This window comes from Geotrypetes seraphini, chromosome 2, assembly GCF_902459505.1.
Source record: "Geotrypetes seraphini chromosome 2, aGeoSer1.1, whole genome shotgun sequence".
Lineage (NCBI taxonomy): Eukaryota > Metazoa > Chordata > Amphibia > Gymnophiona > Dermophiidae > Geotrypetes > Geotrypetes seraphini.
In genome coordinates this window covers 216,343,033-216,487,211 of record NC_047085.1, presented here as the reverse complement: position 1 = coordinate 216,487,211, position 144,179 = coordinate 216,343,033, and positions in this window count along the sequence as shown.

Here is a 144,179-nt window from a genome sequence, read left to right as displayed (position 1 = left end):
TATTTTAACTGAACTCAGCCTTGCCATTCACAAAAATAGAAAAGTTCCCATTTCAAGCTGTCTCATGTACACTTTTCAAATCTAACATATTGTAATCACAAAACAGAAAATAAAATTATTTTTTCTACCTTTTGTTCTCTGGTCAATATTCAAATCTTGTTGGTCCCAGGCTCTTGTTGTCTTGCTTGCCAGGGTCTCCTTTCTCCGTGCTAACCATCCGTCTGCCATCTCTGTCCTCCCCTCTGTTTCCCTTCCCTCTCCCGGAGATCTGGCATCTTTCCTTTTTTTTGTCTCCATCCACAGATTCACCTTTTCTCAACTCCCCACCACCCCAGGATCCACCATCTCTCACTTTCTGTTTCCAACTATCCTCCTATCCAGTATCTCTATCCCCCCTCCACACCATCCCCTGTTTCCAAGTTCTCTCCCTTTCTGTTCCTTCCCTCCCTAAATCCCATTATGCACCATCTCTCTCCCACTCCTCTGTTTTTAGACCCATTATTTCTAACCCCCAAAGTCTGGCATATGCACGTATCTTTGAACCCCCTTCCCTCTCTCCCTCTGTGTACTTTTACACCAGGACCCCCCTCCCCTGAAGGTATGTCCCCCCTCCGAAGGGCTACACCCCACCCCCTGAATGCCTGAATCCCCCGAAGGACTTTACTTCCCACCCGAAGGCCTATACCCCACCCCTGAAGGCCTACATCCACCCCGAATGCCTGTACCCCCCTGAAGGCCTGCACCCCCCCTGAAGGATTGTACCCCCCACCCGAAGGTCTGTCCCCCCTGAAGGCCTGCACCCACCCCGAATGCCTGCACCCACCCCAAAGGCCTACACCCCCCCCGAAGGCCTGCACCCCCCTGAAGGCCTGCACCCCCCAGAAGGTCTGTACCTCCTGAGGGCCTGCACCCCCCTGAAGGCCTGCACCCCCCCTGAAAGCCTACACCCCCCAAAGGTCTTTACCTCCCACCCAAAGGTATGTCCCCCCCTAAAGGCCTACACCCCCCCAAAGGCCTGCACCCCCCCGAAGGCCTACTCCCCCTTAAGGCCTACACCTCCCTCTTAAGGCTTACACCCCACCCCTTAAGGCCTACAATACACCCCCCCATCTAGTACTGTCTAATGCAATTAGGTACGGGTCAGGAGGCCAGAGGGGAAGCAGGACATTGCAGCAATTCCCAACTGACCCTCCCCCCTCGCCCTCTAAAGCAGGAGCCGGCTAGCAAGAGGAAATTGCCGATCCTGCTTTAGGGGGGGGAGGGTCAGTTGATGATTCGGGAGGCCGATTTTGGGCTTTTTAAAAAATTGATTCGGGCAGAAATAAAATAACAATAAAACCACCGCCAAGCAGCCCAGCGATACTCACCCTCAGTTCCTGCCTTAATTGCAGTGTCCCACGCGGCTCGGGCTCCCTTTCTTGCTTCCACCCAGCCGGAAACCGGAAGTTGCTGACCAAGCTCCGACGGCGACGGGGTGTGTGGCCGTGGGTGAATGGAATTTGAGAGAGGGCTCAGGCAGGATCACTTCGGGGACTCGCGGAAGCCTTGGAGTCGGGCCATAGCAGGGAAGTTCCCGGGCCATGACTCCAAGACTCGAGCACCCCTAACGAGCTGGCACCCGGGGCGGCCCGCCCCCCCCCTGCCCCCCTCCTAGGTACGCCACTGCTTAACAAAAAAAACTAGACAAAAAATGAAATTGCCACAGAAAACTAGCTGGAAAGCAATGACCACAAACATTTGTAGTCTAGGCCAGTGGTTCCCAACCCTGTCCTGGAGGACCACCAGGCCAGTCGGGTTTTTAGGATAGCCCTAATGAATATGCATGAGAGAGATCTGCATATAATGGAGGTGCCAGGCATGCAAACCTGCTCCATGCAAATTCATTAGGGCTATCATGAAAACCCGACTGGCCTGGTGGTCCTCCAGGACAGGGTTGGGAACCACTGGTCTAGGCAACAAAAAAATCATGATCTGTAAGCCCTAATGTTAGAGGCAAACTTGGATATTGTAGCAATCACAAAGGCATGGTTCAGTGATTCCCATGAATGAGACACAAACATACTGGGCTGTCATCTTTTTTGGAAGGACAGAGATGGAGGAAAGGGTGGAGGAGTAAAGACCAATATCCAAGTGACTGAAATGCAGGGGGGTTTGGAGAAAAGAAGAAGTGATATGGATAGCTTTGAAATGAGAAGATAGAACTCCGACTCCTACTCAAGTGCAGCAAATTGATAAAGATCTTTTTTTGTGAATATCCAAATGCTGGGAAAGAAAGGAGAGGTGCTGCTGCTGGGTGACTTCAACCTGTCAAATGTGGATTGGAAAGTTCTGTCTGCGGAATCAGAAAGAAGTAGAGAGATAGTGGATGCCCTTCAAGAGGCTCTGCTCAGATAAATGGTGACAAAAACAACGAGGTAAAAAGTGATACTGGATCTGGTGCTCACAAATGGGGAAAGTGTCTCTAATGTCTGAGTAGGTGCCCACCAGGGCAGTAGTGATCATCAAACAGTTTGGCTTGGTGTAACAACTAAAGCAGAGGGCAGCCACACAAATCTCAAAGTCCTGGATTTCAAACATGTGAACTTTAGTGAAATGGAGAAGTATTTGAAGAATGGGAGAACATAAAGGAAGTGGAAAAATAGTGGTCCAAGCTGAAAGGAGCAATAAAAAAATGGCTATTGACCATTATGTGAGGAAAATAAATAAAAACAAGTGAAAGAGGAAACCAATATGGTTCTCCAAACCAGTGGTGGAGAAAATAAAGGCAAAAGAGTTGGCATTTGTGAAATATAAAAATATTCATGAAGAGGAGCACAAAACAGAATACCTGATGGAAATGAAAGAAACCAAGAGAGAGAGAGATGTCTGGCATAAGAACAGGCAGAAGAGAAAATGGATAGAAATATAAAAAAGGGAGATTTTTTTTTTCATGTATATTAGTGAAAGAAGGACGATCAAAAATTGAATTGCGAAACTGAAAGAAGATATGAATCGTTATATGGAGAGTGATGAGGATAAAGAAAATGTGCTAAGCAAATACTTTTATTCTGTGTTCAAGGAAGAAAATCCTGGAGAAGGACTGTGATTGGCAGGCAAAATTGCATGTGAGAATGGAATGGATACCGCACCATTCATGGAAGAAAGTGTTTATGTACAACTTAAAAATCTAGAAGTAGACAAAGCCATGGGACTGGACAGGATTCATCCCAGGATATTGAAGAAGCTCAGAGAGGTTCTGACGGCTCCCATTAAAGATTTGTTCAATAAATCCCTGGAGACAGGAGTGGTTCCATGGGATTGGAGAAGAGCAGATGTGGTTCCTTTTCACAAAAGTGGTCACAGAGATGAAGTGGGAAACTACAGGTCTGTAAGCCTCACTTTTGTTATTGAAAAAATAATGGAAACATCACTGAAAGAGAGGCTAGAGAAATTCCTAGAATCTAATAGGTTACAAGATCTGAATTCTTTGACCAGTTGACCAGAGAATAAGATCATATAATTTACTTAGGGGTCCTTTTACAAAGGCGCAGTAGCGGTTTAACGCGCGGAATACCGCTCATTAAACCGCCTGCCACGCTAGTACCTAACGCCTCCATTGATGAGGCATTAGAATTTTAGGCTGCCGTGGGGGTTAGCGTGTGATAAAATGTCCGACGTGCTAACCCCCATAGCGCGCTTTGATAAAAGGAGCCCTTAGATTTCAGCAAAGCCTTTGACATGGTTCATCTTAGGAGGCTCTTGAACAAATTTGACTGGCTGAAGTTAGGACCCAAAGTGGTGAACTGGATTAGAAACTAGTTGACGAACAGACGTCAGAGGGTGGTGGTTAATGTAATTTGCTCAGAGGAAGGAAAGGTGAATAGTGGAGTGCCTCAAGGATCTGTGCTGAGGCTGATTCTATTCAATATTTTTTCACTTTAGTCATTTTCTTACCCTTCATCTCCCCTTCATAAGCACATGCGCAGAAGAACTCAGGCCTAGGCCAAAGGTCTGACAAGGCATTGGCGTGCACCAAAGACTTTTCAGAGGGCTGGGAAGAGCAGAAAGGCCCCAGAGGGAGCAGGCACCAGAATCAGCCTGGTGAGCGAACCCCAACCTGGTGGGTGCTGGGGTCTGTAAGAGTTGTTGGGCCGCGAAAGTGCAGCAAAAGGGGGCTCCTGTCATTGAGGGGCTGGGAGGCATGGAGAGAACATAAGAATTGCCGCTGCTGGGTCAGACCAGTGATCCATCGTGCCCAGCAGTCCGCTCCAGCGGTGACCCTTAGGTAAAGGACTAGAGCCCTAATTGAGTCTAGCCTTGCCTGCATACGTTCTGGTCTAGCAGGAACTTGTCTAACTTTGTCTTGAATCCCTGGAGGGTGTTATCCCCTAAGAACAGCCTCCAGAAGAGCGTTCCAGTTTTCCACCACTCTCTGAGTGATAAGAACTTCCTTAAGTTTGTACAGAATCTATTCCCTTTTAACTTTAGAGAGTGCCCTCTCATTCTCCCTACCTTGGAGAGGGTGAACAACCTGTCTTTATCTACTAAGTCTATTCCCTTCATTATCTTGAATGTTTCAATCATGTCCCCTCTCAGTCTCCTCTTTTCAAGGGAGAAGAGGCCCAGTTTCTCTAATCTATTGCTGTACGACATATCCTCCAGCCCCTTAACCATTTTAGTCACTCTTCTCTGGACCCTTTTGAGTAGTACCGTATCCTTCTTCAAGTACGACGACCAGTGCTGGATGCAGTATTCCAGGTGGGGTCGCACCATGGCCTGGTACAGCCATGGCCTTCTCCAGTCTGTTTGTGATCCCCTTCTTAATTATTACAAGCATTCTGTTCGCCCTTTTTGCTACTGTCGTGCATTGCGTGGACGGCTTCATCGACTTGTCGACCAGAACTCCCAAGTCTCTTTCCTCGGGGGTCTTTCCGTGTATTGCACCAGACATCCTGTATTCGTGTACAAGATTTTTGTTACCGATATGCATCAACTTACACTTATCCACATAAAACGTCATTTGCCATGTCGCGGCCCATTTCTCAAGCATGTTTATGTCCTGTTGCAGGTCATCGCAATCCTCCTGTGTTTTTACTACTTCGTATCATCTGCAAATTTAATCACCTCGCTCATCTTTCCAATTTCCAGGTCGTTTATAAATATATTGAAGAGCACGGGCCCAAGCATTGAATCCTGTGGCACTTCAGTGGTGATGCTTTTCCAGTCCGAGTATTGTCCATTTACCCCCACTCTGATTTCTATCCACCAAACAGTTTTTGATCCACGTGAGTATTTCACCCTCAATCCCATGGCTCACAATTTTTTGAAATAGTCATTCATGCGGGACCTTGTCAAACGCCTTCTGAAAATCCAGATTTATAATGTCGACCGGGTCATCTTTGTCTATCTGCCTGTTAACTCCCTCAAAGAAGTGTGCCAGAAGACCGGGTGCCTGGCCCCAGAGGCAGCAAGAGGGCTCCTCAAAGGCTGCAAGTGCAGCTGGGTCAAGGCTGGATCCTGGCCAGTGGCAGGCCAGATCTGAAAAGGTCTGTTTAGGTCACGGGCCACAGTTGGCCACATGCACAGTGGTGTACACGTGCAGGGAAGAGCTCGGGACAAAGCAGGAGAAGGAGAGAGCCAGCAAGCCCAGGAAGAAGATGCCCGAATGTGCTGGATGCATGAAAAGTGTGCCTCCTTACTGGTGGGCAGCCTGGAGTCTCCAAGAGAAGGGTTGCTTAGGAGCTCAGAAGCTCTTGTGCCTCCGTTGCTCCTGGCACAAGAGAAGGGAATAGGCAAACAATTATAGCTTTTAAATGAGTTATAATTAACTTTATTTAAGCTACCTGCAAGTTAGGGATGTTGGGACAACCTGGTGACAAGGCAGTGAAAGTTACTGTAATGTTGTACAGAGCTGTATGGACGTGTTTGTGTGTGTGGTGTGTATGCAAAGATGTGAGTGTGCATTCCATGGAATGATGTGTGTGTGATGTCTTCTAAAGAGAAACGTTTTGGCAGTCGGTTATATTGCTTGAGAGGGTTGATTGATACCAGTACTGATGGATGGATGTTTCTGAGTTGAATGGGCTCAGGTTGGTTATTTTAGCTTGAATTATAGCAGAAACAGGGCAATTTTTGATCACTAATGAAAGCTTATTCAGAATGATCTGTTGGAGTAATTTTCCTGGTGTTTAAAAATAATTTTAGGGTGTCTGTGAAGGCAGGTCACAGAAAAATAAGATTTTTAACGTTTCTTTTGATTAATGAAAGTTGCTTGGGAAATTGGATTGATGTAAAGCCTGGGTAAAATTAATTTACTTAATATTTTAAAGGTTTAGAGAAGCTTTAAGGTTCTCGGTTGTTTTAGGTGGGAGCCTGTGCTGAGCTGTTTTCAGAAGTAATTCTAAAGCAGGCAATACTGTTTAGAAGACAGGCTGAAAGATATTTGATCCTTGTAATTTGTTTAAATAAGTTTTATTTTAATAACACTTTGTCCTACTACTCTTGATGGCACAATTTTCATCAAACAGTGTTCGCAAAAGGGGTCAAACTTGAATCTCCACAATATTCCCCAATGCCAAAAACCATTCACCATTAATATCTGTACGCTCTATATATCTTAATCACCAATAGTATTATAACCAATATAGTGAATAAATGTTTAATTAGTGGATGTGGTCTCAGGTACACCTCCTTCATCTTAGATTAACACTTTTATCTGGTGGGAATATCGGTGTATCTTTATCCTCATTGGCCTACATCTTCCTCATATCACTCATATTTATTTTCTTTTTATCAATTTTTTTTAAATCTTTTAACCTCCATATGCTTTTTTAGAAGTTTTGTAAAGATATTAGTTAAATCTTCTGATGAATTTCATACTTAACTAAATTCATCGTATTCTCATTCTCCTGGGATAAATTGATCTGACATGTTTCACAAAGATTGCTTTTTCAAGGATCCCCCTAAAAACATGTGAAAAACCTTTCAATTAATCTACACCATTTTTGTAATTTATGAATAAAACTAAAACTCTCCTGCTTAAACTCCTGTCGCCTACTATTCTTACTAGAGCCGCTGTATCATCCACCTTACTCCAACTTGATGGCAAGATGGCGACGGCGTGCTTTTCAAATGCTCTTATTATGTTTCTGCTGTCAGCTGACCAACCGCACAGCACATGGGAGGAGCTAAATCAGCATAGCCCATTCACCCTCTAAATTGAGGCCATTAGGACCACCGTATCTAGCCAGTGGATCCAACCCTGCTCTTTAAAATTTAACACTTGCTCTATGTTACTACCACCCCCTCCCCTACTGACTCGATGACTCGCCACTTTAATTCATCCACGGTATGATTTTCCAATGGTGTACCAAGGGTGCTTACATATGTTGAGTAACTATAGGAGATTTGTGTTCATTCATTCTAATCTTCACTGGTCTACTGGTGCATCCTATATATGTCAGGTTATTGCATAAATTACATTAGCGGTGTTGCAGTTAGTATTACTTTTTACCAAGAAGAAATGAAAGATATTTGATGGAAATTAATATGATAAATTTTAATTTAATGACTATTTTATTGTATTATGTTATAGTATATTTACTGATTTCTTCAATAAAAATGTGCTTAGCACCAATTCTCTTACAGAATAAACGTTATGCAGACCTACTTACACAGGTCAATGGCTGGCATTAGTGGCTGCGCCATGGCACTATTCTATAAGCTGCTATAATCTGTTATTGAGGAAGACATGGGGGAAGCCACTGCTTGTCTTGTATCAGTAGCATGGAATGTTGCTACTTCTTGGGGTTTGGCCTGGTACTACGGACCTGGATTGCCCACCGTGAGGACAGGCTACTGGGCTTAATGGACCATTGGTCTGACCAGTATGGCTATTCTTATACACACATGGGGTCAAATCAGCCCCACAGGTTTATGAAGGCAACATTGTCAGCAGTGGAATACAGCACTGAAAAAATCGTAATGTATTTCCAAATCAACAAAGTAATGAAAACATGTGAAAATATTTTGTTAGGTTTTGAAGAAACACTGCTAACAGCAGCCATTTTTTTTACAACATTTGTACAGTAAGGGCTCCTTTTACTAAGCTGTGATAGAGTTTTTAGCGCATGCTACATTTCCACATGCGCTAGACGCTAATGCCAGCATTGAGCTGGCGTTAGTTCTAGACGCATAGCGTGGGTTTAACACGCGCTAAAATTATGTGCACGCTAAAAACGCTATCGCAGCTTAGTAAAAGGAGCCCTAAGTGTGCTGAATAAGAGAAGAAACATCTTTGAAACATTTCATAAACATAAATATTTCACTTGAGTGCCATGACAGTGAGAATTTGCTAAATTATTAAGCTGAAGCAACTTTCAGCGCTTATAGGTGTGCAAAGTTGCCGATAATCATTGAGCTGTGCTGCAAAAGGTTCTGAGACCTGTAAGTCATTTTTAAACTTACTGTGGATGTTTATTTGAAGGCTGGAACCTCTATTTAGGTTAATAAAGACATTTCTTTAGTAATTAACAGTGAATTTGAGAGTGAAACCTAAAGCTATGGTGTTGTTTTTTTTTTTGTAAATCTTTATTCATTTTCAGAACTTATACAAAGTGCAAACAAATATACAGTCAGATAAAACATATAACAGCACTTATCTTCAAACAAATATTAAACAAAGTACTTTACTTCCCCCCCCCTCCCTGGATGTGTGTAGAAATCATCTGGTAATTAAATCAGTTAATCAGTATAACAAATGCCTCTAATGGACCCCATATTTCTTTAAACTTTTTCTATTACCCGATTGTTCTGCATTCATTCTTTAATATCTGTAATACAAACAGAGCGTTTCTCATCAAAAAGAAAATTTTAATCTGTCCCAGTTCTTCCAAAATTTTGTTATCATTTGCATGGCATCCCCCGCCATAATCAGAAGTCTGTTTTTATAAATGTCTATTGGACTTTTAGGGCTTCTTTTACTAAGTCGCATTAGGGCTTTAATGCGTGGAATAGCGCATGCTACATTGCCGTACACGCTAGACCTTAATGCCAGCATTGAGCTGGCGTTAGTTCTAGAAGTGTAGTGTGCGGTGTAGCACGTGGTAATTTCCTGCGTGCGCTAAAAATACTAGCGCACCTTAGTAAAAGGAGCCCTTAGCATACGACAATGTCCCAAATAGCTGTTTAATGTTGTGGCTGCATAGAATTCTGCACTGCAGAGAAGAGCAGTTTCACAGTACACTAAGGCACTGGGACTAGACAGGGAATCCTTTCAATTTAATTCATTTTTGTTGGGATTAGCTAGCACACGTTAGGGAGCAGCAGAAGAAGGACACACAGAGAACATCACACAGGGAGACAAGGTTTTGCATTATTGATTTGTTTGAGATAGGCAGTAGGTACAGCAAGCTCCAGTCCCTGCTCCAGTTCCAGATTCTGATCCAGTAACAGCACCGGTTCCGGTTCTGAGCAGTGGCAGGCCTGAAGAAAAAAAAAGCTTTTATTTATCTTCTTTTCATAGTGTGCACGCTATCTTTTTGGGACATTTTACACAATTTGGGGGGAATTGAAAGGACACTTACCTGTAAAGAGGAATTCTATGAGCATCGGAGCAGTTACTGCCACTGCCGGCACTAAATCCCGTACTATGGGCTAGATTCACTAAGCAAACCGATCGTGTACCGATCGGTTTGCGAGCCCTTTGCGACCCGATTTCCCTCCGACCCGATTCACTAACTTGTGTACCAATTTGATCCCGATCCGTGCATGCAAATGAGGGGAATCGGCATGCAAAGCAGGAAGGACGCGATTCACTAAACTTTCTTCTGGCACACCGACTGGCTGCTGAGGACCAGTCACTTGTGCTAAAACACTGCTCTCTGCCCTGATTCTCCTGCTCTGGCCGCTCTGCTCTCTGCCCCGACACTCCAGCCCTGTTCATCCCCGACTCGCCTGCCTTGCTCAGCCCCGACTTGCTTGCCCTTCCCTGCAGTGCAAGCCTGTGGTTTTAACCCACAGGTTTAAAGCAGATTAAAACCATGGGCTTGTTAAGTAAAAAAAAAACAACGGTCAAATAGTTTTTTTAAAAAGTAAAAAATCTCTGCCGGGCACGAAGGGACAACGCATGTGCAGACCATCTGCAGTCAAGGAAGATGGTCTGCGCATGCTCAAGGATTGCTCTCTAGCAATCCGTGTGGTCTGAGAAGGGCATGTCAATGATCGCCTTCATTTGCATGCAGGCCTTTAGTGAATTTGTTGGCCTGCATGCAATTGGACACAGATCTCAGATTAGTGAATCTAGTTCTATGTGTTCATAAAAGAGGGGGTTAGTGTTATTAAACACAGCCCGAGAGAGAAAACAGATATTATTTGCTAAAGGCATACAAAAGATTGCTATTAAGGAATTTAAGGTGAATTTACCTGAGTAATCTCTTGGTGACCTGAAAAAAAGAGAGAATTTCAAGCAAAGCATTTGAGTTAAGCATATATTAGAAATATAAGGAACGAGAAATACTTACCTGACACATTGCAATAAAAGAAATATTGTTTAGCTAAACTGGAAACAGATGATAAAACATTTGAGTAGCACTTTGTATTTATTTCACTAGTTAGAATGTGATTTTAACCTGAAAGCACTTTATTTGTTCTGATGATTCTGTTCATTCTGAATACACTTTAGTGGTTTGGAAGTCTTTTAATTGAATCTGAATATTTATATTTTTAAAGTTATTTGTGCAATAAAATAACAATATAATTTATTTTAAGAATTCTCCTGTCTGGATCTCTGGGCGTCTGCTTCTCCAAAGCTTTCATTCCAATTTCACAATTAAATCTGATAATTTTATGTGAATACAAGGCACCCGTTGCAAGTATAGGGAGTATGTATAAACTGCCTCAGGGGAAATCTGACCTTCCAGTTGAACCGTGATAATAGTAGTCCTTAGATGTTGTTACTGAGGCAGAGTAAGACTGATCCTAGGGTTACCAGATTTTCGGGAATGAAAATCCAGACCCTTGGCCCTGCCCCCAGGCCCTCCCCGCCCCTTCCACCTGAGACATGCCCCATTCTGCCCCCAGCCCCACCCCTCAACTTGGTCACTTGTTGGGAGGGAATCTGGTCATGTGCTGGTGTGATGCAATGACATTGTACGCATGCATGTGATGTCACCACATTGCATCTATGCTGCTACCTGGAAAGTTTTTCAAAACCCAAAGTGTTGTGTTTTGAAAAGCCGGACATGTCCTCAAAAAGGAGGAGATGTCCTGAGAAATCAAGATGTCTGGTAACTCTAAGTGATCCTGAGTGACCACCCAAGCAGAAGCTTGCTTGCAGCTAGCATGAGATTTTCAGCATGGTAGACAGTAACACAGGCCTACACTACTGTCTACTGCGCTAAAGAGGGAGCCCTTGCATTAAAAATCCAGCTTTAGTTGACTAATGCAGGATTGGGTGGGATCCGAGTGTGACATAAGTAGTGAGTGTTTGACTGTGAAAACTAATGCATGGATTGTTACCATGTGCTACCTTTCAGGTTTGCCAATAGTGCAGCTGAAATTTCAAACACGTCAAGGGGTCACTGCAATTTTCCTCACACAAAAGCAGAGGAAGGTTGCTGCCACCTGGGACCACTCAGCTACTTATTCTGACTCCTGCATAAATCCTGAGGAAGGTTTGGAGTAAATGAAGGTAGGCATCTAGCAGAGACAGGATGTTATATTTGTAAAAACCCCTACTGGCGATGTGATGCAATTACATTACAATTATTACAATTAAACGTATGAGATGTTATTACAGTCAGATTCAATAGGTTTCCCCTTCAATTCACATCAACACAGAAACTACAGACCAGTGAGTCTGACCTCGGTTCCGGGAAAAATGGCGGAAGCTCTGATAAAAGAAAACATCGATGAACATTTCGAAAGGAACAAACTTCTGATAACCAGCCAACATGGTTTCTGCAAGGGGAGATCGTGCCTAACGAACTTATTGCACTTCTTCGAGGGAGTTAACAAACAAATGGACAGAGGAGACCCCATAGACATCATATATCTAGATTTCCAAAAAGCCTTTGATAAGGTGCCCCATGAACGTCTACTCTGGAAACTGAAGAACCATGGGGTGGAAGGAAATGTACATTGATGGATCAGAAACTGGTTGGAAGGTAGAAAGCAAAGGGTAGGAGTGAAAGGCCACTACTCGGACTGGAGGAGGGTCATGAGTGGTGTACCGCAGGGCTCGGTGCTTGGGCCGCTGCTATTTAATATATTCATAAATGATCTAGAAACAGGGACAAAGTGTGAGATAATAAAATTTGCAGACAACACCAAACTATTTAATGGTACTCAGACTATAGAGGACTGCGAAGAATTGCAAAGGGACTTGAACAAGCTAGGGGAATGGGCGACGAGGTGGCAGATGAAGTTCAACGTTGAGAAATGCAAAGTATTACATATGGGAAGCAGAAACTTGAGGTACAACTATACGATGGGAGGGATATTATTGAATGAGAGTACACAGGAAAGGGACTTGGGGGTAATGGTGGACATGACAATGAAGCTGATGGCACAGTGCGCAGCGGCCGCTAAGAGAGCGAATGCAATGCTTGGTATAATCAAGAAGGGCATTGCGACCAGAACGAAAGAAGTTATTCTGCCGTTGTATCGGGCGATGGTGCGTCCGCATCTGGAGTACTGCGTCCAATTTTGGTCGCCGTATCTTAAGAAGGACATGGCGTTACTCGAAAGGGTCCAGAGGAGAGCGACACGTCTGATAAAAGGTATGGAAAACCTTTCATACGCTGAGAGATTGGAAAAATTGGGTATCTTTTCTCTGGAGAAGAGGAGACTTAGAGGGGATATGATAGAGACTTACAAGATCATGAAGGGCATAGAGAGGGTGGAGAGAGATAGATTCTTCAAACTTTCAAAAAATAAAAGAACAAGAGGGCACTCGGAAAAGTTGAAAGGGGACAGATTCAATACAAATGCTAGGAAGTTCTTCTTTACCCAACGTGTGGTGGACACCTGGAATGCGCTTCCGGAGGACGTAATAGGGCAGAGTACGGTAATGGGGGTTTAAGAAAAGATTGGATAATTACCTACTGGAAAAGGGGATAGAGGGGTATAGATAGAGGATTACTGCACAGGTCCTGGACCTGTTGGGCCGCCGCGAGAGCGGACTGCTGGGCACGATGGACCTCAGGTCTGACCCAGCAGAGGCATTGCTTATGTTCTTATGTTCTTATGTTAAACATTTAAATATTTATTTGTTGAAATGTAAAAACCAAACAAACCCAAAAAACCAACCATTGAGTATGAAAGGAAACTAAAAAGGTATGTCCAACAATTGTAGTCAAATGTTGTTTAAACAAGATAAATTACAACAGGGGTGTCCAATGTCGGTCCTCGAGGGCCGCAATCCAGTCGGGTTTTCAGGATTTCCCCAATGAATATTCATGAGATCTATTAGCATACAATGAAAGCAGTGCATGCAAATAGACCTCATGTATATTCATTGGGGAAATCCTGAAAATCCGACTGGACTGCGGCCCTCGAGGACCGACATTGGACACCCCTGAATTACAAAATATAAAAGTTAATTTACCATTCATGCATAATTACATGGATTACACTATTATAGTTAGTGATAATATTCAAACATCAAGCAAACACGCCATGCCTTTCAGCTTAAAACCAACTTTGTTCTAGGATATCCAAAACCACAGGTAAGTATTTGACTCTTAAAACCAGAATGTTTCTCAATCCCAAAGTTCAATAAAATGTATATATGTGTGCACACAAAATTAAAGTATTAAAACAAAAACCCTCTGTTTTCACAGTTATTGCCGCTTTCTTGTACTGGGTACTGCTGGGTCATTGTCCTGTCTCCTGTTTGGAACCAGCAGCTCCTCTGAATATCCAGATGATTGCTATTATCCTATCTGTAAAGAAATGAAGCAAAACCCTAATCTCCCTAGCTGAATGCAGGGTAAAGCCAATGTCTTCTTAGGCTAAGGCATTGTATTTCTAACTACATGTGCAAAAGAACAGATAATTATTTTTAACCCTAAGCTGACCCTCCCAGGGGAAAAAACAAACAAAAAATGCTTCTGATATGAAATCAGCTCACAGAGTTTCAACACATTCACACAATATCTGAGCCACCTCAGCTTTATCTGAATTTCCAAGTATTTTTGATTCAGAAATAATGAATATTCTCAGTAATTATCTCACAGTCCCACAGCTTCCTCACACAGTGTAACAGTGTTGTATATCAGGAATACTGACTGGAAACAGCTCTGCACCACAGAACTTCCTAGAATTCCAAGATTCCCAAGGCTCTAGACCAGGGATCTCAAAGTCCCTCCTTGAGGGCTGCAATCCAGTCGGTTTTTCAGGATTTCCCCAATGAATATGCATTGAAAGCAGTGCAAGCACATAGATCTCATGCATATTCATTGGGGAAATCCTGAAAACCCGACTTGATTGCGGCCCTCAAGGAGGGACTTTGAGACCCCTATACCCTCAGTTGTCAAAAGAACATTTAGCTTTCATAAATAGTTTCAGATTCTACAAATTTCATATAACTGTGAACACTAGTCAAGGATTCAGCAGATTAGCAATCAGAAAAGACTGCAGGAATGAACTCCAGCAGAAAAACAGCTTAACACCAATTAAATACAAAACATTTGCTTCAAACACCAATAATACTAGGTGATCTGAGTTGAATCAGTAGTCTTACATGGTGAAGGGATTAAAACACTCTATTTCCCAATACTTAATACCTCCTTTTAGCAACAGGAATCATAAAAATCCAGTTTAAATTTTGAAACACACTTTAAAAGTTCTTATGACTTTTTTACTTTGAAATATAACTCCAAACTATTTAGAAAGCTCAATAAATCATCAGGTATCAGATAAAGTTCTTGACCCACAACTCTCAAAACCTTAGCCACATTCTGTTTACAGCTTTTTCAAAATACACCTTAGCTGAACAGCTCATAAGCAGGTTTTATTGGCAGCATTTCTCATGGAATCAAGCATTTACAGGGAATATTATTTCAAAAATATCCATTCCTTCCACACAAACTCCAGAGCAGATTTAAAATTTCACTCAACAGTCACTATTTCTCTACTAATACTGTGTGCTACCTTACCCCTCCCCCCCCCCTTTTATGAAACTGTGCTAGCAGTTTTTAGCGTGAGGAGCCGCGCTAAATGGCCTGTGCTGCTCCCCCCGCTCATAAACGTCGGGAGCAGCACGGGCCATTCAGCGCGGCTCCCCACAATAAAAACTGCTAACACAGTTTGATAGAAGAGGGACTTAATCTCTCTGCTTTCAAGTAGCTCCCAGTAAGGTTATCTTAATGATTGAGATGCTATTATATGCAAAGCTTCCTGATGGAAACTATGGGGTTCATAATAAAAAAAAGTCTAAAAAGTGTCCTAAATGGCTACTTGGACGATCAAAAAGCTTGATCATCCAAGTACCCATAACCAAAGCTGGTTTTAGACGTATCTAAAACCAGTTTAGGCCTTTCCCATGCCACTAAACACACAGAGAGAAAAGAGGCGTGTTTAGAGGAGAGGAAAGGGCGGGCGGTGGGCGGGAGGTGAGCTGACCTACACCTAGGCGTGCAGCAGGTATAACCAAAACCTTAGGCAGGTTGCCTAGTCGGCACTTATACCTTTTTGACTTGGACGAAGTCAAAACAGGTCTAAATGCTGAAAAATAATAATAATAATAATAATAATATTTTATTTTGTATACCGCCATACCCAGGGAGTTCAAGGCGGTTCACAACAGATAGATGAATTACATACAGTGCGATTCGAAAAAAGAAGAACATAACAAGGCAATCGTGGGGACATACTCGTTTACATAAACGGTTTAGGAGGGGGAAGGGCTAAATACGGGATACATACAGTGTGTGCTGCAGTAGGATACAATAGAGTTTAAGAGAGGAAATTAGATATGAGCATATTAGATGGAAAAAGGGGGGGGCAACCAACTTGGAAGGGGGGTGGGAAAGTAAGGGGGGGAGAGGGGAGAGGAGGGTTTAGATGGGGGGAGGGGGGGCTAAGGGATAGGTCTGTTGCAAAGGAGGGGTTTTATCAGTTTTCTAAGGTGGAGAGGGGGTAACGTTACGGCGGGGCCGCTGAGCTGATGGTGACTGCTGCGATCAGCTCATCGGCCCCAGCAACCTGCCTACCCCCTACAGCAATGATCGCGGCAGGAGAGATGCCTCATCTCCCCTACCACAATGCCTGTCTCTCCTGCCGCAGGTCACGGCAGTTCGGGTAGAGGAGTGATGGCATCGCGGTAGGGGAGATGAGGCATCTCTCCTGCCGCGATACATCAGCCACCCGACAGCATCGGGGCAAGAGGGAGCCCAAGCCCTCTTGTCCCGCGGCACCGACAACCCCCCAATGATAACGGGGCAGGAGGGAGCCCAACCCCTCCTGCCCAGGCGGACCCCCTATCCCCCACTCCCCACTACAATACGGGCAGAAGGGATCCCAGGTCTTCCTGCCCTCGACACAACCCCCCCAATGACCGCCACCCCAAACCCCCGATTGGCCCCCCCACTGACCCGCAACCCCCCCGCTGACCCCATGACCCCCCCACCCCAATCCCACCCCCCATACCTTTGAAATGTTGGCCGGAAGGACAGGTGCCAAGCCCGCCCATCCGACAGGCCATCCGGCTTCAGAATGGGGCCGGATTGGCCCAGGCGGTTGAAACCCCACCCACAGGTGGGGCCTAAGGCGCATGGGCCAATCAGAATAGGCCCGGGAGTCTTAGGCCCCTCCTGAGGGCGGGGCCTTAGGCACATTGGCCCAACCCCATGTCTCTCATTAACAGACTATGGACTTTTCCTCCAGGAAATTGTTCAACCTTTCTTAAAACCAGCTATGCTATCCACTCTTACCACAATCTCTGGCAATGTTTTCCAGAGCTTAACTATTCACTGAGTGAAAAAAAATTCCCTCCTATTGTTTTTAAAAGTATTTCTCTGTAACTTCATCGAGTGGTCTCCACTGCTTCTTCCTCTTCCATTCTCAACTAGATCTCATTGTGCTTTCCTTTCCCTATCTCAACATTTCTCCCTGGCCCTTCTCACTGTTCCATTTCACTCCTCTTAACACTGTGTCTTACCTTCTGCCATATAAAACAGTGCCAGCTGTTGGGTCTTTGATGGTTCCTTTGAAACTCTGTCTTGCACTGGTCAAAGTCCAATGACTATGCATTTACACAGCATGAATAGTTACCAACATTTATTTATGTGTTTATTTTGCTATTTATTTGCCACTTAAAGCCTAAGTGGTTTATATTCAGGTACTCAAGCATTTTTCCCTATCTATCCTGGTGGGCTCACCCTCTATCTAATATACCTGGGGCAATGAGGGATTAAGTGACTTGCCCAGGGTCACCCCAACTGCAAGGTGCTGAGGCTGTAGCTCTAACCACTGCACCATACACATACAAGGGTACATCACCACCAGTCACTTATAGATGTTACTCCTAGCCATTAGGGTAAAGTGCATCTACTAACAAGCATGCGTGAAAACTTATGAATCACATTCTGCTATATTTTATTATTGGGGTTCTGTTAGGAGATCTAATCTTGGATTTTTGGGTCATTCTATGCCTAACTAGGTTCAAGGCAACTTACAATTCAAGAGGGTCACAGAGTGTTTAGAAGATATACAAGGGGGTACTGAAAAGTTTTCAGCCCAATCAAGATATGAATGATGTGGATATGGTTCAATCAATAATCTGAAACAATGTGAAAACATAAAATGTTGTTTATGCAAATTGGCACAAAATAAGAAAACACTCTTTTTAGCTATAGTAGCAGAATCGTGCTCAGAATTTAGGAAGTTTGTTGGTTGGGCTGAGAGCCTTTCAGCACCCCCCTCGTACAAGATCAAGGCAAAAGTCGATCAAAGTCTGTTCCTTATTGCATGCATGCTCATGTATACATTTGTATCCCTCATACTTCTTGTGCTAGGGTTCTCTCTTGAGCACATGGAAAAGAGCATTGCTAATATGAGAGGAACATAGGTGTTAGAATGCTGCACTCCACTCTTCCATCCCTAGCTGTATTACAGACTCATATAAATTGAACTAGCATCCCTCTTCTTCAACCACTAGCAGCCTGATTGGCTCTTCCAGTGTCTTTAATCCAGCAATTTCACACTCTCTCACCTTCACGGATAATCAACTGGTCCTCCCCCTGAGATAATAATCCTCCTTTGCCTTATTACAGTGGTCTTTTATTCCTTCAAGCCTCTCACATAAGGAGGTAGTTCTTATTTATTTGTTTAGTAGGATTTATTTACCATCTTTGTGAAGGAATTTACTCAAGATGCTGTTCAGCAAGAATAAGGTAAGCATAAGCAGTAGACAATTACAGCAAAAATATACATATAACAATACTAAGTATGGCAAAGATTAAGAACATAAGATTTGTCGCTGCTGGGTCAGACCAGTGGTCCATCATGCCCAGCGGTCCGCTAACGCGGTGGCCCTTAGGTCAAAGACCAGTGCCCTATTTGAGTCTAGCCTTATCTGCGTATGTTCTGTTCCAGTAGGAACTTATCCAACATTTTCTTGAATCCCTGAAGTGTACTTTCCCCTATAACAGCCTCTGGAAGAGCGTTTCCAGATTTCTACCACTCTGGGTGAAGAAGAACTTCCTTACATTTGTATGGAATCTAATCCCTTTTAACTTTAGTGAGTGCCCTCTCATTTTCTTCTCCTTGGAGAGGGTGAACAATCTCTCTGTCTCTACTAAGTCAATTCCCTTCAATATCTTGAATGATTTGATCATGTCCCCTCTCAGTCTCCTCTTTTCAAGGGAGAAGAGGCCCGGTTTCTCTAGCCTTTCTTGTATGGCAATCCCTCCAGCCCCTTAACCATTTTTGTTGCTCTTCTCTGGACCCTTTCGAGTAATACTATGTCCTTTTCAAGTACGGCGACCAGTGTTGCATAGAATGAGCCCCATTGTAATGTTACAATGGGGCTCATAAACAAAAAAAAAACCACATATGTCCAAAAGACAGCATAAAATGGAACTTGGATATCTTATTAGTCAAAATGTCCAAGTGGATGTTTTTGAAACTGATGTTTTACATGTATTTCTGGTCGTTTTGTCTCCAGTGCATCTAAATCTTAAAGGGGTATGTTAGAAGCATGTTTTGGGTGGGATTAGGGCGGGCTTAGCACTTGGGACATTTTAATCACACATTTTACACAATGTCCAGGGCACAATTTCAATATTTTGGGCTTGACCTGATTTAAAATGAATAAGGATCAAAAAAGTATCAAAACTGAGCAGATGACCACTGGAGGGATGAAAATATGGCCACATAAATAACCTCAATATATGGAAATCCCAATGGTTGTATTCACTCACCAATCATGTTATCAATGCTGTTAAAGTTGGTGAGCAAGTAAATTAGAAGTCTGAGGGTGTAAAGACTTCAAGTGCTTACCGGTGCCAGATGTTGGATAACTCTTGTTTGGTCACCTCTATTGTGAGCTATCATTAGTCTTTTTTGTATTAGCTATATCTCTGCATCTTGTCCTGGGTAATTATAACTGTTTACTGGATTGCATCAATAAAAAAATTGTTTGATCAATAAAAAAATTCCTCTTTTTTTTCTATCTGTACTACTAATAAAGCACTTACTGCTATGTATTAATATTTAACAGTTACTTAGCCTTTTCTAGGAGCTGGTGGGTGAATGGCTGGGACCTTTATTTTGCAATTTTTTTTTTTTTCTTTTCTCAATAGAGCATCCCCATTTCACTTCACTAGGTGCTTTGTCACCCATAGGTTGTGAAGTCAAATACTGATGCTGCTCCTCCAGTGCCCACCACTTTGAATGTCAGCTTTGAAATTACAAAGTGACAGAAAGGCAGTATACAAGTCCCTATTCCCTTCCCTAAGTCTTTCTCCACCTCTAAATATGACTACTTTGGTGATAGGCGCCATGCAATAGGCACCTATATTTTGTAGACTCACACCTAAGATGGGCACCTATCTTCCAATTAAATGAGCTTGTTAAAGCTCATTATTGAAGCCAATTTACTAATACTTAGCCGTATATTTGTCTTTTCATCTACATGTGGATAGTCCCAGACCTCTAGGAAATTCTTAGCAGTCAGTGCTTTTTTTAAATCTCTGATCTCCTTCCAAATTCTGGGAGGTTCCATTTATTTCAGGTGGTGCCATAGGGAAAACTTAACTACTGTAATATCGCCTATTTGGTATTTTCCCAGAAGAACATGCGGTGATTACAACTGGTAGAAAATGCAGTGGTCAGACTAATTTGGGGGTTGAAGAAGTTTGATCATGTAACGCCGTCCTACCGACTTCTGCATTGGCTGCCAATGGAAGAACATGTGAGGTTCAAATTTGGATGTTTTTGCTTTAAGGTACTATTCGAAATAGTCCCTAAATATATAAGTGACTTTTTCTCTTTCACAACCAACAGATATAAGAGAAGTTCACACTTGAATTGTGTTTCTCCACCAGTTAAAGGATGTAAATTTAAAAAACATCATCAACATCTTCTCGCACATGAGGCAGCATTATGGGGTAAAGACCTGGGACAACTGCTTATGTCTACTACTTATGGGGAATTTAGGAAAAACCTAAAAACATATCTGTTCCTGAAGTATTTAGGTAACTGACCTACACAATCTTAGTCCACAATATCTGATCTCTAGAGCTGTTTATCACTAGCCCTTAACTTTGTTAATTCTACTCAATCTGTAGCATCTTTTAATCATTGTAAACCGCATAGAACTTCACGGTCCTGCGGTATATAAACTGTTATTATTATTATAAAATGGTTTTCCCATGATAAGGGTTTTATTTCAATACTGCTGTCCTGGTATTCTGGGATGTCAACCCCTTTCTAGAATACCAAGTCTATTGTCTGAACCTTTTTCTTAGCTTGGAGAATTGATCACTTATGTGAGTCCTAGAGTTATCATATTGGGTCTAGGAAGACAGCAGTGGTGGTATCTGGGGTTTCAATATATATATTATAATTTTGTTATGATCATCATCCTATGGTAATTCAGGGTCACTTGCATAATTTATTTATTTAATTAATTTGTTTTCTATTCCATCGTCCCCAGAGAGCTCAGAATGAGTTACAGGTTAACATACATAGGGGGTCCTTTTACAAAGGCGCAGTAGCGGTTTAACACGCAGAATACTGCACGTTAAACCACCTGCCGCGCTAGTACCTATCGCCTCCATTGACGAGGCATTAGGATTTTAGGCTGTCGTGGGGGTTAGCGCGTGATAAAATGTCTGACGCGCTAACCCCCGTAGCACGCCTTCATAAAAGGAGCCCATAATGCACAGTTAACAGGTTACAATTTGCCATAGATTTTAGTACATGTGGGGTTTTTTTTTTCCGGTACAGGTTTTATCCTAATTCAACACATACTAAAGATCTAATACCAATATACATAATGTACAGTTTACAGGTTGAAATTTGCCATAGTTATAGTGCAGGGTCTTTCAGTTCAAGCTTTTATCCTAACTCAACATATAATCAGATCAAGGGATTCTTGCACAGATTATGTATTGTTATGAGGTGCTTGGTATACCTTGGGAAGCCAGATTGAACCAGAATCTCTTTTAATTCAGCTACAAGAGAAGAAAACAATCAGCCGAGGAATGGCCATTTTGCACAGTATGATTGTAGCCCAGATCAGGATTGCAACCCTTCCAGTCTATCTTCTTCTCTTGGTTGGTGTTGGATGTTGAAACCTGTTGGGAATAGTTCACTCTATGGTAAACTCCTTCTTTTCACTTATTCTTAAAATGCCAAGATGGCTATCATGGATCTCTGATTGTAAGCATCCAATTATTGGCACTAGTTGGCTTAATTAACAGCCCCACACACACACCTTTTATGATTCTGCCGTGACATTTTTTATCGCTGGACACGGTGGTATAAGTTTCACTGCTCATAGGAATTCTATGAACAGTGGCGCTTTTACCACCACGACTGGTGATAAAAAAAACGCTAATGTGGCTTCATAAAAGGGGGTAAATTACATGCAGAAATTGGGTATGTGCCAAAATTTGCATATGCAACTTTGAGCATCATACACAGAGCCTGGGGAATGAGCTTTTTTCCATTCTTTTCAAGAAAACACTCCCCTTTTTTATAAATACGAGAACTTGGGATGCACAGCAACTTCTGTGTCCAGAGTTATACTGTATAAAGAAGTCTTTCAAGCGTTTTTTTGTTCCAAAAAGTATCTATCTTGTCCACACTGATGCTGACTGAATAATCCTTTTGCATACTGACCTGACACTGTTTAAGTAATAGAATACAATTAGTTAAAGCTAATGCAGTTTAGGTAAGAATATATCTGATATGTAGGCTTTAGAGAGAAAAAATGAGGCAGTTTCAATGCATGTTAAAATCCTCATTATCCAATTAAACACTGTAGGTACTTCATATAAAAAGCTAATGTTCAGCCCAGGAGCATAATTATTTTTTTTCTCAACATTAACTTAGATTTATCACCTTTTGCTATCACAATTTTAGACCCAAAAACTAATTAGTGTTACTCACTAATGAGCTAGTTTTAGTGCTTATTTGCTACTTGCCAATATTTTTAACTCTTACATGAACTAGTTTATGTTTAGTTTTCAGATGATTCGTATTGATTGTGACATTTTTATAAAAATATGCATCAAGCTACACAGAATTGCATTTAAGCATAAAATATGTTATAAAAGCTTTGATTCTTCAGCTGATGATGACACTCATGAAACTTTAATTTATACTCACTGTGATGAAACATATCTAATGTAATGAAATCCATGGGGGAAAAAAATCCTCTGTGCTAAAAATTACAACTCATTTTTAAACACTACACAAAAATATTACTGGTCGCTTTGTTATAGATAATAAGCTAGTATCCTGCAAAAAAGCACAATAGTTTAATAACGAATTTGAAATATATAGACGCAGGAAAGAAGAAAGTTTTTTCTGGCCATGATGCAAGAGACCAAGGATATAGGAACTATATTTATGCTTGCTTTCCTGTGCAAGTGCTTTATTAGATATCTTGGAGTGAAATATATCTTTTGTGCTACAGACCAGTTGTGGGCATTCCTGGACTTAAAAAAGATCACCAGGGGATAATGGTATATAGAATATATTAGCGGAGTTGTTTTGTTAAGCTAATCTACAAATAATATGTTTATCAGATAATTAGGTTCCAGATTTTCTTATGGCTGCTTCCCGCTAACTAAGGGCTCCTTTTACAAAGGTGCGCTAGCGGGGTTAACGCATGTGACTTTTCATCACGCGCTAACCCCCGCGCTGGCTAAAAACTACTGCTAGCGCGCCTTTCTAAAAGGAGCCCTAAGTTTTGGGGTCTAAGAAGAAATAACTGATGTTCTTTGATTTGTTTATTTTCCGGTGATTTTGTTATTTCCTTTCACTTTACATGTAACAAGTGTATTGCTTGTAAAATATTTTCAAATAAATAATTAAATATACAGTATATATATACAGTATTTTAAAAAGTGCACTAACAATAGCACCTTTTTACTAAAATCAGTATTATCAAAAATAAAATGTTTTATATTTAACCTTATATGGGTCAGAAGGGGACCTGTATAACCTCCTATAATTATAAAACACAAACCTCAAAGGCTCAACAAGCATAGACTTCAGCCACACAGGCCATTTTTAAACTATGCTATTCTGAAGCACAGAATCCTATCATCGGCTTGTAACTCCAGAAAAAAAAGATACAGTACAGCAAAAAACCTACTCTTAGAAAAAACAACACACATGTATAGGAAACAGGATCATTCAAACAAACTGGAGTAACTGATAATATAACAGGAAACCCTCTCCCAGAACAGGTAAGAAAAAATTCAAAACAAAAAACATGCTCAATAAACAAGAAGCAGCTGCATGGGTTGGAGGACATTCATAGAAACTTCTTGTTCTTATATACCGTAGTCTGCTGTAGAGTCCCAAATTGGCATCCACTGTCTTCTGCCACATCGGGTCCCGAGTGACAAGTTTCTGCTTCCACTATGCAGAGCACTGGTGGTGTCCCGAAGACCAAGCCAGGGTGCTTACAGCAAACACCGTGCCGTCAATCTCCTCTGTTGCTTTCAATAATAATTTAGAAAATCCTTCCACTCATTCTCTTTAAAGCTCGACAAGGGCCTTGTTTTGCGGGATAGACCTGCTACATCACAATATATATCAGCTGAGAACATATATATCAACTGAGAACACCTATCAGATTAAAAAAAAAAAGTTAAAGCAAAAATAACCTTAGCGCACTCTTACCGCATGTCTTTGCATGCGCCAAAGCCACTTTTGCTATAGCTGGAAATAGTCTGATTTTCCCATTCTCTTAATTAATGGCCACATACTAATTTCACCATTAATACGTGGCCATTAAAAAATTACCACATGGGTCCCTATTGTCACCCAGTTGCATAGTAAAGGTGGGGTGGGTGGGGGCCAGTCCGTCCCGGGTGCCATGTTGGTAGAGGCCCCAGCATCCCTCCTCCTCTCCATCCCACCTCTTTCCACTCCTCTCCTTCCCCTGTACCTCTAAATGTTCACCGCCACAAGCAAAAACTTTGATGTGTTCCTCACGACTGTGTCGTCTCTCCCGCTGACATCACTTCCGAGTGCCGCGCATAGGAAGTGATGTCAGAGGGAGAGCCGATGAGGTCGCAAGGAGCACGTTGAAGTTCTTGTGAACAACTAGTCAATACAGGAGATGAGAAAGGTATGACATGCCATGTGCAAAATGGAAAATGTAGGAAATTACAAAGATATCAAATGAATCTATTCCATCCCCCAAATATTTAAAAACAAAGAAGTATATGCCACTAATACACTTCTTTCCTCTGCTCATTGCAGATTCCTGCCAACCTATTCTCTGTTTTGCTCTGGTAAAGTGGGCCCATTTCTCTGTAATGGTTCTTCCTCCCAACCCACCAAATGGACGCCTCCTCTGTCTTTTCTGTCACCTTTATCTCTTTCTTCTCCTCTAAATAACACCTGTTCCTGTCATCTGTCTGCTCCTCCATTTTCCCGTACCTCTGCTCTTTGCCTGATTTGTTATGTCATCTCATTTACTCCTAAGCTCTATTGACTCATCTGTAAATTCTCTATTCCTATCCATGGTCTCCATTCCTCATTCATCTTTATCCATCCCGTCATACACATCCATTTCAAGACTCACACCCAGTGGCGTAGTAAGGGTGAGTGGTGCCCGGGGTGGTGGTGCCCCTTCCCTTTCTCCCCTCCCCTTCCCTCACCACACGTTTGCCCCTTCCCTTTCCCTGTACCTTTTTAACTTCTCTGACATGAGCAGCATGCCCACATCAGTATCGGCTCACCCTTTGACGTCACTTCCTAGGTGTGAGTCACAGAAGTGATGACAGAGAGAGTGCCAGTGCCAACACGGGCAGCCACATCATGCCAGGGAAGTAAAAAAAAGCACAGGGGAAGGCAAGAGGCATGTTCGTGCAGCAAGGAGATAAGCGAGGGGGGGCGTAGGGGAGGAGGGGTGCCATGCCCTTAGGAAGAAGGCATCTGGGGCAGACCTCCCCCTCCCCCCTTACTACGCCACTACTCACGCCCCCTATGCCATGCTCCATAACTAGGGTTGCCAAATTTTCCAACTGGAAGATCTGTACCCCTAGACCCGTGTGCCCGCCCAGTCCCACCCATCCCCGCCCCATCATGCCTCAGTTCTGCCCTATCATGCCCCCGAGCCCGCCCCAGCCCCACCTCCTATCCCACCCAGCCCTGCCCCTTGCTGCCTGCTCTCGTCGAGCAGGACATCCACACATGCGCGGATGCGATTCAATAATATCACAAGCCTGTGCATGTGCATGTGATATCATCGCATCGTATCCGCGCATCTGCGGATGCCCTCCTGCTCGAAGGAAAGATTTTCAAAACCTGGACAAAGTGCGGGACATGTCCGTGGAAATCTTGACATCTGGTAACCCTATCCATAACCACACTGTCTGATCTCTCTTAGTCATCTAAAAATAACACTGACAAGCACACACCAACAGTACTTGCACACAGTAGATTTGCCCAATAACACAAACAGAAGATTAATGGATGGAAAACAAAATGTAAAATACTACTTAGGGATAAGCACAACAAGCTTAATTCATCTAAAACAATCAATAAAGCACTCTGAATTTCTTCTCTCTAATCTACCAAAAGCTAGATCCAGATGTCCCCTCCAGCACAGTGCTCTGACAACCCCAGCCCTGCTTGAGGACGACATTTCATACTTTTCCAAAGAAAGTATATCTGACAATGGGAAGAAAAAGCAAAAAAATAAACACAGAATTTGTGGAGGGAGCAGATTTGATCATGTGACACCTTTAATGAAACAGCTCCATTGGTTACCAGTCAAATTTTGTATTCCGTGTAAAGTTCTGGTGCTGATTTTTAAAGTCTTACACCGTAAGATACCTTGGTATTTGACCCAGGTGTTGAAAGTGTATCAACCATGCAGGCCTTTAAGGAAGGAAGGGACATTAAGATTGGTTAGTGATGGGATTATTAGTGTTCACTATGCAAAAATAAGTGCTTCAATAATCTCTGTGGCGGAAGTGCTTTTGTGGAATAATTTGACAGGACTGCTTAGAGTGCTTTCTGATATTCAGAAATTTAAGAGTGCGTTAAAGACAATTTTATTTACAGAGGCTTTTTGAGAGCTCACAATTTCTACTGTGAGCTTATAAGAGTGGCTGAGCCATCCGAGGGTTAATCGGGAAGGGTCGGCATGGGGGGCAGGGTTTAAGGATCATTGGATTGTGGGGGTAAGATTGGGATGGCTGTTGTAATGTAAGGGGATGCTAGGATTGGGTGAGTGGTTGTTACTGGGGAATGTGATTGGTTATTGTAGGCAGGAAGGCTTGGATTGGGTAAGGCATAGGGGGCGCTGAGTGGTTAGGATAGTGAGGAGAATTGGCAGGGTTTATTTTATTTTGGATGGGAGGGAGTGTGGGAGTGTGTTGGTAGGTTGAGGAGTTTGGGTTTTTTTTAGGTGGGGTTGGTCACAGCTTTTGTTGCAGAAAAAGAAGAATACGGGGATGCAGTGGCATACCAAGGGGGGGGGGGCAGGAGGGGCGATCCGCACCGGTGCCAGCCCTGAGGGGGTGCTCCCGGCCTTGTCGTTCAGTCCCCCCCCCACCCCCGAAGGACCGCTCGCCCCACTGACCTTCCTGCACCACCTGTGAATCAGCCCGCAGCAGGATCACGACATCAGCGATCCCTGAGCTTCTTGGCCGCTGCTTCCTGCGCCGTGGTCCCGCCCCTCCTCTGATGTCAGAGGAGGGGCGGGACCGCGGCGTAGAAAGCAGCGCCTAAGCAGCGCAGGGGTCGCTGACATCGCGATCCTGCTGCAGCTGCTTCATAGGTGGTGCGGGGAGGCCAGGGGGGTGAGCGGTCCTTCGGGGTGGGTTGGGGCATCAGGCTTTCAGGGTGGGGCGGGCGGGCGGGCAGGCAGGCTTTCAAGAGGGAGGGGGTGACAGGCAGGCAGGCCTTCAAGGGGGGAGGCAGGCCTTCAGGGGGGGCAGGCCTTCGGGGGGGGTGCAGACCTTCAAGGGGTGCAGGCCTTCAAGGTGGAGGGACAGGCCTTCAAGGGGGGGCAGGCAGGCCTTCAAGGGGGGGACAGGCCTACAAGGGGGTGGGACAGGCCTACAAGGGGTGGGACAGGCCTTCAAGGGGGGGAAAGGCCTTTGGGGGGTGCAGGCCTTCGGGGGGGTGCAGGCCTTCAGGTGGGTGCAGACCTTCAAGGGGGTGCAGGCCTTCAAGGGGAAGGACTGGCCTTCAAGAGGGGGACAGGCAGGCAGGCCTTCAAGGGGGGGACAGGCCTATAAGGGGGTGAGACAGGCCTTCAAGGGGGGGACAGGCCTTCGGTGGGTGGCCTTCGGGGGGGTGCAGACCTTCAAGGGGGTGCAGGCCTTCAAGGGGGGAACAGGAATTCGGTGGGGGGTGCAGGCCTTCGGGGGTGCAGGCCTTCAAGGGGGGACAGGCAGGCAGGCCTTCAAGGGGGGACAGGCCTACAAGGGGGAGGACAGGCCTAAAGGGGGTGGGACAGGCCTTCAAGGGGGGACAGGCCTTCGGGGGGGTGCAGGCCTTTGGGGGGGTGCAGACCTTCAAGGGGGTGCAGGCCTTCAAGGGGGGGGGGACAGGCCTTCAAGGGGGGGAGAGGCAGGCAGGCCTACAAGGGGGTGGGACAGGCCTTCAAGGGGGTGGAACTGGCCTTCAAGGGGGTAGAGGCAGACCTTTAAGGGGGGACAGGCCTTTGGGGGGACCCTGGTTTAGAAGTACACGGAGGGAAGGGGGTGTTCAAAGAGACGTGCATATGCCAAACTTTGGGGGGGAAGAAATAATGGGTCTGAAAATAGAGGAGAGGTAGAGAGAGATGATGGACCATGGGATTTAGGGAGGGAAGGAACAGAAAGGGAGAGAAATTGGACACAAGGGATGGTGTGGAGGAGGGATAGAGATACTGGATAGGAGGGTAATTTGGAAAAGAAAGGTAGAGATGGTGGACTCTGGGGTGGTGGGGAAGGAGGGAGAGATGCCGGATGAAAGGGTAGTTAAGAAAAGGTGGATCTGTGGAGGGAGATGAAAAAAAGGAAAGATACCAGACTTCCTGGGGATGGAAGAGAAATGGAAAGTGCGGAGAGAGTTGGCAGATAGATGGTTAGCATGCAGAAAGAAGAAAGAAGGAGACCCTGGCAAGCAAGTTACCAGAAGAAAACCAGAGCCTTGGACCAACAAGATTTGAAATATAACCAGACAACAAAAGGTAGAAAAATTAATTTTATTTTCTGTTTTGTGATTATAATATGTCAGATTTGAAATGTGTATCCTGCCAGAGCTGGTGTTGGACTGCAAACGTGAGCTAGGATTTAACAGAGAGAGGAAAAGTCCTTTTGTTTCTTTATTTTATTTACACCACAGCCTCAGTGTGGTTAGGAGAAGCCAAAGGGGGTGAAAAAGCTATAAAAAACACTAGGAGTTTTGAAAAAAATCACCCAACTGGGCAGGAAAATCGAATTGAAAAACCAATTCAATAGGCTGAATCGAATCGAAATTTTTTTTCCTGAATCTGGCAGCATTAGTTTGCGCTACTGTCTTAGACTTTAGGACCTGGGATTGGGGAGAGATGGCATCCTCAGTACTTTATAATGCAAGTGAAATGAGGATTTGGTCAGACTTTTGAAGGGTCTGCAGAAAAAAAATATTGTATAGGCCGGGGACATGAGACAGCAGGAAATGGGAACTTTTCTTCCTTCTATTTTTGTGAATGGAAAGTCTGAGGATGTCAGAGAGTTCAATTAAAATATGTGCTTTATAAGAAAATATAATAATGTGTTTTATAAAGTTTATAGCATAGCTGGCCTACCCAGTGAGGTGTTCCTAGTGGTGGTGGTGGCAGCATGTCAATTTGTTGAGAGGAAGAGGTGGTCTGGGAAATTCTGCTGAGCAAACTCCGGGCCCATTTCCACCCCCCAGTTAGTCCACTCCACTCAACTGGTTCACACACTGAGTGGGTCTTTGGGTATTGTTTTGGGATCTCTTCCAGTGGTTTATCAGTATCTCCTTCTGGTCCAAGGAAGGAAACTTTGTTATCCTTAGCATTGACCTACAGAATATGTTTGTAACAGCGCTGCTTGTGTGGCATTAGGCTATGTAATGATCGAAAGAAAAAAACAGACCTTTGCACATTTTTGCACTACATTTCCTACACAGCTAAGTCCATGTGAAGTTACCTTGTGCTGTATTTGACATCTAGCAAGGTCTCTGTTTGAAAGGAAAGATCTAAACTTAAAAATGAAGTGGCCAGAAGTTATGGTAAAAGCAGATAGTGTAGCTGGTTTTAAGAAAGATTTGGACAAATTCCTGGAGGAAAAGTCCATAATCTGTTATTAAGACATGGGGGAAGTGTCTGCTTGCCCTGGATCGGTAGCATGGAATGTTGCTACTCTTTGGGTTTTGACCAGGTATTAGTGTCCTGGATTGGCTACCATGAGAATGGGCTACTGGGCATGATGGACCATTGGTCTGACCCAGTTAGGCTATTCTTATGTTATGTTCTCATCTGTAGGGGCCTTTGTTTTCACTTCTTATTTTAATGTATTTTTTTTCTGGGAACTTATCAGTGTTTTTTATAATGGGAACAAAAATGGAAGAGAATTAATGTGTGTGGGATGAGGGGGTAACTAATTTCTTCAGCTAAATAATTCAATCCACTTCAAACAGACATAGGAGATCTCACGCACCATTCACACACCCTCCAACCAAAAACGTCAAAAGAAAAAAACTGTTCGACAACGTCCTAGCTATTCGAGCTGCAACACTCGACCCCCAACTCTACAACCAATTGACATCGACCACAGACTGCAAAACCTTCAAAAAGAAATAAAAACCCTTCTATTAAAAAAACACATAAAACCGAACTAACACAATCAGAATTGTCCCAAGCATCACCTGCAATTACTCCATATGTACTTCTGATGTCATGACAATTCAGACATAATTTATGTTATGTTATGTTTGGAATATAAGAAAATTTTCACTGTCTGTTTCTATTCTGACCATTTATTCCGTTTCATGGTCATTACAAAAAATATTTTTTTATATGGGGGGAGTGTCAAAAAATGATGGGCCCCGGATGCCACATACCCTAGGTACGCCACTGCGGGGATGAATTCTGGAACAGTGGGGCTTAATAAAGTGATGTGTTAATGTGTTGTTATCTGCTCATGTGCAAAGCCACCATGGGTGGCAGCAGGACTATGTGACACCGTGAGTCTTGTTGGGGGAAGTTGGGTTGTGAATGTGGGAACTTTGTGAGATGGGGGCTAGTTTGACACTGAATAGCTCCAGTGTATGAGATGTTTAAGCTACTAATGAATTTATACTGTAAGGATGTTAATGTAGAATAACACTGAATTATTGATAAGTTTAATAAAGCTGCAGCCCATGCATTGCCATTAATTAGGTATGGTTTTTGGTATGGATGTGGTATGATTATGAGGATCGGTGTGAATGCCAGTGTTATTTGAAATTTTTGTATCATGCATTTGCTTTTGAAGAATTTTAGGTGAATGTTAGTTATTGTTGTATTGTTATTGTGACCATGTATGCATGTATTATGTGAACCACTTAGGTTTAAGTGGGATATAAGTTTTAAAATAAATAAATAAGTGTGTCACATTAATTATAGCAACAATTTATTTTGATAAAAAATTTTAGTCAGTAGTGATCAGTATTGAAGGTAATGTTTAGTAAGATTTTTGATCCTTTTTTACATTACTACCATTTTTATACTGAGTTTTTTAAACTTGTGTGTTCTGTGTGCCACCAGAGTTTACTTTTGAGTAGTAGTCAACAAGTGTGAGCTAATTTGATCATAGATTTGTTTTAATGTTGTTCTTATTACATCAGCCTTAAATTCACTTAAGATAATCAATTGACAAACAGTGTCAAAAGAATTTAATGAACTTTAAAATGACGTTTTCTTTCAGTGTTGCTCATTTCTCCAAAAGTTCATTTAAATAAGTTTGGAAATCACACAGTTCATTTCATTTAAGCTTGCATATTGTCAGTATGCTGTGTTAATTTATATATCTAAAGCTGTACATACACCTACATATATTTGAAAAATATATAAATGAGGGAATAATGTATAGAAAGCTTGTTAATACTAATGAAGTCTTTGTATATTACAGCCTATAAATTATATTTATGGAATGTACTGCAAGACCTAATTAAAACAGGACAATTAGCAAGATTAAAACAGTGATGATAACTTGTTAATTTCAATGGTTTCACAAGATAACAGATACATTTGAATGATTACTTATATTCATGGTGGAAGTAAAGAGCAGATGCATGATGTGGAGTGCAAAACTGCATATGGTAAGTTCAGTGGTGTGTGGTTGGGTTTTTCAAGGGATTTAGTGAAGCCTGCTTTTTAATTTTTGTGTTGACTTTTTGCTTGATGCAGTTTGATTTGTTGAGCGGGAATTCTGTTCAACCAGTCACATTACAAACAAAAAAGTAAACAAATCCCAAAAAGCAGGGTTCTTGGGCTGGGGATTCTCAAATCTCCTGAAGGCCCCGACAGTACAGATCTGAAATTGATTGGGTGAGCAGCATCTGCCTATTGCCTTCTCAACCAATCAAATTCAGAGCAGTGTCCTGAGGGCCTTTAGGGGGTAGGGCAAATCCCCTGAAGGCCTGACTGCACGCCACAGATTAAGTCCAAATAGAGCTAAAAAAAACCCAACAACAATTAGTTAATGCAATGGGCTGATAATCTGGGAATCTGGGAAATTGATTCCCAACGCAGCTCCTTGTGACTCTGGACAAGTCACTTAACCTTCCATTGCCCCAGGTATAGAACTCAGATTGTGAGCCCACTAGGGACAGAAAAAAAAGTGAATCACTTTGATTGTACCCACAGAAAGGCATATAAAATCCATGACACTTTATGTTTACTAAAGGGTATGAAGCCCCAACATACGTTTAGCATGCATGGAAACATTTACTACAAAGCATTTTTTTTTGGGGGGGGGGTTACCTTTTTTGCATGCATTAATATATATATATATATATATATATATATATTTATATTTTTTTTTTGTTTTTTTTTTTTTTTTGTAAACGGGTGTATCAGTGGCAAAGACTGGCTATGGACCTGCTTTTTCAGCTGGAACATCAACATGTGTACTTGCTAACTGGTTAGTATGTCCATAATATAAGAGATCTTACCACCTCCTAAATTGAAAGATATAAGAGGTGCCTAGGGTTAGGCACCTATTTTAATTAGTAAATTGGATTCAATTGTGTGTTTTAATAAGCTCATAATTGAAAAAAAAAGAATTAATTGGGCAATAGGCACCTATCTTTTTAGGTGTGATTCTACATGAGATAGGTGCCTATTGTATGGCATCTCGTGGCACGTTATGCCAAAGTAGGTGTGTTAAAAGGACTTAGGTGCCGCTAAGTACAATTCTCTAAATAACCTAGGCACCTATAACATAGACCTTTAAAACCCTGACAAGAATAATTTTCAAATCCGGCTACCTCTGCTTCAAGACTCTTGTCGGCACCGCACCCACCTACCTCCTGAAACACCTCACCCTGCAGGACAAACTCTGCCTCTCACGCAGAACATGGCTGTTAATATTCCCTTCCCCCAAAGGATGCAAATTCAAAATATTCTTCAACAGAACACTCTCCTTTCAAGCAGGGGTCTGTAACAACACCTTAAATGACCTCAAGTAGTATAATGGGTACACCTCATGTCAAACTGATTGACAGGTGAGATAAGATAAGGATCGACCAATCAGCGTTCACTTCCGGGTTAAGCCCCGCCCATTGTCCCGCCTTAGTCTCCGCCCATGGCCCCGCCCCCACCCATGGCCCCGCCCTAGTCTCCGCCCATGGCCCCGCCCCTCCCATAGGAATGAATGGTGGTAGCCCCGCCCATGGCCACACACCCCGCCCATGGCCCCACCCCACCCTTCACCTAAGCCCCGCCCCTCCCATAGGAATGAATGGTGGTAGCCCCGCCCATGGCCACACACCCCACCCATGGCCCCACCCCTCGAGCCCCGCCCCCACCCATGACCCCGCCCCCTCAAGCCCCGCCCCCGGAAATGCACTTTTGATGACATCACCGGAAATGGGGGCGTGTTTAACCCCGAAAATACGCTTTCTGATGACATCACCGGAAATGGGAGTGCCTGCCCCCTACCGGAAATGCGCTTTTCTGATGACATAGGCGGAAATTGGGTAAATGACGCGGCGGAAATGCGCTTTTCTGAACACGTAGGCGGAAGTAGGGTAAATGACGCGGCGGAAATGCGCTTTTCTGAACACGTAGGCGGAAGTAGGGAAACAGACTCGGTCAAAACACCCACCCAGAAAAGAAGCGTCTTTATTTTAACAGTTTTTAGTTAAAAGACAGGGTTTAAGAGCTCACAGATAGAGCAGAGCACAAAACAAAAGGCATTCACAAAATCTTTCCTGCTTTTTAAAACAGAGTAGGGGCAGAAACAAACGAGAAAAAAAAAAAAAAAAGTTGCATTTGCTTTTAACACCCTTTTCAGTAGGAATTCTGAGCTAATGGTTAATGGGTCAGCTCCCCTATTGTCATGGTAACAGCTGATAAGACCCTTGCAACACCCCTCCCCCTGATAAAACCAAGGGGAGAGATGCGGAAGTGTGTTTAAACATGTCTGAACTTGTCCCGGCCCCTACTGTTGTCTTAACAATCTGAAAAAAAAAAAAAACACAAGGCAAAAGTCTTTATTGAAGCAAATTTATTATGATCCACACGCGGCAGGAAGCTATGGAGGCATTAACCCTCTACTTCAAGCGGCTAAAAAGAGTGATATAACAGTTCGGAGAAAAGATGTGGTGGATTGGGTCACCGGTCAAAACGCATACAATTTACACAGACCGGCTAGAATCCATTTTAAAAGAAATAAAACAACAGACAGTGGCAAAGTGACTTAGTCAACATGTCAGCCTTTGCCCCCCTTATAACAACGGTTACAAATACATCTTAACGGTAATAGATAACCTGTCAAAATATGCACGGGTCGTTTCTTTAAAAACAAAAACCGGTCGTGAAGTTACCGAAGCCTTTGAAACAATATTTAATTTAGGGCGTACATCTGAAAAACTTCAAACAGACAAGGGTAAAGAATTTTGTGACCCATAATGATGTTAAAGCAGCTGTAGTGGAAAGATTTAACAGGACTTTAAAATCCATAATACCTTTACTTACCAAGACGTCCTACAGGCTATGGTGTACATCCGTATGGGCACGCGTTTCCGGTTGCCGCGCGGCGGTACACGTACGGCACAAAGGAAACATAAGTTTAACCCCCACCCTGACAGGTAACACCCCCGGAAATACGCTTTCTGGTGACATCACAGGAAAAGGGAGTGCCTGCCCCCGACAGGAAATGCGCTTTTCTGATGACATAGGCGGAAATTGGGTAAAGGAAGCGACGGATATGCGCTTTTCTGAACACGTAGGCGGAAACAGACTTAGTCAAAACCCCCCCCCCCCACCCAGAAAAGAAGCGTCTTTATTTTAACAGTTTTTAGTTAAAAGACAGGGTTTAAGAGCTCACAGATAGAGCAGATCACAAAACAAAAGCAGATGTCACCTAACAGAGCTCTGTTAAAAAGGCAAAAGTCTTTATTGAAGCAAATTTATTATGATCCACACGCGGCAGGAAGCTATGGAGGCATTAACCCTCTACTTCAAGCGGCTAAAAAGAGTGATATAACAGTCCGGAGAAAAGATGTGGTGGATTGGGTCACCGGTCAAAACGCATACAATTTACACAGACCGGCTAGAATCCATTTTAAAAGAAATAAAACAATTGTGTCAGAAGTTGACAGACAGTGGCAAAGTGACTTAGTCGACATGTCAGCCTTTGCCCCTTATAACAACGGTTACAAATACATCTTAACGGTAATAGATATCCTGTCAAAATATGCATGGGTCGTTTCTTTAAAAACAAAAACCGGTCGTGAAGTTACCGAAGCCTTTGAAACAATATTTAATTTAGGGCGTACACCTGAAAAACTTCAAACAGACGAGGGTAAAGAATTTTTAAATAAGTCTCTGAAGAATTTATTAAAACAAAAAGGTGTTAGCCATTTTGTGACCCATAATGATGTTAAAGCAGCTGTGGTGGAAAGATTTAACAGGACTTTAAAATCCAAAATGTGGAGATATTTTACAGCCCATAATACCTTTACTTACCAAGACGTCCTACAGGCTATAGTGCACAGCTATAATTATAGTTTTCACAGAACGATACAGGCGAGGCCTGTAGATGTGACACCCTCAAACTCTTTGCAGATTTGGAAAACAGTCTACGGCAGTAACATCAAATGCGATCCCACCGAGGATCTCTTAATGAAAGGAGACCATGTAAGGCTATCAAAACTTAAAGGAAGATTTCAGAAAGGTTACGAACAAACATGGACGGATGAAATATTTATAATAATAGATGTTTTAAACAGGGGTCAGAGAACAATATACAAGATACAGGATTACGATAGCGAAGCTATACAAGGTTCTTTTTATCCTGAAGAATTACTAAAAGTCAAACCTCTAGAGGACAGAATATACCATATCGAAAAGGTTCTAAAGGTAAAAGGAGGGGGTAAGAACAAAATTTGTCTCGTGAAATGGAAGGGGTGGCCTGATAAATTTAACAGTTGGGTGAAGGCCTCAGAGATTCAAGACATCTGATTTTGTCTTTTGAAACAGCACAGAGAGAGAAAAAAACAAAATGAATGACGGTGGCTTTTATATCACATTGCCTAGCAATGCTTCGGCAGCTATGTTTCCCCGTAATACCAGCTCTAATTTCACCATACAAATAGCTAGGCCTTTGGACTTACAGGGGCCGTGGGAAGCGGGGCTGGTGGAAATACAATACCCACATACTTGGGAAAATATTAAGGAAGACATAAAGTACGTTGTCACCTCTGCAGAAGGAAATGTACGCCAATTTATAATCAAGAGTGGATATTATGCGACCATGGGGAAGTTATTGGAAACCATGAATCATGATATTAGAAGCGCCTATGAGTCTGAGAAACCGCCGAGAATCATATAACAGAGTATGTATCAGATGGTCCTAAAACATACGGTTACAAACTGACAAGTGGAAAGACCTGTATGAATGTGAAAGGGATAACGTTAAATGTAGAAAACAGCCTGAAAATCAAATTTACTAGTTTAAAAGATCTAGTTTTTGACTACAAACCGGGTGCAGAGGGTTTACCCCAGAAAAAGATAGGGGTGCAACAAACCGGTATTATAAGAAACAAAAAGAGGTGGGCTATAGAGACCGGCGTGATTAAAAAAACACAGCAAGTTGTGTATGACAAAAGAGTGAAGGAGGAGGATGGGTTCAACACACTACCCTACGGATACTAGAACGGTGGATGTCCGCTGGTCGCACCCTTTCTCTTGTATATTAGCAGGACCGTCCAATTCAGGCAAGAGCTTCTTTGTTAAAAAACTGTTAGAACACGCTGGCCGTGTATTGTCTGTCATGCCTGACAATATTGTTTGGTGTTATAGTTGTTGGCAGCCTTTGTATAAAGAAATGTTAAATAAATATCCTTTTATTACTTTTACGGACATTTTGCCTGATACTTTTAACGATGACCGAATGTTTCCAACCCATAAAGTAAACTTGGTTATTATAGATGATCTAATGGATTCTGCCTGTAAAAGCGGCGAAATAGAGAATGCCTTTACTAAGTACGTACATCACAGAAACCTGAGCATCATATATATAGTTCAGAATGTTTTCTGCCAGGGTAAAACAAGCCGGACTATAACTTTAAACACTAAATACATGGTTCTCTTTAAGAATCCTAGAGATAAGTTACAGGTAGCCATTCTAGCTAGGCAGATGTACCCTGGAAAATCACAATTCTTTTTAGAAGCCTTCGAGGATGCCACCAGAAAACCGTACGGCTATCTCTGTGTGGACTTAAATACCACAACGCCTGAGGCTTACAGATTGAGAACGGATATTTTCCCGCCAGACTGGACAACGGTATATTGTGTAAAACCACAATCAACCCGTAAAAGGCTGTGAATACATAACCAGACCCCTTCATATACGCTGGGGCGTGTCTCAGGTAACATGTCTAGCCGTGTAAAGAGAAACCTGCCCCTTTTAAAACTTTTAGTCCAAGCCTCGTCGCAGCACAGAAAAGCCATCCTGAATACAGCCTCTGATGATTTGGTGGCTGCTATAGCTGAAATAGCTCTCAACACCCTAAAAGGTAACATCCCGCTTTCACAAAACCAGATAAAGGTTTTAAAAGGGAAGCGTCACGCCATAAAAAGACTGTGTGATAAAAGATTAACCCTTAAGAAAAAAAAGAAGCAATTGGTGAAACAATCGGGCGGATTTATAGGGCCCTTGTTAAGTTTTGCTATACCGTTGATAACGGGTCTTCTGACAAACCGCTGATGCATCACGCTGAAAAAATGTACCTGGTCCCTAGTCAACAACTCGAGCGCTTGAGAAACCCCGTAGACCGGGAAGAAAATATTAGAACCTCAACCATACTTAGGTTAGACGAGGAAATGAAAAACATACTGCAGAGCCCTGGTATGTCCGACCATGAAAAAGTTAAACGTTATTCAGAAGTGTTACAACGTTATCTCGTGTTGAACAGACAAAGGGATATGGAAAAAGAAAAGCTAAATGTGTATCTACAGGGACCGGTTGATACTTCAACAACCCCCGCTCCAGAAAATAGTATACCACCCGACTCTGTGGTTCAAGAAGTGTTAAACAGCATCAATACGCGCTATAGGAAAAATGCCGAAGTCCTGCTTAACAAACTGTCAAAAAACAAAAGTGTTGCATCCTGGGTGGGAGATGGTACATTTGTATACCAAGGAACACCTATCAGTGGTTCTAACCTGCTCGACCTCGTTCGCAGTGTTACGCAGACCCATGCTCTTTCAGGGCAAAGAAAGCCCCTAGGCTGGGGGGAATTCATGCAAACCTTAGCTCAATTAAATATGCCTTCCTCGGTTGTAGGTAACGCAGCCAACAGAGAGGTACTGTTACGTCTCAAGGAGAGCCCAGCTATGAAGGTTCCTGAACTATATACAAAACCTGCCAAGACCAAAGAACTCCTTCCTCATAAAAGACGTAAATTATTACCCAGTTACCGGTGGCTGAGTGTATAAAAACATGTCTTCAATAAAATAATGTTTTTTAAAAATGAAAATAAAAGACTGCAGACATTTTGATTTTAAGGTTTACTTTTTTTTATTTAGAAACAGCATGACATTCATGGTAGGAAACACAACCCTGGGGTGTATGAAATGGGTTTTGAAAAGGTCTACACATGACTTGTTTTTTATTTTTTACAAATTTCAGTACCATTTCATCATTTTGCATTAAATCTTCAGAATACATTTCTAAAATATTTTCAAAAGGTTGCCCTTTACAGCGATGATGTAAAAAAAAACACACAGTGATAGCCACAGGCCTCAGACAGCGGGTGCTGTAACTGTCTATTATGATATAATACAGCTTTACAGTGTTTATTGAAAAAGTTCATAATGCTGTTAGGAAAGAATAAACTATCCGGTGGTTGTCCATAAGAATCAAAAAATTCTCCTGTCCCGTCCCCGGTCACATAGAGGGCCAACCAGTGTTCACCTGGTAGGTTGTGTGGGTGTGTGTTCACGACAATTCCCACAGGCCTCCTTGGTATTTCTAATCCTGTTAACCAGTCACTGGGCAGTACATCTAAAAAAGATTCTGCAACACAGGGGTCCTTCTTTAAAACACGGAAGATCTGCACGGTGTTCATGTTCAAGAATGGTCAAAAAGAACATTCCTTCTATGATTAACTTCTATCACGTTGTCGAAAACCCCATACACAATCATGTTCACAGTGTGTGGTAAAGCTCTGGCAAAACGTATTTCAGCCCGCAGGTTACCGGTTTTGATCAGCGAGTAGTGGTCAGCGCACTCCTGGTCCGGCGATAGGTCAAAGGCTAGCAGCATATAACCTTTGTAAAACTCCTGACGGTCAACCAGGAGGGCGTTGTCTTTCAGGTGTTTACCTGTCGCTTGAATAAGCTGCAAAAATTCTCTCACACAATTTCCATTTTCAAAGTCAGGTTGTAGAGGTTTTCCGGGTACTTGTTCACCATCTACATACAGAGCTGCAAAATTAATATCGTAATGTTTAAAATTGAAAGGGTTTTTAGCGTAATTACCACTGAAAGCGTCGTTATCCACAAAACCCAACACGATGAGCTTTGGTAACTGCCCCAAAAAGAGATTTTCCTGATTAGTCACTCGGGAGCCGGCCGGTATGCTAAACACCTTCAACCCCACACGGTCTATCGCATACTTGGCGTTAGCTTTCAGTAGAGCTTCAGCATGTCCTAAGCGTACTCCAGGGGCCACTTTAACTCTCTTTACAAAGAGGGCAGCGTTTAAGATAAGGAGTTTATAATTTTGGTCAGCATCACCGCTCATTAAACAGAAAGAGTTTTTGTTACGTGACAGTTTTATTTTAAGATCTACGCCGTTGATGAGTAGCTTTTCTTGAAAAAATAGATCGCTGTGTAAATGTCCCAACAGTTCCACCTTGTGGCTAGATGCTGTAAAGTGAGCCCTTTCGGTAAAACCCACATTACGTGCACCTATATCTCTAACATCGTGATGTCCGGCTGTATCCTTATAAAACAGGCCGCTTGTGAACTGTGATTTGAGGGCTCCTTCACCGTAATTGAGGATCAGCTCTATGAGGGCTCTGTAGGGGTAACAGTTATTACTCTGACTAATCAGCTGGTCTCCCAGGGTAACATCCAACTGGCTAAAAATAGATGCAATCGGGTAGTTTACCAGGGCTACTTTGGCGGCTGCGTCAATGTCTGAACCGTCTTCTTTCACAATTTTACAGGTCAGATGCAGGAGAGTGTTGTTTAAATCAATGTAGTCTTCACCGTGCCCCGCTATGTAGAAGTCCAAAGGTGCTGTTTCCGATAAAGCTGATAATGGTGGTATTTCCACATAGATGCTTTTTTCGATACTGGTTTGGGTTGGGGATAGCTCAAACAGATCTAGTTCTGATTTAACGCATTCTTCAGAGCCGTTGTGTACAAAAGCCATGGTTTTTTAGAATATATCACGTTTCGTAGAACGGGTCCTTCTCTTCTTGGATCCGCTGGATAGCTTCTGTGATTTGTTACCTTGAGGTTTCTTTCTTTTAAAAGGTTTTGGAGGTCCTTGCAGAACCTCTTGAGGGTGGGTCCTCTTTCTTTTAACACCCCGTCTAACCACAGCCAGACCCGACCCCGCCTGCTCTGCGGAATGGTTTATTTTATTTAGAACGGTTGTTGCGACATGGCCCATGACATCTTTAGCTATGTTTTTTGCGGCTCCTTTCACATGTGGTTTAATAATTTCAAAACCCCTTCTCAAAAGCGGTATTGCTTTTCTAAAGAGACTACGAAATACGCCACCTACACCGGCACCGTACATGACAGGGGTTCCGTGATATCCTGAAAGTCCATAACCGGCTTGTGCTGTGTAATAATTTTTGTATGCTTTAGGGTCTCCGTAATCTTTAGACACCAACATTTTAAAACACTACAGTCTTCCTGGGTCGCAGGTGAAGCTTAAGGATCACCTTCCCGTAACGAAATGAGACGTCCCTGTTCTGATCCGTCTTTATTTCAATTGTGATGGTATCGATGTGCTGCTTGTTCACAGGTACATAGTGCGGTTTATCGTACGTGAGGGTGATAAACTTATCCACTGGCCCTAGAACTGGAACACAGCGCAACAGTTGTACAAAATGGTCACCTACTAACTGGTGCTCTACAATATCGGTGTACACGTAGAGGGTATTAAAGCCGGCCTCTATATTTGCTGGGAAATGAGAAAGCCTTGTATTAACATTAGCCTTTACCCCCAAAATGGTTGCCAAATCACCCCTTGTAGAAATAACAGACTTATCCTCTGATTTTACATGAATTCTTCGCGTATTGGGGTCATATATGATTCTCGGCGGTTTCTCAGACTCATAGGCGCTTCTAATATCATGATTCATGGTTTCCAATAACTTCCCCATGGTCGCATAATATCCACTCTTGATTATAAATTGGCGTACATTTCCTTCTGCAGAGGTGACAACGTACTTTATGTCTTCCTTAATATTTTCCCAAGTATGTGGGTATTGTATTTCCACCAGCCCCGCTTCCCACGGCCCCTGTAAGTCCAAAGGCCTAGCTATTTGTATGGTGAAATTAGAGCTGGTATTACGGGGAAACATAGCTGCCGAAGCATTGCTAGGCAATGTGATATAAAAGCCACCGTCATTCATTTTGTTTTTTTCTCTCTCTGTGCTGTTTCAAAAGACAAAATCAGATGTCTTGAATCTCTGAGGCCTTCACCCAACTGTTAAATTTATCAGGCCACCCCTTCCATTTCACGAGACAAATTTTGTTCTTACCCCCTCCTTTTACCTTTAGAACCTTTTCGATATGGTATATTCTGTCCTCTAGAGGTTTGACTTTTAGTAATTCTTCAGGATAAAAAGAACCTTGTATAGCTTCGCTATCGTAATCCTGTATCTTGTATATTGTTCTCTGACCCCTGTTTAAAACATCTATTATTATAAATATTTCATCCGTCCATGTTTGTTCGTAACCTTTCTGAAATCTTCCTTTAAGTTTTGATAGCCTTACATGGTCTCCTTTCATTAAGAGATCCTCGGTGGGATCGCATTTGATGTTACTGCCGTAGACTGTTTTCCAAATCTGCAAAGAGTTTGAGGGTGTCACATCTACAGGCCTCGCCTGTATCGTTCTGTGAAAACTATAATTATAGCTGTGCACTATAGCCTGTAGGACGTCTTGGTAAGTAAAGGTATTATGGGCTGTAAAATATCTCCACATTTTGGATTTTAAAGTCCTGTTAAATCTTTCCACCACAGCTGCTTTAACATCATTATGGGTCACAAAATGGCTAACACCTTTTTGTTTTAATAAATTCTTCAGAGACTTATTTAAAAATTCTTTACCCTCGTCTGTTTGAAGTTTTTCAGGTGTATGCCCTAAATTAAATATTGTTTCAAAGGCTTCGGTAACTTCACGACCGGTTTTTGTTTTTAAAGAAACGACCCATGCATATTTTGACAGGATATCTATTACCGTTAAGATGTATTTGTAACCGTTGTTATAAGGGGCAAAGGCTGACATGTCGACTAAGTCACTTTGCCACTGTCTGTCAACTTCTGACACAATTGTTTTATTTCTTTTAAAATGGATTCTAGCCGGTCTGTGTAAATTGTATGCGTTTTGACCGGTGACCCAATCCACCACATCTTTTCTCCGGACTGTTATATCACTCTTTTTAGCCGCTTGAAGTAGAGGGTTAATGCCTCCATAGCTTCCTGCCGCGTGTGGATCATAATAAATTTGCTTCAATAAAGACTTTTGCCTTTTTAACAGAGCTCTGTTAGGTGACATCTGCTTTTGTTTTGTGATCTGCTCTATCTGTGAGCTCTTAAACCCTGTCTTTTAACTAAAAACTGTTAAAATAAAGACGCTTCTTTTCTGGGTGGGGGGGGTTTTTGACTAAGTCTGTTTCCGCCTACGTGTTCAGAAAAGCGCATATCCGTCGCTTCCTTTACCCAATTTCCGCCTATGTCATCAGAAAAGCGCATTTCCTGTCGGGGGCAGGCACTCCCTTTTCCTGTGATGTCACCAGAAAGCGTATTTCCGGGGGTGTTACCTGTCAGGGGGGGGGTTAAACTTATGTTTCCTTTGTGCCGTACGTGTACCGCCGCGCGGCAACCGGAAACGCGTGCCCATACGGATGTACACCATAGCCTGTAGGACGTCTTGGTAAGTAAAGGTATTATGGATTTTAAAGTCCTGTTAAATCTTTCCACTACAGCTGCTTTAACATCATTATGGGTCACAAAATTCTTTACCCTTGTCTGTTTGAAGTTTTTCAGATGTACGCCCTAAATTAAATATTGTTTCAAAGGCTTCGGTAACTTCACGACCGGTTTTTGTTTTTAAAGAAACGACCCGTGCATATTTTGACAGGTTATCTATTACCGTTAAGATGTATTTGTAACCGTTGTTATAAGGGGGGCAAAGGCTGACATGTTGACTAAGTCACTTTGCCACTGTCTGTTGTTTTATTTCTTTTAAAATGGATTCTAGCCGGTCTGTGTAAATTGTATGCGTTTTGACCGGTGACCCAATCCACCACATCTTTTCTCCGAACTGTTATATCACTCTTTTTAGCCGCTTGAAGTAGAGGGTTAATGCCTCCATAGCTTCCTGCCGCGTGTGGATCATAATAAATTTGCTTCAATAAAGACTTTTGCCTTGTGTTTTTTTTTTTTTTCAGATTGTTAAGACAACAGTAGGGGCCGGGACAAGTTCAGACATGTTTAAACACACTTCCGCATCTCTCCCCTTGGTTTTATCAGGGGGAGGGGTGTTGCAAGGGTCTTATCAGCTGTTACCATGACAATAGGGGAGCTGACCCATTAACCATTAGCTCAGAATTCCTACTGAAAAGGGTGTTAAAAGCAAATGCAACTTTTTTTTTTTTTTTTTCTCGTTTGTTTCTGCCCCTACTCTGTTTTAAAAAGCAGGAAAGATTTTGTGAATGCCTTTTGTTTTGTGCTCTGCTCTATCTGTGAGCTCTTAAACCCTGTCTTTTAACTAAAAACTGTTAAAATAAAGACGCTTCTTTTCTGGGTGGGTGTTTTGACCGAGTCTGTTTCCCTACTTCCGCCTACGTGTTCAGAAAAGCGCATTTCCGCCGCGTCATTTACCCTACTTCCGCCTACGTGTTCAGAAAAGCGCATTTCCGCCGCGTCATTTACCCAATTTCCGCCTATGTCATCAGAAAAGCGCATTTCCGGTAGGGGGCAGGCACTCCCATTTCCGGTGATGTCATCAGAAAGCGTATTTTCGGGGTTAAACACGCCCCCATTTCCGGTGATGTCATCAAAAGTGCATTTCCGGGGGCGGGGCTTGAGGGGGCGGGGTCATGGGTGGGGGCGTGGCTTGAGGGGTGGGGACAGGGGTTGGGGCGGGGCTTGAGGGGTGGGGCCATGGGCGGGGCTACCACCATTCATTCCTATGGGAGGGGCGGGGCTTAGGTGAAGGGTGGGGTGTGGCCATGGGCGGGGGGTGTGTGGCCATGGGCGGGGCTACCACCATTCATTCCTATGGGAGGGGCGGGGCCATGGGCGGAGACTAGGGCGTGGCCATGGGTGGGGGCGGGGCCATGGGCGGAGACTAAGGCGGGACAATGGGCGGGGCTTAACCCGGAAGTGAACGCTGATTGGTCGATCCTTATCTTATCTCACCTGTCAATCAGTTTGACATGAGGTGTACCCATTATACTACTACCTCATCCTGAGCTCTCTAACATACCACTCTCAGAAAATCACTACAATCCCACTTATTCGACAAATTCACCTGATCCTCCAAATCTGCGCAATACCTACCTCATCTCACACACCTCTTCCTTCTACCCTATACCACCTCATCACATAACTGTCCTTCTATCCCTTCCCAATTCTAATTTGATGTTACCTCGCTGTCCTTACAGCATCGCTTGTTGTACACCATCTTGAACTGAAAAGGTATGATGGGATATAAATAAAGCTATTATTATTATTATTATTATTACAGGTTCCAAAGTTTTAAGGTAGGCACCTATGCTTGATTGACATGCAATAGGTGCATACATTTATAGGTGCCTATATTTTTAGACGCTATTTACAGAATTTTCCCCTAAGTGCTCCAGAGTCAATTTTTTTAGGTCACACGTGTTCAACTGATACTTGAAAATGCCCTGTATCCTGGGTGCAGTAGAAATGGACTTTAAGCATAGGAAAGTCCTGCAATAGCATGTGTTAAACCATTTAATAATGCACTTTAGTAAATAAACTATTGGGAAGTCACACAAATCATTATTCTGTCTAATCTACCAATGGAACAAAAGATATTAAAATGTAATAGATGCTGGTGAAAATATAAAGCAATCCAGTATTTAAAGCAATTTAGTTGGCCACTGACCAGTTAAATTTCTTTCTTGGGGCTACCCTTTAATTTTCGCAGTATTTAATTGGCTAATTACAGATGAAATTCACGGTTAGTGCTTAATTCAAAGCTGGCTATGTTGAGGGTGTTCCTGGGTGGATTCAGCTTTTGGCTGATTAAGGCTTGATATACAACCCTTAAGTGACCAGGTTTAGTGCATAAATGGGACTGCAGAAAAGTCTATCATATTTTTTGTGTTAGCCAAGAGCCACTTAAGGACTGACTATCAACTTAAGCATTTATGCATTAATAGGCATAAAAATAATCGGATATTCAAAGCTGAAGCCTGTACAGCTCCTGGTTTTGAATATCCAGAAATAACTCCATCGGCAGTGAGCAAAACACTCACTGCTGCTGGCTGAATATCAGACTCTAAGGGCCTGTTTCTATAAATGGCACTTAACTCCCAAGGGAGCTCAGAACGGTTTACATTAATTTATTCAGATACTCAAGCATTTTTCCCTCTCTGTACTTGGGGCAACGGGGCAATTAAGTGACTTGCCCATGGTCACAGATTTTGGATGTTTTTCCCAAAATGTCCAAAACTGAATTTAGACGTCATATTGAAAATGCCCATCTATATCATATATTTCCTATTGGTTAGGATCTTTTGGTCTGGCTAACTGGGATGGGCATGGACCCTCCCTTTCCCCCAGCATCAGGAGCAGCTAATCTACTTTATGAAGCTGCATTTAGGCTTTTTTTTTCACCGGCTGCAGCGGTATTAACTCTGAGCTAATACCGTCACAGCCGGCAATAAAAAAAAGCCTAACATGACAGTAAAGGGGAGGGGGGGGGGCTAAATAGGTGATTTTTTTTTTGTACATTTTCACTCCTTATCCAGAGCAAGCAAATTCTACTTCTTAGGGTCAGCCACTAAAAACATACCGTATATACTCAAATATAAACCAGGATTTTGGGGCCAAAAAATTGGTCCAAAAATGGAGGTCCAGGTTTATATTCGGGCCAACGCCCCCTCCCAGAATTTTTTAAGCCATCATCGTCACCACCACCAGGCTCTGCCACCCTACTCCTTCCTGCCCTATCTTCATACCTCTACTGATCTCTGATGGAGGTGCAGCGGGTCCTCTGCCGATCCCTGGTGGAAGTGCAGTGGGCATGAGCAAGCTTTCCGAACTTCTGCCCTGCTGCTAACTGGCTGCGCAGATCCAGTTTATTCAGCTGAGCGGCACGAACAGCAGCGCAATTAGGCGCTGCTTCTCAGCACTGAGCGGCTTCCTTACTGGCTCCAGTGCACAAGCCGCCAATGCAAGCTGGTGTCATTTATGACTTTATACATCCTTTGTGGATTGTTTTTAAGGTTATTGTTTTTAAGTTATTTGGATGTTTATTAAACTACAAACTGGCACATCTGATCTTCTGTTCCACAATCTTTTTGTTTTTTTGCTATTTTATTGTTAACTCCAGTTAGTATCTAAAGCCCAAATTCTGTAACCAGCGCCTAATGCTAGGCACCTATTTTGAAGGCGCTCAACTAGACAGGCGCCTATCTAAATTGAATAAGTTCAATTAAGCTTTTTGATCAGCACTAATTGAAACTTAGGCGCCTATCAAGAAAGAGTGATTGTGTAACAAGGCGCCTCTAAAAATTTAGGCGACCCTCAAAAAAATAGGTGCTATGCTTGTTAGGCAAAGTGGCTTCGTGTTAGGCGCCTTGTTACAGAATTGCTGCTCTTACACATGCTTAAGCGCTTACATGGCCGCCTAACTTTTAGTTGTGCCTAGAGCTGGCCTATTTATTGGGCGCCTCCAAAATAGGTGCCACTCAGCGTGATTCACTAAACAGCACCCAATTTTGCTTGAATCGCACTGAACAGTGCGCATATTTGGCGCTTAACTTTTGGGCGCTTCTTTTAGAATTTGACCTTAAGTGTCATCACAAGGGAACAGATCTATAAAATTTGGATTTATACAGAATAATCTTTGCTTCTGTGTTCTGAAGTAGCTGTTTTCTGGCCTTTTCTCACTTCCTTCCCAGATTCTGGAACAAAATCCCATCAATCATCAGATCACTGGTAGGAATATTAAACTTCAGGAAAGCGGTGAAAAGCCATTTTTCTACTCAACACCGACCACAAAGATAACTCCTACCCCAAATCAACACTGACTAGACTCCTTATATAAGACAACCATGGAGCCATCTCCGCTGGTTTAAGAGTAATTGTTACAACTGTCTTGTTGCTATAATAAGTCCAATCAAATCTGATAAATTGTCCTATCACTGAACATAAGAACATAAAAATTGCTGCTGCTGGATCAGACTAGTGGTCCATCCTGCTCAGCAGTCCGCTCACACGGCGGCCCTCAGGTCAAAGACCAGTACTCTAAATGAGTCCAGCCTCACCTGCGTATATTCCAGTTTTGCAAGAACTTGTCCAACTTTGTTTTGAAATCTTGAAGTGTGTCTTCCCCTATAACAGACTCCGGAAGAGCGTTCCAGTTTTCCACCACTCTCTGGGTGAAGAAGAATTTCCTTATGTTTGTACGAAATCTATTCCATTTCAACGTTAGAGAGTGCCCTCTCGTTCTCCCTACCTTGGAAAGGCTGAACAGTCTGTCCTTATCTACTATTATTATTATTATTATTAGGATTTTTATATACCGCCTATCAAGGTTATCTAAGCGGTTTTACAATCAGGTACTCAAGTATTTTCCCTATCTGTCCTGGTGGGCTCACAATTTATCTAACGTACCTGGGGCTATGGAGGATTAAGCGACTTGCCCAGGGTCACAAGGAGCAGCGCGGGGTTTGAACCCACAACCCCAGGGTGCTGAGGCTGTAGCTTCAACCACTGCGCCACACACTCCTCTGTTCCCTTCAGTATTTTGAACGTTTCGATCAAGTCCCCTCTCAGTTTCCTCTTTTCAAGGGAGAAGAGGCCCAGTTTCTTCAATATCTCACTGTACAGCAACTCCTCCAGCCCCTTAACCATTTTAGTTGCTCTTCTCTGGACCCTTTCGAGTAGTACTGTGTCCTTCTTCATGTACGGCGACCAGTGCTGGACGCAGTACTCCAGGTGAGGGAGCACCATGGCCCGGTACAGCGGCATGATAACCCTCTCCGATTTGTTCGTGATCCTCTTTTTAATCATTCCTAGCATTCTGTTCGCCCTTTTCGCCGCCGCCGCACATTGCATAGATGGCTTCATTGACATGTCGATCAGAACTCCCAAGTCTCTTTCCTGGGAGGTCTCTCCAAGTACAGCCCCGGACAGCCTGTATTCGTGCATGAGATTTTTGTTACCAACATGCATCACCTTACACTTATCCACGTTGAACCTCATTTGCCATGTCGCATCCCATTTCTCAAACATGTTTATGTCACGTTGCAGATCATCACAATCCTCTTGCGTCTTCACTACTCTGAATAGCTTAGTATCGTCCGCAAATTTAATCACCTCGCTCGTCGTACCAATTTCCAGATCATTTATAAAGATGTTGAAGAGCACAGGTCCAAGCACCGAGCCCTGTAGCACCCCACTGGTAACGCTCTTCCAGTCCGAGTATTGTCCATTTATCCCCACTCTCTGTTTCCTATGCTCCAGCCAGTTTTTGATCCACTTGAGTATTTCACCCTCGCAATCTTCCGAAGTAGTCGTTCATGTGGAATCTTGTCGAACGCCTTCTGAAAATCCAGATAAACAATGTTGACTGGATCGCCCTTGTTTATCCCCCTGTTTATCCTTTCAAAGAAGTGCAGCAAGTTTGTCAGACAATATCTGCCTTTGCTGAAGCCATGCTGGCTGGTCCTCATCAGACCGTGTCCATCAAGGTGATCAATGATGCGGTCCTTTATCAGCGCCTCTACCATCTTTCCCGGTACTGAGGTCAGACTCACCGGTCTATAGTTTCCTGGATCTCCCCTTGAACCCTTTTTGAAGATCGGCGTAACATTTGCCACTTTCCAGTCTTCCAGAATCTTCCCCGATTTGATTGACAGGTTGGCTATTAGTTGAAGCATTTCAGCTATAATCCCTTTCAGTTCCTTGATGATCCTCGGATGGATGCCATCCAGTCCCGGGGATTTGTCGCTCTTTAGCCTCCGACTCTCCTTTCTGACTTACATTATGTATGTAAACTTGTAACCCTGTCATTGATATAGCCCAGAAATACAACATTAAAATCCACTCCTATGCCGATGACATTCAGCTGCTCCTCCCACTAGGCAAAAAACGATCATCCCAAATCACCAACCTCCAACACTGCCTACCCGAAATGAAAACCTGGATGGCTAACAACAAACTACAGCTGAACACCTCCACCTTACTAACAGCAGCAGATCAGGTATGCAGCCTAGGAATAACAATAGACGGCCACCTGTCCCTGTCCACCCACATTTCTCAAGTCTCCACCTCCTTCTACTACCTCCGCCAACTGAGAAGGATCAAACTCTACATCTCCACACCTGACCTGGCCCAACTCCTCTATGCCTATGTCCTCTCTAGGATGGATTACCGTATTTTCACGCAGATAACGCGCACCCGTGTATAACGCGCACACGGGTATAGCGCGCAGAAACCACGATATTATGTATAAAAACTTTTGTATACCGCGCTCACGGGTATAACGCGCATGCTGCCCGACTGTCCTTTCGCCCGCCCCGACTCTCCTCTGGCCACCCCGACTCTCCTTTCGCCCGCCCCGACTCTCCTCTGGCCACCCCGACTCTCCTTTCGCCCGCCCCGACTCTCCTCTGGCCACCCCGACTCTCCTTTCACCCTCCCCGACTCTCCGTGCGCTGTCCCGACTCTCCGTTTACCCGCCCTGCCCTGCCCCCCCCGGCAGGACCACTCGCACCCCCACCCCGAAGGACCGCCGACTCCCCGACAATATCGGGCCAGAAGGGAGCCCAAACCCTCCTGGCCACGGCGACCCCCTACCCCCACCCCGCACTACATTACGGGCAGGAGGGATCCCAGGCCCTCCTGCCCTCGACGCAAACCCCCCTCCCTCCAACGACCGCCCCCCCCAAGAACCTCCGACCACCCCCTCATAAATGCTTTTATTAGAAGCTTATGGCTTGCCCACTAAATATCCTCCCTTCTGGAAGACACAGCAGAGAGTCTAATAAGAGCCCATGAGATACAAAAGTTTTTCTACATAGTTCCCACCCCGCCCGACGCCCGATTCACCCCCCCCAGCAGGACCGCTCGCACCCCCACCCCGAACGACCGCTCGCACGCGCTCCCACCCGCACCCGCGATCGGAGCAAGAGGGAGCCCAAGCCCTCTTGCCCGGCCGACTCCCCGACAATATCGGGCCAGGAGGGAGCCCAAACCCTCCTGGCCACGGCGACCCCCTACCCCCACCCCGCACTACATTATGGGCAGGAGGGATCCCAGGCCCTCCTGCCCTCGACGCAAACCCCCCTCCCTCCAACGACCGCCCCCCCCCCTCCGACCACCCCCCAGCCGACCCGCGACCCCCCTGGCCGACCCCCACGACACCCCCACCCCCCTTCCCCGTACCTTTGGTAGTTGGCCGGACAGACGGGAGCCAAACCCGCCTGTCCGGCAGGCAGCCAACGACGGAATGAGGCCGGATTGGCCCATCCGTCCCAAAGCTCCGCCTACTGGTGGGGCCTAAGGCGCGTGGGCCAATCAGAATAGGCCCTGGAGCCTTAGGTCCCACCTGGGGGCACGGCCTGAGGCACATGGTCGGGTTGGGCCCATGTGCCTCAGCCATAAATTCTGGGCTCTTATGGGAGGGTGGGCTAAAAAATTAAATAAATATTCATTGCTAGGTAAAAAGAATTACAGTAATCCATTTATGAATATATAATGACATATAAGGCCAAATTCTTCAAAAAGTCACTTAGAGGCACTTAGATCATGCCTACTGTTGTCTAACTTAAGGTTTTTAATTGGTTTTAAGTGGCATGATAATTGGTCATGTCATTAAAAAACAATTAAAAACTGATTTAAAAAAACATTAAGAGTTACTAGGCGTCCCCCAGGAATAGTGCCTGAGTCAATGATGCCTAGCAGCGTCTAGTGACACCAAAGCCCATAAGTAGGTGTGTTTAGGTGCGGCACCGAACTTTAGTGTTACTAGGCAGCACTGACCATGATTCTGCAAGGACCCTAGGTGCCAGTAGTTTACAGTACATTTTCACTGCCTAGGATCCTTGCTAGCCACAATTCTGTAAGTGGTGCCCGACCATGATTGACACACAGCAGGTGTCGCTTACAGAATCAGCCCCATAATGCATTGCAGCTCAAATTTTATTCAAATATGTATGCATTGTTTTCAAAATATTACATGGGTCCTCTTCAGTTTATATGCTGGCTTTCATTCAATATAGATCTGTATTGTATTCTTCTTGTCTGATTCATAAAAACAAAGTTGGATATATCTATGGCCTCTTTCATGAAAAGGGCTTCTTCTCATGCAAAATTGTTTATTCCCCCTTTTACAAAAGCGTAGTGTGGTTTTTAGTGCCAGCCGTAGCAGTAACAACTCCGATACTTATAAAATTCCTGTGAGCGTTGGAACTGTTACCTCTGTGGCTGACACTAAAAACCGCACTACACTTTTGTAAAAGGGTGGGTTAGTTTGGAGCTACCTAGTTTATGGAATTCCTGAGCAAAGCTATTTAAAGATCCACAAGTTAATGAAGTCCTGGCTTTGTGAAATATCTGTCTTCGGGTTCCTTTTACTAAGCTGCAGTAAAAAGTGTTCTCAGTGTGTCTTTAGTACGTGAAATCAGTAATCAAACCCCCCTTCCCCCCCAAAGAAGTATACAGTATAATACTTCCTTGCCTACCCGCGCTCGGACCTCTGACTGTTTTCTCATGGTCTGGTCCCTGATGAAGGGGCTTTGGCCCTGAAACCTTGCTGGGTTGGACTTAGTGGACCCAGGAATAACTGTCTTCATCAATTTAGGAACATCTAAGACATTGTGACTTTCCATGGTGACTGTTTATTGCAACAGCACATTCAGCTAAGTATCTTGAGTATTTTGCCACTCGTTGATCTGTATTGCCTTGGGTCTGCGGGTTGGGCTACATTAGGGGCTTTACTTGCCAAGCGATATTTTTACTGGTTTTGGCACTTTATGTGAACACTTTTTTCACTAATTATTAGCACATTAATATGCAAACGTGAGCGCCCCGATGATGGTGAGAGGCTGGCGTTGCCGGCTCTGCTCTGCTTGTATTAAGCATCAAAGTTATTAATTAAGTTGATCTTGAAGAGCTTGGAATCCCACACTGAGGGCACTCATTCACCATTCTAATTTACTTTATTTCAGTAAATGTTTTGATAATTGTCTCCAGGCCAGCTTTCTCACTTGCCAAGTAACGCCTTAAGGCATATCCATACATTTTTTGATTGTGTCTTTAGTACGTGAAAGCCATTTTTACTAAAGCCAGAAAAAGGCTGAACTTTCCCATTTTTTTTCTATTAATGGCCATATGCTAACTACTATGTGAGCACTTACCAACACCTATTTTGTTAGCGGTAAGGCCCTGATTCTTTAAAGTCCGCCTAAAGTTAGGCACTAATATCAGCACCCATTATAAAATTACGCTTAGCGTTGCCTATATGTTCTAATATTTAGATGCCCCTGATTTATGCCAGGGTTTTTCTATGCCTAAACATCCTAACAGCAACTGATTCACAAAGAGGCACCTAACTCAAAATTACACCCATGGTTTGTCCGCCAAAGATGCTCACTTTTATTATAGGCACTTAAGGGCTGATTCTATAAATGGGTGTCCCAATTGTAGGTGGTGATAAACGTCCTACCTTCATCTGGCAGCCAATATGGACACATATTTAAATAAAAACAACATTGGCAGGTCGCCTACACTATAGGCGCTTGTCACTGGTGCATATAATATATATTTTAGCATAGCATGCTATTTTCTACTAATATTTTCAATGTTCTACATTTAAATTAATATTCAAATTCAAAAACACACTTGAAGAAACAAAAGATTCTGGTCTCAAAAGTTTTATGCTTTGTGATAAAATTGCTACTGGAACAAGATCTTATAGACCAGACACACTAATCAATGCCTATCATTTTAAAACCATGCCTTAACTGTTGTTTCTTGCTTCTTTCTCCTGATAAAAAAAGGTCTTTAATCTGTATTAACCCTTTACACCATGATAGAATTCCATATCAATAGAGATTTTATAAATGAAATGAATGTTTTGTGACTGTTAACAGACTCCCCCCAGCATCTTCAGCCTTGTTTTTCTAATATCTAACGATCTAACACAAAGCATTCCATTAATTGACACAATCTGTGATAGAAGATAAAGAATTGGTTTCCTTCAACATCAGTAATACATTGTTTTCATAGGATCTATTTAACTATTGCTGGTTCTCCATGCCCTTTGTGAGAGCACAATTAACATTGATTTAGAGCTTGCTATCATTTTACAAAGACTAAAACGATGCAATTAGATGTTCTGATGTGTCAGAAAGGCAAACAGACAATGCACCCTTCAAGGTTTTTAACTCCAACAGTACTAAAAGCTCATTTTCTTGATAGAAGAGGTTTGTAGGAGTCTTTTCTACTCAGCCTGGATTCTCAAAATGAATTATTTTTATTGCTATGTAATAGTCTGAGCAGATTTTGGGGTGAAGCCTGTGCATACACATGAAAGGTGCAACATAAACTCTTTTTATTAGTTCAGAAATCTGAGCCCTCGTGCTTCACAGGCTCAGGATAAAGAAAATTAGTCTCTCAATTCAAAAGGCAAAGAGTCTTTCTCTAGTCAAATGTCACAGTTTGGTCCCAGCCAGACCCCAGAAAAAAAGTTCACATATATTCAGAATAAGAGGAAGCAGATAACAAACATCACACCTTGCTAGTCTTTCTCAGAATCACTTAAGGACCACTTTGCTTCCCTGGGTTTCTCCTCAACTCACAACTAGGGAAGATCTCTCCTTCTGGAGACATCTAGTCTTAGGGCCTCAATCTTGGAAGTCTTTTGTTGAGGAACCTCTCTGATTGACTCCACTCCAGGGCATTTTTGTAAACCATTTTGGCTTAAAACGGTATGGAAATTTTTAAAATAAATAAATATGAACTCCTTCTTGTCTGAGTCCCACCCCCATGACTCACCTGGGTTGTCCCACCTACACTAAGGTAGCTTATTCTTCTACCCTGTGAGCTAACACCTCCTGTTATATAGTGGTATAATTGCAGTATCAGTGATGGAGTACCCATCACATATCCTCCCCCTTAGCTCAGCCCTAATAGATTGAGTGTCTGCTTCCACTAGGAGAATCCCCTCAAAGGCCTGAGGGTAACTATTTCTAAGGGCATCCAGAACCCCCTCCCCCCCACACACACAGGTAATTCCTGAGACCATTCCAGTGCTACCACCATTCCTGCAGCATCCACACAAAACAGGGCAATGTAACCAGAGCAACCATTGAGCCCTGTCACATCAATGGTCCCAAACTATCCAAGTTCCCATCTCAGGAACAGGCAGTCCAGTAGACAATAGATGGTCCTGGACTCTATCTCTAGGCTGAACTGAATCCATATACTTCACTTCCATCAACCACCAGTAGCCTCCAGACACAGGTAATCTCTCTCTCTGCACATCATCACTGGATCATACGTCTATACGGAATCCCTTCTTCTCTGCAACAGGCTGACACTCTTCCTTTCCGGGTGTCCAACTTTCACAACCAGGTTTACATGAGAGACTGGGTTTGACTGTGGAACCCACTGATCCCTTGAGACATCCACAACTGGAAACAGGAAAATAAATGTAAGCCCTAAGGACCCGCTTGAACAATGATGCCATTTTGACTCCATCCATCTCCACAGCACTTCATTCTTGGCTTCCAACTTCTTTTGTTGAGTGCCTGGTCTACATGCTGGACCTCTCTTACTCAAGGTACTGTCCACATTCTGAAGGGGGGGGCCTTGGCAGGTCAATTGATTGCTATTCTGTAAGTTGCTCTTCTTCTGTCATGGGGACTGTATGCGATAGCTTGTCTGTACGGCTGGCATATAGGCTCCCTTTTCCTCATCCTTATACCTCGTTGTTTCTCTAGTACCTTATGCTATTTGTTCCTCCTTTCCTACAGCCACTTCATTCCACATCTCTGGAACCAACTCCCCCCTCAACTCAGTCTACAGAACTCATTATTGACGTTCCGTAAAATGGTAAAGACCCTCCTCTCCAACTAAAGGTCACCCTCAGTCTACACCCCCCCTTAAGCCCCACCTCTCTCTTCTCTCTTCTGTCTATCTTCTCCCTAAATTTCAGTATAGTCCTCTCTTAGTCTGTATTCTGATAAATTGTATCTAAACTCAAATAACTTGTATTTAAACTAAACTACTTATACTTAAACTCTACTCTTAATTTGCTGTATACGGTACTCCCTGTATTTAAACTACTGCACAGTCTTGTATGTCCAAACATTTAAACCTATTGTATATCTTATATGTCCAATTACACTCCATTGTGTATGTTCACTTGTAGACCGTTCTGAGCTACTGGGAGGACGGGATAAAAATCTAAATAAATAAATAAAATAAATAAATAAATTTCAAGACTTCATATTCTTCTAGCCAGGGATTACTTCCATGGTCTCCAGTCCTGGACTATTCTTTTTATCTTTGTTCAGTGCACCGGCACCCTGGTTCCTAGGTATAGGGTAATAATAATAATTTTATTTTTATATACCTCAATACCACAAATAGTTCATTGTGGTTTACAGAGGAAGAGACTGTAAACAGACAGTGATAATACAAAAAACTTTTGAAATTACATTAGCATATCAAGATTAATCAAGTTTATCTGGAAGTGTTTTAAGGATACATCAAGGCAGAAGTGGAGTCAGAGAAATTTGTCAAAGAGACAGTTTTGATTGACTTCCATATAAAACTCAACCACAAAACTCAGTGGACAGCCACTCCTTGAGAACGCCACTGTGGTGCTTTTCACCAACCTCTCAGTAGCACTATTATATTCCCATATAAAATTTCTCCACAACTCTGGTGTGTTGGATAAACCATTCATTTTATTATCCACTAGACCACTCTTTTCACACACAGCTTGCTTCCTTCAGTCCCATCAGGGCTTCCTTAAGTTGTTCCTTTAAGCCTTGGGCTTGTTCCCTCATAGGATCGATTTCTTTAGATAGCTGGGCATGCTTCTGAGGCAGTCACTTCCATAATATTTCTATCTCAGGATTCAACTCTACCATTTTCTTCTGGCACTCCTGAACTCCAGTACACTCAGCATTAGCCTGATACTGTGTCTCCACAAATTTCTGCAGTAACACATTATTCTCTTCCCTTAGCCAAGTGCATTCTTGCTGTATTCTTATCTCTCTCTTAGCCACCTCCTCCTCCTGGAGGCACATCCCTTGTACTTGCTATTGAAATTCAGAATTTCTGCTCTCTTGTACTCTGATCATTGCTTGCTTCTCCTGCCTCTCTTGCGGGAGGTTAGATAGCTGTTCCTGCAACTGGAGATACTTCTCTACTGGCACAGCTCTAGTCAACTCTTGATGTAGTTGTGCCCTTTCTGTGTGAGCAACTTCCACTTGAGTCTGATAGATCAGTGGTTCCTAAGCTTTTTCTGTTCACGGCTCACCAGGTCAAATGATAGTTCTGTAATCTAATACATACCTGATAGTTGTTAGCTTGAGACAATTATTAATTTAAAAAATTTTAACAACTTACCATAAAGGTTATCACAATAATTTTGAATTATTTATTAGAAAAAAAATTTAACAACAAATATATATTAAAAAAAAAAAAATCACAAAAACTATTGATAGAACCAGTAGGATGGATGAGCAAATCTTCTCAAACCTCAGAACCATATTTGATACGGCCAATCTAATTTCTTGTTCCACATTGATTTTCACTCGGCATTTGCTTTTTATCACATCGAGTGCTGAAAACCCAACCTCGCATAAATAGGATGTCAAAAATGGAATTACTATTCTCTGTGCTCTTTTGCTTAACAGCAGATATCCATCTCTTACTGAACACCAAAATTCAGTAATATCCATACAAACATGATGGCAGATAAAGGCCAAATGGCCCATCCAGTCTGCCCATCCTCAGTAACCATAATATCTTTCTCTCTCCAAGAGATCCCCATGTGCCTATCCCAGGCCCTAGTTACCATGGGTACTGCTTGCTGGCTGAGGCTTGTGGTAAGATGTGAGGAAGAAGAAAACATTGTTGTAGTCGTCAGTTTTGGATTAGTGTAATAAGATTGGAGTGGTGTAGATTCTTAGTGAAGGCTGGCGTATACAAAAAAAAAAAAAGTTGAAGTATGTAACAAAAAGGGGGGGGGGAGGTCAGGGAAGAGAGTGTCATATCTACCTCTAGGTTTATAGATGCAATGTTTTTATGCAGGAGCTCTTCAGGGGTTGTGAGGTCTGTAAGTGTTTAAAAAGTGCAGGGGCAGAGGTGAGGTTCTAATGCTCTGTTGGGGGGCTCTAATAATTGCATACTGCTGCTTAAAATCAGGCTGCACTCAGGAACCATGTACTGCACGTGGGCTCAGCGCACATCAACCATGCAATAATGAATACTTTTCTTTTTTAGCAGAGGGGCATTTTTGGTGGCAGAGAGTAGGCATGCCCTAGGCTAATCAGCAAATGGGCATTGGTGCATGCTGACCCATTAGCTCAGGACTAGAGCAGGAATCCTTACCTCCTACAAAATAGTGTGTGAGCCCTTACTGCAACCTAATGGCCCAGCACTATTTGTATAATTTTGCTGAAAATTCACATATAAAGCATTTATCTATATAAAGCAGAGAAGTATTTTCATATATCCTGCTCACAGTATCCATTTCTAGAATACAAAAGCAATTTCAAACTTTGCTTATATTTGCAACTTTTATCTTTCTTTTCCTATGTTTCAGGAAATAGTCTAAAAATGTGACATATCTATATTCATTTAAGCATCTAAGATAGCAGTACTATTTGGATAACTCATCATTTTTGACATCTGCAACTAAGATATTGGGTACAGTCTGTCCATGATATTTATCTTGCCTTAAGTCTCTGGAAATAAAAACTGACTTATTTTAAAAGAATAAAATAAAAGAAAGAGAAATTAGAAACTAAGGGCTAGATTCTGTAGCCAGAACCCAAGTTGGTGGCTACCTTAAAAGCGGCCGCTGATTGCCTGTCAATAATTTGAGGGCGTTGGTTAAAGATAGGTGGCTGAAATGTAGGCCCGGAAAACCCTTGCTACATTTCAGCCGCTTATCTTTGCCCCTACACTGCAGCAGCCAATCGCAGCAGGGGAATTCAGCATCCCCCATCAGCTGAGTGACAAAGCCATGAATCTGTAACCGGCACCCAAGTCAGATTGCCTGTCAATCACAGATTGTCAGTTACATAAATGCGGCTTTGGAAAGACCCTGCCGCTCAGCTGATGAGGAGGGGGAATTCCCCTGCTGTGATCAGCTGAGTGGCCACAACAGGGAAGCCATGAACACCATCGCATCAGCCGGAAGAAGGGATGCCCACTCACTGCTGCTGCCACCCTGAACCCCCACACACTATCAATGGCACTCCTTCCTGCCAGCACCCCCCTCCCCCCTGACATCACCAGCAGGAGGGATGCCTTAGGGTTCTGGCCAATTAGAGTCTTAGGTCATTCCCAGTGCATCCCAGAATGTACTGGAAAGGAGGCCTACAACTCCGTTTGGCCCATTTATCAAAAGCCCCTCCAATGGGAAAGGCCTTAGGTGCCTGGGCCAATCAGCAGGGGAAGTTATCCTTGCTCAGCTGAGCGAGCAGGGCTCCCTGCGGGGGAAATATCCCTGCCGCGACCAGCTGAGCAGCTGCAGCAGTGGACTCCTCCCCCGACATCAGCAGGAAGGCTGCCCATTCCCTCCTGGCAGAACCCTCAAACCCCCTCAAAGTCCCACCACAGGAGGGATGTCCACTTCCTCATGCCATCAGACCCCCAAACTCTAGTGGAAGTAAAACCCAAATGTCATAATCTGTCCTCCTTTTCCTGGAGTCATATGGTAATCCTAATATTTATTGCCCCTTCTTTTTAACATCTACATGAGACACTTGGGTGAATACATGTCAAAATGGGAATCATGACCTTATCAAATGCAGACAACATATTCTTGATATGTCACTCATTAAACCCGGTCAACAGTACATTAGATATTTGTTTGAAAGAGCCTGGAACTCTTGATCACATGCTTCTTCACTGCACTATGGTTCATTCCTTTTGGATTCATATCTGGGACACCATAAAATCTATTACCAAATGTTCAGAAGCTATTTCCATAGATATTATAATCCTTCGTTCTCAACACCCTTGTTTTGCATTATCTAACTGTCCTCCTAAACTTATTGACACCATGTTTGTGACAGCTCTTATGCACATTTTGAAAAATTGGAAGTCACCCGCACTATTAGACTACACCTTCTGGTGGAACTCCTTGAGCATGTACCACAAATTCGAATCATATGCATATGAAAAGAACATGATATCCCGCTATTCTACAAATTTGATGCGAAATAAATCACCTTGGTCATTCTTAGATTCATATGTTCATTCTACCTTGTAGACACTTTTGCATCTCTCTCTTTCTCTCTCTTTCTCTCTCTCTCTTTCTTCATCTCTCTTTTTTCTTTTTACTTCATCCTCTTTGCTTCTCTATCCTCTCTATTTCTTTTCTTAGCAGTTTCAAATACTCTGAATTCTTCTTACTAATCTATTATATGCAAATGACTGCAATTATGATTTCTTTTGTTCTACATCACTATTTCTTATTCAATTTTTATGTATTTGAACTGATTTCTGTATATTACTTATAATATTCAATAAAATTATTGAACTTAAAAAAAAAAAAAGATATGCTGTCAAAAAAACATCTCTACTATTGACAATTTGACCAAAGGCAATTTCCAGAAACTGAACAAACATAAAACCAAGATTGTATGGTTCAGTAATATTGAGAACTTATCTGTCCAGAGCCTCATCCTAAGTATTGGTGAATTAATTTAGATAGAAAACAAATCAAAAGCACTAGGAATTATCCTGGATGCTAAGGAAACCAAGTTGTATAATTAGTTAAATGCGATGTCCTTCAAAATAAGACAACTAAGGTCCATTCAATTCTCATTAGACCCCACTAGTTTCCAAATTATAGCACAAGCTATCCTACTGCTTCTCATAGATTACTGCACTGGGAGGGGGAAGGCCCATCATTCACAGCACACAGCCCTGTAGGCAGGAGGGAGTGGGCTTCTCTCCTACCAGTTTTTCAGCGCAAAGTACGGGACTGTTGGGTTATGTGGAAGGGAGCATTGCAAGTGCTATTAAAGGTGTTGAGGGATGTTGGGAGAGGGGTGTAGTGTGGGGGCTATCTATGGAGGGGGGCTAAGGGATCGGTGCCTAGAACATAGGAAGAGACATAGAAAGAGGAAAGATGCCATAGGGTGGAGGGAGATAGGAATCTCCCTGCCAGTTCAGCTGATCCTGGCAGGGGGAATCTCCATCAGATGAGCCCACAGGAATCCCCAAATTGGCTCAGCTGATGGGGCTTCCCCTGCCACAGACAAGGTAGTTGGGTACGTCTTCTAAACTTGCCTCTCTGTATTTTTCATGTGGACATTTTTATTTTTGAGAATGGCCAAAAATATAGACATCCTATGGACCAAAACTTATACTTAGGTCATTTTCAAAAATAAAAGATAGACATCTGGCAGCTTTGAAAATGGACATTTTTTTCTACTGGTTTTGTGGATGTCTTGCCCAAAATGTCCAACCTCAGACTTAGACGACCTATCGAAAATGCCCCTCTAGGTATGACCCTTAGGTATGTTCATCTTCCCTACCCCAAGGGCCTGCCGTTACAAGACTTTTTTCAACAGGACACTGGAATATCAGGCTGGGAAGATGAATGGTTAAATCTGTTGATGGCTCAAACCTACTCTTGCTTTACATTTAGGAAATTATTAAAAACTCACTTATTTGATAAACAAGAATGTTGATTTTATATTCACGATGAGGTTTTTTATCTTTAAAAAATTTTTTATCTTATGTTTTAATTGATAATAATAGTTTTGAACTATATTTTAACCAATGTTATATTTGATTGATGTATGTAGCAGTGTTATTATGATATTGTGGTACTTTTGGCTGAAATGATTCAGTTTTTCTGTTGTGATCCACCCAGAACTGCTAGTTGGTTGGTATATAAGAAAATAAATTATTATTATTATTATTATTTGTACTAGAGTGTGGGGGTGACAAAGGGAAATGGGTGGAATCAAAAAAGTCACCCCCAAAAATGCAAAAGCAGTAATGAAGGTAATGCTAGCATCATCATCAAAAAAGAGGAAACAGAAAGTAGGCAAAACACTATATAGAAGCTAACAGTAAAATGTTGCTGGAAAATGATTGGCATGAATGTTCATAGTTTAGCTAATCATCAGGATGATAGAAGTAGACCTGGATATCATTGCCATTGGAGAGACATGATTCAATGATTCCCATGGGTAGGATGTAACCATATCAGGATATAACCTTTTTTAGAAAAGATAGAGATGGTTGAAAGGGCAGAAGAGTACTGGTATACATGCAAAACAAAATTAAAGCAGTTGAAATACAGGGGTGCTGTGGATTGAAGGAAGCGTTATGGATCAGCTTGAAGAGAGATGGAGCCTCTATACATGCAGGGGTCATCTATAGGCCTCCAACACAAACAGAGCAGGACAAAGAGCTGTTTGTAGACATCCAAAATCTGAGTCTAAAAGGAAAAATGATGTTACTAGAAGATTTCAACCTTTCTGATGTCCTGACTGCAGAATTGAAAAAAAAAAAAAAGCAGATTGTGGATGTTCTTCAAAATACTCTACTCATACAAATGGTTTTGAAACCCACGAGGCAAAGAGTGATTCTGGATCTGATGCTCACGAATGGAGAAAATATGTCTAATGTCTGGTGGGTGCCCACCTTGGTAGCAGTGATCATCATACAGAAAGGTTCCATGTAAGAGATAAAGCGGACAGTGGGCACTCAAAACTCAAAGTCCTGGCTTTCAAGCATGCTGATTTCAGTAAAAGGAGAGTATTCCTGATGAAAGAACTGATGGGATATGAGGATATAAGGAAAGTGGAAAGATTGTGATCCAAGCTGATAGGAACTATAAAATTGGCAACTGGACTCCATATAAGGAAAATTAATAAAAGCAAAAGGAAAAAAAAGGAAACCATTATGGTTCTCTAAACAGGTGGCTGAAAAAATACAGCCAAAAGAGGTGGTGTTGAAAAAATACAAAGGAACTCAAGAAGAGAAACACAGAAAGAATATCAGATACAACTCAAGAAAGTAAAGAGAGAAATATGACTGGTGAATGTGCAGACAGAAGAAAAATTGGTTAGAGATGTAAAAAGAGGAAACAACTTATATTCAGGTACATTGGAGAAAGGAAGAAGACTAGAAATAGAATTGTGAGACTAAAAGATGCTAAGAACTGCTATTTGGAAAGCAATTAGGAAAAAGAAGACATGCTAAACAAACACTTCTGTGTTCACAGAAGAAAAATCTGGAGAAGGACCTCAGATGGCTGACGGGTATAAATGGGAATGGATTAGATATCACACTATAAAACAAACAACGCATCATTGTAATAAAGGAAATTGAACATCCATCAGTCATCTTCATTGTTTGTTTTCTGTTTTCACACGTGAAGGTAGTATCTCTTGTTTTCAGAGTAGATGTCACACTATTCATGGGAGAACAACTGGAAAAACTAAAAGTAGATAAAGCCATGGGACCAGATGAGATTCATCCTATGGTATTCAGGGAACTTGGAGAAGTTCTTGCAGGACCTCTTGCAGATTTGTTTAATAAATGCTTGGAGACAGTAGAGTTCCATGGGATTGGAGAAGAATGAATGTGGGCCTTCTTCACAAAAAGTGGTAAAAGAGAAGATGGCGGAAACAACAAGCTGGTAAGTCTCACTTTGGTGATTAGAAAGATAATAGAAGCTCTGCTGAAAGAAAGAATAGTAAACTACCTGGAATTGAATGGGTTACAAGATTCAAGACAACATGGTTTCTCCAAGGAGATATCATGTCAAACAAATTTGATCAATTTCTTTAACTGGGTAACCTAAGATTTGGATAGAGGATGAACGCTAGATATAGTCTACCTGGATTTCCGGCAAAGTTTTTGGCACAGTTCTTCCTAGGAGGCTCATCAACAAACTTATTGGGCTGAAGTTCGGACCAAAGGTGATAACCTGGATTAGAAACTGGTTGACTAACAGATGATAGAGAGTGGAGGTGAATAGAATTTGCTTGGAGAAAAGAAAGGTGAGTAGCGGCATGCTTCAGAGATTGGTACTGGGGACCATTCTATTCAAAATATTTGTGGATATCTCTGGAGGATTAAAAGGAAAAGTGTGTCTCTTTGCAAATAAAATGAAGATTTGCAAGAGTGGACACCCCAGAGGGAACAGAAAACATGAGAAGAGACCTGTGAATGCTAGAAGAATAGTCTAAGGTTTGATAGTTAAAATTGAATGTGAAGAAGTGCAGAGATGCCCTTTGGGAGTAAAAATCCACAGGAGCTGTATATGCTAGGGGATGAGAAGCTGATTTGCATGGACTGGGAGAGATACCTTGGTGTGATAATATCTGAGGACCTTAAAGCTGCAAAACAATGTGACAAAATGGTGGCTGTAGCCAGAAGGATGCTGGACTGCATAGAAAGAGAAATTGCCAGCAGAAAAAGAGAGGTGCTAGTGCCCCTATACAGGTCACTGGTGAGGCCCCACTTGCAATAGTGTTTTCAGTTCTGGAGGCTGTATCTTGCTAAGGATGTGAGAAGACTTGAAGACTTGAATGTTATTGCGAATGAGCCAAGAAATGTATGAGAAGAGGCTTGAATTAATATATACCCTAGAGGAAAGAAGGGATAGAGGAGATATGAATGGTATTAATCTACAAACAAATATTTTCCTGAGATGGAAAAGTAGTAAAACTAGAGGACATAATATGAGGTTGTGGGGTGGTAGACTTAGGAGTAATGCCAAGAAATGCTTTTTTCATGGAATACCCTCCACCCTGTGGAGGTGGTGGAGGCAAAAACAGTGACTGAGTTTAAAAATTTGTGGGATAGGCACAAAGGAATCCTAAATTGAAAGAGAAAAGTATCAACACAAAACTCAAAAAGATCATCAGATCAACAGCTACAAGTTCATTTGTGATGCGCAGAAGTGAAGCGTAAATGCAGTACCAGCAGTGGGGAAGTCAAGCTGATGCTGGATGGACTTCTAAAGTTTTTGTCCTGTATTTGGCAAGACAGATTCTGGAACAAGTATGTGTATTTATAACACATTCATATCATCTGATTACATGTCTATCTTATCACAGGGTGAGGGAAGAACATCTTATAGAGGAACTTAGCAAATAAAATTAATAAAAACTAGATGATGAGCGTGAGACTGTTGGGCAATTTGGATGGACCATGCAGGTCTTTATATGCCACCATCTACTATGTTTGATCTTGTGGTCCTGGAGAGCAATCATGAAGCACAATTTCAAATCACAGTATGGAATAATAGCAATCCTAACCACCCAAAGAACTGGTATAATATAAACAGCATTGAAATAAAGGATAATGTGGGACTGTGTCTCTTAATAGGGGTACATAAATTTCACCACAAACTACTTACATCACCATGGTCAGAAAAAAAAAATAGAAGAGCTATCTTCACAGCAACCAAGTCTAGAAACAGAGTCAATGATATTCTAAAATAAAGTATATCAGATCTGACAACAACTTAAATAGAAAGAAGAGCCACTGACAATCTGGCACCATCTCACAATTTCTGATTGCTCTTCTAAGCACGGCTGTCAAAGTTCTATTTCCCTGGCATAGGCCTGTGTGGATGAAAAGTTGATGGCTTTCAATGACAGATGTGGTTTTTGACAATACATACTTTCCAAGCCAGACAAATATGGCATCAAAATATAGTGGTTTTATGATATGGACATTAGTTATCCATTGAAGAGTGAAGTATATTGTACCTAGTATGCCAACTTGGTGAACAGCGTTATGTTGGACAGAGTGTTTGTATTTTTAAGGAGTTTAGTTACATCATGGTGTGGAAGTGGTTGGAATGTAACAGCTGACAATTTCTTCACATCTGTTCAGTTAGCTGATGATTCCCTGCAAGATGGTTTGATGAATATAGCCACAATTCAGTCCAATAAAGCACACATTCTTAATAGAATGAGAACATCGATGAATAGAGAAGTGCATTGTTCTTTCTTTGGTTTCAAGGATCAACTAACCTTTGTATCCTATGTCCCCAAGTAGAAGGTGATGACAGAAATCTACATATTAAACTAATTATAACACTACAAAAGAGTGGTATAGATGTCATTATTCACATCAAAATGGAGAGTGAATCATTGTCTTGTCCTGTTTGACAATTGTGTTGACATTGCTGCTGAGCTGCATTCAAAAATATGGATGGCAAAGTTTCCTGAGTGGAAATTTGATGGAAAGTGAAGATAAAAACTCTTTCATTTTGAACTGGGACATTAACTCATCATGTTCCAGGTCCAGTGTAGAGCCAGTATAGTGGTACTTCAAGCTCCAATTCTTTGAGCTTTGAAGATGGTTGGCATTGATCCCAGTGTTCCACAAAATGTCCAAAGAGAAGTTACTGAAGGAGAAAGGAAATGATATAGACCATGTCCAAGAGAAATTGATCACAATTTTTACCAGACATGTAGTACTTGTAAGAATCCTATGAGTCATGCCCATAGTAGACTTGAGAATATTTGTAATGAACCTATCTAAACCCAGATTCCTTTACTAAAAATCAGAAAAGAGTCACAGATAAATAATACTAGTTTTATGCATATGTGATTCCAGTTTGTAGTATAATTTCTTTGCAAAGTCAGTTTTCTTATTTGTTGCTATAATTCATGAGAAATAAGTGGCAAAAATTAGTCATAAGTAATGTTAATAATAATAATAATAATAATAATAATAAATAGTAATAATAAAAAGTATTCTGAAGTTTAATTGTGTGTTTTTCTTAATGTCTATTTGTGTGTGTGTGTGTGTGAAAATGCTCTACAAAAATTATTGCACCCAAACAGGAGATCCTACCTTGTCAAGGTAGAAATACACAAAAAACAGAGAAGGCAACCTTGGTGCCCAATATCTTTATTTCAGTCAAGACTCAACAAGTACGTGTTTTGGCCCTAAAGCCTGCCTTAGGAGTCTAAAAACACATTAAGACAACATTTATTAAATATAAAAACTTTAAAAGACTAAAAAGGATAAAAAACAGAAAAGGTAACATATTAAAACCTTGCATTTATACATATAATCATAACATTGATTTAAAACATATAATAACACAAGATATGAAAACTCAAGAACCATATAAAACCGCAACATACAAAATAATCATAAGGATGGTTATGAAAGTAAACATTACAGCGTCATAAAAAAACATTTTAAACTATAACAAGTAGAATGGAAAAAAAAAGAAAACAGAGTACCACACTCATAAAATTATCAATCATACAGGTCTACAAAAATTATTTGCATCATACATTACAATTGCTGTATGGTAGTGATTTTTAAAGCTGTCCTGGGGGAACCCCAGTCAATCAGGCTTTCAGGATATCCACAATGAATATTCATTAAGGGCTCCTTTCACTGAACAACTAAATTCCTATGAACGTCGGAATATTTACATCACCAAAACTTCCTTTTGTGCTGTGCTAGAAATCAGAAAAAAAGCTGCATGCTTCTTAATGGTGATATTGTCACTGGGGGAGGGGGATCTGCTGGATGTGATGGATGATTGGATTAGCAAAAATCAGATAATTGAGATTGTACTTTATTTTCTTTTTTGTTTTAATTAATTTTTATTGGTTTTCAACAAGACAAAAAACTAAGGCAATACACATTCCTATGACATAATACATAAACCAGCCCTCCATATATAGGAGAATATAAAAACTGCCTTTATATGTGATTTATTACAGTAATATTTTAAAAACCCACCCATCTACCCCATACTTTCACAAAGGCATAAACAAGTAAGACACAAATACACTTCTCTCTCCAAATCAGTGAGTTTAGAATTCACAACTGGTTATTTGTAAGTTTCTAAACCTTGACCCACCCCCACCACCTGGACCTCTCCACATTGTACCTGGTGGCCTAGCGGTGAAGTGGGGTAGGAGTGATCTTCCTATGCTCTTGCCCCATGCAGAGCCGTCAACAAAAATGGCTGCTGTGAATTCCCACTGTAGTCTCGTGACACCATTGGAACTCACGGCAGTCATTATTGTTGATGGTTCTGCATGGGGCTGGAGCATAGGAAGATTGCTCCTGCCCTGCTTCGCCACTAGACCATCAGGTAAGGTGTGGAAAGGTTTGACAGATATGAGGGTGGTAGGGGTGGGTCAGATTCGGCTCAAAAGGTTATTTGCAACTTTTCCATATTCACAGACCAGTTTACCCCTAACCCCTGCAAATATGGAGGGAGAAGTGTAGTAAGTCAGACAATCAGGCATTAACATAGTGCTTGATAGGTCCCCAAATTTTACTAAATTAAGATTTGTGAGTGGATTGTGAATTTATAGTGGCTTCATATTTGTAGATGGTACAAACTAATTGTCACCAAAATTGAAAATTGAGCATTTGGAAATTTTTCCAGTTATGTAATATATCCTGTAAAGCAACAGCAGTAAGTATGGAAATCAGGCCTTTTGTTTCTTGTGATAGATTTATTGCTCATCAAATCTTTTTAAAATAACAGTTGAATATTCCAGGGGTATATTAATACCAGTTGTCAACTATATTTGTTGCCAAACTTTAGACCACAAAGTATGTACATAAGAACAGTTCCATCCAAGGGATTACATGACCAGCATTTACTGGACAATAAAGAAAAAGCAGCCTGAGATTTAATGGAGGTAGAGATCTCAATATACAAATATGTCTGGACCAAAAGTAACACCATTCCTTTTTGGTGAGAAAACAGCTGACCAAGATTGTTGGGTTTTGTATATGATAGGTTTGAGAGTATAACATTTAATAAGCTTGTACCACATAGAGGCTTGATGTGTATTCACAGCAATCTTCAAGGAAGTTGTAATTATAGCTGGAGTGGTATCCCTGAGACATGAGTTCCTTAAATATGTTTTCAGTGCATGACCTACTTGAAGCCAATTATAACATTGTGTAAATAAAAGCTTGTATATTTTATGGGCCTTGTTGAAGGGTAACAAAGAACCTTTTTGGTTGAAGACCCGGTCTATAAAAAAATTATTGTATAGCTGGTCTACTGTAAAAATACCTTTTAAGACCAATGATGACCACAGTTGTGGTTTACCTTCAATTTTGATGTTTAGATTATACCAAAGAGACCAATAATTAGAACCTTGGACTTGAATGAAATTATTCATCATGGTTAGTGCCTTTTGCGTAGATTGAAGAGCAGGATTTTGTGATATTACATCTGGAAGTTTTACATCTATTCAGTATGTTAGAGAGAGGGGAGCCACCATGTCACGTTCCAGGGATAACCAATATGGCTCATCAGAGCTGTGATTAATTAGTGTGAATTATCAGTGAAAGTGTCATCCAAAACATTCCATGTCTCAAAATATATGCCCAGTGATAATTATATACATTAGTAAAGTTAACTCCTTCAAATTCTTTAGGTTGAAATAGCTTGACTTTCACTATTTTGTATGCTTTGCTATTCCATAAGAAGTCAAATAGCACTTTACGTAATGTTTTATAAAAAGGCTAGTGAAAGAAACATGGGAGCATACTAAGTACATACAAAACGATAGGAATAATGAACATTTTAATAGTTTCTAGTCTTCCCCATCATGAAAGCCACTTCGGTTTCCATTTCTGGTACAAGTCCTTAACTTTAGTCATAACAATTTGTTGATTAACCATAATTGTGTTTTGAAAACAGATAAGTTATTTCAAATCTAAATATTTAGGCATAGATTCTATAAAGTGCGCCTAACTTTAGGCGTGCTTTAGGCGTCTGATTTAAGTGGATAATGAGCAATTTAAGGGTCTTAACAAGCATTAATTCGCATCTAAGTTTTGTTGACGTGGGCATAACATGGGCATGGTTAAGGATAGGCACCACATAGACACTAGTTAGGCGACAGAGGGCATCTGAACAGTGTGGAAAAATATAGGTGTAGGAAAAGCTAGTCTCAGTGTAGTTTTTGCTTCATTTCAATGGAGCTTAAGTTAGACATACGTTAGGCTTAAGTTAGGCATATGTTAGGCTTACTTTCAGAATTTCAACTTTCTTGCTGATGAATGGCATGTGAGCTTGCTCCGCCCCTGCACCTCATCAGACACTGGGCTCTGCTTAAAGCCCAGCACAGGAGAAGAAAAATAAGCTATCTTGTTTAAAATAGGCATAAGATAGGCTTAAGTTAGGCTAAAGTTAGGCTTAAGTTAGGCATAAGTTAGGCATATGTTAGGCTTACTTTCAGAATTTCAACTTTCTGGCTGATGAATGGCATGTGAGCTTGCTCTACCCCTGCACCTCATCAGACATTGGGCTCTGCTTAAAGCCCACCACAGGAGAAGAAAAATCAGCTAACTTGTTTAAGATAGGCTTAAGTGAGGCATAAGTTAAGCATACGTTAGGCTTAAGTTAGGCATGTTAGGCTTATGTTAGGCTTATATTAGGCTAAAGTTAGGCTTAGGCATAAGTTAGGCTTCAGATAGGCTTACTTTCAAAATTTCAACTTGCTTCACCCCTGCACCTCATCAGACATTGGGCTCTGTTTAAAGCAAAGGAAAAACTGGTCTAAGTGAAGTTTTTGCTTCATTTCAATGGAATTTCAGCTTTCTTAGTCGGAGACTTCCTATAGACACAGATTAGGTGTGCTTTCAGCTTTCGCAATGATATTTCCTATAGTGAGTTTGAATATGTTTTTTTTTTTCTTCTTTCTCCCTCCTAATAGATTTAATAAGCCACCATATCAATAGAGCACATCATCAATATAAACATATTGCATGGAAAACATAGTACTTTTCTGCTCAAACAGTAATATTATTTACTCATTACACCACCTTTGGCTTTCCTGCTTAAAAAGAACCCCCTTTTTTCTCAACAAACAGTGCTGCAATCAGCTCTTTCTTGAAAGCAAAGAAAGAACACAAAAAAACATATTATTGCATTTCTCAGCACTTAGAAAGAGAAAAACCAGATACAGACCTTAACATGCATTTTCCCTCATTACAAAATGGAGCTCTTCAGCTTCACAAAGCTGACCTCATTGTGAGATCATCAAGTGGGTGACGGCACCAACGGAGCCCCGGTACGGACAATTTTAGAGTGATTGCACTCTAAGAACTTAGAAAGTTCTAGCTAGGCCGCACCGCGCATGCGCGAGTGCCTTCCCGCCCGACGAAGGCGCGCAGTCCCCAGTTAAGATAAGCCAGCTAAGAAGCCAACCCGGGGAGGTGGGAGGGACGCAAGAATATCTGCCTGCTGTCCCTGGATAACACCTGTTACGGTAAGTAACTGTGCTTTATCCCAGGACAAGCAGGCAGCATATTCTTGACTGATGGGTGACCTCCAAGCTAACAAAAAGAGGGATGGAGGGAAGGTTGGCCATTAGGAAAACAAATTTTGTAAAACAGATTGGCCGATGTGTCCATCCCGTCTGGAGAATGCATCCAGACAATAGTGAGATGTAAAAGTATGAACTGAGGACCAAGTAGCAGCTTTGCAGATTTCCTCAATGGGAGTGGATCGGAGGAAAGCTACAGACGCTGCCATAGCTCTAACCTTGTGGCCCGTGACAGAACCTTCCAGTGTCAGGCCCGACTGAGCATAACAGAAAGAAACGCAAGCCGCAAGCCAATTGGATAAAGTGCTTTTAGATACAGGATGACCTTCAAGGTAGTATGCCACAATTAAAATATGCACTAGGTGTTGAACTCACAACCTCTGTATGATTAGTACAGGACTTTAATCCATAGAGCTACATCAGCTTCTATTTAGGTGTATCTCAGTGCCCTTTCATATAATAATTGACTGACCTGCATATGTATCATCTGATTAGCTATCATATCACAATCACCACAAAGAAAGCATTTATGGCTCACCATGTTAATGCGTCTTGTTGCACTCTGTCTAGCTCAAACTTCCTGGTTCAAATCCCAACTTTCTAATAGCTTCCTATTAGCTGTCATAAGAGGGTCTAGATTGTGGAATTTGCTGTTTTTAGAAGCACATTTCCCTTTCCAGGCAAACTTATTTTCTCCTTCCCATGGCTAGACATCCTAAACTGTCATGGGAGGAAACATCTCCTTTAGCAGAAAGATGCCATTTATGGCTCACCAGATTAATGGGCCTTGTTGCACCTTGTCCATCTTCTGAAGTTTTCCCAGTTCAAATCCCACCCTCACCTTTACTCATTTGAACAGCATCCTAACAGCTCTCATAAGTGGTGGACTTTGCAGGTACTGGTGTATCAGATATATTCATCTTCTCTCTGCTACAGGCCATTGTGGTAGGAATGGATTTCTTTCTATGCAATATCTGCACAGGGCAACAGATAGAAGAGTTTACTATAACTTCAGAGGGCTTGGACAGGTATTGAAGGAAGGTATATGTTTTTGAGATGTACCCTAGAGACATTCCTGTTGGTATATTCAGCTTGACTGTTTGTGTTTTCATGCTTGAGGAGTGTGTGTTGGGGTGGGGGATGGGGGTTTAGGAAGAAAGAACAGGCTGCTTTAGACATCTGAGAATTGCTACAGATCATTTTAAAGATCAACTCAAGCAAAGAAATGGCCAAAGAGTTTGAAGGTTTTCTGGTAGAAAAATGAATATGAAATATTTGCTAACAGCACTCAAGACTTGAACCCCTGACCTATGGAAGATAAAAGTAGCCCCTTAAGGAATAGAGCTATAGAGGGAACTTTGTTAGTGTGTAGTTAAGGTTAACACATGCATTTTATCCTATGCACACATTATTTTATTTTTAATATTGTTCTCCCAGGGGAGCTCAGAACAGCTTGCAAGCATTTATTCAAGCAGTTTTCCCTGTCTGTCCCAGCAGGCTCACAATCTATCTAAAGTACCTGGGGCATTGGGGGGGGATTAAGTGATTTGCCCAGGGTCACAAGGAGCAATGTGGGTTTGAACCCACAACCTCAGGGTGCAGAGGTTGTAGCTTTAACCACGGTGCTATACTCTCCCACGTTAGTAGCTAGTGCATATATGGATTTAGCACACCTTTGTAAAAAAAACAGCTTAAAACTCACCAATCAACTCTTAATTTGTCTCAATCAATCTTCCTTTTTCTTCAGCCTGCCTTCTCCTACCAGAAGCAGATTCTGCGAACTTACCAATTCTACCACAGTAACAACTTGGACCTACAAGTGCCTTACTCTGCATACCTGTCATCTATCTCATCGAACTGCAGTTGATGCTTTCCTGGACTGTGCATTAAAAATCTTATACCATTTTTCACCTTGTGCTTATTTCTACTGAGTAGCAGCCAGTATTTGCTTAATAAGCACCACTTCATCTCCTTAGTCACATTGGCCTTTGTCTTATCTAGTGTTCCATGAGGCCCAGGCTGCGAAGGAGGGGGTGGCAAACAGGGTAGCTGGCATGTCTCCTGCTTCACAGCCTGCAACTAGCATAATATTTGAGAACATGAGATTAGATGAAAGGTGGAAAGGATGAACCAGGTGCCTTAAATTGGTGGCATCTTTCAGTCAGTTTCCTACCAGACAGCTTTAGATATGCTGAACTGTAGCCGATTCTGCATTCTATGGGTGCCCAAAGGATGCCTAAACAGCACAGTATAATCCATTTAGAATTGCTATGATTTTATGGCTGATTCTGTAGCACAGTAGTTAGAATAAAGGTTGGGGTATGAGCCTGGTCTGGGTTTGACTCCCTCATGTCCTTCAGCTGACAAAAAGCTAATTTTAATAAAAATTACAAGCTACAGATCAATCACATCTAATTTTCATCTCAAACAGCACATTAGCAATACTAGAAACAATCTATTCCAAAAGTTGAATTTGTATGTGATATAAAACAGCAGTATTTGAATCCACATCACATTTATTAAACCCAACTTGAGATGTTGGTTTTTGGGACAACAAAAGCAGCGCTTTAAGCCATTGAGCTACCAGTCTTTTGTCTCAGCTAATGGTGAGATGATAGCTAAGCAGATTTTACCTTAGCAGATCATTAAACTATGATATGACAGGGGAGTCAGAAAAACTGCAGTGGAAGGTGCTGTAGCTCAATGAGTAAAAGCGCTGTACTGATTTTCCTGAGATTGTGAGTTCAACTCCCAGCCTGTCTTTTACTTCTGCAGGTGCACTTTGATGATGTCACAATGAGGTCATCATTGTGCAGCTCCATACATCCATTTGTAATGAATTAGAAGCCACATTCAGGTCTATTCTGTGTTTTATTCTGTTTTTAAGCTTGGCCAATTGAAGTTATGGGCTTTCTGTTTGCTTAGAAGAATGAGCTGATTGTAGCAATGATTCATGATAAAGAGAGTGTTATTTAGAGCAAGGAATCACTTCTAAAAACCTCTCTCAAATAATGTCTGTGGGATGCCCAGAGAAAGCTGATTGGATGACCTAAATAGCATGTATTGTGCTAAAGCCATTCTGGAGCTTAAACCACATCTATTTGAAGCCTATATAAGAACATAAGAACATAAGAGTTGCCTCCGCTGAGGCAGACCATAGGTCCATCTTGCCCAGCGGTCTGCACCTGCGGCGGCCCATCAGGCCTAATGCTTGAAACAGTGGTCCCTGCCTAATTTTATAACTTACCTCCACCTCTATTCTTATCTGTACCCTTCTATCCCTTTGTCCTCCAAGTACCTATCCAAAGCTTCTTTGAAGCCCTGTAGCATGTTCCTGCTTACTACATCCTCCGGCAGCGCATTCCATGTATCCACCACCCTCTGTGTGAAGAAGAACTTCCTGGCATTTGATCTAAACCTTTCCCCTTTCAATTTCTCTGTGTTCCCCCTTGTACTTGTGGTTCCCCTTAATTTAAAAAGTCTGTCCCTGTCTATTTTTTCTATACCCTTCATGATCTTGAAGGTTTCTATCATGTCTCCTCTAAGTCTCCGCTTTTCCAGGGAGAAAAGCCCCAACTTTTTCAGTCTGTCAGTATATGAGAGGTCCTCCATGCCCTTTATTAGTTTAGTTGCTCTTCTCTGGACTTTCTCAAGTACTGCCATGTCTTTCTTGAGGTGCGGCGACCAGTACTGAACACAGTACTCCAGGTGCGGTCACACCATTGCACAATACAGTGGCAGGATGACTTCCTTCGTCCTGGTCGTGATACCCTTTTTAATGATACCCAACATTTTGTTTGCTTTCCTTGAGGCTGAGGCACACTGCGCCGACGCCTTCAGTGTTGTGTCCACCATCACTCCCAGGTCTCTTTCAAGGTTGCTCACCCCTAGCGGTGAACCCCCCATTTTGTAAGTGAACATCGGGTTCTTTTTCCCTATATGCATGACCTTGCATTTCCCTATTTTGAAGCTCATTTGCCACTTTTTGGCCCATTTTTCCAGTGTTGTCAGATCCTTTTGGAGATCTTCGCAGTCCTCCACGTTATTTACCTTGCTATATAGCTTGGTGTCATCTGCAAATTTAATAACCTCACATTTCGTTCCTGCCTCCAGGTCGTTGATAAATATATTGAACAGGAGTGGTCCCAGTACCGACCCCTGCGGAACTCCGCTTGTGACCCATTGCCAGTCTGAGTAATGGCCCTTTACTCCAACCCTCTGTTTCCTGTCCGCCAGCCAGTTTTTGATCCATCGGTGGACCTCCCTTGTACCCCGTGGTCCATAGCTTCCTTAGCAGTCTTTCGTGTGGCACCTTGTCGAAGGCTTTTTGGAAGTCAAGGTAAATGATGTCTATGGATTCTCCTTTATCCACCTGGCTTGTTACTCCCTCAAAGAAGTATAATAAGTTCGTGAGGCATGACCTGCCCTTGCAGAAGCCATGCTGGCTCGACTTTAGCTGCCCATTTTTTTCTATGTGTTCCCAGATGTTGGCTTTAATCAGCGCTTCCATCATCTTACCCGGGGCCGAGGTCAAGCTCACCGGCCTGTAGTTTCCTGGGTCTCCCCTTGAGCCTTTTTTGAAGATGGGCGTGACATTTGCTATTTTCCAGTCCCCCGGAATTTCTCCAGTTTTTAAAGATAGGTTGCATATTTGCGGGGTGTCTCAGCTATTTCATTTCTTAGTTCCTTGAGTACCCTTGGGTGAAAGCCATCCGGACCTGGTGATTTGCCGATCCTTAGCCTGTCTATCTGCCTGAGGACATCCTCCTTGCTCACCTCTAGTTGGACCAGATTTTCATCCTGCTCTCCTTTTACGATCTCCTCGGGTTCCGGAATGTTGGTTGTGTCCTCCTTCATGAAAACTGACGTGAAGAACTCATTTAACCTGTCAGCTATCTGTTTTTCCTCTTTAGTTTGTTGACGATTGCTTTGTCCTCCGTTAGCACTCCCTTTATTCCATGGTCATCCAAAGGTACCACTGCTTCTTTTGTGGGTCGTTTCTCCTTAATATATCAAAAGAACAGCTTGAAGTTTTTCGCCTCCATGGCTATTTTTTCCTTGTAGTCTCTTTTGGCCCCTTTTACCGCCTTCTGATAGCTGCGTTGATGTTGTTTGTGCTTATTCCAGTTTTCATCTATTCTTGACCTTTTCCATTCCTTAAACAAAGTTTTCTTGTCTCTGATCGCTTCCTTTACCTCTACAGTGAGCCATGCCGGTTCCTTGTTCTGTTTCCTCTTGGATCCCTTGTTGATATGCAGTATATATAGATTTTGCACCTCGGTGACTGTGTTCTTAAAAAGGGACCAAGCTTGCTCCTAGCATTTTTACAGTGCTTATCCTATTCTTAAACTTCTTCCACACCATAAGTTTCATCTCTTCGTACTTTCCTTTTCGGAAGTTCAGTGCCATGGCCGTCGTTCTGGACCGATGTTTTGCCCCTGCATCCAGGTCGAAGTGGATCATGTTGTGATTGCTGTTTCCCAGCATCCCTTCTACTTTTACACCTTGTGCTGGTCCTCGCAATCCATTTAGAATTAAGTCCAGAATTACATTTCCTCTTGCATTTTCCTTGACAAGTTGTTCCAGGAAGCAATTGCCAACAGCATCCAGGAACTTGGTCTCCCTAGTGACTAGGTTCCAGTCTATCCATGGATAGTTGAAGTCACCCATGATAACTGTGTTGCCTCCCTTGCAGTTGCGTTTAATCTCGTTCATCATTTCTCCATCAATTTCTTCAGACTGCCCTGGGGGTTGGTAGTAGATGCCGGTCTTTGTTTATAGTCCATTTATTCCCGGAATTTTGACCAATAGAGACTATAACTTATAATAATAATAATAACAGCTTATATACCGCAATACCGTGAAGTTCTATGCGGTTTACAAAGATTAAGCAAAGGTACAAATTGATTGACTTTAAGAGGGGAGGAAGAAAGAGGGTTAATAGGACAGGAAATCCATTTTTGAGGAAAGAGTGATCAATAGAACAAGTTAATCGCTATAGAGGGGAGAGAGAAGAGAGGATCAGTTGTCTAGATACTTTAGGAACAGGTGTGTTTTCAGACGTTTCCTAAATTCCTCATAAGTAGTGGGCGAAAGCAATTGTTCTAGGTCTTTACCCCATGATGCTGCTTGGTGTGAGAGAAGATGTTCATGGTGTTTTTTCAGTTTACAACTTATCCGTCTGTTGTGGCGTGTTCTCTCCAGTAGATTCAATTCCCTCTTTGATGTATGTAACAATGTCCCCACCTTTTTGAGCCACTCTGTCTCTGCAGTATCACAGTATCCCAGACATTTTCCTCAGTCTATCATGTTTCCGTGATGCCAATGATGTCCTTAAGTTGCTGTGAATGTTTTTTTGTAACCTGTTTTGAGCTTTTGGGAGGATGGGATAGAAATTTATATAAATACATAGTTTTTTGAACAAACTCACCTCTAGTTTTGTCACTAAGTAGTTGATTATAAGAAAGTTTTAATTTCAGTAACATTTGCTGAGCAGCTGAGAACTATTGCTGTGATAGAAGGGTTTCACATGTTTTAATATCATTCTCAATTAGTTTGATTTGTTGATGAATCTTATGCAATGTGACAGTATAAGACTTGATATGTGCTCTAAGGGTTGCCTTGAAAGTATCCCATAAGACGAGAGCAGATGAGACTGTTCCTGTATTGAATTTTAAAAAATATATTCAATCATATTTGTTTCTTTAATGAAATTTTCATCTTTCAAAAGCCTATTATTAAATCTCCACAGTGGAGGATTTTGAATAGAAGAGTTTATTAACAAATCCATAGTTATACTAGCATGATCTGAGATTAGAATACTGTCAATTGTTGTCAAAACTGCATTATATTAAAAACATATCAATTCTAGAGAAAGATTGATGAACTTGAGAGGGAGGGCTCTTTGAGTGGGCAGACTTGTTGGGCAGACGGCCCTTTTCTGCTGCCATACTCTATGACTCTAAGAATGAATATTCCAAATCTGTGGGATGATGTACTCAACAGATGTCCACTAACTCATGTTCGTCCATTAAATTATGTAATTCCTTGTTAACAGTTTCATTTTTTCTACTAGGTTTCTGTCTAATAAAGGGTCAAATATTATTTTGAAATCACCAGCAATGATTAGATTGTCAGATGTTTTAGACATACCTTCAATTCTTAATTTGTCAAAGAATTCTTTACTATTAACAAAGGGAGCATACACATTTATGACTGAGTATTTAATCTGATTGATAGTGTCAGTACTATAATAATCAACTAATAAATTAGCTTTTTTATTAAGTATTGCAACACCCCTCTTGTTTTCAGTAGCATTGGAATAGTAGGATTCTTTAACTCATTTGTCAGACAATTTAATTTTATCTTTAACATTGAGGTGAGTTTCTTGTAGTAAGCATATGTCAGATTGGGTTCATTTGAGATAATTCATAACCTTTTTCCCTTTAAGAAGATGATTGAGTCCATTCACATTCAGTGGTATTAATTTAAGATCAACCATCATACGATACTAGAGAGGAAGTATCAGTACACACTATCCAACACAACATTACATATAATATGCCACTAATATTATGAATATGCCTTTGTGAGAGAAGAAACCCAATCCCCATTAGATCCTTAAAGGAAATGAAAACTCATAAGGAGATTGAAAGAGAGAACACAGTCAGTGAAGAGAACTGGAAGGGAGCAATGAGCAGCACCTATCAACCCCTCCCAAAATAAGAAATGAAAGGATAACCTTATAAGTAGTCAACCAGAGAAAAAGCATAATGATAAACAATCAGTGAATTATACATTGAGAGAATTAGAAATACACATTGGGCAAATACTGACTATAGTTAAGGAAGAAACTAAGGATTTTAACACTGATGTTGTTATCCATCTGGGAACAAATGACCTGGCCAACAACTCCACACTTGCAGCACAGAAAGCTTTTCGGGAGCTTGGTGAGGGCGTGAAACCTTTTGTAAAGACTTTAGCTTTTTCTGAAATACTGCCTGCATATGGAAAAGGAGAGCAAAGAGTGAAAAACACAGAGGACTTTAATAGATGGCTCAGAGCCTGGTGTCATCAAGAAGGCTTCAGGTACATAGGAGGATGGGGAAATACATGGAAGGACAAGAAGCTATATTGCACTGATGGGCTACATATTACTACAGCAGGAAAAAGAAACCTTGCAGAGAAATTTAGACAATATTTTTCCAGGCATTTAAACTAGAAGGTGGGGGTGGTGTATGTACGAAGGACAATTATAAAGACCACCCCCGGCAAAAGAAAAGATGTGATAGTAGTAAAGGCTGCAACATAAGCAATATCAGCAACTCATTTCTTAGTATTGCAACGGAAAGTGAAACGACACAAAAATCCATACGAAAAAGAAGATTATCGCTGAAAAATAGCTGGAAAGCGATGACCACAAATGCTCGCAGTCTAAGCAACAAAGTTCATGATCTGCAAGCTCTGATGTTAGAGGCAGATCTAGATATTGTTGCTATCACAGAGACATGGTTCAGTGAATCACATGGATGGGATGCAAACATACCGGGATATAATCTTTTTAGGAAGGACAGAGATGGTCATAAAGGTGGAGGAGTAGCTCTCTATGTAAAGATCAATATCCAAGCGACCGAAATGCAAGGGACCTGGGGAGAGGAAGAAGCGATATGGATTGCTCTGAAAAGAGAAGATGGAACTTCTATCTACGTGGGTGTAGTCTACAGACCTCCGACTCAATCGCAGCAAATTGATAAGGATCTGATTGTGGATATCCAAAAGTTTGGAAGGAAAGAGGAGGTTCTGCTGTTGGGAGATTTCAACCTGCCGGATGCGGACTGGAATGTTCCGTCTGCGGAATCGGAAAGAAGTAGGGAGATTGTGGATGCCTTTCAAGAGGCTCTGCTCAGACAAATGGTGACGGAACCCACAAGGGAAAAAGCGATATTGGATCTGGTCCTCACAAATGGAGAGAGTATCTCTAATGTTCGAGTGGGTGCTCACCTGGGTAGTAGCGATCATCAAACGGTTTGGTTTGATATAACGGCTAAAGTGGAGAGCGGCCGCACGATACTTAAAGTCCTAGATTTCAAACGTACGGACTTTAATGCAATGGGAAAGTACCTGAAGAAAGAGCTGTTAGGATTGGAGGACATAAGAGAAGTGGAAAGACAGTGGTCTAAGCTGAAAGGAGCGATAAAAATGGCTACGGACCTTTATGTGAAGAAAATCAATAAAAACAAAAGAAAAAGGAAGCCGATATGGTTCTCCAACCTAGTGGCTGAGAAAATAAAGGCGAAAGAGTTGGCGTTCATGAAATATAAAAAAACCCAAGAAGAGGAGACCAGAAAGGACTACAGGGTGAAACTGAAAGAAGCCAAGAGAGAGATACGTTTGGCGAAGGCACAGGCGGAAGAACAAATGGCTAAAAATGTAAAAAAGGGAGATAAAAATTTTTTCAGATATATTAGTGAAAGGAGGAAGATAAAAAATGGAATTGCTAGGCTAAAAGATGCTGGGAACAAATATGTGGAGAGTGATGAGGAGAAAGCAAATGTGCTAAACAAATACTTCTGTTCTGTGTTCACAGAAGAAAATCCTGGAGAAGGACCGAGATTGTCCGGCAAAGTTACACGAGAAAATGGAGTAGATTCTGCGCCGTTCACGGAGGAGGGTGTTTATGAGCAACTTGAAAAACTGAAGGTGGACAAAGCGATGGGACCAGACGGGATCCATCCCAGGATACTAAGGGAACTCAGAGAGGTTCTGGCGAGTCCTATTAAAGACTTGTTCAACAAATCTCTGGAGACGGGAGTGATTCCTGGGGATTGGAGGAGAGCGGATGTGGTCCCTATTCATAAAAGTGGTCACAGGGATGAAGCAGGAAACTACAGGCCGGTGAGCCTCACTTCAGTTGTTGGAAAAATAATGGAAGTGTTGCTGAAAGAAAGGATAGTGTATTTCCTTAAATCTAATGGGTTACAGGATCCGAGGCAACATGGCTTTACAAAAGGTAAATCGTGCCAAACGAACCTGATTGAATTTTTTGATTGGGTGACCAGAGAGCTGGATCGAGGACATATGCTAGATGTAATTTATTTGGATTTCAGCAAAGCCTTTGATACAGTTCCTCATAGGAGGCTGTTGAACAAACTTGAAGGGCTAAAGTTAGGACCCAAAGTGGTGAACTGGGTCAGAAACTGGCTGTCGGACAGACGCCAGAGGGTGGTGGTTAATGGAAGTCGCTCGAAGGAAGGAAAGGTGACTAGTGGAGTCCCTCAGGGTTCGGTGCTGGGGCCAATCCTGTTCAATATGTATGTAAGTGACATTGCTGAAGGGTTAGAAGGAAAAGTGTGCCTTTTTGCAGATGATACCAAGATTTGTAACAGAGTAGACACCGAAGAGGGAGTGGAAAATATGAAAAAGGATCTGCAAAAGTTAGAGGAATGGTCTAATGCCTGGCAACTAAAATTCAATGCAAAGAAATGCAGAGTAATGCATTTGGGGATTAATAATAGGAAGGAACCGTATATGCTGGGAGGAGAGAAGCTGATATGCACGGACGGGGAGAGGGACCTCGGGGTGATAGTGTCCGAAGATCTAAAGGCGAAAAAACAGTGTGACAAGGCAGTGGCTGCTGCCAGAAGGATTCTGGGCTGTATAAAGAGAGGCGTAGTCAGTAGAAGAAAGAAGGTGTTGATGCCCCTGTACAGGTCATTGGTGAGGCCCCACTTGGAGTATTGTGTTCAGTTTTGGAGACCGTATCTGGCGAAAGACGTAAGAAGACTTGAGGCGGTCCAGAGGAGGGCGACGAAAATGATAGGAGGCTTGCACCAGAAGACATATGAGGAGAGACTGGAAGCCCTGAATATGTATACCCTAGAGGAAAGGAGAGACAGGGGAGATATGATTCAGACGTTCAAATACTTAAAGGGTATTAACGTAGAACAAAATCTTTTCCAGAGAAAGGAAAATGGTAAAACCAGAGGACATAATTTGAGGTTGAGGGGTGGTAGATTCAGGGGCAATGTTAGGAAATTCTACTTTACGGAGAGGGTGGTGGATGCCTGGAATGCGCTCCCGGGAGAGGTGGTGGAGAGTAAAACTGTGACTGAGTTCAAAGAAGCGTGGGATGAACACAGAAGATTTAGAATCAGAAAATAATATTAAAGATTGAACTAGGCCAGTTACTGGGCAGACTTGTACGGTCTGTGTCTGTGTATGGCCGTTTGGAGGAGGATGGGCAGGGGAGGGCTTCAATGGCTGGGAGGGTGTAGATGGGCTGGAGTAAGTCTTAACAGAGATTTCGGCAGTTGGAACCCAAGCACAGTACCGGGTAAAGCTTTGGATTCTCGCCCAGAAATAGCTAAGAAGAAAAAAAAAAAAAAAAAAAAAAAAAATTTTTAAATTGAATCAGGTTGGGCAGACTGGATGGACCATTCGGGTCTTTATCTGCCGTCATCTACTATGTTACTATGTTACATTCTTTAAATTTGGAGTACGCAGCTCAAAATCATTGCATATGAGGCACGTACGATCAGCATCTCAGGAGATTTGATCCTCGCCAGCAGATTGTTGCCGATTGATAAAATCCTGGAGTTCAGCAGGATCAGTGAAAGTCTGAGTATTGTTGTGTAAAGTGACTTTAAAGTTATCAGGATACGATAATCCATATTTGGCTCCAAGTTGCTTGAGTTGGGGTCTGATCACAAGAAATTGTTTACGCAGTCTCATCATCTGGGGAGCAAAATCCTGAATAATTATGATTTTATTTCCATTCAATTGAAGAGGTGCAGGTCGTTTAGCAAGATGTAGGATTTCCACAACTTGTTGGAAGTGTAGAGCTTTAAATATGATGGGTCAATGGTCATATATGTTTTCAGGCCTGTGAGCAGGGATTCTGTGTGCCCGTTCTACTACAAAAGGATGATTAAACAAAATGTTGAGTAATTTATGGATGAGATCTTCAACAAACGCTGGCACATTTTGACCCTCACTTCCTTCAGGGATTCCAATGATTCTCAAATTATTTCTCCTGCTATGATTGTTGGCTTCCTCAATTTCATTTCACAATGTTCCCAGTGTGTCTCATCATGGCGCCATTGAAAGGCCTCATCTTCAACATGCGATAAGTGATTTTCCATTTGAAAGGTGCAAGAGGCATAGGATTGAACTTGGTTTGATAGATTTGCCATTTCTGTTTGGAATGCACTAATATTAGATGCACTATCTTGTATCATCGATTTAATAGTTGAGAGTTCCGCAAGGATTGGCTCCAAAATGTCTTGGCTTTCACGTATCAGCACCATTTTCATTGGGGCAGGAGTATTCTGTTTGTATTTTAACTGAGTTGATTGAAGAGCAAGGAAAGTCATTTCTATATTGTTTGTTGGTAGCCATTCTGATATATTAGCAAGACGATTAATGTCACTGATTTTAAATGCAAGCTGGTTAAAATATTAAAGTATTAATCAGGAGGAAAGGAGAGGTTGAATTATGTTGCCATCTCTCAGTAATACAGGCTACCTCCCCCCCCCCCCACCCGACTGTACTGTATTTTCATTGGAAAACTGGGGTAAGAATTATATACAGACTTTGCAGCTACACAGGCAGTATATGTTGGCCCTGAACATAACAAGCAATAGTGCTCTGTATCTATAGAAATATTAAATGATCCCATGGACACAAAAAAATTATTTTAAGGAAACATTTTAAATGCATCTGATACTATACAGTCTTCTAAATCTATATTATATTTAAAAAAAAGTCCAGCACATAAAAACAAAGCTTTTCCAAAATAACACATTTTTGGTCATTATGAATACCTACTTTCTTGGTTTAATGGTACATATCCTAGCCATTCAGCTTTTTGACACTGTCTGTCATTGAGTATGGTAGGATATATCCACTAGGCTCATAAAGGTGATAATTCACACCTCTACTGAATCAAAGGAACCTAAATAATTCTCAGCAAAAATAGAAATGTGATCTGTTACTTTGCCAAAGGCTTTTAAGTTATATATAAAGCAACTTTTATAATATATGAAGGAATGCTGATACTGATTTGAAGCCCACTTTTAATATGCATTTTTTTCTCAGAACTGAGCTACCTTCTATGTAATTTATTATTCAAATATTCTTTAATATGATGAAATTATCATGGCCTATCTACTAAAGGGTTGTATCCTGTTTGCAACAGTGACCAATCCAGACCACAAATACCTAACAAGACCCCAAAAGATTTTATGCTACTTATCCTAGAAATAAGCAATGGATTTTTCCCATGTCCATCTTAATAAAGGCTTATGGACTTTTCTTTTAGGAACTTGTCCAAACCTTTCTAAACTCTGCTAAGCTAATCTAATATTGATGTACAGTGTTATTCAGTAATATTTGATTAATTAAAGTAACAAGGCAGATAATGTGACTCATTTAACACTAGCTGAATAGGTTTAACAAACTGCATCACTTTCTCTACCATTCAGTTAACACACAAATAACCGTTTCTGTATTAACTCAATGGAAAATGTTGCAAACACTTGCAACAATTAATACATACATTCAAATATAGTGCAAAATATAAACAGCAGATATAAATTCTCAAAACTGACACATTTTTATCACTAAATTGAAAATAAAATAATTTTTCCTACCTTTGCTGTCTGGTGATTTCATGAGTCTCTGGTTGCATTTCCTTCTGACTGTGCATCCTATCTTTCATTTCTTTCTTCACTCAGGCCCAACAATTGTCCCTTTCGATTCCCTCCCTCCTTCCTTCCTATGTCCTTAGTGCCCCCAGTACCTTCCTATGTCCTTAGTGTCCCCAGCGCCTCCTTCCTATGTCCTTAGTGCCCCCAGATCCAGTGTCAGTTCTCCTTTGTACCTTTGTTCCAGGTCTCCTTTTCTCTCGCTCCCTCCTCTGTTATGATCTTGCCTTTCTCTGCTCTTCCTCAGGGGCTCTCCCCCCTCTGTCTGCACCTACCAAGTCCTGCTTCTGCCTCCTGTCTTTCCCAATATCCGCACCCCACCCCCTCTGTTCCATCTCCACCACCATATTTTAAAAAAATCATCTTGGCCTTCTGCCCCTCTCTGCCTTCCAGCATTTGTCCCCAGCAGCACTCCCTGGGGATATTGGACATAGTGATGCGGGGAGTGCTGCTGGGGACAAATGCTGGAAGGCAGAGAGGAGCAGAAGGCTGAGATGATTTTTTTTCCCAAAAATTTTTTTATTTTTATCATGAAATGAGAATACAAAGAAAATATACAATAATCCTGAAACAAATATGGAACAGAGGGGGTGGGGTGGGATATTATATCCCCCACCCCCTCTGTTCCATCTCCACCACCACATGAAAAAAAGTCATCTAGGCCTTCTGCCCCTCCCTGCTCAGCTTTCCAGCATTTGTCCCCGGCCTTTACTTACTTTTTTAACTGCTGCTGCTGGTCTCAATTGCTCCTCAGTACCCAGCACTCCCTGCAATGGCCAATGGTGGTTTGGCATTTGCATGACACAGGATGGATGGGCTGGCATAGATCGGCTCAGCAGAAGATGACGAGCCAGCTACCCTACATGTGGCTGACCCACAAGCGTCTCTCCGACGTGAACTCTGATGTCACAGCAACAGTTTATGGGCCAGCCACTTGCAAAAGAGAGTGCTGCTCCAAGGGGCGGGATGAGGCAGAGTGACAAATCGGCAGCATCAGGGGCAGGATCGCCATGGCAGCAGGTTTGAGCCGGGACGCGAATCGGCAGCACAGGGTCAGCAGGATCGCGACAGAATCGCAGCTTAAGCAGTGCAGGATCGCGATGGTGGCAGCGGCAGAAAACGGGACATTTCAGGCATCCCGAAGAGGTAGGTTGGGACAATGGGACAGTTGGTCCTATAACGGGATGTATGGTCACCTTACCCAAGTGCCATCGCTATATTATTTGGGGGGGGGGGTCATGAGTTCAGGGAGTTGGGATTTGGGGAGGTATCAAGGTAGGAGTTTGGGGGTATCGGCAGTCAGGAGTGGGTCATGGGTTTGTGGGGGCCTGCAGGCAGGAGGGAATAGGTATCCCTCCTGCTTATTGTTGGGTAGGGTGCTTTGGGGGTTCTGGCAAGAGGGAGTAGGCATCCCTCCTGTCGTAGGACATCGAAGGGAAATTTGGAGGTTCCAGCAGGAGGGAGTGAGCATCCCTCCTACTGATCGGATTCTCTGCCACAGCTGCTCAGCTGATCGTGGCAGGGGTATTTACCCCCCTATCACCTAAGCTGGCAGGACTCCCTGAAGCCGTGGCTTCCGGGGAGCATTGCTGGCTCAGCTGTTCGGGGATAACTTCCCCTGCTGCAATCAGCTTATGGCTGCTGCAGCCTGACTTTAGGATCCTACGGTGGCATAGATAGGCAGTTGAAATATAGGCCCTGGTTTTCCGGGCCTACATTTCAGCTGCCTGTCTTGCCATGAATCATGGCTAGGTAGCCACTTTATCCCACCTAAAGCCACTTCTAGCATTGGCCATGCCCACTTTGGCATTCTGCGGCCTAAAGCAGCTACTTAGCTGCGATGCCAGCTGCCTTTTATTTAGGCATTGGTAGGCCCTTCAACACTACCATTTTGTGCCATTTCATGTTTTTCAATTAACTTAAGTATCAGGGCACCTACCAATGCCTAAGTTTAGGCGCTTGTTATCGAATTTCCCAGTTTGAGCCTTATCACAGGTTATGTACCTCTGTTATGGAAATCTGAAGCTGTACATCCTGTTATTAAAAACTCAGCTTTAACATCCGCTCAGCTTGAAAATTATCATCCTATATCTAATCTTTGTGTTATTTCATAAATAGTTGAATATATAGTATTTGAACAGCTTGTGAAATTTGTTGAAGATACTTTAGTATTACATCCATGGCAGACAGGGTTTCAAAATACTCATAATACAGAAACTACTATTACAGCTCTGAACAGTGAACTGCATGCTTTACTAGATGCTGGAAATCTAATTATTTTGGTCTCCTTAGACCTTTCTGTGCCTTTTGATTTGATTGACCATGATCTTCTTATCAATTGGAATAACAAGTTTGGTATTAAAATAGTTTGAATCGTTTTTGAAAGATACAACATTTAAGGTTTTTAATTCATCTACATCTATTTCATCTCCATTTAAGTTGTCCTGTGGAGTCCCTCAGGGCTCAGTTTTGTCTCCATTATTATTTAATATCTTTTTAAGTGCACTATTGACTTTAATCCAAGAAAAGAATATTAAGGCATTTATATATGCAGATGAGATTCTACTGTCTTTCCGGTTTTCCCACATGATATAGATTTAGCCCCTCTTCAAATATGCATGTCTATTGATGCAGATTGGTTGTTTTCTCATGGTCTAGTTATTAATGTGTTGGATTAGTGGAATTATTTCGGCACCTACAGTTCCTATTAAATTATTAGATGTTGATTTGATTCCAATAAAGACATTTCTAGGAATCCTTTTTGATAGCAGATAGGTCAGGTATTTAAAAAAGGCTATTACTGGCTTAGACGTATTCATTCAGTCAGTAAGACCTTAGATTATGACATCATTCATACTTTAATTCATGCCTTTATAACATCAAGGTTAGATTATTGCAATTCAATATATTGGGGGGGGTTCCTCAACAATTTAATTTAATTTTTTTGCTTCCTTAATTATTTTAAATTGTTAATTTTAGCTCTGTAAATCGACTAGATACTTGTTGATTGCTGGTCTATCAAATGATAAATAAACTTGGAAATGCAACACCTTTACGTAGGTTACATACATTACAAAATTCAACAGCTAGCCTTCTATTCAAGGCTAAAGCATATGAATATATTGCTCCTTTGTTGATAAGTTTATATCGGTTGCCTATACATTATGGCCTGGATTCTGTATAGGACGCCCAGTCTCAGAAGCCGATGGGCATCCTATACAGAATTGCACCTAAGCTCACCTAAAAAGAACCCAATTCTCTAACTGACTTCCATGACACAGATGCCCAATCCCTCCAGCTGGAGCCCACCTATAGTTCACGACAAGAGGGATGCCCAATCCCTCCTGTCAGAACCCTCTCCCTGTAGATTGTGGCAAGAGAGATGCCCAATCTCTCCTGCCAGAACCCCCAATCCCCCTGTAGATTGTGCCCCCCCCCTGGATCTCCCCTGCCCCCCCCACCCACACTAGAACCCTTCCTAACCAACCAGGACCCCTTCAGACCCCTCCTCCTAACCTTTTTTGAAGGCCAGCTGGACAGGTCTTACCTCCATCCTGCCAGCAAGCCTACATAAATCTAAATGAGGTGGGCCTTCCCCTTCCTGGTGCATTGTGAGATGCACCAGAGAGGGGCCTAACGCCTAATTGGCCCAGGTGCCTAAGGCCCTGCTCATAAAATGAGCCTTAGGCATCTGGGCCAACTGGAATCTGTGAAATCAAACAATCACCATCAAAATTTCAGCTCCCTGAGTTGTATTGTTTTTACAGCTAAAATTTTCTTACTTTTTGCTGTTATCAATGGCTGTTGCTCCTGTACCATCTGAGGATTTGTATTTCTTTTCCCTTGTGAATAAAGCTATGTCACACTTAGGGGTAAATTCTCTATTACTGCGTTTATTTTAGGCGTGCTTTAGACGTCAGAAGTAAGTGAATAATTACGGAGTTAAGGGTCTTAATTAATGTTAATTGGGAAATAAACGGCACATAGACGTCCCTAAAAGGTAGTTGACGGACTGACGTCTATAGAAAGCATAGTCCCATCTCCAGCTCTGGACGTGGGCGTGCCATGGGCGTGCCGTGGGCGTGCCAAATGGAGACGCTAGATAGGCGCTACCTGAGCGGAGAACTGCGTCTAAATATCGTGTATTATGTAGGCGTAAGAAACCCTGGTCTAACTTGGATTTCAATGCCGTTTCAACTTTCGTAATTGCGGCTCTTTGTTAGACGCGAGGCAGACGTCCGCTGTGTTTTTTCATCAATAATTCCAATAGTGAGTTTGAATAGATAATTTTCATCTTTTCTCTGTCCTAATAAATATAATAACACCATATCAATGGAACACATTATATTGCATGGATAACAAACCACATTTCTGCCCAAACAATAATATAATTTACACATGGCTTTTACAACCCCCTTTTTTTCTCAACAAACAGCACTGCAATCGGCTCTCTTTTGAAAGCAAAGAAAAAAGAGCACACATTATCAGCACTTAAAAAGAGAATAAACAGATACACACCTTAACATTCAGCTTCCCTCATTGCAAAATGGAGGTCTTCAGTTGCACAAAACTGACCTCATTGTGACCTCATCAATCTGCACCTTCAAAGTAGTATGCCACAATTAAAAGATGTCCTGGGTGTAGAACTCACAACTTCTGGATGTTAGGAGCACAGGCTCCTAACACATAGAGCTACAGCTGCTTCTACTTAGGTCCATCTCACCACCCTTTCATATCATACTTGACTGAGCTGCCTATGCTCATTAGCTATCATATCAGGATGAACTCAAATAAGTTTAAGCAAAGGAATGCCTAAAGATTTGGAAGGTTTTCAAGTAGAAAACAAATATCAAATATGTATTAAAGAATTGCAGCACAAATGACGCTGATCGGTAAGGGCAAAAAAACACCACTTTTCCGGGTATGACACCTAAACGGAACAGATTACTTACTGTCATATATCCATTAGTACAGTGCTTAGAATGAAGATTAGCGTGTGAGCATGGTCTGGATTGGACATTAGAAAAATGGAGCTCCACCTCACATGTATTCAACCACACTTGGGAATATGGGTTTGGGGGCTCAGTGAAAGCAGCACTTTTAACCATTGAGCTACCACTCTTTTGTCTCAGCCTACTATGACATTATAGCTAAACTCCTTTTCCCTTAGCACTTCACTAAGATATGATATGACAAGGGAGCCAGAGACATTGGAGCTAAAGGTGCTGTAGCTCAGTGAGTAAAGGCACTCTACCAATCTTCTGGGCTTTGAGGGTTCAAATCCCAGCCTGTATTTTACTTGTGGCATATCTACCTTCCAGGTGCACCTTGATGATGCTTTCCACTTCTTATAGGAGTTGAATATAACATTACTATACAACTTTTCCCCCTTCCATGCTAAGAATTTGAGTTCAACTCATCTTATATTTCTCCTTTTAAACATGGCATACTTTGTTAGTTTTTATCATGGTAAAGTATACATTTCTGAAATCGTGAAGAAACAATAATATACAACTGCAGTGTTTTGTCTCCTAGCAGAATTAACTGCCTATAAGAAGCGGTATAAGCAAATCAAAACTGCTATAAGCACAAGAAAGCATTTCTAGCTCAACACGGTAATGCTCCTGTTCTGCCCTCTGAAACTCCCCAGTTCAACTCCCACCTTTGCTCATTTTAATAAGGTCCTAGTTTTTTCCTATTAGCTCTTATAACAGGGTCTACATGGTGGACTTTGCCATTTGTAAGGTGCACATTTCCCTTTCCAGGCAAACCTATTTTCAACTTACCATGGCTCGGACATCCTAAGCAGTGATGAGAGGAAACCTTTCCTTTGACAGCAAGATGACATTTGTGGATCGCCTGGTTAATGTGCTCTATTACGCTTTGTCCATCTTCTCAAGCACCCTGGTTCAAATCCCATCCTCATCTTCACTTTTGTTTCCTTGCATCCTAACAGTTCTCAGAAGTGGTGGAATTTGCTGTTTCTCCTCAGCATTCTGCAGCCACAGGTGCATGAGATACTTTCATTTGCTCCTAACTACAAGCCATTCTAGTAGGAATGTGTTTCTTTTGATGCAATATAGGCATTGGCCAACAGCTATGAGTTAAATCAAACTTCAGAGGGCTTGGACAGGTATTGAAGAATGATCCAGTTAGGGGGGAATGTTTTTGGTGGGGGGAGGGTGTTCAGCATGAGAGAGAACAGGTTGCATTAAATATTAGACAATGGCTGCACATAATAAAAGCTGAAGCAAAATATTGATATGTAAAGGCAAGGCTAGAGTTACCAGGTGTCCTGGCTGAGAAATGAATATAAACTATTTGCTAACTTTACTCAAGACTTGAACCCCCTGATGTATGGAAGATGAAAAGCAATGCCTTAAGGCTTAGAGTTATAGAGGTAACTTTGTTTAGAACATAGATCTTCGTATCAAAGCTTAGAGATGTGAAGGAAATGACTACAACGTCACTACAGCTGTATATGGCAAAACGACATCCAATGCACATCCAATTATATTTGAATCCTAACGGTTCCTATGACATCAGACGCTAATTAGGCGTGCTTTAGTATATAGAAAGCTTTGGCACAGCCATTTTTCCTATGTAAGACCCCCTCATGTGAGTTGGTGTTTCGTTTCCTCAATGATGAAACTTTGTGCTATGACTTGCCTGTTCTCCTTTATACTCCCTTCTGCCTTTGACACTCCTCCCCACCCCCATTATCTGTATTTCTTTAGTTTATGGATTTTTCTGGGTGTTGGTGTGAGGGATTGTTGAGGACTTAGGTTTTGTGTTAAGTGTGGAGGGGAATCAATTGTTAGGGAAAAGAAGGGGCCAGGCCAGGTTACACACAGATGCCCACACCCACCACTCTCCCTGCTTTCATAATGTCATGGTCTGCCCCACCTCCATTTTCCATATCTGTAACTCTCCATGCAAGAAATTCGATTTCCATTTTGGAACCATGTTGCAAAGTGAAGACATCTTTTCAGGCTACTTGTAGAACACGTTCAAACACACCCCCATAGGACACCCAATGAGGTGTGATGGGCGTGGTTAGGAAGCGGGACAAGCAATCGCACCCGAACGGTGCCCAATAGGCATAGAGAAAGTTTTTCCGCCATGCTGACGTCAGACACTACATAGGCTTGCATGGGTATAAGAAGATCCAGGTGACCAGTGTTTCCTTTCTATTCTGTCCTATTGCTCATGCAGATGTTTGAGACTTTACTCTGTCTTAGTCTTTTACATTTTTTTTCCTATCTCTTCCTCCCATTTCTCTCTATTCCACAGAGCCATTAACAAGCTACATGTCATTCTAATATGTTGTTTTATCTTTTCTAGAAGCAGCTCAGATAGTAAGTCCAGGTGAGAATGATATTTTGTAAGCTACTTAGGTGTCCTTATGATAGAACTAAAGAAACCAACCAGCAAAAACTGACTTCTCTTTATGGGCTTTCATTGTGTGCTGTTGTTTATAATAGTTATTTTACTTCTGATATCTCCTACTCTCCATTCCACAGGGCTGACAAAAATGACTGATAAGACTGATAAAGACCATGCTGGTAGAAATTTTGCTGGTAGAAAAATGGATATGTAAGTAAAATGGATGTGTTCACACATCTGAGAGGGTTTACTCATAGAGCTAAAGTTAATTCTTTCTAGAATCAAATTACAGGCAAGTTAAAATCAGGTGAGGAATGGTTCTGTGTACTAACTCATTGATAAGAATAGGTCGGGTGTGTTGGGGGGGGGGGAAACACTGCCATTCAGTGGACATCCAATCAGTGTACATGGTTCAGGTGGAAAACTCCTAATGAGTGCCTAATGGCTGCCATTTTTAATAAGGAGTCTAAAGGTATGTTAGCACCTCTGTTACTTCTAGGTGTGTGCTCAGCCACAACTTCAGTGTTTAATTTTGGAGACATAGGTCTTTGTTAACAGTTTCTCTCTATTCTTCATTTCAGGTTAACTATGCTCATCACCTATGTGTTTGCCAGAGAGAGACCAGACGAGCAGCTCAGCACACCAGCTTGCACCTAGCCAAACAGTTGTAGGTGAGAATGATATATGGTAACCTTTATTTGCTTACTCTACTATTCTTCACTTGAGTCACTCTTCTGATGAGTGAAATAAATGTTTCATACTTCTATTGTTCTCTTCACACAGGTATCCTTGATGACTTTCAGGAACAATAGTAAATTGATAATGTTGGCCTCATAGAACACCATGGCACGCATTCCTGCTGTTATATGCATACAAACTTTGTTTTCAGTTAGTCTATTCCCTTACATGAGTTCTAAACAGTAGCAGTGGAGGATTACAGGTGATATTAACCCACACCATCAGCGAGTTAAGGCTATTGCTTTAACAACTATACCACGGTGACATCTAAGCAGCTCAACATAAATGAGGTTAACACATTGCTTCAGGGAATGGAGGACAGATATGGACCTTGGAGTCTTACTAGCAGTAACCCTATTCCTTAACAACAAATCTACCACAGTGACTTATATTCTCTTCCTTATGTAGCCATTTACTTTGGAACAGGGACTGGCTTACTTTGCACATCATAGCTGAGATGTCGTCATCTACCTACAGTTGCATATACCCTTGCATTCACTTGCTTTTTTCCTAGATTCTGCAATGATTTGACATCAGAGTGGCTAGCAGGTAATAGAATGAATGACAGACCCCAATAAAGATTGTCAAACTTTCTATATGTCACCTTGTTGTTATATTGAAAAGGGCCCATTCAGCAGTCCCTCCTGAACCCCTATCTACCTTGGACTCTGTCCACTAAACTGCTGATGCTACAAGGTTAAAACCACACAGGAAAGTTTAAACTATAAACAATTTTTTTATTAAAATATAAAACTTTTTAAAACGTAAAACTTTTTTTAAAAGAACTATTTACATACACATAACACAGGGAAAGAGGGTGGGTGCCCCCCAAGAGCAGCTTGGGCTACCTCAGGCGAGGGGGGCAGAAGAGGTGCAGTCATTGAGAGGGTGTATGGCTGCTGGCACCATGCCCTCTTTCGGCTACCAGCCGCAAGAGGGCATGTTCCATCCTCTCCACACACCCTCTCAATACCTGCACCTCCTCCAAGAGGGCAGAGTAGGGCTCCATCTCCCTGACCACCCCCTCCTGAGGCTGGTCGGGCTGCTCCTGGGGGGGAACAGCAAGGAAAGGGGGTGGGATGGGATCAGGAACAGGAAGGGCAGGAGAGTGAGGGGAAGGGCTATGGGTGGGGGAAGGGGAAGGTCCAACAGGGGATGGTGGTGGGGGTCCTGGAGGTAGTGGTGGGGTAGGCGGTGGGGGTCCAGGGGGCAGTGGTGGGGCAGGCGGTGTGGGTGGCTCAGCAAGCTGCCATGGGGAATCTTCCTCTTCTTCCCCCTCCTCCTCCTCCTCCTCCGCCGATGACCAGGGCGGAGCCCCCTACCTCACCTCCGGGGCCCAGGGTGGGGTTATGGGTGCCACCTCCTGAGGGGGTGCCTGCGCTGCTTCTTGACAAGAGAGAAATAGGATACAGTCAGATATGTCCACAACACTTTTGAACATGACATTCTTTACTACGTTATTTTCTTCAAATGCTAATAACAGGATGCAAAGCACCTACTCCACTGTAAATATCAAAATGTAGCGTAAGTAAGTGAGGCAAGTAGAACACCATAAAGCCATTGTGACATGATATCACAATAGCAGCTTTACTGCAGATTTTATGATTAAGAATGGTTTACAGCTACTCAAGCATTTTCATCTATTTATTCTGGTAGGCTGATCACAAAGAAACACACGCTGGACTCATTACTCACCGGCTTCAGCGCACAATTCCTCCCTCACCCCCTCAAGGGAGGACCGCTCCTGGCTCCTCAGCAGCCGCCCCCTTTTCCTGAGATCCTCAACCTGGATAATAGAGAGAGAGAGAAAGAACAGAGAGGGAGGGATATGATGAGTGCCATCTAGCACTGTGGCATAACATGTTTACTTAAGTATTGACCTCTATAAGCACATAAAAATGGAGTACGCTGCCCTCCAAGAGCCCCTATCCGCTTTGCTGCCTGCCTCCACCCCCTTCTGCCACATGTTTTACATGAATGTATTCACGTACTCCAGCATTTTCCCCTTTCTGTGCTGGAGGCATCGCTATCTCTCTACTGTACCTGGGACAGTGGGGGGGGGGGGGGGTGAGGTGACATGGCCAGCATCACAAGGAGGAGTGTGGGATTGAACTCACAACCCCAGGATGCTGAGGCTGTAGCCTATCATCACTGCCCCACATTACAGTTTGCATGACTTTATTAATCTAGTCAAGCAATATTTCGTGTCCTAGCGAGCTTACAATCATGCATGGCTTGAAACCCCTGATGTCAGGGTACTGACGCTGTCACTTTAAACGTCATGCCACTGTCTCCCTAGACCAGCAGATTGATACATACGGGAAAGGAAAGTAGGTACTTGAAATGACATAACAGCACTTTAATATATTTGTTTTCCTTTGGCAAAGTTGATTTCAAGATGTTTCTATTACAAAGGCGATGCTCGTGAACCAAAAATTAGTTGTGTGCATGTTGTGAATGGAATAGATGCCTTGTAGGAGCTGAATTTGTCATTTGAAATCCTACTACTGCTCCTTTGGGATGTGCTTTAATTTCAGTATTCAATGTAAAAGATTTATTATGCACAATTGTAGTTTTTAAAAGGAATCAAGATTTACCCACAAAAACATGACCAATTTGATTGAGACAGGTTTCCATCATCATTACTTTTTACATGATTATTTGTGAGGGCCTGACTTGGAATACTTACTTCCCTGGGACATGAGGCTCTTCTGTTATACCGCCGGGTCAGGCGGGTCCAGGAGTTCCTGAACTGCAGGTATGACCTGCGGTGGCCAGGCATCACAAAATAATGATGCTCCTGGGGGAGAAACAGCCTGGCCAAGAGTCTGGTGTCAGCTGTGGAAAAGTTTGGCTGTCTCCTGGCAGCCATTTTAGGAGAAATAACTGCGTATGAAGAACGGGCGATTCTATGACGTCACAACGCAATAAAACGCGATGACGTTTTTGTGCCGCTTGAGCGTGCTTGCGGCGGTCGCTCCGCGCTACATCAACACTGTTGATTACATCCTAAACCAAGCCGATATCGCTGTTATACAAAAAAGTATAGCAGAACGCTTAGAACACAATGACAAGTTATAAATGAAATAAATGAAAATTGGGAAGTAATAGGCATAATCTCAGGAGGTTCACATATTTTAGCTTAGCTATGCATGTTTGGGTGGGTGGAAAAAAAAAGAATATTATGTCTGTGGTAACCTTAGTCAGGACTTGAACCCCTGACTTTTGGAAGATACATGCAGTGCTTTTAAGCACTGAGCTGTGTTGGGGATTTGGGAATGGGAGTCTCCAGAAATGGCTTTAGGTACAAGCTTTGACAAGGGGCAATTATTGCAAGTATCTACAGGTGTATTTGATCTGAGAACACCCAATGAACGTCCAAAACGATTTCAAAATTCTAACGGCTTCTATGACGTCAGACGCTACTTTATGGTTAGGGTTAGGGTTAGAGTTAAGTAGCTCAGTAGCTCAGTGAGTAAATGCACTGTACCAATCATCCATAGGTTGTGAGTTCAACTTCCGGCTTGTCTTTTACTTGATTATAACATGAGGGGTTTATGCTGCAGGAGTGTGTTGTTGGGGTGTTGCAGGGGTGTCTAGGATGACAGAGAACAGTCACTTGCATTTTCAACAACGCATTTGAATTTCTTAAGACGAAACCTTAGTGATCCGGGGGAGGAAGGTCACCGCAGCCTCGCGCCTCAGATGAAAAGGTTAATTTTTTAGGGACCGTGTAAGCTGATCTGGGACAGTCTTCAGCAACTTGGAGCCCTCCTCCCGGCTGGGCAGAAGGTGGTGAGTGAGGGCAGGAGGGGGGAGTTGCCTGGCTGCTACATCTGCACTCCTGCTGGCCACAGAGCAGAGATCACAGAAGCACGCAGGTATGTGCGCATGCGCGGCTAGGGTTTTATTATATAGGATATACACCTATCGCATCTCATTTTCATCACAAACACATTAGCGAGACTATACACAATACATTACAAAGTTGAGCTTGGGTTTGATAAAATAAACAGCATAATTTTGACTCTGTATTATATTTATTGAACCATACTTAAGAATATGGGTGTTGCATCCGTGACAACGGTGCTTTACACCATTGAGCTACCAGTCTTTTGCCTCAACTGACTGTGATATGATAGCTAAGTAGAGTATACTTTAGCACATCACTAAGGTATGCTATGACAGGGGAACCAGAGACACAGGTGTAGGTCAGTGAGTAAAAGCACTATATTGATCATCTGTAGGTTGTGAGTTCAACTCCCGGCTTGTCTTTTACTTGTGGCATATCTACCTTCCAGGTGCACCTTGATGATGTCACGATGAGGTCAGCATTGTGCTGCTGGCTACTTCCTCTTCCTGTGAACTAGAAGCCACATTCAGGTCTGATCTGTGTTTTGATTCTGTTTCTAAGTTGGGCCAGTGTACGTTATGGGATTTACCTTTGTTCTGAAGAATGAGCTGATTGTAGCAATGTTTTAAGACCAGGAGAGTGTTCTTTCGAGCAAGATATCACTTCTAAACTATCCTCTCTGAAATAATGTCTCTGGGAAATCGAGAGAAAGCTTATTGAATGACTTAGGGTGCCTTTCCTGTCAGTCTTTGTGGAACTTAAACGAAGTTTATAAGAAGTCTATATGGTGTTCAAAGTCCTATCCTTTCCACTTCTAATAGGAGGTGAATATGACATTTCTGTACAGCTTTCTGTGTAGCATACATCTACCGGTTCCCACCTGCCATACTGATAATGTAAGTTCAACACCCACTCAGTACATTTCATCTTCTAGTTCTCCTTTGAAACATAACATATTTTTTTTCCTTGTATTAATGGTAAACTGTACAATTCTGATATCCTAGAGGAAAAAGGTACAACACAGCAGTGTTCTCTGTCTGCCATTCCCTACCTCATTGATATTGTCAGATCAACTAATATATAGTTTACAAAATGGTATACTGTGTTTTGGTTATCCTTTTCATCATCCTATACTTACAATGCTGAATGAGTGATAATATAGAGTATAAAAAAAGTATAATCTAAAAAAACCCCCAAAAAAACCCATCGTACCGACGTCTATCACGGGTCCATTGGAGACGTCTTAACGACGTTTCAGAAACCTGCGTCTATCTTGCGCCAAGCGGTTGTAGAGACGTCTACCACACACCTAAGTACCGTTTGATTGACACTTGCGTTTGCCGGATGTCTAAAGCACGCCGAAGTTAGACGTACTAATAGAGAATTTACCCCTTTAGTGTTTAATTTCCTGGAGTAAGTGATTGTTTTGATATGAGGTTATAGTCCAGATGCTACTCATAACCTGCAGGCCACTTCCCTCCTTGTTGGTTTGAAGCACCTGTATTTAGGAATGATGTCAAGTCTATAGGGAAGATACAACTCTGTAATCAGGGTCTATCAACTACTTAAATTCCACACTTTCCACCACCTCAAGGACTAGTCATTAGGAATGATCATTTTACTGATGCATGTGTCACTACTATCTCTGTTCTCAAGACAATAACACTTTATTCTACCTTGCCTGTTTCAGGGTGGCTTGCTGCTAATGTAAGATTGAGGTCTACTGACCAGTGACCTCACTGAGGAAAGTCACTTGGGGGTAGCTTGAGTGATGAACGTCCCCTTTTCCTGTAGCTTTCTTGATGCTGTTCCCACTCCTATTTTGAGGAAAGATCAGGGTCTCCAGAATAAGTATCATTCTTCTATATAACTAAAACATAGCATACCTGAACATACTGTAACTTCGCCTTGAACAACTAATGAGAAAGCATTAGCTTAATCCAAAACAAAATATATTTGCAAAGGATAGATCCTGTCCTTTCTTCCATCTCCTCCTGGCTTCAGATTGTCTGGGCTGAAAAGTAAACATGCTATGTTTCTATTTCCCATCAACTTCAATGTTCCATACCACTGAATGGCAAACAGGACAAAATAAAAATAGAAAAAATATAAAATTCCATGTATCTTAATTTTGTTTAATTTAAAAACAAAATGAAAGAAACATCCTTTCATTACCTTTTTTATTATTATTTTAATTTCAAACTAATCCACAATCCTACTGCTATTCAGTAACCGCTGACCTAATATTCCAAGAAGCCAAGTAGAATTCTTCAGAATCTTGCCTGGTCACTTTATCTATTCATCTCTCTCTACTTATTCATCTGATATCTGCTCATCCTCTCATACTGAATTGTGAAAGTTGTGTTTTCTTATCAGCAATATTAGTTTCTACAAATTGGCTCTGTAAGCTCTCCAAGTCTGCAAACCCAGAAATCTGTTTACACTACCTTCCAATGAATAACAAAATCTCTTGCCATGGACCCCTGTGCATAGTGCCATTGTCCATCAGAGTGCAAGGTACACATACCCTATTCTAGTTAGACACAGGCACTGGATATGAATAATGCTGGCACTATGATGATGTGATGTCTGCAACTATGTGAAATGAATCAGACCTCATTTTCACACTAGCTGACACAGTACATTCAAGTAGAGCAAAAAAAAAAAAGAAATTTTGCCAGGGCAGCAAAACATGAAGTATACTTTGCACTAGGTTGCACTGTGTGGAGTTGATACATCAGCCCCTTGGAGATTTCAGACTTATAAGGTCAGTGAATAATGGATGCTTCGGAAAGTACGAGGGCCGCTAGAGAACCAATACCTCAGAGAGTCAGAAAGCTATTGAGCTTCTGCTAACTCCAGGCAGCTGGTGTTAGTGTCTCTTAGGAAAGGTCAAGACTAATGAGATTTGATGAATCAGTGCATGTAAGACACATTCAGGGGCAGTGGAGGATTTTTATCTGTGGAAATATGAAGGACCCTGTGGGGTTTTCACTGGGAGGCCATTGTTGATACCTTAGCTATAACACAATTCCATTCTCTGAAACTTCCAGCATACTTTTAATATATTACTACTCTGTTGTTTGATGCTGATGTGTCACATGCTTTGACTTAATAACTGATTCATTTTTTTTCTCTGCAGTCTGCCAGGCTACATCTGTTGTTACATCTGCCAGAAGAACATAATACAGATGGCTGTTTTCATAATAGGAATTCAGAATTCTGAGCTACTTTTTCTCTGGTGCTCTACAAACAACACTAGCTTGTGGCAAAGATAGCTGTCACCCAGATAAATACATAATTGTGAGCCGCATCACCATAAAAATGTTAGAGAATGCTATGAGATTACTAAAGTTGGAAAACTTTAATAAAAAAAGACATCAGTTTTCTGAAACAGCAAAGTTTCTAGAGAATAGATCACGCTGAGAAAGACCCCTAAGTATAATACCATATTAATGTGTATTGTCCAATATATTTATTTGGCTTCAGCATTTATTTTGTGACCATCCATAAATATCTGATCTCTTTTAAGATCTGTCCTTTTATTCATATTAAAAACAACATAAAGAATTATATAAGATATATTTTCTAGCTTCAAGCTATTTTTAGTTATATTTTATTTTAGCAATATTTATGCATGATTTATTTCTCTCTCTCCACCAAAATACTCTAAATAACCACTCTGAACACTCTCCCAGCAGAGAAGGAAAGAGTTTCAGATCATGGAGTGCTTTTTCCTTCACCATTTCCCACTTATTTCTTTAGGTACCAGTAAGTCTACATGTTTTGTCGCCCCCCCTCTAAATTTTTTACTTTTTATTTAATTTTTAATAATACTTGATAATTGTAAACCATTTAGATATGCTTTTGATAAACAGTATATCAAAAATTAAATAAACTTGGAAACTTATGAATTCTTTTAATAAGGTGCACTAGTGCATCTTAGCGCGTGCTAAAAATTAGGGTGCGCTACATGATAATGCAGCCATAGTGAAGGAGTCTAGGACTGGTTTTCCTAAGTGTTGAACTAAGTTTTCTCTTTAATAAAATGCTGAATTATGTTTAGCAGCAGACCTATCTTATCTCATGTCCTAGCCTGCCTGCACTGGGTGTTTTAGCTTGGGCATTCTAGTTTCTTATGGCTATCTCAGCATACATGATATTGTATTCCGCCCTCCTGGACATGTAATAGAAAGACTGCAGGGCTTAAATAAGTGACCTGCTAGTGACCTGCTAGTGTGAGCTTAGGACCAATGATTGTTAAGAAAAGTAACATGTGAAAAATTTTTTCTAGAATTCAATTGAATAGCCAGAACAATGTATACATATTTCTGTAACTTCCTGGTTTCGGGACTTCTGAAGCCAGCTTGGACTCAGGGGTCCGCATATGCTGAATAAACATCTGTGTTTTCTTCAAGTCTCTAAGTTTTGTGGCTACCCAAAGTGACCTTTCAATAGGATATAATGGACGTGTTAGCACACATTAGCATTTAGCGTGCGCTAAGACGCACTAGCGCGCCTTAGTAAAAGGACCCCTTAGAGGGGTTATTTAGAGTATTTTGGTGGAGAGGTTTAAATGTAGTGCTTGTGTTAGGTTTCCTCCACTCTTTAATATTGATTTATTTCTATCTCATACAGAAGCCAATGCTAACATTTTTCATAGTGTAAGTTAGTAAAAATGTTGGAGTCAATTTTCAAAAGCAGTTATCTACTGAATTCTATTTATAATGCTAAACATTGCCCGCAGATATTTAGGTGCACACCAAAATTATGTGTGCAATTTAATTGATTAACAAGCCAATCAGCACCAATTATTGGGCACTAACATTCAGTTACTGGTGCTAATTGGCAACAATTCACAATTAACTATACACTATTCTATATCGTGGTGCATGTAAATTTTTTAGCATGCAGCAGAATAGGGAGCACAGCTATGGGAGGAATAAGGAGGAAGCAGGGCATTCACAAAAGATGCTCAAAGTATTATAGAGTTCAGGGGATCCATGCCAAAATTAGGTGGGAACATTCACACCAGGCATTCAGCTGATATAAATCCTCACTTCTAAACGTTGTACACAGATCCCACTATCTATAAACACATCAAGTTCAAGATCAATTTATTTGATATATCACAAATATAAAACCAGGGTTAAAAAATAAGCAGTTTACAATATCATTTTAAAAAAAGACCATAGACAAATGCAAACTCTACAATCGTCTACAAGAACATGAGGAAAAAGAAAAATGGATTAATTACAATAAAATCTAAAGTATGGGAAAGAGGAAAAAGGATAAAACATGTGGAGGAGCATAATAAAAAAAGGTCTAAGTCCCCTTTTAGTCTAAGGCCCTAAGGCCTAGATTCTGTAAGGTGCGCCTAACTTTAGGCGTGGTTTAGACATCCTCAAAGTGCAAGTGCCAATCAGCGTCACTTAGATTAGGCATTGTATAGACGTCCATACTGCGCCCAGCGCGTATTAAATGTGGCTTCCTAAAACCTCATATAGACATCCCCATATAGACATCCCCATATAGATGCCCTCATATAGATGTCCCTACGATGTTATATATATAAAGGTGGTTTTTTTAAATGATTTTACTTATCATTATTTCAGGACTGTAAGCTTTAACACAATTAACCCAAAGCATACCATTATTAAAAGGATAATAAAAACACAGTATACCATGTTTAAAAGGATATTTATAATATATTAGTTTCAGTGGGAGTTGATCTGGGAACATCAGTGTGCATATTTAAAAAATGTGACATGCTAACTTTCACACTAATCCGCTGTGCTAGACAATGAACCATACAATAATAGCAATTCTGATTTGATTAGACTACTCCTTATAGGTAGTGAATAGCAGTTAATTCTGCTAGGAGACAAAACATTGCCCTGTTATATCTTTTTTCTTCATGATTTCAGATTTGTATACTTCCAACAATATAAAAACCAAAAAAGTAACAAAATATGCCATGTTTAAAAAGATATTGTTCTATCTAGCTGACCAATGTATATAACATTTCTTTAGGGCTTCAGACATGCCAATCGTTGTTCGCTGATACTCTCGCGATACAACCAAAATTTTTGTATGTTTGGCTATGGCTGTGGCTTCTTCATTTGCCCATTAATTCTATAGATATTATTTGTGTTTATTTATTTTAAATATTTTTTAAACTTTTTGCTTCTTTTAAATATATAAAGTGCTTCTCATAAATACTTATAAAAAAGTTAACTTAGCTTTATAAATTCTCCTTAATAGGATCGGGTCGGGGCTTGTCACATCGACATGTTTCTATCAAAGATAGATCAAAAAGTAGCAGATATCGGGATGGTCTGTTAAAAAACAAAGGGGGTTGATATCTTGAAAAAGCCGTTAAGGCGAAACATGTCGATGTGACAAGCCCCGACCCGATCCTATTAAGGAGAATTTATAAAGCTAAGTTAACTTTTTTATAAGTATTTATGAGAAGCACTTTATATATTTAAAAGAAGCAAAAAGTTTAAAAAATATTTAAAATAAATAAACACAAAAAATATCTATAGAATTAATGGGCAAATGAAGAAGCCACAGCCATAGTCAAACATACAAAAATTTTGGTTGTATCGCGAGAGTATCAGCGAACAACGATTGGCATGTCTGAAGCCCTAAAGAAATGTTATATACATTGGTCAGCTAGATAGAACAACTTCGGATTTAGACTAATGTGAAGGAGGTGACTTAATATTTACTTATACATGTTTAAAAAGATAAACATAAGATTAGTTTTTGAGTGAGTGGGAGTTGAACTAGAATTATCAGCATGGAAGAGGGGGAAGCTTTAATTTTCTGCTACACAGAAACTTGCATAGCAGTGGTATCATTAACTCCTATAAGAAGTGGAAAGCTGAGCACCATATAGGCTTCTTATAGCTGTAATTTAAGCTCCAGAAAGACTTTAGCAGGATAGCTAGTCTAGGTCATCCAATCAGCTCTCTCTGGGCATACCAAAAACGCTCTTTGAGAGAGATTTTTAGAAGTCATTTCTTGCTCTAAATAATACTCTCTTTCTCATGAAACATAGCTACAATCAACTCATTCTTCAAACCAAAGGGAAATCCCATCATTTCAATTAGACAAGCTTAAAAACAGAATAAAACACAGAACAGACTTTAATATGGCTTCTAGTTCATTACAAATGGAAGTATGCAGCAGCACAATGATGACCTCATTGTGACATCATCAAGGTGCACCTGCAAAGTAGAATGCTACAGATAAAAGACAGGCCAGGAGTTGAACTCACAACCTCTGGAAGAGCAGTACAGTGCTTTTACTCATTGAGCTCTGACTCCCCTGTCATAGTAACATAGTAACATAGTAGATGACGGCAGATAAAGACCCGAATGGTCCATCCAGTCTGCCCAATCTGATTCAATTTAAATTATTATTTTTTTTTCTTCTTAGCTATTTCTGGGCGAGAATCCAAAGCTTTACCCGGTACTGTGCTTGGGTTCCAACTGCCGAAATCTCTGTTAAGACTTACTCCAGCCCATCTACACCCTCCCAGCCATTGAAGCCCTCCCCTGCCCATCCTCCTCCAAACGGCCATGCACAGACACAGACCGTACAAGTCTGCCCAGTAACTGGCCTAGTTCAATCTTTAATATTATTTTCTGATTCTAAATCTTCTGTGTTCATCCCACGCTTCTTTGAACTCAGTCACAGTTTTACTCTCCACCACCTCTCTCGGGAGCGCATTCCAGGCATCCACCACCCTCTCCGTAAAGTAGAATTTCCTAACATTGCCCCTGAATCTACCACCCCTCAACCTCAAATTATGTCCTCTGGTTTTACCATTTTCCTTTCTCTGGAAAAGATTTTGTTCTACGTTAATACCCTTTAAGTATTTGAACGTCTGAATCATATCTCCTCTGTCTCTCCTTTCCTCTAGGGTATACATATTCAGGGCTTCCAGTCTCTCCTCATACGTCTTCTGGTGCAAGCCTCCTATCATTTTCATCGCCCTCCTCTGGACCGCCTCAAGTCTTCTTACGTCTTTCGCCAGATACGGTCTCCAAAACTGAACACAATACTCCAAGTGAGGCCTCACCAATGACCTGTACAGGGGCATCAACACCTTCTTCCTTCTACTGACTATGCCTCTCTTTATACAGCCCAGAATCCTTCTGGCAGCAGCCACTGCCTTGTCACACTGTTTTTTCGCCTTTAGATCTTCGGACACTATCACCCCAAGGTCCCTCTCCCCGTCCGTGCATATCAGCTTCTCTCCTCCTAGCATATACGGTTCCTTCCTATTATTAATCCCCAAATGCATTACTCTGCATTGAGTTTTAGTTGCCAGGCATTAGACCATTCCTCTAACTTTTGCAGATCCTTTTTCATATTTTCCACTCCCTCTTCGGTGTCTACTCTGTTACAAATCTTGGTATCATCTGCAAAAAGGCACACTTTTCCTTCTAACCCTTCTGCAATGTCACTCACAAACATATTGAACAGGATTGGCCCCAGCACCGAACCCTGAGGGACTCCACTAGTCACCTTTCCTTCCTTCGAGCGACTTCCATTAACCACCACCCTCTGGCGTCTGTCCGACAGCCAGTTTCTGACCCAGTTCACCACTTTGGGTCCTAACTTCAGCCCTTCAAGTTTGTTCAACAGCCTCTTATGAGGAACTGTATCAAAGGCTTTGCTGAAATCCAAGTAAATTACATCTAGCATATGTCCTCGATCCAGCTCTCTGGTCACCCAATCAAAAAATTCAATCAGGTTCGTTTGGCACGATTTACCTTTTGTAAAGCCATGTTGCCTCGGATCCTGTAACCCATTAGATTCAAGGAAATACACTATCCTTTCTTTCAGCAACACTTCCATTATTTTTCCAACAACTGAAGTGAGGCTCACCGGCCTGTAGTTTCCTGCTTCATCCCTGTGACCACTTTTATGAATAGGGACCACATCCGCTCTCCTCCAATCCCCAGGAATCACTCCCGTCTCCAGAGATTTGTTGAACAAGTCTTTAATAGGACTCGCCAGAACCTCTCTGAGCTCCCTTAGTATCCTGGGATGGATCCCGTCTGATCCCATCGCTTTGTCCACCTTCAGTTTTTCAAGTTGCTCATAAACACCCTCCTCCGTGAACGGCGCAGAATCTACTCCATTTTCTCGTGTAACTTTGCCAGACAATCTCGGTCCTTCTCCAGGATTTTCTTCTGTGAACACAGAACAGAAGTATTTGTTTAGCACATTTGCTTTCTCCTCATCACTCTCCACATATTTGTTCCCAGCATCTTTCAGCCTAGCAATTCCATTTTTTATCTTCCTCCTTTCACTAATATATCTGAAAAAATTTTTATCTCCCTTTTTTACATTTTTAGCCATTTGTTCTTCCGCCTGTGCCTTCGCCAAACGTATCTCTCTCTTGGCTTCTTTCAGTTTCACCCTGTAGTCCTTTCTGCTCTCCTCTTCTTGGGTTTTTTTATATTTCATGAATGCCAACTCTTTCGCCTTTATTTTCTCAGCCACTAGGTTGGAGAACCATATCGGCTTCCTTTTTCTCTTGTTTTTATTGATTTTCTTCACATAAAGGTCCGTAGCCATTTTTATCGCTCCTTTCAGCTTAGACCACTGTCTTTCCACTTCTCTTATGTCCTCCCATCCTAAAAGCTCTTTCTTCAGGTACTTTCCCATTGCATTAAAGTCCGTACGTTTGAAATCTAGGACTTTAAGTTTCGTGCGGCCGCTCTCCACTTTAGCCGTTATATCAAACCAAACCGTTTGATGATCGCTACTACCCAGGTGAGCACCCACTCGAACATTAGAGATACTCTCTCCATTTGTGAGGACCAGATCCAATATCGCTTTTTCCCTTGTGGGTTCCGTCACCATTTGTCATATTTCACTTAGTGAGCTGCTAAGGTAAAATCTGCTTAGCTATCATCTCACAATTAGCTAAGACAAAAGACTGGTAGCTCAATGGCTTAAAGCACTATTTTCATTATCCCAAAAGCCAGAATCTCAAGTTGGGTTCAATAAATGTGACATGGATTCAAATACTGCTGTTTTTAACAAATACAAACTGAACTTTTGGAATAGATTGTTTCTAGTATTGCTAATGTTGTGCTGTTTGAGATGAAAATTAGATGTGATTGGTGTGTAGCTTGTCATTTTTATTAAAATGAGTATTTTGTCAGCTGAAAGACATGAGGGAGTCAAACCCAGACCAGGCTCACACCCCAACCTTCATTCTAACCACTGTACTACAGAATCAGCCATAAAAGCATAGCAATCCTAATTGGATTATACTGTGCTGTTTAAGTGTCCTTTGGGCAGTAGCATCGGCATGCTTGTGGCTCCGTAATGGAGCGTCTGAAGCATGCCAAATCAGCTGCAGTTCAGCATATCTCAAGCTGTCAGGGTAGGAAACTGACTGAAAGAAGCCACCCAAGTTAAGGCACCTAGTTCATCCTCTCCACCTCTCATCTAATCTCATGTTCTCAAATATTATGCTGGTTGCAGGCTGTGAGGCAGGAGACATACCAGCTACCCTGTTTGCTACCCCACCCCACCCTTTGTAGTCTCATGGAATACTAGATAAGACAAAGGTCAATGTGACCAAGTAGCTGAAGTGGTGTTTATTAAGGAAACACTAATGGCTGGCTGCTATTTAATATAAGTAAGCACAAGGTTAAAAATTGTATAAGATTTTTATTGCACAGTCCAGGAAAGCAGCATGTAAGTGTAATATCAGGCAACTGCAGTTCGATGAGATGGATGACAGGTATGCAGAATAAGGAACTCGTAGGTCCAAGTTGTTACTGTGGTAGAATTGGTAAGGTCCCAGAATCTGCTCCTGATAGAAGGCAGGCTGAAGAAAAAGTAAGATGGATTGAGACAAATTAAGAGTTGATTGGTGAGTTTTAGGCTATCTTTTACAAAGGTGCACTAAAACCACGCATGCGCTAACCACTAACGCGTACATAGGATAACATGCAGGCGTTAACCTTTAGCACACGGAACGGCGCCTAAACAGTGCAGCTTCAGCGTGCAATGAAACTTAACGTGTGCATGTTATCTTATGCATGTGTTAGTAGTTAGTGCATGCGTGGATTTAGTGCACCTTTGTAAAAAAACTCACCAATTGACTGTTTTCTCTGAAAACCTTCTATAAGTACACTCTTCTGAAGGAAAAAAGTGTGAAACATGTTAGTATTCTGAAAATGTAGATAATTCATCACAAGGGCAAAGAAAGGTTGCAGTATATCATTCTCACCTATTCTTTCTGTTTTGGGATTTGAGCTTTGTCCTGGTGCAAGCTGTACTGATCCCAGTTTGAACAGACCTGCTCTGGTCTCAAATCAGGAGATAAAGGGGGAAAAAGTTAAGACAGACATCTGTGGCAAAAATAAACATAAGCCTTGGGAGAATATGTCACACCACAGTCTCAGAATAACAGCTACAATAAACAAAAGCAAAAAACCCACACTGTTCCTTATTTATTATAAGGATACCTAACAATTAGGACTTTTAAAAGATTTACATTACATTATATTACTGACTTCTATTCCGCCTGTACCTTGCAGTTCTGGGCGGATTACAAAAGAGACATCTGGACATTTTCAGGAGATATTACAAGAAGATAGGTGAATTACAGTTTTGTGAATGGGATATAGCAAGGAAGATTGGGCTATTCCAGTAGATTTACAATTTGGGGAGATGTACAAATTGGAGATAGTGCAGTTCCAGTATATATACAGTTTGGGAAGCAGTTGACATGCTTGAGGCTTTGAAGAGTAAGGATAACTGGAGAGGGGGAGAGGTTGAGGGAATTACACGGAGGGGAATCCAGGGTTAGAGTTAAGACATCTGGATAAATTTTTTGAATAGTTGGGTTTTGATTTCTTTATGAAAAGATTTGAAGTCGCTTGTTGTTATCAGCAGGTTGGAGATGGTATGGTCCAGTTTTGCTGCTTGTGTCGCTAGTAGACTGTCAAACATCTTCTTGCGCTGGGTACCTTTGAGTGGGAGGTAGGTAAATGGAGTCTTATTTCTTCTTTGTCTAGTGGTGAGGTTTTGGTTCAGGCGGTTGTTTAGGTAATTGGGGGCTGTGCCATTTATTGCTTTGAATAATAGACAGTATAATTTGAATTGAATTCGTGCCTGTATTGGTAACCAGTGTGAGTCTAGGTAGGCAGTGGTGACGTGGTCAAATTTTTTTAGTGAGTAGATCAATCTGAGTGCAGTGTTTTGTATTGTCTGTAGTTGTTTTATCATGGTAGCAGGGCATGGTAGATAGAGGATGTTGCAGTAGTCCAATAGACCTAGGATTAAGGATTAGACTATGAGTTTCTTTGTGCTCTCCCCCTCCCCCCTCTCCCCCGCATAACAATGTCTGAGGGAACACACAGTGCGATTCATTGAGTTCAGTAGTTTTTACCTGGTGGACTTGGCTGAAGCAGCATACTGACCAACTTCACCTTCTCCTCAAATTGACAGGGCTCATTCAATACCCAAATACCTCCCTTCACACTCATCCAGTATGCTTCCGAACCAGACTCCTCCCACTACACATTTATTACTCGCTAACCTTTTCTTACTGCCTCTCCCACTAATCAAACGTTCCCAATAACCCAATTCCCTTCCTCTTTCCATCTGATTCATATTTTCCCAATCCCTCCATCCACACTTATTTTACCACCACTACTCCTGATCAGGTACTCTCAGTCTGACCTAGATTCTCTACTGCCCTGGCTCCATGTGGCACACTCTTCAAAACTGTTTCCCATCCTCGACTGCTGTGACATTCACTCAATTGCTATTTACTTCCACTGCTCTGCCAGACACCAAAACTCATCTTTTTACTGCATCTCCCCAACTGCACTGCTCCCATTCCACCCCCAATCTGGCACACTTACTTCCCCGACTGCTACCTTTCCTAGGATTCAGCATACTCAATTCCAAGCCACTACACTCCTCCTCACTGATCTGACACAACTGCACAGGGAAATGGAGGGGGAGAAATGCTGCTGCATAGGGGGCAGTGATAGAGACAGAAAAAAAAGAAAGACAGCGAGAGAGAGAGACAAAGAAAGACAGGCAGACATATATTCTAGCAGAGGGGAGGTAAAACAAAGGGAGAAGGGTTGCTGCTGGAGAAGGGGAGCAGAGGGGATATGATAGAGACTTATAAGATCATGAAGGGCATAGAGAGAGTAGAGAGGGACAGATTCTTCAAACTTTCAAAAAATAAAAGAACAAGAGGGCACTCGGAAAAGTTGAAAGGGGACAGATTCAAAACGAATGTTAGGAAGTTCTTCTTTACCCAACGAGTGGTGGACACCTGGAATGCGCTTCCAGAGGGCGTAATAGGGCAGAGTACAGTACAAGGGTTTAAGAAAGGATTGGACAATTTCCTGCTGGAAAAGGGGATAGAGGGGTATAAATAGAGGATTACTGCACAGGTCCTGGACCTTTTGGGCCGCTGCGTGAGCGGACTGCTGGGCATGATGGACCTCAGGTCTGACCCAGCAGAGGCATTGCTTATGTTCTTATGTTCTTATGAAGGGGTGATGGTGGACACAGGGGAGGTAAAAGGAAAGGAGAATGGACAGGGGTAGCAGGCAAGGGGTGGTGGTGGACAGCCAAGGAAAAAGAAAGACAGAAAGAAAGAAAGACAGAAATACAGAAAGCGGCTAAGGAGAGAGAGAAAGAAAGACAGACAGACAAACACACATATATTCTAGCACCCGTTAATGTAATGGGCTATAAAACTAGTTTTGATATAATCTATAATGATCAGGCAAATATTTAATTTACACAGCTAAGAATCTGAGTTCAGTCAGGCAGAAATAAATACAAATAGATTGATCAGAATTAATTATTGTTACACCATTGAGTCCAAATGGTTATATAAGTATTAGTTTTCCAGAAAATGTTCTAATATTGAAATAATAATAGAAGTTGGTGAGTCAGGTTTTTGGTTGTTTTTTTCAACTTTGTGTATCTTTTCAAATTTATTTTATCTCTCAACAAAGAAGCAATTTGATCAGTTGAATATCTTTTAGATTCTGTTTATACATATGACATCTTGTGCATACAACATAAATCATCTTCAAGTCTCAATAGTTCTGGCAACAGTTGGGCACATTATTTTTTAAATCTAAAAATAAAATATAATCCCTTTAACTGACATATTCCTGGAAAGCAAGTTGTATTACATTGCAAAGGTCAGTTGTGATGTTAGAGTCACAGATAAATTGCCAATTTGCCTGTGTTGTTTTGAGTAAGTTTGGATGATGTGTCCTAAAATGTGGACTAAATGAAAAACTATTTTCTTTTCCGTAATGAAATATTTTCCTTAAAAGATTTCATTTTCTTGTACACACAAAGGTCACCAAAATGCCTTTATCTGTTATTTAGAAAATTGCCGGTTGCTTCCTTTTACTTACCAGTTATTTTTTCTTATTGTCTCCCAGTTAAAAAAACATCTTACCAACATAGGTAAGGTGCTCTCAGGTTGAGTTTTTAGAGCCAGCAACTTATTTAAAATTATAGCTTAAGAATGGAAATTGTGGTTACAAAAACCCACATACAAAACAAAATCACTGTGATGGAATTTACAAGACATCACATTGTCAGAGCTAACTTAAAATAGGCAGCTCTTCCTTAAGGGGAAGTGATACAGAAGGAGGAGTTAGGGAGACAGGAATTAGGATGTACAAAAAGGTAAGGCCAGAGCTAGGTTAGAGAGGCCCACGGGAAGAAGGAGAAAAGGTGATTTCCATATGCACCTTGACTACAACCCTTAGATGCTCAGCTTGGCTGTGGTAAGCCAATCTTTTTCCTTTGTTGCTGAATACCTGTGAGTTTGTTCTGAGGTTTGGCTGGGGCTAGACCAGGGGTGGGCAACTCTGGTCCTCGAGGGCTGGAATCCAGTCAGGTTTTTAGGATTTCCCCAATGAATATGCATGAGATCTATTTGTATGCATTGCTTTCAATGCATATTCATTGGGGAAATCCTGAAAACCCGACTGGATTCTGGCCCGCGAGGACTGGAGTTGCCCACCCCTGGGCTAGACCCTATGACTTGAGGAAAACTGTTGAAAAATTATGTTTGGGGTGTGGTAGTCACAAGCCACTGTGGCAGTCACAAGCCACGGTCCATGTTTTAGGTCCTGTCAGCTACAGGCCCTTCTTAGAACTTTTTGAACAAGAGACTGTTCTGTGTTTGCCTGGCCTTGTGAAGAAACAGAGTGAAGGATTTGTCCTTTCTTTTGAGTTAATAAAGAAGTTTCCTTTACCTTTTATGCTTGTGTCTAGCTGTTTTTGAGAAAAGACAGGAAAGGGAGGGTTTTGGGGAAGGGAAATAAGAGTGATGATAGCAGTGGCGTACCTAGCATATATGGCACCCAGGGCCCTTCATTTTTTGACACTCCCCCATTTGTATGAAAAATATGATTTTTAGTAACAATCCAAACGTCACATAAAAGTATACCTAGGAAAAGGCAGCATCTTACATACTGCAGTGAGCAGTACATCAATACACCCATTGTAAAACTAAACAAGCCAGACTAGTACAGATCAATCCTGAAGTGAATCCTAACAGAAAACCATGTATTTTGAACACACAGAACACAGAAGACACCTTCGCCTAGTATGGAATATGTAATCACAAACTAACCCTTCCCCCTTTTACAAAACTGTAGTGTGGTTTTTAGCTATGGTGGTAGAATTCTGAGCATCAGGGCTGCTACCATCAAGGCTGGCGCTAAAAAACGTTCCACAGTTTTGTAAAAGGGGGGATAAGATAGAAATACATAGACAAAGGTTAAATTGAACCAGCAAGAAGCTGGACTAGTCTGCATACAATGCAACATCATAGAAACAGTGACACATGTTTCCTAAAGCAATAAATAAATAGAAAATTTTGTTCTACCTTTGTTTTCTCTGGTTTCTGCTTTCCTCATCTTCTTGTTATTCTCTTGCTTCCATCCACTGTCTGCCGTCTCTCTGCCCCTATATGGCATCTTCTCTCCTTCTATGCCCCTTCCAGAAACTGTATGCCTCCCCCTTCCATCTCTCCTTTCATCCCCATTGGTCTGGCATCTCTCTCCTCTCCTTCCCTCTCCCACACCTCTCCTCTGCAATCCCTTTCCCTTTTTTCCCTCATTTTCCTTTTCAATTTATTTTCTACATCCGTCTAGATTACGTTCTTACTACCCTCTCATCAATTTCCTTTTTTACTGTCGTCCTATAGCTTGCCACCTCTTTCCCTCAACCCCACCAGTATTTCATTAATTCAATCATTTTCCCCCATCATGTGCCCTCCTTTTATTTATCCCCTCCTTCCATCATGTGCCCTCTTTCTCTACCCCTTCCATCTAGTACTTTCTCCTCTCTCTGTCCACTTCCATCCAGCATCTGCTTCCCTCTTTCTTTCCTCCCATTTCCTTCCTGCATTTGCTCCCTTATCTCTCCCATCCACACTTCCATCCAGCACAGACTCCCCCTCTACCCTCCCCACTACCATCCAATGCCCTTTCTCTTTCCATCTATCCCTCTTCAATTAGCATGTACCCCCTTTCTTTCCCTTTAATCCAATTCCATCCAGTATCCTTTTTCTTATGCCTCTCTTCCCTTTCCCTGCACACAAATTCCATCAGTATCTCCCTTCCCCCTTTCTCTCCCTCCACCACTCTTGAAGTCCTGCTCCCTTCATGCAGCAAGGTCCCGCGATGAGTAAGTCTGCCGGCTCTGCTCCGGAAGAAGTAAGTTACATCGGAGGGGGTGGACCCGGCAGACGCAGTCATCACAACTCCCTGTGTCTGCCGGGTCCACCCCCTCCAATGTAACTTACTTCTTCCGGAGCACAGCTGACAGACGTACTCATTGCTGGACCTTCCTCCATCTCAGCATGGTTGCCGACTCTGCTCCAAAGCAAGTATATCGTAGGAGGTGTACCGGCAGCCGCACTGAGGTGCAGGTCTTAACAGTAGTGCAGGACGTTCTGGACCCAGACCGCTATGCACCCCCTAGGGCGTGCACCTGGGGCGGACCACCCCTCCCTAGGTACACCACTAGATGGTAGGTATATGTGTCTGTATGGGGGGGTGTAAAGTGAGTGCTTAAGAGTATTGGGCAATGTTGGAGAAGATCAGAGTGGTGGTTGGCTGGAATGAAGTAAAGGAGCTGTTCAGATGGTTAATAATAATAATAATTTTATTTTTATATACCACAATACCACAGAGTTCAGAGCGATTTACAGAGGAAGAGACTGTATACATACAGCGATATTACAAAAAATTTTCAAAGTTACATTAGCATGGTAAGATTAATCAAATTTTTCCTTGAAGTGTTTTAGAAGTACATCATATCAGAAATGGAGTCAGAGAAATTTGTCAAAGAGATAAGTTTTGATTGGTTGGGTGTTGCGTGAGTTTGGGTGGGAAGTTATTTGTGGTGGGAGGGTAGGTGAGGGAAGAGGTTTGTGTGAGGTATGGAAGTTTTCCCACCCTTGCCCCTCCCTTGGATGGGTGCAGTTGAAAGCCCAGGGTATGTTTGATTTTAGGCCAGTATGGGTGGGTTTGGGGGGTTGAGGCAGTCACAGCTGTGAGTTTGGGGGTTGGGGGGGCACAGAAAGTACAGCTGGTGAGATGTTGGTTAATGGTTATTTTTGTAATGGGGTTACTTTTATTGTCATGGCTTAGTGGAACCACAGGTCATGAGGGGGAAGGCTTTGGAAGTGAGATTTTGCAACGTTAAGAGTAAGGCCCGGTGGCACCACAACCCATACTATACCCATATGTTTTAAAATGTACAAAAGGCTAGGATGTTACCAACTTGGAGGGTGAGAAAGAGAACATAAAAATGCAAAAGGTTGGGATATTAATTTGTTAATGATGATTGGTTAATATGTTAATTAATAAAGCTGTGCCCAGAATGTTTGACACTAATTTGGTGTAAGGTTATTTATGTACATAATATGTAATGTTTGTATTGAAGCGAGCTGGAGGTTGTCACTGCCTAGGCTTTGGCCGAGTGGATTTAGGTAGCCAGCCAGTAACATCGGACTTGAAATTTGGTGTGAGCCACTTTTGAGTAGGGCGACCTTTCACCTGGGACACCTCTAGTTTATTGCCTGGGATAAATGTTGTGTGTTCTGGTACAGAAACGCCAGCAGTCAGGAAGGCTTCAACTGTAAATTATAGCTTTTATTAGGCCAACGGCTTCAGCAACAACAAACAAGCTCGGTTTTCCCCAGTGGTATAAACTTTATACAAAAACAGGCACTTCTTTAACTCAAACATAATCCAGCATGCTCTGGACTTCATTAAGATAAATCATGTTATAAACAGTCCTCTTCACCAGAGTCTCTTAACTAAAAAAGTGCAACTACTGTCAATCAAAAGTTCTTTCAGTTTCACTGAAGTACTGTTAATATTATTGAGCTGGATAAACGGGGACTATAATTCACCAACACTCATGAACAGTCCTTTCACCAGCGTTTGGATTAAGACTCTAAAGGCAGACAGCACTCGTAGCCTCTCACTAGTTGCTATGGAGATCAATTAGCACTTGCAAACCTGCACGGAGGCTTGTAACCTGAAACCAGGGCAAAGACAGGCTGTCGTTCTGCCAGCGTTTGACTCGGCTATGTGCAGGTTGGTATCTCCCCAGAACATATAAGCTCTAGTGTCTTATTTGGTCCTAACATCAAGAACAATGCTGGTAAGTTTTTATGAATATAACTTTAGGCATACCTTTTCTTGATGAGCAGTGGTACAGCATAGAAACTGATAGGAGCAGCAACCTTTCCCTCTTTAACTGCACAGCCCTTATGCCATCTCCATTGGCTCAGCATGAGTCACACACGGAGCACAGCCTTCATCAATTATCATGGGCTCAGGCGCACAGTATTGTAAAGGAGAGTTCCCAAACCTGTTCCTCCTTCATGTCCCAGTCCCCCTTCTGTAAGTAGCTCTGGCTGCTTCCAGGTTAGTTCAGCCTCATGCTGGGATTCGGGTTCCTGCACTGCTCCTGTCCCGAGGGCTCTGCTGGTTCCTTTCTGCTCCATTCCTGCTTCTCTCCTTAGCTCACTACAGACATAGTAACATAGTAGATGACGGCAGATAAAGACCCGAATGGTCCATCCAGTCTGCCCAACCTGATTCAATTTAAATTTTTTTTTTTTTCTTCTTAGCTATTTCTGGGCGAGAATCCAAAGCTTTTCCCGGTACTGTGCTTGGGTTCCAACTGCCGAAATCTCTGTTAAGACTTACTCCAGCCCATCTACACCCTCCCAGCCATTGAAGCCCTCCCCTGCCCATCCTCCTCCAAACGGCCATGCACAGACACAGACCGTACAAGTCTGCCCAGTAACTGGCCTAGTTCAATCTTTAATATTATTTTCTGATTCTAAATCTTCTGTGTTCATCCCACGCTTCTTTGAACTCAGTCACAGTTTTACTCGCCACCACCTCTCTCGGGAGCGCATTCCAGGCATCCACCACCCTCTCCGTAAAGTAGAATTTCCTAACATTGCCCCTGAATCTACCACCCCTCAACCTCAAATTATGTCCTCTGGTTTTACCATTTTCCTTTCTCTGGAGCCTCGGTTTAAGCTCTGGGAAGAAACCACTCCCCTTTAGCTGCAGGGGGGAGAGTTTTCTTCCCTCTGCCTGAATCATTTCTCTCCAGGCACCCTGCTGCTTTTCTTTCTGCCTGACAGGACCTGGGTAGTAGCAAGGCAGAACTTTTCTGCCTGGCTTTAGGAAAGTATCAGGGAAGTCACAGCTTTTCTGTTCCACTTCCATTTCCTCACTGTCTACAGGATAGTCAGCTGACCTACACCCCCGGCCCCTGACTTGGTCAGCCCTTCTGCATCAGGGTTTGTAAAACCTTCCATATCTCTTTGTGACAAGCCTCGGGGATACAGGATTGTCACAAGGTGCTAGTGTTGATGTTAAAATTTAGTTAAATATGAAAACAGGTTTATCAGATCATGGTTATAAGTGTATCTTTTGCAGTTTTTGTTAGGTTGCACTCCATGCTGTGTCCCAGCAATTTCATGTCCTACTTCATGGCTTCTCCTAAATACTGTAGAGCTACTCCCCTTCCATCTCTGAACAAAATAATCTTCATGTTCTACCCTCGTCTCTCTGATTGTATCCTCCTAATATCAATCGTTTTCTCCTACCTGGTCATGTGTTGTTTGCTTATTTTCTAGTACTGACTAATTGGAAAGCAGGTTGCTTATTTCAGTCTGCATGGTAGTGTAAGGAATTAAGCATATTATTTTATTAAAATGGCTTTGGATAGCAGGATGATCGATTTAGTGGGGATCGCTGACTTCAAAATGGAGGGCAGAAGGTTTATGTTCTTCCTCTCTCTGTAAAATGGCTGGACCCTGGTTTCATAATTAGGTTTGTCAGACCAGTAGAAGTCACACACAGTAGAAGGCTTTTTGCTGAGCTGATAAATTGGCAATTGATCATGTGCTTGGCTTGGACTCTAATATAGTGTCATGCAGAATATACAGTGGGCTGAAGCAAGAAATAAGATTATCTGTGTCATGTCCCACCCCCCACCCCCACACCCTCAGATGTTGGAGCAAGATGACCTGGAACTGTGCAGGAGTTCTAGGGACAGAGGAATTGACACGATCACGTATGCACCAATCGCAAGCTGAGGTGTAGGGGTGTAACACATGCTGGCTGATGGAGGTTGGCTGTTATGTATTCTGTTCCCCACCCTTGGAGAGGTTATGCAAAAAGGACATGGGCCCAAGAAGCCATGTATGTATAATTCTGGGATTTTCTACCCATCACATGGTCCCAAATTTATGCATAAAAGACTATTCAAAGAAGGAGGACGGCTGCTCGAAAGGGGTCTGTTCCTGTTTTGGTCCCCTTCTTCTGCAAGGATCCTGAGCTGTTTCATAGAGAGAGAATTGGATAATGTATGGTTACCTTTGATTTCATTTAAGGATTTAATTATATTTTATAATTATATAAAGAAACTAGTTTATTTGTAGATTAGGTATACATAGAACAACAGGTAGGTATCATAGAAGGGTTTCTCTATAAACACAAGCTGTGACTTATTTGTGAAGCCTCCAGTTGTATACAGATTCATTTCTGTGTTCTGTGTGTATGAAAGACATGGTTCTCTGTTAGCATTGACTGTGCAGGATTGATCTGTACTAGTCTGGCTTGTTTAGTTTTACAATGGGTGGGTTGATGTTCTACTGCTCACTGCAGTATGTAAGATGCTGCCTTTCTCTAGGTACACTCTTGTTGTGCGACATGTGGATTGTTACTAAAATTCATGTTTCTCATACAGATGGGGGCTGTCAAAAAATGATGGGTCCTGGGTGTCGCATATGATAGGTATGCCATTGCCTAAGCGCTAACCTGTTAGGGGCTAGCCATAGTCACCTGCTGGTTCCAGTTTCTACATACCTGTACATAACAATTGTGTGTGTTTGTGTGTCTTTCTACATATGCACTGAGTTTTGTTGGCACCCTGAACACTTTGGAACCTGCCAAATCCTACAGGCCAGTCAGGGTCCACTGTTGTTCTGAGCTTCCCTGCTCAGTCCTGACACAGCACAATGTAACCTGAGATGGCTCTTTACCTGTTGAAAGAGTAAACGAAATGATTCAATCAAACAGGCGATTGACTAGTAGGGACATTTCTGAGGCTCTATTCTGAACATCTCATGGTCCCGTTCAAAACATTTTAACAACAGATTTGAATACGAGGTGCCAAACTTTAGTCAGAGATGATAGAATTTAGGGGCACTGACTGTCAAGTGCAACAATAAGGTCAAGTAGCTCCGCCCCTTCTATAGCAGCCTCTGATCCCTGTTTATAAAAGTCTGTCTACCTTGCAGGCTGGCATTCAACTCCTTCTCAACAATCCACCAGCTATGGCTGTTTAAGTTTGGAGGCTTCATTCAGCTACCGCTGACAGGAAAATGAGGCTTCCCACAACCACTGCTGTCAGACAAAAGTCTTCTCTAGTGGCGTACCAAGGGGGGGGGGGCGTGGAGGGAGGTCCGCCCCGGGTGCCAAGCCCTGAGGGGGTGCTCCTGGTCCGGTCCGGTTCCCCCCCCCTGCGCCAGGTATCGCGTCTGGAAACAGCCTGCAGCAAGATCGCGATGCCAGCGATCTTTGCCTGCTTCGGCTGTTTCCTCCGCCACAGTCCCGCCCCTCCTCTGACATCAGAGGAGGGGCGGGACCGTGGCGGAGGAAACAGCCGAAGCAAGCAAAGATCACTGGCATTGCGCGATCTTGCTGCAGGCTGTTTCTCCAGGGAAATGAAGCGGGGAGGCCGGGGGAATAAGCGGTGCTTCGTGGTGGTGGGGCCGAGCGGTCCTTCGAGGTAGTGGGGGGGGGGCAGGCAGAACTTGTGGAGGGGGGAGACAGGCCTTTAGGGAGAACAGGCAGGCCTTCAAGGGGGGGACAGGTCTTCAGGGTGGGATGCAGACCTTTAAGGGGGGGGACAGGCCTTCAGGGGAGGGGAGCCCCCTATTGTAGAAGTACACGGAGGGAAGGGGGAGGGGTTCAAAGAGACGTGCATATGACGGACTTTGGGTGGGAAGAAATAATGGGTCTGAAAATAGAGGAGAGAGAGAGAGATGATGGACATGGGTTTTAGGGAGGGAAGGAACAGAAAGGGAGAGAAGTTGGACACAAGGGATGGTGTGGAGGGGGGATAGAGATACTGGTTAGGACGGTAGTTGGGAAAAGACCCTGGTGGACCCTGGTGGACCCTGGGGTGGTGGGGAAGGAGGGAGAGCTGCTGGATGAAAGGATAGTTAAGAAAACGTGGATCTGTGGAGGGAGACAAAAAAAGGAAAGATGCCAGACATCCGGGGGAGGGAAGGGAAACGGAAGGGGAGGACAGAGATGGCAGATGGATGGTTAGCACGGAGAAAGAAGAAAGAAGGAGATCCTGGCAAGCAAGTTTTCAGAAGACAACCAGAGCCTTGGACCAACAAGATCTGAAAAATAACCAGACAACAAAAAGGTAGAAAAACTAATTTTATTTTCTGTTTTGTGATTACAAAATGTCAGATTTGAAATGTGTATCTTGCCAGAGCTGGTGTTAGACCGCAAACGTGAACTAGGATTTAACAGAGAGAGGAAAAGTCCTTTTTGTTTCTTTATTTTATTTACACCACAGCGCCAATGTGGTTAGGAGAAGCCAAAGGGGGGTGAAAAAGCTATAAAATAAACCCACCAGGATGTTTGAAAAAAACACCCAATTAGGCAGGAAAATCAAATCGATAAACCAATTCAATAGGCTGAATCGAATCGAAATTTTTTTTCCTGAATCTGGCAGCACTAGTTTGCGCTACTGTCTTAGACTTTAGGACCTGGGATTGGGGAGAGATGGCATCCTCAGTACTTTATAATGCAAGTGAAATGAGGATTTGGTCAGATTTTTGAAGGGTGTGCACTCTGCAGAAGAAAAATATTGTATAGGCCGGGACATGAGACAGCAGGAAATGGGAACTTTTCTTCCTTCTATTTTTGTGAATTGAAAGGCTGAGGATGTCAGAGAGTTCAGTTAAAATATGTGCTTTATAAGAAAATATAATAATGTGTTTTATAAAGTTTATAGCATTGTTGGCCTACCTGGTGAGGTGTTCCTAGTGGTGGTGGTGGCAGCGTGTCAGTTTATTGAGAGGAAGAGGTGATCTGGGAAATTCTGCTGAGCAAACTCCGGGCCCATTTCCACCCCCCAGTTAGTCCACTTCACTCAACTGGTTCACACACTGAGTGGGTCTTTGGGTGTTGTTCCTGGGTAGTTGTTTTGGGATCTCTTCCAGTGGTTTGTCAGTATCTCCTTCTGGTCCAAGGAAGGAAACTTTGTTAACCTTAGCACTGACCTACAGAATATGTTTGTAACAGCGCTGCTTGTGTGGCATTAGTCTATGTAGTGATCGAAAGAAAAAAACAGACCTTTGCACATTTTTGCAGTATATGGTGGGTGTATGAGGAGATTCACATTTCCTGCACAGCTAAGTCCTTGTGAAGTTACCTTGTGCTGTATTTGACATCTAGCAAAGTCTCTGTTTGAAAGGAAAGATCTCAGCTTAAAAATGAAGTGGCCAGAAGTTATGGTAAAAGCAAATAGCGTAGCTGGTTTTAAGAAAGGTTTGGACAAATTCCTGGAGGAAAAGTCCATAGTCTGTTATTAAGACATGGGGGAAACATCTGCTTGCCCTGGATCGGTAGCATGGAATGTTGCTACTCTTTGGGTTTTGACTAGTGACCTGGATTGGCTTCCATGAGAATGGGTTACTGGGCATGATGGACCATTGGTCTGACCCAGTTAGGCTTTTCTTATGTTATGTTCTCATCTGTAGGGGCCTTTGTTTTCACTTCTTATTTTAATGTATTTTTTTTCTGAGAACTTATCAGTGTTTTTTATAATGGGAACAAAAATGGAAGAGAATTAATGTGTGTGGAATGGGGGGGTAACTAATTTCTTCAGCTAAATAATTCAATCCACCTCAACCAGACATAGGAGAACTCACGCACCATTCACACACCCTCCAACCAAAAACGTCAAAAGAAAAAACTGTTCGACAACCTCCTAACACTTGATCCCCAACTCTACAACCTATTGACCTCGACCACAGACTACAAAACCTTAAAAAAAGAAATAAAAACCCTTCTTTTTTTTTTGTTTGAAATAATTTTTATTAAACAGAAAAGAGGATGAACATACACAACAGGTCAACATGGCACACATAGCTGAGACAGATAAACAACAACAGAGAGGCCCCAGTAGTGGGGCTGAGCACAAAGCCCCATCACCACGCCCCAGAACCAATCCCCAACGGTCAGCCCTCAAACAGAAGGCAACATACAATAAAATTATCCCCCAGTTCACCATTTTCCGTAAGTTTTTTAAAGAGAGAAAGAGAAAAAGAAGAGAGCCCCTCCCCCACACATACAGACCAGACACTAAAACGCACCCAGACGTAGCCTATCCCCAATCCACAAGCACACCCACACAAACTCACACACACTCACAGACCCACACCCAACCCCCCCTCCATCCCCCCACCCCACCCAGGTGATTGGAAAGAAGAAAGAAAGAGAAAGAAAAAGGGAATGTGAGTAAGAAAAGGAATGAGGGCAAAAACCATCACACCGAAGGAGCTCCCTCCAAGGCTGCCTGCCAAAGAGAACCATACAGCCGCTGGGAGGTTGTCATCCCCCTCCCTGCGCCCCAGAGTTCCCAGCGGGCCACCTCATCAAGAGACCTATGCCAACTCATCACATCAGGGGCACACTCGTCCATCCACTGTCGGAACACCCCCCGCTTAGCCACCAGCAGCGCAGTATAGAGAAAGCGCCAGTGGTCCGTCCCCAGGCCCTGATCAAGCGCCGCTCCCTCGCATCCCAGGACAAGGAGTAAATAGGACCACTGAATGGGCTGCCCCACTATCCCCGCCAGGAAATCCAACACCCCATTCCAGTAAGTATGCAGCTGGGGACATTCCAGCAACATATGCAAAAGGGTCCCCCGCAATCGCTTACATTTAACACACAAATCAGATACCCATAAGCCTGCCCTGGCTCCCCGTGTCTGAGTAAAATACATACGATGTAGTTACTTAAACTGGGTTTCCTGCAACTGAGTTGTCCTGGCCCCACTAGCAACATCCGCAAAACAAACCTTCAAAAGGTCAACACTAACGGACTCGCCCAGCTCCAACGTCCATTGAGAGGCCAATGGAACGAGCAAAGAGTCTCCACGCTCCTCCCAAGCCATCCCATACCAAAGAGACAGGGAGTTTAGAGGTGCAGGTATAGACAGAAAAATTTGGTCCACTTTTAAGAGACTAGAGCCGGAGGGGTTCAGCCGACGATAATCGTCGAAGTAGTGACGCAGCTGAAGATATGTATAAAAGGGCATGGCGGGCAAAGACCAGGTGCGACACAGCTCGTCATATGAAGGGAACTGCGATACACCCAGAGGGCAAACATGTCCTAGACAAAACCCCGAACCAAAACATGCGGTCACCTCTCTGGCCCCTCCCACGCCCGGAGGGAATTCCGGATTGCCACGAATAAATTGGAAAGCCCAATTACCCGGCCCCCGCCCAATATTCCTTCTCCACCAAAGCAGTGCCCATCTCAAGGGGTCTATCCAAACCAAATTACCACCCACCGGAGGTCGTCGCCACCGAGGGAGAGTCAAACACGCCAAAGCACTATACGGAGCTACCCAGGAGTCAAAGAGGCCCTCCGGGGCAAACCGAACAGTGCAAGTAAAAAGCTCATGGACCCAACGCAGGAGGGCGGCCATGTTATACAAACGAAGATCAGGCAGCGCCAGGCCCCCCCGGTCCCGACTATGAGTAAGCTTCCGAAAGCATATGCGGGCCCGACGGCGATGCCAAATGAAGGAACCAATAAAAGATTGAAAGGTTTGTATCTCCCTGCCCCGTAGCCAAAGCGGTATCATTTGCAAAGGATAGAGAAGTTTTGGCAATAAGACCATCTTTACCAAAGCAACCCTACCCAAGAGAGACAGGGGGAGGTTGCCCCAGCAGAGACATAAATCACGAATATGGGCAAGTTTAAGCATAACATTACGTCTGTATACAGTAGCCCAGTCCGCATTGAGGAAGATCCCCAGATATTTAAGTTCTCCCGTAGCCCAGCGAAAAGGAAACGTAGCCATTGAACGTGAGGCACAAGGAGAGGATACAGGCAGGGCCTCAGACTTACTGAAATTTATACAGAGACCCGAGAAGGACCCCTACCGGGCAATAAGGCTAGTAAGAAGCGGAATAGAAGCCCAGCCCCTGCCAACAAAGAGGAGCATGTCATCTGCAAACAGAGTGATCTTACAATCTTCCTGCCCCACACAAATTTTTTTTTTATAAAAACCCTATTCAAAAAACACATAAAACCGAACTAACACAATCAGAACTGTCCCAAGCATCACCTGCAACTACTCCATATGTACTTCTGATGTCATGACAATTCAGACATAATTTATGTTATGTTATGGTATGTTTGGAATAATGGTTACATATATGAGGTTCAATAAAAGAAAATTTTCACTGCCTGTTTCTATTATGACCATTTATTCAGTTTCATGGTTATTACAAAAAATATTTTTTTACATGGGGGGGTGTCAAAAAATTATGGGCCCCGGGTGCCACATACCCTAGGTACGCCACTGGTCTTCTCCTCCTATTCTGTTCTCCCACTGGGGATTTTAACATTGTCTCAGTCCAGGCACACCTTCCTGGCTCAGCAGGCTAACTATGCCTGCTTGAACCATGTCTTTTCTACTTTTAAAATGCTCCTATGAGTGAGTGTTACTAAGGGAGACTGGCAATGTCCTATCTACTGTGCTCCCTCACAATGTTAAATATCTACAAAAATGATTTTTCCCTCCCTGTGATTTTGTGAAAGAACTTGGGTATAAATAGTTCCAAATCCAAAGGAATAGTAGACCAAAATAGAGTTTATCTCCTTTATGCAATGTGTAAGGGCTCCCTTTATGAAGGTACGCTAGCGTTTTTAGTGCACGTATCGGATTAGCACGCACTAGCTGAAAAACTACCACCTGCTCAAGAGGAGGCAGTAGTGGCTAGCGCGCGCTATTCCGCGCATTAAGGCCCTAACACATCTTCGTAAAAGGAGCCCTAAATGTCACCAACACAAACTGCTCTACAGATACCCCCATCCCTCCCCCAGGTATGCTGTGTCCTACTATGCAAAACAGTCAGCTTTTATATGTGGTTTCTGTTTACTGTAGGATGACTAAATATATAGTTTGAGATTCCAGATGTAGCATGGCCAGTTTACCAATCTATACAGTAAAAAAAAAAAAAAAGTTATAAAATAGCTATCAGAAATTTAGAAAGTATGAAAATCTGTTACCCTTAGAAGAAAAGTATTGTATGTGACATTATAATTTAAATCATGATTACTAGACCATAACATTTATTATATATTCATTTAATATGCATTTATTTCTATTTTGATTATGATATTAAATTTGGGAATAGAAATGTTAATATTCATATCTTTAAATGCACAAGATGAATTTAACCTTGGTCATATTATAACAAATTCCATCTGACTCTATTAGGATTTATTACCTAATTAAAACAGTTCTCGCAGTTCCTAAAATGTAAAGTCATTATTTTAAAGAACAGTCATTTAACTATAAAGACACCAATATACTAGGTTTGTGGAAAATAAAAGTAATGTGAGTTTTTAATTAAAACTGGAAGAAAACCTAGTTCTCTGGTGAAGAAGGAAAAAGTGAGCTCATCTTAATAAAGATCTCAAACTATAGATTGACCCAGAGCCATCTATGGGTTGCTTAGATTTTTTTTCCCCAATCTGCAGATATTTTATGATATGCACTATTTTAGAGGTTGGTTTGATACGAGGGTGAATCAAAAATTAAAGGCAATTGTTAAATTACATGATAACCAGAACAGAGCTAGCAAAATGCAACACACTGTATGTACTCATACATAGCCTGTTGAATAGTTTGTTCCCGCACATGTCATGAGGCAGCCACAAAATCAGAAACATGGATGCTCCATTACAAGATTGTACCATTGAAAAAAAATGTGCAATAGTTTGCTTTCTTTGGGCAGAGAAAGTGAAACATGGAAATTCACAGTTGGATATTGACTCAGTATAGTCATAGCACTTTGAATCAATGAAAGGTTTGTGTGTGAGTAAAAGGTTTTAAAGCGGGTAGAACAGGTATAATCGACAAAGATCATTCTGGTCGCCCATCAACATTGTGCACGAATCCCCCTGGCTGGGGCCTTGATTAGAGAAGATCAACGGATAACGGTGTCTCAATTAGTTGAAAATTTGGATATCAGTTATGGATCTGCATTTGCCATAATGCATGATGACTTGGGATATAGAAAAGTCTGTGTATGATGGGTTCCAAAACAACTTACTGATCTGCACAAACAACAGCATGTGGAGGTTGTGATCCAGTTCCTGAGATGGTATGAAGAAGACCCCAAGTATTCTGGAGAGAATTGTCACTGGCAAAGAGACATGGGTGTATTACTCCGACTTGGAGAGCCAAAGAGAAAGCATGATGAAGTAAAGGAAATGGTGCTCACGTGGCTTCTTCTCTGCAGGAATACAGAAGCTAGTTGAATGATACAACAAAGGCATTGTCTTGCATGGGGACTATGTGGAAAAGTGATATGTTCAATTGCTCACAGTTACTTCTATTAAAGCCGTTAAATGAATTTTGCTTTTACTTTTTAATTTGCCCTTGTATTTAGCAAAAATATATGGATAAACCCAGAAGAGCAGAAAAACAAACAATGAAGGAGACCAGATGCCACTCAATCCTTTTATTTATTAACAGACTCAACACTTTTTTGTGAATATACACCTTGAAGTTACATTTTCTTGATTTGTTTCTAACAAGTCACTTAATCCCCATTGCCCCAGGTATATTAGATAGAGTGGGAGCCCACCGGGACAGTTAGGGAAAAATGCTTGAGTACCTGAATAATATGTAATCTGCATAGAATTGTTGGTATATGTGGAATATAAATTATTTTTTTAAAAAAGCAAAGATGTCCATACGCCCTTCCAATGCCGTAGTTGGTCTAAAATGGCCTCCTCCCTGGCCCCCATCCTCTCCAATACACCAAGGAGTCCAGGGATAGGTGCATTTGCATCAGCAAATGCATCTCTCCCTGGATCCATCAGAACCACCACTCTGTGTGTTGTAGAGGGTGGGGGAGGATGCAGGAGGCCAGCCTGCTGGGGCCTAAATGACATATGCTCCTCCTGAGGCTAGTCATGCAGCTCCTGGTGGGGGGGGGGAGGTGCAGAGGGGGAAGGGGGTTGGATGGGGGCAGGGGCAGAGACAGGAGGGGTAGAAGGTGACAGGGTTGGATGGGGGCAGCAGCTTCCTCTTCCTCCTCCAGGGGGATCCAGGGCTCTTCTGCCCTTGCTGGCTCTTCTTTCCCTGCCTCCTCCTCCTTGGCCTCTTCAGGCTGAATGGGACCAGACCCTGTGCCTTCTCCAGGGGGCGCTTCTACTGCTGCTTCAGCTAGACAAGAGGGAAACATGGAAATAGGATACTGTCAGGTAGTGTCAACTACACTTTTGAACATGGCATTCTTTGTTGCTCTTTCTTCAAATGTTAATACAAGCAAGCACATACCACTATAGTCCACCTCAAGGGTAAAGAATAAAAAGCATAAACTTCCTACAAAGCACATTTGTTTATTCTGTACTGTTCATCCAGGGGGGCTCAGAATGGCTTACATGAATTTTTCCCTGTATGTCCTGGTGACCTCACAATTTATCTAAAGTTGCTGGAGTTACGGGTGGGTTAAGTGACTTACCCAGGGTCCCAAGGAGCAGCATGGGTTTGAACCCACAACCTCAGGAAGCTGAGGCTGCATCTTTAACCATCGTGCCACATGCTCCCCGCATAGTATCTCATAAATTGGCCACTTGTCATATCATGATAATCCAGCCACTATAAATGTCCATAGAATCAGTATTCGACTGAATGGTCTGGATTCAATAATATTAATGGTAATTATATGATATTGAAAAGGACGCCTCAGCCCCACCACTCCACCGCAAAAAAGTCGCTCAAATCGCGGGAAGCATAGTGTGGTGCTTCATCATTGGCTGTCACTTCACACTTGTTATTAACTCAATACTTTTTATTTGTTTTTCTATAGTTTTACTACTTATGTCATAAATATATTATAGTTATAATGCATTTGTTGCTGATAAACCAACTTAACATGGTACTTATCTCAGCCAACCCTGGGGAGTCAGACCCGACATGTTTCGCACAAGAATTGTGCTTTCTCAAGGGTCTCCCTAGAAAAATATGTAAAAAAACCGAGTCATAAACGTACAATTGCGTACAGTCTCCATCCTATCACAGATTATAACATTAAAACCTAAATTGATCAAAGAGTGCCTCACCGAGGTCGCCGCCGTCATCCGACTCCAAAACTTCAAAGAGCATACGATGGCGCCGGCGTCCCCGGAACTAAATTTAAATACTTCCCTCTCCCTTCAAAAGTTCACGCCCCCCCCTGCAGTATTGAGTTAATAACAAGTGTGAAGTGACAGCCAATGATGAAGTACCACACTATGCTTCCCGCGATTTGAGCGACTTTTTTGCGGTGGAGTGGTGGGGCTGAGGCGTCCTTTTCAATATCATATAATTACCATTAATATTATTGAACCCCCGCATAGTACCTGGCATATGAGGTGGAGAAGGTCTATGAGATGAATTCATTACTTACTGACTTCAGCAAGCAGTTCCTCATGCACCCCCTGGTGGAATTGCTGTTCTTTTCTGTACAAGAGCTAGCCCTGTTTCTTTTAGAGCACAGGTGTCAAAGTCGGTCCTCGAGGGCCGGAATCCAGTCGGGTTTTCAGGATTTCCCCAATGAATATGCATGAGATCCTATGTGCATGCACTGCTTTCAATGCATATTCATTGGGGAAATCCTGAAAACCCGACTGGATTCTGGCCCTCGAGGACCGACTTTGACACATGTGTTTTAGAGCTTCAATCTGAATAATGGAGAAAGAGAGAAAGGAGAGGGAGGGGCAGGATGAGTGCCAGCCGCATGACATTCTTCATATAGCAATGTGACATAGCAGTCTTACCGTCTTTACTTCTATGTCACAAGACAGTTCCCTTAAAATTTGAGCATAAGATATGCTGGCCTCCTAGTGGAACAGTGACGCAAGCTACTGACAGGGTTATGGTAGTAATTTTATAGTTTAAAATTTTTCATTCTGGTGGGCAAGTCTTTGCTCTAGCTATAGATTTGAAAGAATAAATACGGAAAATTTAGGGCATGGTAATATATTTAAACTAATATGGGGCCCATTGGCATCTTATGTTACCTCATTATAATTCTTTGTTGATTGTGAATCAATTTGTTCTTTACTATGGTACATATCCAGGGCAGGGGGGGGGGGAAGGGATTCTTTATGTCATAAATTGATTTTTGAATATTTATAATTGGGATGGGTGTGAAGATATCATTATTCAGTATGGATAGGATATTTATGATAATATATGTAATATGGAATGATAATTGTTTGGGTGGATGGGTGGGGGGGCGGGAAGAATGGATGATTATGAACAAGAGAAAGATGAATGTGCTTTTATTGTATTATGAGTTGCAATGATTGTATTGCACTGTTTGTAGTTTTGAAAATTAATAAAGAATTATTTTTAAAAAACCTTAAAATCTGAATAAGAACATTGAGGATTATGTACTACTCAGTGGTGTGGCAAGGGTGAGAGGTGCCCAGAGTGGTGAAGTCCCTCCCCCACCCTCTCCTCTGCCCCCACCTACCACACGCTCCTTCACCTCCCCCTCATGCCGCACTCATGCTGCTTCCCTTCTCCCGTACCACTGTAATGTTCCTGGCACGAGCAGCAACCCCCCAAAATGCTGTTGCACCACCATTGGCTCTTCCACTGACATCACTTCCTAGGCACAAGTTCAGGACGTGACATCAGAGGAAGAGCTGACACTGGCACGAAAGCAGCTTGAGGATTGCTGCTCATGCCGGGAACCTAGACAAGTTTTACAGGTACATGTTTGATATTTATCTTAGAGAAGTGACTTCTTGTGAATCAAGAGGATATAAGTTTGGCTTTTGAGATGGCCTGTGGTTTAATTCCTGGGTTGGGAGGGAGGGCAGGAATGGCTCAGTGTTAGAGCCGCTACCTCAAGCGTCTCAGGTTGCAAGATCAAATCACAGTACTGGCAAGTGTTTATAAAAAGGATTTCTATGAATCTATTTTATACATGTTTAAACAAGGTGTTATTTACATTATTATTTGTAGCACCATAGCAACACTAATTTGGGAAGGAGGCAAGCCTATTAGATCCTTTGCCTGTCTTTTCCAAGCCCTTCAGTATTGAAGATATGTCCTCCTCTGGCCTGAGAGGACAAAGAAGTGGCGCTCCTTGGGGGAAAAGAGCCTGATCAGCAACCTCTGTAAAATTGGGCTGCCTCCTGCATGCCATCTTAAAACATATCATTGTAATGTACAAATCACTGTTCTAATGATGTCATGTCGCTAACACATGATTACATCATTAAACGCCACTAGGACGTCCATGCATCAGCTAAAGAGCAATTCTACAAAGCACGCCTAAATAGCACATAAAAACTCTTGATTCTGTAAAGGACGCTAACAATAGAGATGCGCTTAAATTCACTGAGCGCCGCTGAGCGTGATTCCCTGTTGTGTGTCTATGCTGAGCATTGTGATGCTGGGCGTTTAAATGATGCCTAACTTTTAAATGCCCTTTACAGAATTTGTCTCAAAGCACCAAACTACTTAGCACCTACACTGTAACTTTTAGGTGCCATTTATAGAATTGGGCCGTTAGGAATCTGGAAGTACTCCCACGTTTTTGTTTTTTTTTTTTCAAATGTCACACACTAATGGGGGGAAAGAGCCAGATTTTAATGCTTGGTAAATCTGGGCATAGTGCACGGGGGTTCTGAAAAGTTCTTAGCCCAACCAACCAGCTTCCTAAATTCTGAGCGTTATTTTGCCACTGTAGCTGAAAAGAGCGTTATCTTTATTTCATTAAGTGCCAATTTGCAGAAATTAAATTCTATGTTTTTGACATTGTTTCAGATCATTGATTAAACCATACCCACGTCAGTATCTTCTTGGCTGGGCTTATAACTTTTCAGCACCCTCTCATATATGATCAGGCACTAAGCCCAGATTTCACCACAGTTTATTAAAAGAGTCCCTATGTTTGTGTCTTATATCATTATAAAGAATACATGTGTCTTTCTTGCTTTGCTATTTCTCTAAGAAGCAGTATTATTAAATTTGATTTACATACATTCACCGTTTCTTCAATGTGGATTTCGCACAGCCTATGCTAAATAATCCTACAAAAAATACAGTAAAACATAACATCCTGATTACAACTTAATAAAACTGTAAAACTATCTCACTTAAATATTATACCATCTTTCAGCACACATTACTGTAGTCATAGAAACTGCTAACCTGGGAATTGCCAAGGATTTTTAAACAGAGCAAACAGCATCCTACTTCAATCAATAGTTTGTTTCAACAGTTCAAAGGCGGTTTTAGATCTTCATGAAATTGTCATTGATCTATTTAAATTAAAAAATATCCTATTTCATTTATTTGAAGTTTTGTTTGACATTAGTGGATTGTTCATATAACCGTGCTTTATAGAATAGCATTAGAACCTGCCCTTCCAATATAGGCAAAGTAATTTGATATTTAGTCTAGATTTTGACAGGGAAATTAGCTTTATAAGGCCAAAGTGACCACGTGTTTAACTATCTCTCTGTTCTCATAATACCACACTTCCCAAACCGTGGATTGTGATACTATAACAGGGTTATGTATGACCCATTTGGGGTTGCAACCAGAATGTGTACTATATAGGCACGTCATTCTGATCTGCCTCCTTTAGAATAGGGAACGCTTCTGTAAATGCTACCCTGGGGATTCTGGATTTTAACTTCCTATCTAAAAGCCTAAATTTGGCTTCCAGAACCTCCCTATCACATTTTATATTTAGTCTAGGTTTGACAGGGAAATTGGCTTTATAAGGCCAAAGTGAACATGTTCTCCTAATACCATACTTCCCAAACCGTGGATTGTGATACTATAACAAGGTTGCCTGAGTGTGTACTGTACTGTATAGGAATGTCATTCTGATCTGCTTCCTTTGGAATAGGGAACACTTCTGAAAATGCTACCCTGGAGGTTCTGGATTTTAACTTCCTACCTAAAAGTCTAAATTTGGCTTCCATAACCTCCCTATCACATTTCCCTATGCCACTGGGACCCATATAATTATTCTTCAAAAATGTTTTCCAAATTTTCCTATTGATCTCTGGAATCAAAACCAATAACCTACTTAGGTATGAATGAAGAAACTGGCTGCAGGAAATAGTCCTTATCTGCTTTCATCTATTTTTTATTGAATGTGCTCATTGGATTTTGAAGGAAAATATGCTTGACATGTTGCATATGGTTCCACCCCAGCTGCTTACAGACTAAAAATGATCTCACTGTCTCAAATATATCTTTCCATCTTTGGTAGACATGACGTTTAAGCGTGTACCAAAAGAATGGTACAACGCCTTCTAACCATGGCAATATGTTTTTCACTCATCAAAATCAATGGAAAAGAAAATAACTTAATGGTGCACAACAGAAATTGTTTTCTCCTGTGTCTGTACTGTGATTTCAAATAAAAAAATATCAGAGAGCAAACCATGCAAGGGCCAAAAGTTCAGGATAATAATTTTGTAATGCTTTTCACAGACCGGCTTTGGAAATGAAAGTGCAGTATTGTATACGAGTGTAAATGACTTCATCTGAGCGATGTGCTACCTGAGGTATTTACTGATTATTTCATGGCTTGGATCCCATGAAACACAAGGAAAGTAGTTCTTGGCACACATCAGAGGTTTTTTCCATTAGATAGTCTTGTCATGAAGTATATTAGTATTTGCTGCACATCGTGCTTGCATGGCCAGCAGTCACAATTGTGTTTCAATCAAGTGTGCTGCTTTTGCCAGATCGACTCCCCCCCCCCCCCAGTTTCCTCTCAAATGACAGAGAACAAAGTGTAACAGTCTGTTTCTCATAATAATTTCTGTTAGCCAGGATGGGGTACATTTGTTGTGACCTATTCTTGTAAGTCCATTTTTACATCTGTTTATTGCTCTTTTCTTGTCCAGGGAAGAACTCTGATCACATATTTGTATTCGAGCCACGTGTAATTCTTTCAGCCAGAGGTTAGCCCTAGTAAAAAAAAAAAAAAAAAAGGAATAAAAATAGTACAGCAAGAAATGAACTGGTCAGTGTTTAGTCAGTGTGGTTTGCCATGTTTTTAAAACACCAGCTGTGGCATTTAGGAAAACCACATACAATCAGTGTTGCTATCCAGGTAGTCATCAGTGCTGAATAAAAGAACAGACCACTGACTACAGACCACTGACTGCCACCAGATCTATAGAGTGTGGCAATATTCAGCTATTACCCATATAACTAAATAATTTAAATAAGGCCAACTCTTTTGCTTTCTGAAATTAAATCACAGATGGACAGTGATTGCATGCTGCAGGCTACACATAGAGTTGGGCAGAATGCCCACATTCTGTGCACTCTCTGCCCCAGCATTATCTGCTTCTTATAGGGAACATAACAACATAAGCCGTGCCTCTGCTGGGTCAGACCTGAGGTCCATCATGCCCAGCAGTCCGCTCACGTGGCGGCCCATCAGGTCCAGGACTAGCCTTCTATCTATACCCTTCTATCCCCTTTTCCTTCAGAAAATTGTCCAATCCCTTCTTGAACTCCAATACCGTACTCTGTCCTATCACTCCCTCTGGAAGCGCGTTCCAGGTGTCCATCACCCGTTGAGTGAAGAAGAACTTCCTAGCATTGGTTCTGAATCTTTCTCCTTTTAATTTTTTGGAATGCCCTCTCGTTCTTGTAGTTGTTGAAAGTTTGAAGAATCTGTCCCTCTCCACTTTCTCTATGCCCTTCATGATCTTATAAGTCTCTATCATATCCCCTCTAAGTCTCCGCTTCTCCAGCGAAAAAAGCCCCAGTCTCTCTAATCTTTCAGCGTATGAAAGGTTTTCCATACTTTTATCGAACGCGTCGCTCTCTTCTGAACCCTCTCGAGTATCGCCATATCCTTCTTTAGGTACGGCGACCAATGTTGGACGCAGTACTCCAGATGCGGGTGCACCATCGCCCGATACAACGGCAGGATAACTTCTTTCATTCTGCTTGTAATATCCTTCTTGATTATTCCTAGCATTCTATTTGCGTTCTTAGCAGCCGCTGCACATTGTAGCGATGGCTTCATTGTCCTGTCCACTATTAGCCCCAAGTCCCTTTCTTGGGAACTCTCACTCAATAACAGCCCTCCCATTGTGTAGCTGTAAGAATTTTCAGTGAAAACTTTCTATATATAGTCAAACCTTGTTTTGTGACTAATACAGTTTGTGAGTGTTTTGCAAGATGAGCAAAACACTCCCGCAAAACTTAACTCTCAAAAACGAGTGTTGACTCGCTAAACAAGCTCTCAGCTATGGTGGCCCAGGGGTGGGTACCTGCCTATGGGTGCCACAGCCCCATAGAAGGGTGGCTTCCTTCCCTCGGGGTCCCCGTTTGGCTGCCCTCCTGCTTTGGCCGATGTCTCTGCCATCCGCCAGCGCCTCCCGGCTCCCGGTTCATGCTGGCCGCCATCCTGTAGAAACATGCGCAGGACCTCTCAACTCCTGAATCAAGCCAGCCACTGCCCCAACAACGTGTGCGCCACGTACAAACACCTAAATGCTATACAGGGCTAGAATAATACTTTATTGGATCCTAAGCAACCATATACGCATATGTTTTGTCCCCCCCCCCCCCCCTTATCATGGGCTCTCATTTCTTGAATATGGCTTTGTGGAGCCATGGAGGGGAAGAAATAATTTTCCTTGCCTCCTCCCCCCACACACCTATTTCACCTCTTCAGAAATGTTTAAAGTGCACAATCAATTACATATCTGGTAGCTTTAAGTTGATATTCAAAAATGTCTCTTCCAGATTTTCCACAAAAAGTTCGGCATACTGTGGCACCATCCTGATGCCCTGACAGCATCCAAGAGTTGTAGATATCATTAGTGATGCTGAAATAGCTGTAGGTCAGGCTAGGGATAATAAACTTCCCTAACTACCAATTATCACAGCATGAAGTCTCAGTACTGTCTAACATATGTTCATTTTGCTCTTCTAGGAAACAAGACAAAATTCAATTATACTCTTGTCTAGAAGAATTCTTTTAGGAAATTCCACCTGAAAACACATTTACAAATAAGGAATACATTAGATTGCATTTTTTTTTTTTGTAACGGAGTATATCAACAATTATTTTTATTTAATTTATTTTATCATATGTCTATTTTATCATGTATTTGTTTTATCACGTGTCTATTTTAAATACTATCCCCCTCTTTTACTAAGGTGCGCTAACCGATTAGCGCGCGTTGAAGGCTAACGTGCGTTGACATAGACTAACATACACGTGTTAGTGCTTAGCGCACACTAAATCGATTAGCACACCTTAGGGCTCCTTTTAGTAAGCTGAGCTAGCAGTTTTAGCGTGTGCTTAGTGCGGCGCTACAATGCAGCGCATGCTAGATGCTAACGCCTCCATTGAGCTGGCATTAGTTTTTCCGCGTAGCGTGGGGATTAGCGGGCGCTAATCTGCAGTGCGCACTAAAAACACTACCGCAGCTTAGTAAAAGGAGCCCTTAGTAAAAGAGGGCCTATGTATGTAAATTATATACACCGCTTAGTTTTAAACGGTATATAAATTTTTTAAATAAATAAAACATACCTCTTCACTGAACTTCCCTCTCCTTGACCGATGGATTACAAAAAAATGTATATTGGTACCAGAACCCAGAATGTGTCACGTAAGGAAAGCTTGTACTGTAAATATGGCAAATCCAACCTTTCAATTAGGATAAAACTTGACTGGCAAACTTGCCCTGTAAGGATAACTAGGGTAAATTGTAACCAGTAAACTGTATATTATGTATATTAGTATTAGACCCCTAGTATGTGTCTAGTTAGGATAAAAGTTTGTATTGTAAACGTACTGAAATTATGCAAATTCAGTGTAAATTGTAACCTGTTAACCACACGTATACTATGTATGTTTAACCTCTAACCCATTCCTAGCTTTTTGGGACAACGGGATAGAAAATGAATTAAATAAATGTATTTGTGTAGCCAAGTCAACCCAAACTAATAAACCCCCTTCTCTACTAATGCGTAGTGCGTGTTTTAGTGCCGGTAGCGGCTTTAACTGCTCCGATGCCCATAGAATTCCTATGAGCGTCGGAGCAGTTACCACTGCTGCCAGTGCTAAAACCCACGCTACACATTAGTAAAGGGGGGAAAGTTAATAATAATAATAATAATTAAAAAAAAGGGGAAAAAAATACCACCTGGAAAATGGCAAACACCCACAATTATAGAGCAAAACCAAGAAGTATTGGGAGAAAATTAAAAAGAGGAAAGGAATTATTATCTTTTTAAGCAAAATAAGCTGTTGCACCACATATGGAACCTGTGAATATTCTAGTCAGCAATACCTCAGGAGCGAGTAGAAGACCTAGGGATGGGAAAAGGGGGCAATGTCTGTAAAGCAGTATATACTAATGCTCGAAGTATGGGAAACAAGATTCTGGATCTAGAAGCTGTGATGGAAGAAGAGGAGTTGGATATATAGGGATGATCACAGAGACATGGTTCACAGAGAACCATGACTGGGATGTAGTTATACCAGGCTATAATCTGTTCAGGAAAGACAGGGTAGGAAGAAAAGGAGGGGGAGTAGCATTATATATTAAAGATCATATTAAAGTCATACAATTGCAGGATTTGCAGGGCAAGGAAGAGGCACTGTGGATCAATTTGGAAAGAGGGAATGGTGAATATATTTACATTGGTGTGATACACAGGCCTCCTTCACAGACGGAAGGAGTAGATAGAGATTTAATAGTAGAAATTCAGAATATATCTAAAAAAGGGGAAGTCTTGCTAATAGGTGATTTTAACATGCTGGATGTTGATTGGGGTATCCCTATTCTGGTATCTTCTAGAAGTAGGGAAATCCTGGATTCTCTACAAGGAGAACTGTTCCAGCAGTTGGTAATGGAACCCACACGGGATGGGGTCATATTGGACTTAGTGCTTACAAACGGGGAAAGTGTTTCTGATGTTACAGTGGGTGATCATCTGGCATTCAGTGATCACTGCATGGTACAGTTTAATATTAAGATAGGTATAGAGAGGGCTCATTAAAAAGCTAAGGTTCTAGACTTAAAAAAACAACTAACTTTGCTCGGATGGGGGTTTACGTCAAGGAATTATTGTCTGGAAGGAGTGGAAATGCGGTGGACAAAACTGAAAGGAGAGATTGTAAGGGTGACAAACCTTTTTGTGAGACAAGTAAGTAAGAGGAAAAGAGGGCCTCTTTGGTTCTCAATAGTAGCTGAGAAGGTAAGGAATAAGAGGTTAGCTTTCATAAACTACAAAAGATCGTAGAAAGAGGAAGACAGACAAAAATATCTGGAAAAGTTAAGAGGCTGGTCTTGTAGTCAGGAAAGCAAAGATGCAAATGGAAGAAAAAATAGCTGACACGGGGAGACAAGACATTTTTAGATATATTAGTGATAGGAAGTGCAAACGGGGCATTGTGAGACTCAAAGGGGAAGGGGAGGAATATGTAGAAGCTGATAAAGAAAAGGCCAAATTTCTTAATAGATATTTCTGTTCTGTATTCACGGCTGAAGCGATGGGAGCGGGACCACAGAAGACAAATGTGAATAAGGATGGAGGAGTAATAGACCTTTATGGATTTTCAGAAGGTTGTGTTCGTGAGGAGCTAGCTAAAATAAAGGTAGACAAAGCAATGTGGCCAGATGGTGTACATACTAGGGTGCTGAAGGAACTTAGGGAAGTTCTGGTAGCTCTGCTGACTGACCTTTTCAATGAGTCTCTAGAGTCAGGAGTGGTACCAGAGGACTGGCGAAGGGTGGATGTAGTCCCTCTCCACAAAGTGGGAAGTCAGGAAGAAATAGGGAATTGCAGGCTGGTAAGTCTGACTTTTATGGTAAGCAAATTAATGGAAACACTTTTAAAACAGAGAATGGTCAAGTTTTTGAAATCCTGTGGATTACAGGACTGGAGGCAACATGGATTCACTAGAGGTAGGTCTTGCCAGACAAATCTGATCAATTTATTTGATTGGGCGACCAGAGAATTGGATAGAGGATGTGTGCTAGATGTGGTTTATTTAGATTTTAGCAAAGCCTTTGACAGTGTTCCACACAGATGTCTGATCTGACCCAGCAGAGGCACTACTTATGTTCTTATGTTCTAATAAATAAACTGAGAGCCCTCGGGATGGGTCCCGAAGTGACAGGCTGGGTCAAGAACTGGTTGAGTGGAAAGCGACAGAGGGTAGTGATCAATGGAGATCGCTCTGAGAAAGGGATGTTACCAGTGATGTGCCTCAAGGTTCTGTTCTTGGGCCTGTTCTTTTTAACATTTTTATAAACAATATTGCTGAAGGGTTGTCTGGTAATATTTGCCTCTTTGTGGATGATACGAAAATCTGCAATAGGTTAGACATGCCAGATGGTATGAATAAGATGAAGAAACACTTGGCGAAACTTGAAGAATGGTCTGAAATTTGGCAGTTAAAATTTAATGGTACAGATTAGGGAGTGAAGAGCTTATGTGCATGACAGAAGAGTGCAACTTGGATGTGATTGTTGAAAAGTTAACGGCAAAAGCTAGAAGGATGCTAGGTTGCATAGGGAGAGGTATGGCTAGTAGGAAAAAGGAAGTATCGATGTCCCTTTATAAGACTTTGGTGAGACCTTATTTAGAATATTGTGGGGGATCACGTGATGCCGTGCATCTGAACGGACGTGCCTCTGCACAGCTCTGGGCCATGCCATTCTAATCTGCTTTAAAATACCCCAATATTTCCTCCAGAATTTTTAATTGCACCTGGCGTCCGCAGTACTGTACTTTGCAGCACGCGGGGGGGGGGGGGACATTTTGATGGAGCGCTGGCTGTGTGCTATGACCACTAAATCACAGCAAGGTACTCGAGATAAACTGAAACAGCCTGACTCCAAGATTGCGAGTAGCCACAAGATCCCAATGTTTACCATTCAGGAGGTCGCGATCCAAGAACTTACTAAGTCTCTCACACTCATCATGGAGGATAAACTAGCCAAGATACAAACCTTAATGGAAGATTACCATGAAACCCTTGAGTTGCATGCGGGCCACCTACAAAGGGCTGAGGACAGAGTCACTCAGCAGGAAGATCGAGCAGCAAACTTTGAGGAGCGCTTACACGTCCTAGAAACTGCTAAGACAACTCTTCTGGAACGACTTGACCAAGAAAATTGGGGCCGCAGAAATAACTTAAGATTTATGGCTCCTTTTACAAAGGTGCATTAGGGCCTTAATGTGTGGAATAGCATGCGCTAAATTGCTACGTGCGCTAGATCTTAATGCCAGTATTGAGCTGGCGTTATTGTAGAAGCATACCGTGTGGTTTAGCGCACAGTAATTTTGTGTGTGTGCTAAAAACGCTAGTGCGGCTTAATAAAAGGAGCCCTTATTGGGTTCCCAATCACTATTCAGGATGTAGATCTGTGCTCCTGCTTGGAAGGCTGGCTCCCTGGGGTTATGGAGTCTCGGGACCTGGTGGACCGCATCTACATAGAATGGGTACATCGTGTGGGCCAAAGGAGGGACAATGAACAGCGGCCACTGCCAGTGCTTGCCAGATTTCTTAATTTCGCAGTTAAAGAGCGGATCCAACTCATAGTACAATCCCTAATCCTAGGTCTACTAGATTGCTGCAACATCCTCTACCTCCCCTGCCCTGCAACAATGACTAAACAACTACAAACAATCCAAAATACAGCTCTGAGACTCATCTACTCATTGAAAAAACACAACCATATTACAGAAGCATACATCAACTCACACTGGCTACCAATTCAAGAAAGAATACTATTAAAATTCTACCGTATACTATTTAAAACTTTAAACGGAGATAGTCCAACCTACCTGAACAACCGCCTCATCCAAACTACCTCAACCAGACATAGAAAAACACACACCCCATTCACACACCCTCCAATCAAAGAAGTTAAAAGGAAAAAACCTATATGATGGCCTCCTAGCCACTCAAGCAGAAAAACTAGATAACCAAATCTCCAATCTACTGATAACTACCCCAGACTACAAGATGTTCAGAAAAGAAATAAAAACTATACTCTTCAAGAAATCCCTGAAACAGACTTAACATCACAAACACCTTCCTTCCTCCCACTTTCTTCCTGCTGCACAGATACTACCTGATCTACTCTCTACTGTCTCTAGAAATGACCAATGATCTTCCATTGTAACCCACAGTTTATAACTCTTTTGTAATCCACCTTGAATCGCAAGGTAATAGCGGAAAATAAATCTCTAATGTACTGTAATGTAATGTAATCCTTGCCCAGTTTCTCAGAGGGAAATACTTTTTGTATGAAGGGCACACAATTCTAGTGTTTCAGGATTTTTCCCCACAGGTGTCCTCCCGATGGATAGCGATGGCACCCCATTGCAACACGCTGTTTAAATACAACATCAGGGTGTCTCTCCTGTACCTCGCCTGGGCCTAGATTTTCTACAGCAATAAAATCATCAATCTAGAAACTATGCGGGACATGGAGTGGTTTATTCACGATCTACTGGCACCTCAGCCTGAGGAACAGGGTGCTGCCTGAGGTTTTTCCCCTGTCGGAGGTTGTAAATTCCTCTTTGAGGTCAAGCCACGTGCCTCCGACATGCTGCCCTTCTGGGGCAGGCGTGCAACATGGGGCTTTGCTAATTACCTTCTTTGATGAAACACCTAACCTTACTGTGATCTGCATTCTACCTTACCCTCTGCTGTTTGTTGGTTTTGCCACCCGAAGGATGTTGAGGAGACTTGCTGCCATGGGGCCATATCATCCAGAGCCCTTCGCCTCCTTCAGGGCGGGTTCCCTCAGTGCTGACCTTTGTCATCGAGCTTTGTCTTCGCTTTAGCCCTTGTTCAGGGCTCACCTGGTCTACAGCCTGAGGACAATCGACAGGGTCTGCTCCAGCCTGCTGTTTTTGCCTAGCATTTGTTTCTTCTCACTTTAACTCTCCCTTTTATCTGCATTCTTTTATACTGAGTTTTCTACCTACTGGTTTTTGCTTTCGACTATATTGTGTTTCTGCCTTTTATGGCACTGTGTGCTTATGTTTTCGGGCTAGGTCTCTGCTATATGCTATCTGCTGTAAGCTACTGATATATTTCTTCTCAGGACCACCACTTCCGGCAACCTATGTACTGTATGGCCTTGATTTGCTTTGTTTGCCTCCATTTGATACCAATAGTTGGCTCTTAATTCATTTATGGGGTTTAAACTACATTGCTAAGTTATTGTACTTCTGGGCGTGACATGCAGCTTTATCTTGGCTTTTCTGCATTTGGGGTTTTGCATGGCCTGTCCATGCCTTGTTGGGGGAAGGGAAGGGACTGTGTGGGGGGTAGGGAGTGAATGGGGGGGGCTGTGGCTGTGTGTATGGGTTATGTCTATTGTGTATGAGTGCATGGTATGGTTTCCGAGTGCTGCTGTGGCTCCAGTCTTCTCTACTCTACTGTTAATGGTGCCCAATTGTGAGCTGGAGGGGGAAATGGCTGGGTCGTCCCCTTCCACTCTGAGTACTGGTTATTTTCTTTGCCTTATAAAAACTGGTCCTGATATCATGTTATGGCGCAACTGAATGTAAAATCTCTTAATGTAGATGGGATTCATTCACTTGTTAAACGCACCAAGATCTTAGCCTACCTCAAGCGGGAGCGTACTGATATCACATTTTCACAAGAGACACACTTGACTCCCACTGAACATGCTAAACTCAGACAGAAATGGGTGGGACAAGTGGGGTACGCTTCTTTCACAGCTCGCAAGTGCGTGGTAGCCATCCTTATACATAAAAATATACCCTTCCATATCCATCACCAAATTGCAGATCCAGCCAGGCATGTGAGCTCCTCCCTCTGCAGTCCATTGGAGAGATCAATCTACCTGCTTTTAAATATCAGCAACAGTGGGAAATCAACTGCTTTTACACCTCAGCAGCAGCGGAACTATCCGCAACTACCAAGAGCCCACAGACCCGATCCAGCCAAGAGTGTGAGCTCCACCTCCCCCTGCAGTCCACTAGGAAGATCAACTGTTTTTTACACCTAAGCAGCAACAGGACCAGCCACCACTACCGAGAGCCCTTTGCCCTGATCCAGCCAAACAAGTAAGCTCTTCCCCCAGCATTCCGTTGGAAAAATCAATATGCTTGCTTTTAAATATTATCAGAAGTAGGAGATCAACTGCTTTTACACCTAAGCAGCCTATAATAGGAGCCCTTGCCCCGATCCAACCAGGCATGTGAGCTCCTCCCCCTATATCCCATTTAAGAGATCAATCTACCTGCTTTAAATATCAGCAGCAGTAGAAAAACAACTGCTTTTACATACAAGCAGCAGCGAGACCTACCGCAACCACCAAGAGCCCACAGACCCGATCCTGCCAGGAGTGTGAACTCCTCCCCCTGCAGTCCATTGGAGAGATCAATCTGCCTGCTTTTAAATATCAGCAGCAGTGGAGATCAACTGCTTTTACACCTAAGCAGCAACGAGACCAGCCACAACCACCGAGAGCACACAGACCCGATCCTACCAAGAGTGTGAACTCTTCCCCCCATGCAATCTGCTAAGAAGATCGACTGTCGGCTCCGGGCGGCTTTCCCGCAGAGGAGAGAATCCTGCATTCAACGTGGGCCTCATCTGGGGCAGCCTCCTTGGAGCGGCTGGGGCACGGGCAGTGTGTCTGGGAGGGAATGTATGGATGGGAGAACATCGCAGGGGAGGAGACATAGGCATCCTGGGACTGTCTGCCAAGTCTCTTCCCTGAAGAAGCCCTTTCTGGAAACGTCAATCGCTCCTCCTAAACTTACTTGCTCCACTTCATCATTGACGCTGAAACCGTGGATTGAAGACAAAGTTTTATTTTATTTTTCTTTCCAGCTTATGATTTATCTTTAATCTTATCTATTGTTTTGCCTTTTGTCTTTGTTTTGTTCTATTTCTATCATTTAAATTTCTCCAGAATTCTACTGTTCAATGGCTCCCCCTTCTGCTTCTATTCCTTTCTCTCCTCTCTTCTACCTTCCAAAGTATTTAGATCAATGCTGTCTTGTTAAAATGTTTATTTTATTTTTATTTTTCCTCTAACTCTACTTTTCACTTCTCTATTACCCTCCAGGTACTTTAGTTAGATTGTGAGCCTTCGGGACAGTAAGGGAATTTTTCAAGTACCTTTCTTATTTCTAATCTTAATGTATATTTTCTGTAAACCGCTTAGAACCTAACGGATGTAGCGGTATATAAGAAATAAATTACATTACATTACATTACATTACATTACCTAAAGGCAGATACATTATTTTGATAGGGGAGCTATAGGGCCTTCCTTTAGTACTTTGTAATGCTTATGCCCCTAATGCCTATTCTCATAGTTTCTTCTCTTCTCTGGTGGGTCTATTGGCACCGCTGGGTTCCAGTTCAAAAATATTGGGAGGGGATTTTAATATAGTAGCCAACCCCGCCTGGGACTGCAAACTGGCTAAATCTCCGTTAAAAGGTCACTTTACCAAGGGGTGAATTTTCTTATGAAGAACTGGGCCTCTTGGATTCCTGGCGTCTTCCGCATCCAGCTGAGTATGATTTTTCTTTTTATTCTCACCCACACGTGGTGTACTCCCACATAGATTATCATCTTATCTCAGAAGCACTATTTATCAAATTGACAGTGGCGCAGCTTTTGGAGCCACTGGTGTTTGATCATGCGCTTCTAGGCTTGTCCCTGCAGTATAGTTCATCAACTACTGCTCGTATTTGGAGGATGTCTCCCCAACTATACTCGGATGCTAATTTCCTGCCTTGTTTTAAAAAGAGGCCTATGTTCAGACTAATTTGGTTGAGGATGTGGGCCCAATTATATATTGGGAAGCTGCCAAAGCTGTCATGAGGGGCCACATACTTGCATACTCTACGGTGCAGAAAAACGCCATGATCAGAGACTTCTGTCCCTCTCTCAGAGTTAAACGACCTTTATAAGACACACATGGTGTCCTTGAACGATGCAACCAAGCAAGCTATGGGCCTCTTAAAAGCTTAAATTAATGATCTGTTGAATCGAAGGGCAAATTGCAGTATTTATTGTTTAAAATATAAATTAAATCGCTGGGGAGACAAAATGGGGTGCATGCTAGCCAATCTGGTGCATCTACCTAAAGCCAGACATATTATCACCTCTATCAAGGATAAACAGGGTAAGTTGCATACCAACCATCAGGCAATCACACAACAGTTTGTGAAATTTTATACAGACTTATACTCAGCACAACCGGATG